Here is a 144,179-nt window from a genome sequence, read left to right as displayed (position 1 = left end):
ACCCTGATGATAAATGAACAAGGAAAAAATCAACAGTTAAAATGTTTTACATAAAAATTAAATATACAACAACAACCACATTCTTTTTTCAGAACAGCAACTAACAAATATTTAGTTTGTCAAAACGGATATGGCGGCTGAGATTTGGTGGTCCACGCTATACATTCATCACTAAACACGAAGTTACAGTCCATCAAGTGTGTCCACATTCAAAAGTCTCCGATGCTTCCAGGAGAAGGAAAAGCCACCAAATCTTCCTCTATTGCACTGATTCCAAATGTGATGAAGATTTCGCCCAGCACTCAGGAGAGTGTTCCTGAGTGTTTGGTGAATCCTTCATCACAAAGATTTAATTTCCTCAGTTTCAACAGAGCAATTTGCATTTTCTTTTTGTAGCAGGACCAATCACAAAGAAGAAAATAACGCTCAATATCATAACATTAAACTCATATATATATATATATATTTCTTCCTGTTTTTTTTGCAGATTCTTTTAAAATGGAAAACGCAAGACAAGCCAGTTACATCAAATTGAAACATTGCAATATACTATGGTGGCTATATGTATTCTATGGAGAGATTAACTGAGCCCAGGATTCATTGGAAGTGTGTTGAATACTTTTCATCACATTGCAAAGGCAGAGTGTTTACTCTTGGCGACACAGTGGAAAGCAACAAAGAGCATAACTACCAGGACCGGGGGCCAATCAATTCGGGATCTAAGAGAGGAGGCTGATATCTCCAAAGTACTTCCCCGAGGTGTGCCTTCAATGACAAAAATAGCAGATCAGGAGATATATCTACCCATACAGAGTATAGTAACCTATAAACACCCAGTCTAGAAAAGATTCCGGGGGATGTGTTTCGGAGGGAGGTTGACTTCTGGGGCTCTTATTTCTCACCATTGTTTGCAACTTTTTTGAAAGGAGCCCCCTTGCATCTCACTTGGGCTGGGGCCGAAATTATACCCATCTACAAGAAAGGAGCTTGCAATAACCCAACAAACTATAGACCCATAAGTCTTATTGACAGCTCACAAAAGCTGTTTTACAAGGTAGTACTCGGTAGTTTGCAGAAGTGGATGGCTGGAAATGATATTCTGTCACCCTTACAGGCGGGCTTTAGAGAGGCGGCAAGCACAATTGATCAGGTGTTCCGGCTCCTGATGGTGTACTGTAGGGTTGACACCTTGGGGGGTGGACGCCTGTATGTTGGGTTTGTGGACCTTTGTTCCGTCTTTGATCTAGTCCCCAGACCCACTTGTTTTGCAGGTATTAGGCGGAATTTGTTAATTCCTTCTTAATTGTTTTGCTTCCTTCCTTCTTCTACCTGTTATTTTGTTATGCTTTCCACCCCACTGCCCCTCTAGCATCATGGCAGAAAAGGAGAGCCGGGCCATGGTGGCAAAGAAGAGCCACCTTCCTTGCGGAAGGCAGCGCCCGGAGGTGGAGATGGCTTCACTGTTATTTTTTGTGCAGTGCCACCTCCCCCCATCCTGGCAGCATGCAATGGACCTAGGTTCAGGTACTGGCTCCGGGAGTGCCAGCAGCAGCGGGTGAGGGTGCGCTGGGCAGTGTATTGCTGCTCTAGGGTCCGGTACACCCACAACCAGCTGACGCACCGGTGGTCTGACATCCTGGGTCGAAAGCAAGACCTGCTGGACCTGCCACAGGTTGGGGTTGCGGGGTTTGGTGAGCAGCTAAATATTAATATTATTATTATTATTACCTGTGTGTTCTATCGTATTGCAAATAATTTTTTCCCCAAAAAGCAAGCATGCTGCTCACTTGTAGGTATGTTACGTTTACAAATCTTATATAATGTGATAGTTTTCTAGACAGGTGCTCGTGCTCGGCGCTACCTAATCGTACTTTTGTTTGCAACTTTGTGCGCACTTGGACAGATTATGTAAGAACTTAAGTTAGGTAAGGCATACTAGGGAGACTCCTTCCCTTAGTCCTGTCACTAAGACAGTGGTAGTTATGGAAAGGCTGATGGGGATCCAGATCCTAATCAAGCAGGCGGTGCCTGCTAGGCACCACCACCATTCTGAGAATGTGGGACGGTCCGACAGGCAATCGTAATGATTGCTTCTCTCGGACATGTGGAAGTCGGGCTTTCCGCCCGCCATCACTATCTGTCGGGCGGTAGTTGGCCTTACTATGGGAGTGAATCTGCCACAGACAGCCTGACAGTGGGGGGTTCACCACCATTGTAATCAGACCCTAATTGCAGACTTAGTTAATTTGCGAATCAGAGGCGGTTGAGATGATTGGGAATGAGATCAGAAACTAGAAGCAAATATAATATTTTTGGCAATTCATTACAAAGTCTTTGGAATATGCAGGCTAGGTTGGTTTAGGATTCACGAATCGGATTGTTCGTAACTGTATTATAATAAAGATAGGGCAGTCTGAGACTGCGATACTAGTCTACCACTAGTCGATCTGATTTAGGAAAGGTCAATGTTATTGCAATTGCTTTTTCCTATCAAAAAATCATTTTGGATTGATTATTTAATATTTATTTAACACCAAATATTTTTTGTCTCTTTGATTATGTCTTACACGATCATCAGCATCCAGGGGCAAGAGTCAGACAAGGTTGTTCAAGGCGGGTGCGGGAGCTGGAAGTATCTCCCAAGAGCAATAACGCTCCTCATCCGATGGCACTGCTGACCCCAGTAAGTCCTCTTATAGTTAATAATAATATATATATATATTTTCCTAACTTCATATTTCCGTTTCCTAATTTTATTTTTTATCAAATCCTCTTTGATCTATCTACTGTTTCAATTTTTTTGTTATTCATGCATTTCATATTTACTAGTGTCTGTAGTTACATGTTTACCTCAAACTGCCTTTGTCTACACTAGTCTGTCTGTAGCTTGCTTTCTTCTGATTTTTCAATCAGCATTCCCTCTCCCCATATATATTTGGTGGACTGTCTAGTGGTGATACTGTAAAACTTGGAGAGCCCATTGGTCCTCATTAGTACTAGCACACTAGTACTACTACTCTGCTGTGCAGATTGCATGCCCAAGTAAGGTATTCTACACATGTTTGTTGAGATGAGAAGGCTTTCTGTTACTTTCTCTTGCTCAATCAGTAAACCAGAGAGTTGCCATTGTCAGGTTGGAAACCCAAAAGTTGTGTCTTCTTCTCATCTAGGCCTAGTATTATATATATATTATCAGCAGTTGATGGTGAATTGATTTAGGTGCGCAAAGGAAGTATGAGGAGGAGGCGGAGAATATCACATCACATTTTCCAAGCAAGAAGACCTTATGTCTGATTGTCCGCCCAGTTGCCAACTGGTATTTCCTTTCAAAAACTCAGATCACTGATAGTTCTAGCCATGGAGACCAGCACTTTACATGTTGTCTTCTTGAGATGCACTTCAAAAAGTGCGACAACAAAATGCCCGAATTGATATTTTATTATTTTTGATAGGAGATACTGTTTGTACCCAAAATGTAGTGATGTATGTGGTGTATGTATTTTCATTCTTGCTATGGAAAATAAATAAATAGGGGGAGGCGCATATAGCATCTAAAAATATGTAATGTTTTTTTCGAGCCATACTGACCACCAGTGCCGGAGCTAGTGGGACGTGATGCCATCCATACATCCAGCAGGGAGCAGATGCGGCAGCTGGAGGGGGTGAGCCAGCAGCAGTGGCGGGGTGGTAAGTCAGATTGCTTAATTATTGACAATTTATTCACTCACTGCGCGGGTGTATACTGTACACTCTACTGTTGAGACTAAGTCATGAACAGTTGAATACACCCTTTGCGTAGCATTAGCATATACAGTGGGAGTTGAGTAACTAATGGCTATTTCTATATTCAACTCAGCAGAGAAAGTTTTATGAAGAAGACTCAGACCTTGATGGGTTGACAGAAAAGGGAAAGAAGGATGGAAGGAGGAAGAATTGGTGAAATGTAATATGACTGGCAGAGAAGGATGCATGGGTGAAGGGATGATATAGGTGGCCGATAGGATGCATGGGTGGTTGAAGGATGGGTGAAAGGTGAAAGAAAGGATGACTGCCTGGGTGTGTGAAAGTGTATGGCTAAAAGGAATCCTCTGGGGGGTTTTATTGGTCAACTCAAAAGAAGGACAGATGGGTGGTTAAATGACAAATGTAGGTTGGTGAAAGGTTTGTTGAGAATGATAGCCACGTTTGGATGGATGGATGGTATTTAATCACAGGTGAAGACTAGATGAAGAGAATGTAAAACTTAAACCGTGCGTGAGTAGAAAAGCCAAAGGTGATAAAATAATGCTAGTAGAACAATGCAATAATAATTGGAAAAAATCCTGGGAAGAACAAGGAATTTGTTTTTATCACAGTTTTTGATTCAAAGGTATGAGTTTGTATTTCAGACTACTCCCTTGACTCTTAGCAGTTTCCAAGCACAACATATGTATTATGTACCCTCCCATTATCAATCGACTCCTACTGAGACCCACTCCCTACCCATGGCATTTTTCGACAGTGTCAGCCATGGGTGGCCAAATGGCTGCATGGTTACAACAATTACAATAGTAGTACCTCACATGATGTTGTGAAGTTTATCATCATTTATATCAGTAACTATTCATCTGCCTTGTTGTAGACTAGTCAGGGTGAAAGTGAAATTGAGCATTTGCCATTTAACAGAGCATGGCCATAATAGTAAAAGAGGTAATTCTGTAGTACAGCTGCGTCACCTGCAGACACTGGTAAAGTAACGTAAGTCTGCAACACAAGCATGTCTGTCTAGGGTTCATGCTGAGCTGGTATGCCTACAATATTAATTTAGCTAACCAATAGAGACAGAAGAAGAATACTAGTCTGATCCATAGTACCTAATCCCTGAATCACATCCAAATCTTAGAGGCCAAGGAACTGAGGATACCACAAATATTATGAACTGCTAGTGCTACTCTGCCACTATATAATTTTATATTTTCCTGTTTTGCTAAGAGTATTCGTTACAATTTGTTTTTTTCTTTCTTGATATAGCTACTCCTGCCAATCAACCATATGACATTCGGGAGAGAGCATCCAGGACCCGGCAAAGGAAACTGGAGGCCATCAGGGCCGATTATCAGTGGCTGGTGGCCAATGAGGAGGAGAAGGATAAAGAGGAGGAGGAGGAGGAGGAAGAGGAGAAAGAGGAGGAGTAGGAAGAGGGTCGAGGAGGAGGAGGAGGTGGCAGCAACTGCAACCTCCGATGCCCTGAGCCTCAGCCAGGTCCCAGTAGTGCCTCCAGTGGTACTGTGCCATGGTCCGGCAGGAGCCCGCTGCCATTCTTCAACTACTTCAGCTCCCCCTGTACACTACAAGCATTTCAGCGCTGCACGCTCCTGGGGATGGCACACCTGGAAAGCAGGATAGAGGAAGATCCAACTCCTAGCCCACCCCTAGGCCTCAGTCTCTTGTCCCTTTTCCAATCTATTGTTTGGTGGGTAGGACTTGTTGGGGAGAGTGTGGGAATGTGGGCAACTCTGTACTAGCAGTGTCCTGAGTGAGCCCCGACTCGTCCTGACTCAAAATGCAATGTATCTGCCAGTAGTAGAACAATTTTGTTATTGAGCAATAGGAAGTCACATTTTGTGTGTAGAGCAGCCCGGACTGATTTGTGTTTGCAAGCTTTGCATTATTTAAGTGACTGCAAAAAGAAGAATTGATGGACAGAATGCAGAACAATGTCATACATTCACCACAGTACAGAGATCTGGGCCTAAATCCATTGTTTTTTGCTCACTATGACATTCCAGTTTGGACCCAGCCATATGCAAATCAGTCTTGACCCTGCGCCCATTTGGAACGGTCCAGCTCGAACTGCCAGGCCAGGTCCTCCCTGGACTGGAAACAAGCATCCTTGGACCGGTTTCGGACTTTTAGCCCTCATCAGCCAGGATAACTTGACTCCAGTGGCATGGAGAGCACAGGACCTACGTCTGGGCATACCTGCTCCACTTGGAGTGACAAATGCAAAAAGAACAATTGATGGACAGAATGCAGCCTGGATTCAAGCTAGCCTGGCTGAAGAAGGGTGACATACCCTGAAACCGGTCCCAGGATGCTTGTTTCCGGACCAAGGAGGACCTAGCCTCGCAGTTCTGTCTGGACTGTTCCCATGGGGCACAGGGTCAAGACTGCTTTCCATATTGCTGGGTCCAAACTGGGGTGGATAGTGGGCAAAATTACGATGGATTTAACCCATATCTTTTGACTGGGGGAGACGGTTTGCATTGTCAGCATTTGCTTGCTGTAACACTTTTCGCCCTAAGTGGGATGGGTATGCCCAGACGTGGGTCCCTTGCTCACTGTGCCACTGGATTCAAGCTAGCCAGGCTGAAGAAGGGTGTCATGCCCTGAAACAGGTCCCAACCTGGCTGAAGTTGGTAACATTATTTAAGTGACTGGTCGGTCTGTCTTTGTGGATTATAAATAAAGCATAAAACAATAAATCAAAGAAGTGTGGACAGTGCAGGGTTGACCTGGTGAAGGAATCTCATGATCTAATCTCTCAAAGGGGAAGGAAAACAAATAACCTTCAGGGGAAAATAATTGATCAACCCTTGGTAGACCAGCAACATTGTGAATCTCAATCATCATTACTAACACATTAAGCGTAACAAACAAAACACCCAGTCTTGCACTGCCTGCCAGCCACAACATGAATCATCTCTTCTCACGTCTCAACACACATGATTATGACATATCATTAACAACAAGTTCACATAATTCACAACAAACAACAATAACTCGGCGTGCAATGCATGGCATCATTTGCATGTTCTTCCGGTGTGCTCACTGCTCATCATAATTCGGTTGGTGGAATATTGCTGAATGCAGATCCTCCATCTGCTTGCTGTAAATTGAATTATAATAATGTCACATGTGGGGCAGTCCCTCTAGGCTAGGAAGGATGGATAGTCAGGGCCCATGGTTGGAGGCATGCACACATTTGTTTGTATTCTCCATCTAATGTCTGGCTGTAGGGAAATGGCTTTAGGGTGATTCAGGACGTCTTCACTGCACACAGTTGCAACTCCAATCCAGCAACCAAAAAATGTGTCTAAGAATAGGGCGGTGTGGATGGATTGGTCAACCAGACCCACATAATATAATAAAGTAAATAATGTTCCTTATCAATGTCCATTTTGTGGGGATTTCTTTTGGGCATCAAAGTAAGAAAGAAACTAAAAAAGCCTAGTAGTCAGGGAAGTAGAGCTCATCCTTCAAACTCTGGTGTTTTGCCTAGAAGTAGGCCATCTAACACACCACTTCCATGATTTGAGTCTCCTTCATCTTCCTGCTGTGGTACTTCAGGTATGGTGTAATCCGGTGTTATACAGTGCTGATCAATTTTGATCATGGTTAATCTCTCCACATTTTGGGGCGAGAGGCTGGTCCTTCTCACTGTCAGAATGGCACCAGCAGCACTGAAAACACGCTCAGCTGAGACACTGGATATGGGGCAAGCCAGATAGTTTATTGCCGGCCTGCTGAGAGCACTAGCGATTGGCGCCTTTTCCCACACCAATACAGCAATGAGTTTTGATCAAAGAAGACTTTAGTGGGGTCATCCAGATAGGCCTGGACCATCCCCTCAATGGTCATGAGTGCTCTGCCTTGCTTTGCCTCTTTTGCTTTTGCCCTATGCACTGGGCTTAAGCCCTGCCAGTAGATACCATTCCTTTGCCAATTGTGGGGCTGATGTGTCTGTTCTTGTTGTTGCTGTTGTTCTTGCTGTTGGTAGTTTTGGCTGCTGTGGGCCAACAGCCCTGCCCTCAGGCTCTGAACTTGAAGGCTGCCCTGCAGTACTTGTGCCCTGGAGGAGTGGGCCTCTAATTCCTGGCTGTTCTTTTTCTAGATGAATTGTTTGCTCAGCTATCCAAGCTTTGATGTTGGCAACATCCCCGTCTGAAATAGGAATGCAAATGGCCAGTAATGATTTATACAGTGGATCAAGAATTGTGCCTTGTGTATTTGACGATAAGAGAGGGATTAAGCTTTCCAATAAATCATATGCTTCTTTTTTTCCTCCACACCTGCGTACATTGCAGACACCTCCTTTAGCAGTTCCTGTAGCATGTGCCACAATTGGATACCTGGCCTGTGGTACTGTCCACCTTGCTGACTTCACGTGAGAACATCTCAAAAGGAAGCAGCATCTTTGTCAGGCATTTAACTAGGCCTCGTTGGTCCATCTCAATTATCATGCCTTTCACAGTTGCATCCCCTCTTTGAATTACATATTCATTTATTGGTCTGTACTGCTCAAACAGACGTTCAAGCATGTAATAAGTCACGTTCCAACGTGTTGGAACCTCCTGTATGAATGCTTTAACTGACATTCTATTATCACGTTGAATGATCCTCAGCTGCTTCCGGGCTTTGAAAGAATGGCTGAAATGTGTGCCGATTCTTCTGGAGGTGGACAGTAAGTTGCTAACTTGGTCTTTTTTAAGAAAGTCTTGAACAATGAAGTTAAGGCAGTGCTCCAAACAAAGGACCCTGAAATAGCAACCATCAGCCATGGCCTTAACTATAATACTGTCATTGTCCATGGCAACAAAAACTTGGATTTCTTCATGGCAAACATGGCTACTGTTGCATGCGTCCGAGCGCGAATAAAAATCTCAGCAGTGTCAACACCTGCAGATATCTCTTTTTCTAACCCCCACCAAAGAGATCCAGTGTGCAGTGATGCACATGTAATCAGTGGCTTGACAACTGGTCTACATGTCTGTCATCAGGTGGATAGTATGAACAGCACTCTGCTGCATAGCTTGTCCAAGCAAGTCGTGATGTAGTGCTGAAACTGCAACTCTGGCGAAACAGGACCGGCTTAGAACCTCCCATTTTGGGCAGATGGCTGCCACCAATTCAAGAAAACCCACCCACAAAAGAAAAAGGGAGGAGGTCTAGCACTTACATTTTTGCCAGCTTCGCATTGTACAAACGTGCCATTGGGTGGTTACGTTCGTACTGCCCCTCCGGCCTAAACATGCAAAGAATGGTAGCCTGCATTTTTTCTTTTCTGGTGCCACTAATGCAGGTGACTTCTTGAGAGTAGACATTGGTTGGCTCAATGCGCATTTCGATCCGGTAGTAACTGTACTCTCTTGCTTTGGACCACTTGGTGTCTTGACCTGACTCCTGTGCCATTGCAATGCTGCTGCTGATGATGTGGGTGATACCAGTGAAAGAGTGGCTTGCTCTTCTTCCTTAGCAGGAAGCTTGAACTCCTGAACTGCCCCTACTTCAGGTGGAACTACTACTATTGGTGATGGTTGCGGCTGCTGTTGCCCACTTATCGGAGTTTCTTGCATTGTACTACTTTGCGATAACGATCAGCCAGTTTAAACGTCACTGCTCATCAGCGTTGCAGTGATTAGACTGACTGCCTCTGAGACAGACATTGGCTTGGGCCTAGGTTGGTGGGGTGGGTCCGCTGATTCAGGGGTGCTGCTCCCAGCTTAAAGCTGTCAGTTAGCACTCAGTCTTAGATGCACAAGTTAAAGAGATGCCTGTGGTCACAAGTCATCTCATGTGCAGCCCTTTTGTCTGGCAGTACTATGGGTTATATTGACTCCTCCTCTTTTGCACCTAAAAGCAAAGAAGTAAGTAGAACATAAGTGAAATGTGCATTATTGTAGTTCAATTACAAGTACAAACAAATATAATATAATTTAGTGTGTAGTCACACTTGTTACCTCAGTTATTAAGGAAATTAACAATACAGTGTAACTATTTGTGAGACTTTGACAACTACAAAGGCTTTCATGGTGTACTGCACAGAGGTGTGACAATGCAAACCTTCTCCCCCAGTCAAAAGATCTGGGTTCAATCGATTGTTATTTTGCCCACTATGCCATCCCTGTTTGGATCCACCCATATGCAGATCAGTCTTGACCCTGTGCCCCATGGGAACAGTCCAGACTGAGATGCCAGGCCAGGTCCTCCCTGGACTGGAAACAAGCATCCTGTGACCGGTTTTAGGGTATGCCACCCTTCTTCATCCAGGCTAGCTTTAATCCAGTGGCACAGTGAGCAAGGGACCCACGTCTGGGCATACCCATCCCACTTAGGGTGAAAAGTGTTACAGCAAACAAATGATGGATAGAAGGCTGACAAATCAAACCTTTTCCCCCAGTCAAAAGATCTGGGTTAAATCCATTGTTCTTTTGCCCACTACGGCACCCTTGTTTGGACCTAGCCATATGCGAATCAGTCTTGACACTGTACCCTAAGGGAACAGTCCAGACCGAACTGCCATTCCAGGTCCTTCCTGGACCAGAAATAGGCATCCTGGGACCGGTTTCAGGGTATGTCACCCTTCTTCAGCCAGGCTAGCTAGAATCCAGTGGCACAGTGAGTAAGGGACCCACGTCTGGGCATACCATCCCAGTTAGGGTGAAAAGTGTTACAGCAAACAAGTGATGAACGAAATGCTGACAATGCAAACATTCTCCCCCAGTCAAACGTTCTAGGTTAAATCCATTGCTCTTTTGCCCACTACGCCACCCAGTTTGGACCAAGGCACATGCAAATCAGTCTTGACCGTGTGCCCCATTGGAACAGTTCAGACCAAAATGCCAGGCTAGGTCCTCCCTGGACTGGAGACAAACATCAGGGGACCGGTTTCAGGGTATGTCACCCTTCTTCAGCTAGGCTAGCTTGAATCCAGTGGCACAGTAAGCAAGGGACCCACGTCTGGGCATACCCATCCCACTTCGGGCAGAAAGTGGTACAGCAAACAAATGATGGACGGAATGCTGACAATGCAAACATTCTCCCCCAGTCAAAAGATCTGGGTTAAATCCATCGTTCTTTTGTCCACCACACCACCTCAGTTTGAACCTGGCTTGGCAGTTCAGGCTGGACTGTTCCCATGAGGTACAGGGTCAAGACTGATTTGCATATGGCCAGGTCTAAACTGGGGTGGCATGGTAAGCAAAAGAATGATGGATTTAATCCAGAGCTTTTGACTAGGATTGAAATTTATGATTTGTTCTGCATTCCGTCTATCAATTGTGTTTCTTTTGCTTTCTCGCCCTAAGTGCGTCAGGTATGCCCAGATGTGGGTCCTGGACTCACTGTGCCACTGGAATCAAGCTATCCTGGCTGAAGAGGGGTAGAACCCTGAAACAGGTCCTAGGATGCTTGTTTCCAGTCCAGGGAGGATCTGGCTTGGCAGTTCGGGCTGGACTGTTCCCATGAGGCACAGGGTCAAGACTGATTTGCATATGGCCAGGTGTAAACTGGGGTGGCATGGTAAGCAAAGAAATGATGAATTTAGCCCAGATCTTTTGACTGGGGGTGAATGTTTTAATTTGTTCTGTATTCCGTCCATCAATTGTGTGTCTTTTGCTTAAAATTATTATAGGCAAGACAAAGTACATGATTTTAAACCCAGGGCTCTTGACCAGGGTGAATCCAGTTTTAGCAGGGTCTCCCCTTGAAAGAGTACATTCTTTCACGTACTTGACGGATCACTGACATAATATCGACGGACATAATATCGACTACCAAAAATATCGGCGACAAAATATCGACAGACAAAATATCGAGTTTCTATCTACAAACAGGTAAGTACTAAAATATCGAGTCAAAAATATCGTTTAAAGAAATATAGTTTGTAAAAATATCACATTTCTCAATGTTAAATTAAAAAACATCTTAAAAATGAATAACTAAAATACACTTAAAAATACTTAAATCACAATAAACGTACAAAATAATTAATTAAAGTTATAAAAAAAACATATTTATTAAAACATGTATATATAGTAACATAATATAAATAAAAAATATGCAATATTATTACCGTAGGGTAGCAAAAGTGTAAAAATTACTATTCCCACTCCAGAGAGTGCAACAGTAGGGAAGGCGTTGGATAGCGTAGAGGTAAAAATTACTATTCCCACTCCAGAAAGTGCAACAGTAGGGAAAGCGTTGGATAGCTTAGGGGTAAAAATTACTATTCCCACTCCAGAGACTGCAACAGTAGGGAAAGCGTTGGATAACGTAGGGGTAAAAATTACTATTCCCACTCCAAAGAGTGCAACAGTAGGGAAAGCGTTGGATAGCGTTGGGGTAAAAAATACTATTCCCACTCCAGTGAGTGCAACAATAGGGAAAGCGTTGGATAGCGTAGGGGTAAAAATTACTATTTCCACTCCAGAGAGTGCAACAGCGTTGGATAGCGTAGGGGTAAAAATTACTATTCCCACTCCAGAGAGTGCAACAGTAGGGAAAGCGTTGGATAGCGTAGGGGTAAAAATTACTATTCCCACTCCAGAGAGTGCAACAGTAGGGAAAGCGTTGGATAACGTAGGGGTAAAAATTACTATTCCCACTCCAAAGAGTGCAACAGTAGGGAAAGCGTTGGATAGCGTAGGGGTAAAAATGACTATTCCCACTCCAGAGAGTGCAACAGCATTGGATAGCGTAGGGGTAAAAATTACTATTCCCACTCCAGAGAGTGCAACAGTAGGGAAAGCGTTGGATAGCGTAGGGGTAAAAATTACTATTCCCACTCCAGAGAGTGCAACAGTAGGGAAAACGTTGGATAGCGTAGGGGTAAAAAATACTATTCCCACTCCAGTGAGTGCAACAATAGGGAAAGCGTTGGATAGCATAGGGGTAAAAATTACTATTCCCACTCCAGAGAGTGCAACAGCGTTGGATAGCGTAGGGGTAAAAATTACTATTCCCACTCCAGAGAGTGCAACAGTAGGGAAAGCGTTGGATAGCGTAGGGGTAAAAATTACTATTCCCACTCCAGAGAGTGTAACAGTAGGGAAAACGTTGGATAGCGTAGGGGTAAAAATTACTATTCCCACTCCAGTGAGTGCAATAGTAGGGAAAGCGTTGGATAGCGTAGGGGTAAAAATTACTATTCCCACTCCAGAGAGTGCAACAGTAGGGAAAGCATTGGATAGCGTAGGGGTAAAAATGACTATTCCCACTCCAGTGAGTGCAACAGTAGGGAAAGTAAATACTTCATATATGATTTTAAAAAAATAGATATATTAATATATATATAAAAATTAATTAAAAGTGATTACTAATTTAATATAATATAATAATTAATCAATTAAAAATACAAATTTAAAATAAATTATTACAATTAGTTACCTATTAATACAAATTAATTACAAATTAACAATTAATTAATTAGCAATTAAAAATAATTAACAATTAATTCAAAATAAATACCAATAAATAAATGTACATATTTAATTAATTATAATTAAATTACTTCCCACCCTATTCCCCTATAAACCCACAACCCGCTACAGGAAATAAATTAGTAAAATTAACATAATTATCAATTAATCAATTAAATAAAATTAATTGGCAAATAAAATTTAATTAATTACCAAATAAAAATTAATTAACAATTAATTCAAAATAAATACCAATAAATAAACTTACATATTTAATTAATAAAATTAAATCACTTCCCACCCTATTCCCGTATAAACCCACAACCCGCTACAGAATTAAATTACGCAAAAATTAAATAACATAAAATTGATTAATTAAAATAAATTATAACATAAATACACACTTTGCACACATATAATAACATAAAAACACTATAAAAAATTCGATATTATAAACAATTCGATAATATTAATAACCTATATTATATACTTCGATATTTTGACTTTCTATATTTTTAAAATTCGATATTACATTACTTACCTTAAAAACTATATTTTTGATGACTATATTCTGTCCATTCGATATTTTGTCCATTCTATATTTTGAAGTCAATATTTTGTCCATTCGATATTTTGAAATCGATATTTTGTCTGTTTACCGTACTGAACTACTACAGTTACTGAACACATGGAGTGGCAGGCTCGTATTACCCACCGTAGGCTCAAACTAGAGCAAATTGTGGGGGGACATTCCTAAGATGGCATATAGATCACAGCTTCAACCTGCAAACCCGGCCCTGCAAGTTTAAATCGAAGGCTCTGGTGTCAGCTTCTTATGATGCAGAGTTGTGGGGCCATGTGGATGACACTATGCTTGATTGAGTCAAAACTTTGGTTGTTAGGGAATTGGTAGGTGTTCCCATAAGTACCCCAATACTTCCCGTTAGACTCGACCTTGGGATGAGATTATTATCAGTTAAATTGGTATATGCCCTATCCTGTTCTGGAGGAGGGTCTGCACTACTGCAGAGCTCCACTAGCAAAATTTCATGGATTAGGAATGTGAGATCCCTCCTAAGAGAAGTTGTGTTTATAACCCTGTGGAGTACTTCAAATGAGTCAGCGGGGATCCCTAAGACCACCATTAAAAAGTTTATTGGCAGCACATAGACCTTGCAGTAAATTCACAGAAAAGTGGAGTTTCTCTGACCAATGCATTTCTTCCAGTTTATTGCAGAGCAAACTTTATGGATGAGATTGAACCTCCTTTGGCCAGGTCTTTATTTTTGCAGTTAGGCTATGGGACCCTTACCATTTGGTCTTTTACAGTCAAAAGGGCTAAAGACCCTAGTGCCAATGAGAGATGGTGCCCGGCGTGTGGTGCTCACAAGGAGACCTTCGAAAATGTTTTATTTTTCTACCTGGCTTATGAGAGTGGCAGGCGATGCTGAATATTACCGCTGCGCCATCCTCTAGGCACCAGAGAATATAAAGTTGCCCTAAGGATACTAGGTACTGGTCTTTGTAAAACATTCATTTTTGCACCAACTCGCTATTTATTGGCTACGTTTAAAGTCAGGGCAGCTCTCTGAATGTTATCCGGGAACCTACCCATGTCAGATGCAGTCATGTGATCTGCTATATTTTGTATGTTCAGTCCTGGATGTTAATGCTTGATTTTCCTGCTATCTTCTCTCATCCTCTGCTGTATTGCACCTATTAACTAACAGTCTTTTAATTATTTAACATTTGCTGAATTCATAACTTTTATAACTGTTGTCAGAACTGTAATTAATTGTATTTTAATTGTATTTAGTCCATGCCCTGCAGGAACGTGCAATGGCGTTCCCATTGCTGTGCCTTGCTAAGGCTCACATATGAGCCTTAAAGTGCCACTGCCGTGGGCCAGCCGCCACAGGACCGCCCGTCCTGGATTCCAGCTGGAATCCGGCTGGTGGTCTTATTATGAGTTTGGCAGTTCTGGAGCAGGGGCCTGACATGGTAGCCCTCTCCAAGACAAAATCATAAAAAGGCCCAAAGTATTCTGTAAGAGTTTATGACTGTTTAACATATAGACTAAGGTACTATAAAAGCTATATTAGTATACTAGGTTTACTACTAATGAGTGACACTGTATCTGATATATATTATGTGAGTGGATGTGTGCCTGTAAGTGTCCTTGTGCGTATTAGTGTTTCAGTGGCTGTATGTGTGTATAAGTGGGCATCTGAGTAGCTGTGTTGGTTAGTGAGAGGCTGTGTAAGTGGCTGTATTGGTCAGTAAATGGGTGAATGAGTGGTAGAGTTAGTGGCTAGGGGTGGGAAAGTGGATGTGTACTGACTGATTTAGTGAGTGAGTGGGTGTCTGAATGGCCAGCCAGACAAAGATGTGTTTGTCCTGGGGAGGCGTGTGGGTGGAAGCCATGGAGAGATGCTGTGCAATCAGATACCAATAGCCCAGGTAGCTTTCAGAGGCCTCGCTGGCAAAGTTTGGACTTATTCTACTTTGAAAAGCCCAGGACTGGATAAGGAGGTGAAAATCCAAAGTGATTGCCCCTCTTCGTGCATGAAATCAGTAAGAGGGAGAGGGAGGGGGAAAACTGGGGCATCTATTAATACTTTAACAAAAGCATAAGCGGAGAATTCTCTGCAGCACGTAGAAACAAATTCAGCTTCTTTGGAAACTCAAAAAGTCCTCTCAAGAAAAAGTCACTTGACCTTCTATTAAAGCAAGGATTTTCTTCTGCTTAAAGAAATAGGTCTTTTGCAGAAGAGAATGTGGCAAGCGCAAGTCAGAGTACCACAGGAGAAGCTTGAGAAACCCCACCTGCAATTATAACAATAACAAATAACAGGAAGGGGGAAAAAAATAAAGTTCAAAAGAGGAGAGGAAATAGTGTGGTTATATCTACTAAAGCTGCTAAAGCCGCTGAAGATGCCAGAGCTAAACAAGGGGTACAAATAAAAGTGACCCCATCTTTATGCTCCTTTTTTAAATTACAGGTAAAACTCCCTCAAAGGACTCTAAATCCGGAGGAAAGTGAAAGTACTACCTGGGGTGAGGGGGGGGAGAAGTATACAATCCATAGAACCAACGGCTGTTGGAGGAGCTATAACAACGCAAAAACGTTTTTACGTACAAGAGGAGGAAAACCTTGAGAATGGAGGGCAGGATCTTGACAGGTACAGATGTTCAAAGTAGATCCTCAGGAGGTCAGGAGAATAACTCAGATACTCTGTTAGTAACACTAATAGTGGAAATGAGAACCAATTTTGCAAGATTGGAAAAAAATCAAGAAAATATTCAAGCCACATGTCAAGCAATTGAATCAAAGGTTATCTCTTTAATGGACCGAGTGTTGGTAATGGAAAACATGATGGAACAAACTTGGGAAGAAGTAAAAAATTGCCAAGAGGAAATTTAGAAGATGAGAATAAATGAAAAAGATCTTATAGAAAAAATCAAAATACTGGAAAATAACTTAAGGCGAAATAATTTGTGAATATTGACTACATAAAGAGCTTTGTGGTGACACTATTGACTGATTTTATCCCAGGGCTAGATGAAAAAACCTTGGAGGAAGATATTCAAAGGGTACTTTGAGACCCCTTCAGATTAGCCAGAATGAGGGAAAATGCCTTGAAAATTCTTGTGAATTTCAAAACTTATACACTGAAGGAAAAAATTATGAGTGACGCCTTAAAAGCTGGTAATTTTTCAAAAGGAAATTATAGTTTTAAAATTAGGTCTGATCTGTCACAGCCATACAAGACAGACAGTGAGAGCTGGGAAACTACATGCAGGTCCTTAGGTCACTGGGTGCAACAGTCCAAATGAAGTCCCCAGCTGCACTTAGGATCATATGGAACAATCAGACATACAATATCAGGGATCCGAAAGAATTTGAAGAATTATTAGAACAAATTAAAGTACAGAACAGGGAGTCGTCTACAACGTAAATAAATATTTAAATTTATTTGGGCAGAAGGCCACATGGCCCCTGGACTGTTTTGGCCCTAGAGACCCTTTTGTCCCAGGTCACGCCTTTAAAAAAAGAAAATTATACATTTTTACAGAGAAAAATGGGAGGGGGCCATGCCCACCACTCCTGGGCTGATTTTGGACCTGGGACCGTGCCCTGCTCTCAATTGTGAGTGGCCTGAAACATAACACTGCCCCCAGGTTCCCCTCCTTTGTTAGAATATGCCCCGGAGGGCTGCACTGACCCTCTGCATTATTAACAAATTAAGACCTGGGGAAGCAGCTGCGCTCAGGGTTGCAGAGGGTCTGCGTGGCCCCGTGCATTATTTGTAATTTAGGCCCCCTGGAGGTGGCGTTCCCCGAAGCTGGGGGGGTCCAAAATGCCACCCATTTATAATTAAAAATGCCCTGCGGGAGATGCTGTACGGACCTCGTCTTGATTTTTTGAATACCAAGCCTTGGGGAGGTGGTGGTCCCTGGGGCATCAGTAAGCCCCAGGAGGGGTGGCAGGGTACCCCCTCCTTATTTATTTAAATGCCCCCGAGACTTGGCCCACCTCAGGACTGATTAATAACGAAGCGCAGGAGGCACGTTTTGGGTGGGATCCACAAACCCAGCGTGGCTCCTGACAATTTTTCTTTTTTAAATGCTTTTTGGGCCCCGCAGAGTCCCCGTGGTGCAGCCTGTTATTAGTTTTGAGTGCCTTTATTTAGTCCTTAAGCTATTTTTAGTTTTCTAGAGGCCCTTAGGAATGACTGGGAAGACATTCTCAATTTGCGATTCACAATTAGCGAATCGCAAATTGAGAATTCAATTTCAAGGGTGCAGGGGTGTCAAAAGGACACCCTGTTGCACCCCTGAAATAAGCATGGGTGTGCATGTGGTGCACATACATGCCCTAAGGGCAAATATGTGCTTCACATTGCACTTTGAATAATGCAAAAAAGTAAATTTTTTCAAGAAATCGCAAATTATCACCAACTTGTAGTTGGTGGTAATTTGCGATTCCTTAAGGCCAAATTGCACTTTTTTGGTGCTTCTTACATTACATTTAAGGAATTGCATAATGTGCGATTCCTTAACTGCAATCGCAAAATTAGGAATCGCTAATTTTGCAATTCCTTATTTTGCCTTAATACATACTATTTGGCAAAATTGCATTCACAAACGCCGAAATTCTGCAAATTTCGCGTTTGCGAATGCAATTTTGCTTGATACATATGGCCCTAAGTGCCCACCATACGATCCTCAACTCTTTCAAATTTGATGAATGAGTTTTTTTCCTACTCTGACCAATTCCCTTTTAATTCCAACATCTCTAGGACTGCTCTGCAGCCTATTTTCACTTGCATCGGTTGTTATGATTATTGGGTTGAGATATTGAAAAAGTGTTCCTTTTTAGATTGGATGTTTATAACCACCACTGCAGTTTGTTTATTATTTCCTCCATGAATGGAATCAAAATGTTGTAGTTTGGATTCAATGGGAACCAGTGTTTTGTTTTATAACCAAATACTTTTTTATTTGTATGAAATGTGCAACGCACCAACATAGTGACAAAGTAATTGAGTCATCTTCGCAGCCTAGCTGCTTTAACCATGTAGGTATATCAAGAATCAAAATATCTGCAGACTTATCAGTCTGTTCATTAACCACCCCAATTAATCCCTTATGAAGCCCATATCATTTCTTGTTTACATGGGAAGCCTCTGGCACAGTAGATGGGTTCTTCTAGCTTTGCACCAGTCCAGGGTGGCATTTTATGTCCAGAGCTCAAGAGGCCATTCAGCGTTTATTTTCGGGCAATATCTCTTTTATCCCTCGGTGTGGCTAGATGACATTTTAGAGCTTCTCTAATGTGCGGTACAAGTTCCTGCATTTTGCGGCCTTGGACATATGTTTTTTTTGGACCATCTTCCTTATCGACCTCATCCTCTGTATTTCTGCCTTTTTTTCTTGAGGCTCCTGGATTACAGTATTTCCAGCCTCTTTGATTAAAGATTCCAATTCTCCTCTGGAAATTGTAAGGAACTCTTCTGGCTCATTTCCTTTTTCCAGGCTCATCAGGATGATCCATGCGTTTCTGCTTAGCCACACACTTTGAGCTTCGCATGCTTGTAACGAAGAATCCAGGCTAAGAGCTCTGGCTATTGATACAGGGGAGTTACTTGAACATACACTTTTCTCACAAGAGAAAGAACTATTAACAAGCATTTGCAAGGCAATCGGTTTCGCATTTAAAAGCATTTGAGCTATTGGCATTATAAATGACTTTTATTTATGAGTATTTAAAAAAAAAGATAAATAAAAGGCAATGTTATTTACAATGCCAATAGCTTAAACTCTCGTAAATGCGAGACATATTGTACTGTAAATGCATTTAGCACCCGTGGTATAAAGATGTATAAAAAAAAGCATTAGGAGAGAACATGCCCTGCCTGCAATAGCAGGCAGGAGAAAGGTATTTGAGAAAGTAGTGCCAGGAGTCAAAATTGCCATTGGTGTGCAGTGGAGAGAGGCAGGGCACCTTAATGCTTTTTCCAAAAACTCTTTATCCATCTGACCCTGTAAAATATGTCTGTCTCCATTAGGATGGTGCTGCAGGTGTACCAGCCAGACTCTATACTATCTGTATGCAGGGCGGCTGGAAGTGGAAGTATGCATAAGGCTGCCTCTATTAGGCTGGTTGAAATGCATGTGATGCTTCTAAGGTATGTACTGGCACTGGTTCTAAGACCAGTTTGCTCAATTAGCAGTGAAAGATTTAGTAAGATGGATGGCAGTCAGATGCCTAAGTGGCAGGCAACGAATCTGTCTTTCAAACTTGTTATGCCTTGTAAGGAGTGACACCTGAAGTAGTGCTTCCAAGCAAATAAGGTGACATTAAAATGATGCAGGAATCAGGAAAGCTTATTTAATTATTTTATTAAAAATTAATAACAGACAAAAACACCAAAAGCAGTAAACAGAAATAAACATCAATCGTAGCAGAAAACAGAGGTCTCTGGCTTCAAAAGATGCAATTGGGTTTAAAGGCTCGAATGAGGGGGGTATAATTAATTCAATATAATTGAAACAAAACAAAGTACCACAAGCATCTCAGTCGTGATGGTCGATTGGAAGCAAGATGGGTCGTTTTAAAAGCACTCAAATGTGGAGATGCTACAGAAGCACACAGCTTCAAAATAAGTCTGTCAAACCAAGGGTTGCAGACTTCTGGGCAACTCTTATGCATTGCGATTTAAAATAATTTACAAGCATCGACGAGTAGAGACACCAGTGTAACTGAGAGCATTCTATAGAATCCAACAGGTGCCGCTAACACCTTAGGTACGTAAGGCACCTTGGTCCCTGAACAAGACTAGATATTCACTGGTCCACTGTTATTCAAACAACTGGCTACCCAGATGTGTAAACGATAAAGTTCCTTGCAGAATGCATTTTCAAGTATCAAGCCTCTTAGTCATCACAGAACCGGCTATCAGTACTGGACCTTCAGGTGACAGCTTAATGCATTCTGGGTATTGTTGTCTTGGGTTGCTTCCCCTGAACTAATTGGACTATTAAACCAGATAGCAACTATATGAAGCTTAAAACCCCATTTCTGAAAACAGTAACCATTATGCACTCTGCTCCTTTACTCTATCCACAGTCTATGAACTGTGGTGATTTTGTGCCATTGGCACAATGTTGTGTGTGATTCCTGGGCTTCAGTCCAACTTATTTATGCACACTCCTAGTAGGATAGAGCCTCCGCTCTTACCTTGTGGCTGCTCTGCCTGTAACTAGTGAACCCCTGCATGGCCTGGTTTGCACACTAGCAGCAGGTGTAGGACTGCCAACCTACTACGCCCACATTAAGGGGCTCATTAGGATGGCGGACGAAAGAGCTACCACGGCCCTGGAGTACGCGGAAAATGCCTTTTCCGTGTCCGCCTGCCGCGGACACTCCGTCCGCCATATCAGGATAGGAAAACGTGTCAAAATTCCGTCCGCGACGGAAAAGCACGCACCGCCGCCCAACTACACACGACCACGCGGCGGACGGAACACATCCGGAGGCTCCGCCGTACGTACTGACGTCTAAGACCGGCCCCCAAATCAAGATGGCGGAAAATACACATAAAACCGCTGCGGAAAAACAACCTGTCTGAACACGGCGGAATCCCCACAGCGAAGAAAAGATACATAGCAGAGAGACCCACCACAAGCTGCTCGCCACCATGGACCCAGCGCTACACGCTTTCCCGATGCTCTTCGCGATCCACCACGTCCTAGTCTTGGCCCACCATGGACGCCGACGCAGGTAAGGCACAAACCATTGGCTGCATGGAGGGGAATACCTGCAAGGGTCGTGACGTAGGGAGGGGGAGTGTCATGTTACCGAAACCACTGATGAGAAGCAAATAGAAATACACATATGTAGTACGCTAACATGAATGACAACGACAAACCACGAGACATGATAGACTACCTTTATTGCACATAATACGGGTATAATCACAGTGTATGCGTGAGCATGGGCAAAGTGGGCACCAGAGCATGAACATCACAGGCAGCACATCACAGGGCAGAATGCAGTATCAGAACAGCAACAGGGCATCGTGGAGTACAGAGCAGGTACATCAGAAGAGTCAGCACATCAGAGGGCAGAATGCAGTATCAGAACAGCAACAGGGCATTGTGGAGTACAGAGCAGGTACATCAGAGTCAGCACATCAGAGTGCAGAATGCAGTATCAGAACAGCAACAGGGCATTGTGCTTAACAGAGCAGGTCCATCAGAGGCAGCACGTGAGAGGGGCCAAGTGCATCTACAGTTCATAGCACTGAACATGTCCATCAGAGGCAGCACGTGAGAGGGCAGAATGCAGTATCAGAACAGCAACAGGGCAGTGTCCATAACAGTGCAGGTACATCAGAGGCAGCACATGAGAGGGGCTAAGTGCATCAACAGTCCATGGCACAGAGCAGGTCCATCTGAGGCACCACATGAGAGGGGCTAAGTGCATCAACAGTCCATGGCAAGGCACAGGTACATCAGAGGCAGCACATGAGAGGGCACAATGCAGTATCAGAACAGCAACAGGGCATTGTGCCCAACAGAGCAGGTACATCAGAGGCAGCACATCAGAGGGCAGAATGCAGTATCAGAACAGCAACAGGGCATTGTGGAGTACAGAGCAGGTACATCAGAGTCAGCACATCAGAGGGCAGACTGCAGTATCAGAACAGCAACAGGGCATCATGGAGTACAGAGCAGGTACATCAGAGTCAGCACATCAGAGGGCAGAATGCAGTATCAGAACAGCAACAGGGCATCGTGGAGTACAGAGCAGGTACATCAGAGTCAGCACATCAGAGGGCAGAATGCAGTATCATACCATCAACAGGGCATTGTGGAGTACAGAGCAGGTACATCAAAGTCAGCACATCAGAGGGCAGAATGCAGTATCAGAACAGCAACAGGGCATTGTGCCCAACAGAGCAGGTACATCAGAAGCAGCACATCAGAGGGCAGAATGCAGTATCAGAACAGCAACAGGGCATTGTGCCCAACAGAGCAGGTACATCAGAGGCAGCACATCAGAGGGCAGACTGCAGTATCAGAGCAGCAACAGGGCATCGTGGAGTACAGAGCAGGTACATCAGAGTCAGCACATCAGAGGGCAGAATTCAGTATCAGAACAGCAACAGGGCATCGTGGAGTACAGAGCAGGTACATCAGAGTCAGCACATCAGAGGGCAGAATGCAGTATCAGAACATCAACAGGGCATTGTGGAGTACAGAGCAGGTACATCAGAGTCAGCACATCAGAGGGCAGAATGCAGTATCAGAACAGCAACAGGGCATTGTGCCCAACAGAGCAGGTACATCAGAGGCAGCACATCAGAGGGCAGAATGCAGTATCAGAACAGCAACAGGGCATTGTGGAGTACAGAGCAGGTACATCAGAGTCAGCACATCAGAGGGCAGACTGCAGTATCAGAACAGCAACAGGGCATCGTGGAGTACAGAGCAGGTACATCAGAGTCAGCACATCAGAGTGCAGAATGCAGTATCAGGACAGCAACAGGGCATTGTGCTTAACAGAGCAGGTCCATCAGAGGCACCACATGGGAGGGGCTAAGTGCATCAACAGTCCATGGCAAGGCACATGTACATCAGAGGCAGCACATGAGAGGGCACAATGCAGTAACAGAACAGCAACAGGGCAGTGTCCATAACAGTGCAGGTACATCAGAGGCAGCACATGAGAGGGACTAAGTGCATCAACAGTCCATGGCACAGAGCAGGTCCATCTGAGGCACCACATGAGAGGGGCTAAGTGCATCAACAGTCCATGGCAAGGCACAGGTACATCAGAGGCAGCACATGAGAGGGCAGAATGCAGTATCAGAACAGCAACAGGGCATTGTGGAGTACAGAGCAGGTACATCAGAGTCAGCACATCAGAGGGCAGAATGCAGTATCAGAACAGCAACTGGGCATCGTGGAGTACAGAGCAGGTACATCAGAGTCAGCACATCAGAGGGCAGAATGCAGTATCAGAACAGCAACAGGGCATTGTGATGTACAGAGCAGGTACATCAGAGGCAGCACGTGAGAGGGGCCAAGTGCATCTACAGTCCATAGCACTGAACATGTCCATCAGAGGCAGCACGTGAGAGGGCAGAATGCAGTATCAGAACAGCAACAGGGCATTGTGCATAACAGAGCAGGTACATCAGAGGCAGCACAAGTACGTGTCCCAACCAACCCGTCCCAGGGACCACAAGAGTGCAAGGCAGTTCTCAATGGACAATGGACACACCATGTGAAATAACATGTGGATGAAGTGATCAGCAACTCATATCACAGAATCAGGTAGACTGCGTGAACTACCTGCCTCGGACACACTGCCAGCACCAGCAACAGGAGTGTGAGACACAGCCACAGCCCGAGTGACACACACATGGGCCACAGACCCAGACACACTGCCAGCACCAGAAACAGGAATGTGAGACACAGCCACAGCCCGAGTGACAGACACATGGGCCACGGACCCAGACACACTGCCAGCACCAGCAACAGGAGTGTGAGACACAGCCACAGCCCGAGTGACAGACACATGGGCCACAGACCCAGACACACTGCCAGCACCAGCAACAGGAATGTGAGACACAGCCACAGATGTAGTCACTGACACGTGAGCCACTGACCCAGACAGACTGCCAGCACCAGAAACAGGAGTGTGCAACACAGCCACAGATCTACTCACTGACACGTGAGCCATAGACCCAGATACACTGCCAGGACCTGCAACAGGAGAGGGCACAACTGAGACTGTGCTACTACATGATGCATGACAGCAAACAACAGACACAGTGCCACTATCTGATACATGAGAGTCAACTGCACCTGCGCCACTGGGACCACTGAAATGATGAGCCACAGGGCTGTATGGGCCAGGAGGCAGGGTGGCCCTGGGAGCTGGGGATAGCTGACCTTGAGCAACATCGGGGTGGGAAGGTGTCAATGGTGTGTGTCTGCGTTTCTTAGGGATATGTGAGTGCACCCTGAACAGGACAGAACTGGCAAGTGGTGGTGACTCTAAACAAATATCACCCACCATGGGTGGAGCATCTGCAGCCGGGGATCGGGTTTCTGGGGACGTGCTGGAGCCTGCTTGTCGTTTGCTGTGTGCCTGCCGTCTGGACTCAGAATCATGCGTAATGGGGGATGCAGCAACAGGGGACTCCCTCCTCTGCTTCTGACTGGCCTGGATGGGAGTGGAGGTATGGGGGGACTCCGCCGCAGAGACATCTGTTTGGCGTTCAGTCGAAAACATTAGCCGCAGTGCAGCCAGGGGTGAAGTATGCCTGTCCTTGATTGCGCCATTGTCCATGGTAGAAGCCTTGTCCGTAGGATGTGCCTTATCCGTAGGTGGAGTGTTGTCTCTGGATTTTGCCTGTGCCCTGGTCGGCGCCCTGTTCCTGCCACCAGACTTGTCGTCTGTGGTGTACCTGTCTCCAGTAGACACCTGCTCTCTGTGTGTGTCCCTGGCCTTGGGAGATGGACCTTGCTCTGTTGTGTGCCTGTCCTTGGGAGTCTCCCTGCTCTTAGGAGGTGCCTTTGTCTTTTGACTGTCCTTGTCCGTGTCCTTGGGAGTGGCCCTTTCCTCTGTTGTGGGCCTGCCCTTGGGAGTCTCCCTGCTCTTAGGAGGTGCCTTTGTCTTTTGACTGTCCTTGTCCGTGTCCTTGGGAGTGGCCCTTTCCTCTGTTGTGGGCCTGCCCTTGGGAGTCTCCCTGCTCTTAGGAGGTGCCTTTGTCTTTTGACTGTCCTTGTCCTTGTCCTTGGGAGTGGCCCTTTCCTCTGTTGTGGGCCTGCCCTTGGGAGTCTCCCTGCTCTTAGGAGGTGCCTTTGTCTTTTGACTGTCCTTGTCCGTGTCCTTGGGAGTGGCCCTTTCCTCTGTTGTGGGCCTGCCCTTGGGAGTCTCCCTGCTCTTAGGAGGTGCCTTTGTCTTTTGACTGTCCTTGTCCGTGTCCTTGGGAGTGGCCCTTTCCTCTGTTGTGGGCCTGCCCATGGGAGTCTCCCTGCTCTTAGGAGGTGCCTTAGTCTTTTGACTGTCCTTGTCCGTGTCCTTGGGAGTGGCCCTTTCCTCTGTTGTGGGCCTGCCCTTGGGACTTTCCCTGCTCTTTTGAGGTGCCTTTGTCTTTTGAGTGGCCTTGCCCAAGGGACTGTCCATGGACTTGTGAGTATCCCTTGCCTTGGGAGTACCTTTTGTGTTGAATGCCTGTGTAGCTCCTGAAGGCATGTCCCCCAACAACACTTGTGGATCCTGTGTGTGTACTCCAGTGTATCTGACGTGTTCAAGAACAGATTTTGCTGACCTAGGGGATGGGGTCTGTGCCCTGCGTGCCCTGACGTGCTGTCTGACGCTGCTTCTAGTGCAATAACCTGTATTTGAGTGCTGCTCAGAATAATCACTACCCCCTGAGACATCCAGTGGTGTAGATGGGGAAACAGAAGTAGCACCCTGTCCATGCGACTGTACTATTGCAGACGACACACTGCTTGCCAATGACTGCACTGTCCTGTGTAGACCAGCAAGATCGCCATGCATCCCTTCCATGAATGCCACCACCTGCCCCAACTTCCTATCATGGTCTTGGAAAGCATTTGTCATATTGGTCTTCCCCACACACAGCTGTCGCAGCAGATCAACGTCCTCAGCACACAGTGCATTTTGGCTCACCGTGGCAGGGGCAGCCGTGCCTGCACCGAACGCCACTCTGCTCCCCCCACTCCTGCGGGCACGAACAGTACATGGTGCAGTTGGCGGAAGTGTGGGCCCTGTGGGCTGTGTTCCGACAGAAGGTGATGATTGCCCACTCCCAGTCTGTGACAACAGTGCTGGCTCACCAAGATTTTCAGAAGATGAGGACGATGGTGTCTCCACATGCGAGTCCTCAGGGACGGTCCTGTCCCCCTCTCCGGCGCTGCCCTCCTCTGTGTCAGTCTGCGTGTGTGCGAAGTCTGACCCGGACTCATTTCCTCGACTAATCTCCTCCGTCTGTGGCTGAGTGTCCTCTGTCATAGCTGAAATGCACATAAAAGAGGTGTAAGTCATGGGCACACTCACGTACAGAAGGACAAGGATTCCAAAATTCCATAGCTGACAAAGTTCTTGTAGCCCCCATCCTGCACACGGCCCACCTCTACCAGTCATCCTCACATTACATAAGCGTTGGTGGCCGTGACACATGTACAGCATGCGGACAGGGCAGGAGCACGTACATCTGCACACATTTCTTGCCATGGGGCAACGGACCACTAGGGCATGTGCTTCAACACTCAACTACTAAGCAAGTGGCGTGTCAACATGGCGGACCTGGATGTCAAATGACACCCACCCAATGGACCAACATGGCATCACAGAGATACATACGCACCACGGAACTCAATACTGTGTCTGTGCACCAATACATGCATTGCACTCACAAGTTTCCTACACAGACAGTATGCTCACCGCTAGTTTGCTGTTGATCGACACTCAGACGTTCGGACAGGTCAGGATGCGTCACTGCAATGATACGTTGCATGAGAGGGGTCATGGAGCGTCGGGCCAGACGTGGCGTCCTTGGAATCATCCCCAGTGTCACTTCCGCTACATTCTTGCTCAGCCTGGAAATGTCGTCCCAGCATTTGTGGCAGTGTGTATGTCGTCTGTTGCACACCCCCAATGCCCGTACTTCACGTGCAATGCTCCTCCACACGTCCTTGCGAAGGTGCAGCTTGACCTACCATGATGGGAGACAAAAGGGTGTAAGTCAGTGGACAGTTGGCCTGTCACACAGATAGGGGCAACACGTATCTGTCATCCGCCATGCACAATCCTGAAAATATGTCGAGCCCACACTACACAGCTAAGATTGCAGTAGGCAGGATTATTTGGCCCCCTCATGCACACCAACATGTCCCACACTGCACTTACCACCTGTCCGGGTGCGCCGTACAGCCGTCCATAGTTGCGGAGCACACCGTCCACGAGGACATCAAGCTCCGCGGCGGTGAAGGGACGAGACCGGATCTCTTTGCCTCTCGACATGGCAAGATCACGGAGTATGGCACTAGAGCAGCAGTCAGTGGTCTTCTCAGCAGCAGCAGCAGGTCGAGGTGATGGTCACAGGCAGCAGCCGGTGGTCAGCTCAGCAGCAGCAGCAGGTCGAGGTGATGGTCACAGGCAGCAGTCGGTGTTCAGCTCAGCAGCAGCAGCAGGTCGAGGTGATGGTCACAGGCAGCAGTCGGTGGTCAGCTCAGCAGCAGCAGCAGGTTGAGGTGATGGTCACAGGCAGCAGTCGGTGGTCAGCTCAGCAGCAGCAGGTCGAGGTGATGGTCACAGGCAGCAGTCGGTGGTCAGCTCAGCAGCAGCAGCAGGTTGAGGTGATGGTCACAGGCAGCAGTCGGTGGTCAGCTCAGCAGCAGCAGCAGGTCGAGGTGATGGTCACAGGCAGCAGTCGGTGGTCAGCTCAGCAGCAGCAGCAGGTCGAAGTGATGGTCACAGGCAGCAGTCGGTGGTCAGCTCAGCAGCAGCAGCAGGTCGAGGTGATGGTCACAGGCAGCAGTCGGTGGTCAGCTCAGCAGCAGCAGCAGGTCGAGGTGATGGTCACAGGCAGCAGTCGGTGATCAGCACAGAAGCAGCAGCAGGTCGAGGTGAACAGGCAGCACTGGTCCCCAGGGTAGGATATGTGCTTTTGGACAACACACATATATAGGGCCCTCAGCACGTGTCAGTGGCATACGTCGCCAGCAATTGGTCAGCCCTGGATGCGTGTTCGTGAAATGGGCCAATGACTGGCCCTGGTGTTGCGGTGCACTGCTTCCGCTACTTTCGATTGGGCATATGCGGCCAGCGTCCCTCTTCCCATTGGCTGCATGTGCACGGACCGTCACGGGCACACATCGGCAACCGCACGTGCAAGCTTCAGGCACGGATGCTTCAGTTGCAACAATGTACTATCACTGGCGCCACCATGGCGGTGCACGTACTCAGCGGGGGAGGTGCAGGCCTATACACCCTTTAGATGTACTCAATGGACATGCCAGTTCATGTCCCCTCTTACAGTTACATTGCATCATCCACCGTACACCCGCCGGAGCGGCCGGGCCTAGGACGGCCGTGCCGGCCATGTACACAACCGCCGTGCCAGGCCGGGTCTAGGACGGCCGTGCCGGCCATGTACACAACTGCCGTGCCAGGCCGGACCTAGGACGGCCGTGCCGGCCATGTACACAACCGCCGTGCCAGGATACTTTGCAGGGTGAATGTCTGGCACAGGCAGTGACAAAGTCATTGGCGGCCCCTCTTGGAGCGTGTGGATGGCGCTCCAACACTGCTCTCACCCACTTCCAGCCTCGGGCGGCCCCTCCGTCTTTGAGGTGGAACTGAGTCAGCTGGGGGTGCAGTTTGTTCATGGGCCACATCCGTCGCCAGGGGCACAGGTGGTGGTGGCGGTGGCGGTGGAGGTGGAGGTGGAGGTGACGGTGGCGTTGGAGGTGGAGGTGACAGTGGCGGTGGCGCAACGACAATTGGTGGAGGGGGGGTGGGGTTGTTCCGGGCAATCCATTTCCTCCACATTGTTGTCTGCTGGCCCATGATGTGCACTATCTGGCCAAGGTACCCCGACATTTCGCGCAATATGTTCGTGTTGTCCACCGAGTCCTGGTGTGCACGATCTGCATGTTCCTGGGAACGGTCGTATGACACCTGGCACCTGGCTAGGGCTTGAAGGGACTCTGCCACAGGATGGGGTAGCTGTCCTTCCTCTGTACGGCGGAGTGTGGGTCGCCTGATTGCCTGATGTGCCGTCGCCTCTCTCCTTTGTGGCCCACTCACTCTGCTTGGGTGTGAGGCCGATGGACCTGCGTCGTGCGCTGGGTTAGGCAGGGTGGCACAGGCAGGAGTGGTGGTACTGGTGGTACTGGTGGTAATGGTGGTGGTGGTGGTGGTGGTGAGTCTGCAGATCACTGAGGCAGGTGTCGCTGGAGTCACACATGCGACGGTTGTCGGGCCCGGGAGTCCCTGTGAGCCAGATGGCCCTGGCTGTCTGCTTGGCCCCGCACCATCCTCCGCACCGGAGCTGCCTGTGTCATCGTCCCCAGAGAGTCCGGTATGTGTGGGAGGCGAGTCTTGCGGCCGGGTGCTGGTTTCCCCAGTCAGTTCACGATCACCTGAGGGACAAGATAGAGCTGGTCAGTAATGTGGACATTACATGTTCATATCGATTTGTACACATTTCTGTGTCCTGTCGCACACACCCCACACACCCCACCCTCCACCACCACCACCCTTCCCGTGAACATGGGGGCCTGTTGGGAGTTGTAGTTGTGAGCTCTCACACACCCCACACACCACCACCAACACCCTCCCCGTGAACATGGGGGCCTGTTGGGAGTTGTAGTTTTGACCTCTCACACACCCCACCCACCACCACCACCACCTTCCCCGTGAACATGGGGGCCTGTTGGAAGTTGTAGTTCTGACCTCTCACACACCCCACCCACCACCACCACCACCCTCCCCGTGAACATGGGGGCCTGTTGGGAGTTGTAGTTTTGACCTCTCACACACCCCACACACCCTACCCTCCACCACCCTCCACCCACCATCACCACCCTCCCCGTGAACATGGGGGCCTGTTTGGAGTTGTAGTTTTGACCTCTCACACACCCCACCCACCACCACCACCACCCTCCCTGTGAACATGGGGGCCTGTTGGAAGTTGTAGTTGTGAGCTCTCACACACCCCACACACCCTACCCTCCACCACCCTTCACCCAACATCACCACCCTCCCCGTGAACATGGGGGCCTGTTGGGAGTTGTAGTTTTGACCTCTCACACACCCCACCCACCACCACCACCACCCTCCCCGTGAACATGGGGGCCTGTTGGGTTGTAGTTTTGACCTCTCACACACCCCACCCACCACCACCACCACCCTCCCCGTGAACATGGGGGCCTGTTGTTAGTTGTAGTTTTGACCTCTCACACACCCCACCCACGACCACCACCACCCTCCCCATGAACATGGGGGCCTGTTGGGAGTTGTAGTTGTGAGCTCTCACACACCCCACACACCCCACCCTCCACCACCACCACCCTCCCCGGAGTTGTAGTTGTGAGCTCTCACACACCCCACACACCCCACCCTCCACCACCACCACCCTCCCCGTGAACATGGGGGCCTGTTGGGAGTTGTAGTTTTGACCTCTCACAGACCCCACCCACCACCACCACCACCCTCCCCATGAACATGGGGGCCTGTTGGGAGTTGTAGTTTTGACCTCTCACACACCCCACCCACCACCACCACCACCCTCCCCGTGAACATGGGGGCCTGTTGGAAGTTGTAGTTGTGAGCTCTCACACACCCCACACACCCTACCCTCCACCACCCTCCACCCACCATCACCACCCTCCCCGTGAACATGGGGGCCTGTTGGGAGTTGTAGTTTTGACCTCTCACTCACCCCACCCACCACCACCACCACCCTCCCCGTGAACATGGGGGCCTGTTGGGAGTTGTAGTTGTGAGCTCTCACACACCCCACACATCCCACCCTCCACCACCACCACTCTCCCCGTGAACATGGGGGCCTCTTGGCAGCCATGTACATGTTGGTGAGTAGGTGTCCGACATGCATGGGTTGGGGCGTAGGAGATATGTCTTCTCAGTTGTGTGAGCCTGACCATGTCGTACTGATCGTGGTGCTTGGTTTGTACTTACCAGCCTCTTCTCCTTCATCAAGTCCGTCTAGGCTCTCTGGGTGAAGTATCACCAGCACCTTCTCCTCCCAATCGGTGTAGGGTATGGGCTCCGGGGGTGTTCCGCCGCCAGTATGATTGGCTCTTGCATAGTTTTTTGCGCGGATGCCTTTCACCCGGGTCTTCAGGTCATGCCACCGCCTCTGAATTTCATGCTTCGTCCTCGGCACGGTCCCTGACGCATTCACCCGACTGACGATCCTGTCCCACATGTGGTTCTTTTGCGCCACGGACGTCTGCTGGACTTGGGCCCCGAAGATGTGGGGCTCAACACGGATGATTTCAGCTACCATTACCTTCAACTCGGTCTCCGTGAATTTAGGTATTTTTTTTGGGTGCCATGGTGTGTGGTGCTCAGTGTGTGGGTTGAGTGAGTTGGGGGGTGCAGGTGTGTGGTGTGTGATGTGTAGGAATGGTGTGGTGGGTGTTTGTGTGGTGGGTGTGGTAGGGTGGTGGTTGTGTGTCTTCTATTTGAGTAAGCTGTATATCGATTAGGGCCTCTTGCTAGCAGCAATGCTGTGATGCAAAGGATTGTGGTAGTGTGTGGGTGTCATTTTATAGTCGTGTCTCAATGGTTGTTGCCAGTCAGGTGGTAGGTGGGTGTGTTGACTAGTGTGCATTATTGGGTACTTGGGGCGTGTCATGGTGGCTTGTGCTTGGTGTTGGTGTATCGGGGGGGGCGTTGTCATTTTTTGTATGTTTGCTTTGTACTTGCGGTACACTTTCTGACATTTGTTTGACGTTAGGGATGTTGTGCGTGTTGGCCTTCCGCAGTGATGCACTGTTTATCGTTGCATTCTTTCCGCCGCGGACGTGGATGGCTGTGCGTACCGTGGTACAGGCGGATTTATCCTAATTGCGGACACGGAGTATTCACAGGTATGGCGGTAAATGTGTATTTTTCCGCGGTCATTCCCGTCCGCGGCGGTGGCTGTTCATTAGGCTCCGTCCGTCGGTGTTTGTTATGTTCCGTCCGCCGCGGTCAGAGTTTCGTGACATGAATATCCTAATCGCAACCGCGGATTCTCTGCGGCGCGGCCGGGAGTAAAATTTCCCCGACCATGGCGGACAGTACCCATTTCCGTCCGCCATCCTAATCGACCCCTATGTGAGAGTTGTTCTTTGATAAATAGCACACAGCAGGCACAAAAGACAAGCATTCCAATCCATCACTTTGTAGCTTCTCTATGCCATTATAGACAGGCACTGGACATATACAAATTAGTCTCGGCTACACCCTGCAAGGCGGAGTCCATTCACCACTTTTTGTGCTATACAAAACTCTCTAAACAGAAGGTGCATGTCTATATACAAGTCCCATTCTCACTGTAACTGATTTGTATTTGAATGGTCCCAGTCTGTATAGATACAGAAAACCTAAAATGATGATGGAATGTGGCTCAGATTAAATGCCAGTGGCTGAGATTAATTCAAGCATTCCACCCTGTAGTTGTTGTGCCACAACTTAAATAAGGCCCCTTAGCATTGCCAAAACGTTTGTTAAACAATGGAGCTTTTGGGCCTCAGTATTAATGATTGACAACTGTCTTGCTGTATTGGTGGTTTAATAGAGTTAGTAGCCCGTTTGGAAGTTACTAGGCGCAGTGGCGGACGGAAACTGCATGGACTAGTTCTCCTTGACGAAAGCAGCTGAAATTTCCAGGGGAAATTATAAGGAAGAAGGATGAAATATTGGCCCTGGAATTACAGATTCCACTGGTAAGTGCTCATTACTCAGGAAGGTTCATGGGTCTAGTGTGCAATATCTGTTTCTTCAGGAGGTCTGTGGTCACAGGAAGTCCCGGGGTAAAGACGTAATTTTCCTCAGGCCACGGGGTAATGAGGCCATTGGCAAAATACTCTGTATTTAACCACAAACTGTCATCGCTGCCTTTTATTTTTTAGAACAAGCCCTCAAAACGCCAGTGGTAGTAAATGGTAAAGTAAACATGCTGTAGGTCACTCGGATTGCTTTTATTTAAATAACCATTTCGCGTGCCTAGAGGAGATTCCTTGCACGGCGAGTGCTATGAAAGATGCCTGCTGTTTTACTTTTAGACCTGTTAATCTTGGGGTGGCTGGATGTCGTCCGTCATGCCCTAGAGCACAGCTTTCCAAACTTTTCATGTTGGTGATGCATCATTTTGGGACACAGTAAGGCAGTGTAGCGAGCGAGCCTGAACCCCTTAAGAGTGTTCAGGGGGTTGTCACCGGAAAGAAAATTTTGAAATAAAAGTGGGAAAATGGTGCATTTTCAAGCAAATTTGAGACCATGAGGTTGAACACAGGCCCCTGCAGCGGATGCCTTCGTCCACTGATCCACCAGACCCAGCATACACACATCTTTCTCTTTTTCTTCTGTCTCCCTCCCTCTCTCTGTCTCCTTCCCTCTCTCTATCTCTCCCTCCCTCTCTCTGTCTCCCTCCCTCTCTCCCCCTCCCTCTCTCTATATCTCTCTCTCTCTCTCCCTCCCTTTCTCTGTCTCCCTCTGTCTCACTCACTCTGTCTCCCTCTCTCTAACTGTCTCCCTCCCTCTCCCTCCCTCTGTCTCCCTCCCTCTCTCTCCCTCTGTCTCCCTCCCTCTCTCTCCCTCTAGCTGTCTCGCTCCCTCTGTTGCCCTCCTCCCTCTGTCTGTCTGTCTCCCTGTCTCCCGCTCTGTCTCCCTCTGTCTCCTGCTCTCTGCCTCCCTCTCTCTGTCTCCCTCTGTTTCAGTCCCTCTGTCTCCCTCCCTCTGTTTCTGTCCCTCTGTCTCCCTACCTCTTTCTCCCTCCCTCTGTCTCTGTCCCTCTGTCTCCGTCCTTCTGTCTCCTTGCCTGTCTCCGTCCCTCTGTCTGTCTCCCTCTGTCTCCCTCCCTCTGTCTCCTTCCCTCTGTCTCCCTCCCTCTCCTTCCATCTGTCTCCCTCCGTCTGCTTCTCCCTCTGTCTCTCTGCCTCTCTGTCTGTCTCAGTTTCTGCCTCTATCTGTCTGTTCTTGTCCCTGTGTCAATCTGTCTTTCTGTCCCTGCCTCTATCTGCCTGTCTGTCCCTGTCTCTGTCTGTCCCTGTATGTCTCTGTCTCCCTCCCTCTGTCTCCCTCTCCATTATCTGTCTGCCTCTGCCTCTATCTGTCTGCCCTGTCCCTGTCTCTGCCTCTATCTGTCTCTGTCTGTACCTGTCTCTGTCTGTCTCCCTCCCTCTTTCTCTGTCTCCCTCCCTCTCTCTATCTCTCTCTCTCTCCCCCTCTCTGTCTACCTCTGTCCACCTCTGTCTCCCTCACTCTGTCTGTCTCCCTCTCTCTCTCTGTCTCTCTCTCTGTCTCCCTGCCCCTCTCTCTCTGTCTCCCTCCCTCTCTCTATCTCTCTCTCTCTGTGTCTCCTTCACTCTGTCTCCCTCTCTCTCTGGCTGTCTCCCTCTCTCTACTCCCTCCCTCTCTCTCTCTCTCTGCCTCCCTCTGTCTCCCTGCCTCACTCTCCCTCTGTCTCCCTCCCTCTGCCTGTCTCCGTCTGTCTCCCTCCCTCTGTCTCCCTACACCTGTCTCCCTCCCTCTGTCTCCCTCCCTCTGTCTCCCTCCCTCTGTCTCTATACCTCTGTCTCCCTCCTCCCTCTGTCTGTCTCCCTCTGTCTGTCGCCCTCTGTTTCCCTCTCTCTGTCTCCGTCCCTCTGTCTCCGTCCCTCTGTCTCCCTCCCTCTGTCTTCCTCCCTCTGTGTCTCTCCCTTTGTCTCTCCCTCCCTCTGTCTCTCCCTCTGTCTCCCTCTGTCTCCCTCTCTCTCTCTCTGTCTCCCTCTCCCTCTGTCTCCCTCCCTTTGTCGGTCTCCCTCTATCTGTCTCCCTCTCTCTGTCTCCCTCTCCTCCCTCCCTCTGTCTACCCCGGGCTCCCTCCCTCTGTCTCCCTCCCTCTGTCTCCCTCTATATGTCTCCCTCCCTCTGTCTCCCTCTATCTGTCTCCCTCTCTCGGTCTGTCTCCCTCCCTCTGTCGCCCTCCTCCCTCTGTCTGTCTCCCTCTGGCTGTCACCCTCTGTCTCCCTCTCTGCCTATCTCTGTCTCTGTCCTTCTGTCTCCCTCCCTCTCTCCCTGTCTCCCTCCCTCTGTCTCCCTCTCCCTTGGTCTCCCTCCCTCTGTCTCCCTCACTCTGTCTTGCTCCCTCTATCTCCCTCTGTCTGTCTCCCACTGTCTGTCACCTTCTGCCACCTCACCCAAGCTTCCTGGGCACACACACAGTTGCACCCAGGTACATTGTAGGTCTTTAAAAGATCATTTACTGTGAGATGTAATGCAATAGATGAGGCATAGTGAGAACAAAGCTTTCAAAGGAATGCCTCTTAATTAGCAGCAGTTAAGTGCTAAGTGCGGTTAATACCAGACATCCTGCGACACACCCACCATTTGAAGGCGACACAGTACTGTGTCGGGACACACAGTTTGGAAAGCTCTGCCCTTGAGAGAAGGCCTGGGTGAGGGTGTAAATTGAGACATTTGGAGTGATTTATCTGCATGTCGATGGTACATGGTCTAGGTGGAGATGCGGAGAGAGAAATGCTGCAGTAAACAAGTCCCTGTGGAACGCGCACACCGTACATTTGGAAGAGGGCACAGAATCTCATAATACACCGGTTCTATTTTGAGTTTTTAAATAGTGTCGCTGCTGTTGAGTAATAACATCGAAATGTAGTGCCACCGAAATTCAAGCAGAAATAAATGTGGCGCCAAGCACTGATTTTTAAAGGCCACGTGTGACATTTCTACAGCTGTGCACAAAACATGAACATTTCTGAGGTTTTTCTTACCTGACTAGCTTTGTTTAATGCTCCATCTTGAGTAGCTCTCTACCTCAGGGGCGCCTCCATGCCACCAGTGAGGTCCTGCCGAGAGGGCCTGCCTGCTGAAACCCTATGACTCCGTGTGGTGGTTGTCATGGGGCTTAACTGTTGGAAAGTTTCGGATAAGTTTAAACATTTAAAAAACAAACCCGAGCTCTTGTGCACTCCCTCCACTCGGTTGTTGATCAGTTCTTTCTCTCCTCAGCTTGTTTTAAGTTTTTGTCGGCAGGCGGGGAGAGGGAAAAAATAGTGCATCATGCGCAGGAGCGTCTGTTTAGTAGCTGCTAGATGACGCATGCATAATATAGCCGGCTGGACAGGTCAGGCAAAATAAAGTGTGCGACTCAGCCAGCCAATCCAATGAGAAAACACGCATTTCTAAATGCCATAGGACTCGTATTATGCAAGCTCTATTGTATTATAAATAAAAGTGCGTGCCTCCAAGAAGGCATGAGGAGGAGGGACAAACAAGCCAAAAACAAATCAGAATGCTGCATTTCTGATGAAAGCCAATGAAAAACATGGACTGAAATTGGGTGGAGCTTCCCCCTATACTGTATACTGCATGTTTCGCAAAGCGAACAGTGCGTTGCAGTGCAACGCTATGCAAAACCTAAAAATAGTGCCCCTCTCTGTCTGCCCAATCAGATGCTCGCACACCTATGATGCATCCTATTCCGATCAGGAGAAGCCACCTTTTGGGTGTCCACACGGTATGGTAGCATAATGTTATAATCCGCTCCCTGTCTCAGCGTCGCACTAGAGAAGAGAGCGCGTGCTATACAGCTGCACCCGAACTCGAGTAAACTCAGAAGTGAAACACTGAATTTTACGAAAGTAAATATCACAGTTGCACATCAGTGATGTCATCAGTGATGTCATTTGAGATGTCATCAGTGACGTCATCAGTGATGTCACTAACCATGTCATGAATGATGTAATATGCGACATCATCAGCAGTGCATTGCGGGCGCGCGAGTTATAGTGAGTCCAACTAACTATAACGTGGGAATTTCATTGGTTTTATGTCAGTAAAATTTCCAGGTAACTATAACTGGTGTGAAACCTATGGTTTTTTCAGTGAATTTAATAGGTTTTTTAAATGCTAATTCCTAACTATAACTGGTCTGAAACCTATGGTTTTTTCAGTGAATTTCAATGTTTTTTTTAAAAACTAATTCCTAACTATAACGTTTGTGAAACCTAAGGTTTTTTCAGTGAATTTCATAGTTTTTTTAAAAGCTAATTCCTTTGTATACTGACTTTGTAACATAAGTTTTTTTTTTATTAGCTGTTTTTTACAACAATTAATTATATTTTTTTTGTAAAAATAAATTATTTGTTCAATGTATATTTAAAAAAAAAAAAATTCCTGCTCACCGGTGCGCTCACCCGAGAGCGCACCCGGAAGCGCTATTTCCCCGTGTGTAAAAAAAAGATCGCAAAACGTCATTTAGGCGCTCCACGTAAGCGCCCCCGGAAGCGCATCCGCAAGCGGCCACGTTCGCGCCGCATACTCGCCCCCGGAAGCGCTCCAGAGCGCGTAGCGTAAGCGTAACAAGTCATATGACCTTGAAATAACTCTTTTCATTGGTTCCTAACTTTTTTTTTTACAAAGACTGAAATCCCCACCCATTTCCTTCACTTCTTGTTTCACATTTGTGAGTGCAAGACCTGCTTTTGGCACCAGTGTCATATTTACTTCTATTATCATGGCTGCAAGAGCATCCAGCAGCAGTGATGAGACTGAGGATTTCATTGATGAGGAGGTTCCTGAACGAACTGTGAAGGAACATTTCATTTGGAAATTTTTCAAAATTCCAGAGGGGGTGAAGAAGGTAAATGCTCCAAAGGTGGAGTGTAAAATATGCCACACCATCTTATCGAGAGGAAATCCCAGAAAAAAATACAGCTTCGGGAACTGGACGATGATACGCCACGTGGCAAGGAAACATCCCCAGAACTATGCACGAGAGAGTGTCAGGGCTCTGGCACGAGAGGCTCCCAGGGATGGTGGCTCTACTTCTACTGGTGGAGCATCACCGTCTGTGCGTCGGCGTGAGCAGGAGATGATACCAAATATTCGGCCTGCTTTTAATCAGGCTATAATAAAATGCCGAAAATGTGACCATCTTCTTTGCTATGGGGAGCAAAGTGTCACACTCATGGTTCGAGCTCTCGAGAACCACAGCTGCCATCCCCAGGCCTAATTTTTATTTTTTTGGGCTCCTGTTGAGCTGTTTCCAGTTCCCTGTTTTTGTGTTTGTTAAAAAAATGAAAAAGAACTACCTCCAATGTATTAAAAAATGCTACATTTGTAAAGAAGTCTGTCATTGTTTTTTCTCCAGGGTACGCTCCCCGGTACGCGCCCCGGGCGCTCCCCTCGCGTAAATCGAAATATATATAATTTTTTTTAATGTGGCGGGGCCCTTTTATGACCCCCACATCAAACCTAGGGGGTCAGTGGGGGTCTACCCTGCCCCCTTTTGGTTATTCCCCCTTTTTTTTGGCACCTCTTGTGTCTCGATCCTACCGAGACACAAGATGGCGGCCGCTCTGGTCTGTTTGGAATGTTGACAGACACCCGTGAACCAATCAGCTTTCCGCTCGCGTACTCGCGTTACGCGTACGGTACGCGCCCCGGTGCGCGTACCGGTGCGCGCTTATAGATTTATATATTTTTTTTAACCTAAATTACTCAAATTTCACTGGAGCACATATCTTGAGACATAGCAAAGGCACATCGGGCTACCAGTCCCTACAATTTTGCCAAGTTTCGTGGAAATCCATTCAGCCGTTAGGGCTAAAAGTGAGTCCAACCGCCCTATGGAAATTAACATGGGGAAAACACGTTTTGGGACCCCCCTTTTATCTCAGCCCCCACTTGACGAATCCCCCCCAAACGTTTGGGAAAAGAGCGGAGAGCCGCAAGGCAAATTGGAGGAAAATTTCAGGCAGATTCCTCAATCAACGCCAGAGTTATTCCCAATAGAATGTTGCGGATTTCCTATGGAAAACAATCCTAACTATAACTACCTACTGGCGACCGCCAGTAGGTAATATATATATATATATATATATATATATATATATATATATATATATATATATATATATATATATATATATATATGGTGTATGTCGTCCTCAGCTTGACTCAGCTCAGCATGTGCTGCCAAAGGATGATGCGAGACCCAATTCTTGGTGTTTAAATATTTATTGTGAACCCAAACACCAGTTTGCCACGACGCGTTTCGGCCAAAGCCTTGATCACATGACGCAGTCATGGCGGCTGGCGACCCATTTAAAGTGAAAGGTGCATGACGCGCAAATAGACATAAAGGAAATACTTTTCCAACATATTACTGCATAAATGCCTGTAAATTGTAAGCTTGCACTAAAACTTTAGAAGAAAGGGGGCAATTGCCATATCAAAATCTCCGTATAAATACAATGGATTCGCAACAATCATAAGATCCATAGGTTATGTGATAAAACCATACAATACATGAGAGGTTACAGGTGTGCATACCATATTATGAGTAAAAAACCACAGTTCATAAATAGCTAAAATACTAGTATATATATATACAATCTTCAGTAAAAACGGAAGATTGCATTCAAATCTTTATAGAAAACCCACAGCAGGCAATACGCTGCTGCATGCGGCAAGCTTCCATCCAAACAGCTTGGTTAGAAGCATTCCGTATAGGGAAAGTCGGAGGGCTATTCGAAATTGTAGCGACCAAGAACATCTTGACAAGGAATTAACGACTTTGAGATCTCGATTTGGAGTCAGGGGGTACACTCAAGAAAATATAAACAGTTGTATCAAAAAGGCAAAAAAACGCAGCAGGGAAGACATCCTTTTCAATAAAAATCAACCTCAGAGTAAAAAGCAAAGTGAGTCTAACCAAGTTAGAATGATCACCTCTTACAATAAGAAACACAAAGAAGTGAGTAAAATCTTGAATAGGCACTGGCATTTGATAGCGAATGATCCCATTCTTCAAGGAGTAGTCCAAAAGAGACCAGCGATTACCTTTAGAAAAGCGAGATCGTTTAAGCAGATGCTTGTCTCTAACATGCTCCCACCTAAGCAGAAGCCGAAGGGGGTGGGGCGGATTGGCTGAAAAAGAAACCAGGGTTTCTAAGATGCATGAAATGTAAAGCCCGTAAGTTAGGGGTCAATACGCAATCATATCCAGTAGGCCTGTCCAAAAGAATAAAACAAATAAGAGGCTTCTTTAATTGTAAGACAGACTATGCTGTCTACGTGCTTCAGTGCCCATGTGGCCTGAAGTACGTGGGCAGTACGATTCATCCAGTGCATATAAGAATCTTGCAGCACATGAGAGCGATCCGCAATGCTGACAAAACCTACCCGGTGGCCCGCCACTTCGAAATGAAACACAACAAAAATGAGGCAGGGCTCAGCTATTTTGTGATTGATTGTGTGCCAAGGAATGTAAGAGGCGGAGATAGGCTGAAGAAATTAAGACGCCTCGAGTCTCGATACATTTTAGAGCTTAATTCGAAGGCCCCGGGAGGTTTGAATTTAGAAGAGGATTTAAGTACACATCTGTAGGTGGCAAAAATCTCAGGCTCCAATAGACACCTACATTCTGGAGATTAGTATTGTTGACAATGTAGAGAGAGCAGTGACAACCTCAATTTTTAATGTAATCTTTGTTTAATGTCGCACAAATATGTCTGAGCACAATGTCTGCACATATCATGGTATTCTACCGGGGGTAATGTGGAGTGTTTGAGTGCCCACTTGGGCAGTGTAAATAGAAATTATGATAAATCAATCTGGCAAACTGGTCTAGTATTAACTAATGATCAGACAGAGAAATGCATGCCCACTGGGGCAGAATTCATTGATAATCTAGAAGGCGCGATGATTTAACTTAATCATGTCGTGGGACAATTTTGAGACCTGTTATTTATTTTACTGTAAGGTTATCTAGCCACACACGGTGAACGTAAAGTTTTGTCAAAATTGTCTTTCAAAAAGTATTTGAAAATGTTGAAACATGAAAACGAATTTAATGTATTGTGCATGTGCCTTCGTAATATGCTCTAACTATGCCAGGTTATGTCTTTACATAAGTTATTTGTACGTGAAAGCTCTGTGTAAAACTACGAGTCTTTCTTCACTATTGCTACTCCCAGTAGTTTGGATCACATGATCGTTTTGTGAAACACGTTGTTTAAAATGGCGAGGAATACGTAATGAAGCTTCGGTGAACAAGCCTGCTGGTCAGGCGAAACGCGTCCGAAAAATAAATTTCTTTGGCCAGCACACAGTCTTGTCAATCTTGTGGGTAACTACTTGAGAGGTGCAGTGTGGTAAGGACCTGACTTCGGAGGTCCTTTTGTGGGCGAGACACCCACTGTTCTGGAAGGCGGCAGTGACAATCTGAAGTGAGGAGGAGTTGAAAATATATATATATATATATATATAGATATATAGATATATAGGATTGTATATAGTTAGGATTGTTTTCCATAGGGAAATTGCAACATTCTATTGGGAATAACTTTGGCACCGGTTGAGGAATCTGCCTGAAATTTTCCTCCAATTTGCCTTGCGGCTCTCCGCTCCTTCCCTGGAAGTTTGGGGGGGATTTGTCAATCGGGGGCCGAGATAAAAGGGGGGTCCCAAAACGTGTTTTCCCCATGTTAATTTCCATAGGGCGGTTGGACTCACTTTTAGCCCTAACGGCTGAATGGATTTCCACGAAACTTGGCAAAATTGTAGGGACTGGTAGCCCGATGTGCCTTTGCTATGTCTCAAGATATGTGCTCCAGTGAAATTTGAGTAATTTAGGTTAAAAAAAATATATAAATCTATAAGCGCGCACCGGTACGCGGTTGGACTCACTTTTAGCTCGAACGGCTGAATGGATTTTCACCAAACTTGGCAAAATTGTAGGGACTGGTAGGCGATGTGCCTTTGCTATGTCTCAAGATATGTGCTCCAGTAGATTTTGAGTAATTTATGTTTAAAAAATATATATATCTATAGCCGCGCCCCGGTACGCGCACCGGGGAGCGCTCCTGGCAAGCACCGCGAGTTCGCGCGCGGAAAGCTGATTGGCTTTCGGGTGTCTGTAAACATTCGAAACAGTCCGGAGCGGCCGCCATCTTGTGTCTCGGTAGGATCGAGACACAAGAAGAGGTGGCAAAAACAAAGGGGGAAATAACCAAAAAGGCGCAGGGTAGACCCCCCTGACCCCCTAGGTTTGATGTGGGGGCCATAAAAGGGTCCCGCGGGACAAAAAAAAATAAAAAAAATTTTTCGAGTTTCGCGGGGGGAGCGCCCGGTACGCGCACCGTGGAGCGTACCAAGGGGCAAAACAGTGAGAAAAAATAGTGTAAAATAATCATTTTGAGTGATCAGAGGTAGGGTAGCTCTGAAAAGAGCTTTTGGGTTCTGTGGCTGATTTAGGTACCTACAAGTACATCCCACACACACCCACACGCACATACCCCACACATACACCACAAATACACCCACACACACACACTCCTCACACACACACACACACTCATCTCAGACACACACACACACACCCCACACACATAACCCTACACCCCCACACGCACACACTCCCCACACATAACTTACACACTCACACCTCCACCCATACCCAAACACCCCACACACCGACAACTTACACATCCATACCCACACCCACACCCACATACCCACACTCAGACACACACCTCACCCCCCCACACACACACACACACACACCTCACAGACACACCCCACACATCCCACACACACACCTCCCCCCCACACACACACACACCTTACAGACACATCCACACATCCTACACACACGCACACATCCCACACACATACCCCCCACCCCCACACACCCCCACATACACCTCACACACCCACACCTCCACCTACACCCAAACACCCCACACACCCACACCCACACACACACCTTACACACTCACACCCCCACCCCCACCCCCCCACACACCCCACACACCTACACCCACACCCCTCCCACACACAGACACAAACCTCACAGACACCCCCCCACACACACTTCACCCCCCCTCACACATGGGGAAAACCCAGTGAAACAGTAAAATAATAATTTAAAGTGCTTTGAGGTAGGGTAGCTCTGCATAGAGTTGTTGTGTTGTGTGGGTGATATAAGTACCAGCATGTAGGTACCAATGCAGAGTTTTAAATTCAATGTAGACTGTGTCCTCTGTAGATAATTTGCATGTTGTTACAGAAGTTATTGTGGTATATGGAATCTATACTATAGTCTGTCAGGAAAGCAGAAACAACATGGAGGCAGGAGATGAAAAAGAGATGTCAAATAAACATTGGAGATAATATAGTGGGAGAAAGGATGAGGAAAATTACTATGTAACATAAAAAAGTTGCACAGTATACTATAAGTCTCACATTATATTATATTCATTTTGGTACTATTTCATGAATTACATATAAAAAAGTATAATGTCTGGAACAATTTTTAATTATTAAATAAAAATGTATTGCTCTGATTTTTCAAAATTTAATAATACTTCCAACATTATTTCGTCAGGAATGTCCCCATTTGGATTACATGATTCCATTTCTTCCACATATTTAAGATACTCTTCAGCAAGAGACTGATCCAAAAAGTCTAAATCATTAATCTCTTCCTCTGGGTTGTTCTCGAGATCAATTTCGAATAAAATATTAAATTTCTTTTGTTCTCCTTCCATTTTGTTGCTGTAAATTGTATAAAAAAATAAATATATCAGTAGAGATAGGGCACTGTTAGGTTTAAGTTACGACAGGTACTTCTGAGTTTTTAACAGTGAAGTTATGTTTGGGCAGTGTATGGTATCAGGCAGGAAGTAGAACTATTAAAAAGTGCATGTGATGAAGACTAATTAAAATCATAATTATACTAGAGAAGCCTAACTTAATCCATAAATATAATAGAGAAGCGTATCTCAAGCTATAACTATAACAGAGGGACAATAAATAACTATCAGAAAACGTTTTTACTAAATAATTTAAAGTGCTCCTTACAAATTAACAACTTACTTTTGAGAGAGGTGAAGAATTAAAAATGTGAAAATCCTTTCAAGATGTACCTCAGGTAGTTGTAGTCAAAATGGCTGTGTTTCCCTCTTTTTTCATTTATATTCATGTACATAACCAATCAAATGTCAGGAAATAATACTAGAAATTGAAAGTAACATTTTAATTGGTTGTAAATTCTAACACTTCAGATGTGTTTTTGTCATGTAATTTACCTCAGGATATTTAGAGAGGGCTACAGGCCAAATGGCTCAATGGAATTCCATCAAATTTGTGAAAATGGTAGGGACTGGTATGTAGTATGTTCTATTCTATATTTAGTGAACTTCTCTACAGAGGTTTTTATGTAAATTAACTTTAAAAAAATGTTGGGAGCGCTCACCGGGGCGCGCCCTGGTACGCGTACCGGCAGCGCAACGGGAGTCCTCCATCTTGTGTTTCGGTAGATTTGAGACACAAGATGGAGGACAAACAACGTTGGGAATGGGTAAAAGGGGGCACGGTAGACACCCCCTGACCCCCTAGGTTTTCTGAGGGGGGCTTAGGAGGCCCATATAGGCCTCCTCAAAAAATATTTTTTTAAATTTTTCGCGGGGGCAGCGCCCGGTACGCGCACCGGGGAGCGTACCGGGGAGCGTACTTTGGTGAAAATTAGTGAAAAAAGTTGGAGTAAAATAATCATTGTGAGTGATCAGATGTAGGGTAGCCCTGAAAAGAGCTTTTGGGTTCTGGGGCTGATTTAGGTACCTACAAGTAGGTTCCAATGCACAATCTTAAATTCAGGAGGAATATTCTATTCCCCTCATCTGAGAAGTGCACACCATCTCCTCTGTAGATATCTTGCATGTTGTAACGCAAGTTGTTGTTGTATATTGAACCCATTCCATAGTCTCTCATGTAAGCAGAAACAGATTTATTCACATGTTTCCTTGCTTTCTCAATCTGTGGACAAAATTGGTTGGACCACTTCCATTTCTGTCTTTGGCATATATTGGAATATACCAAGGCAGTTTGTGGAAAAAGTGTCATCAATTGCCCAAAGGTGTCCTTTAAAACCATTTCCAGACCTACCCCAGTCAAAGTGCCTAGGTCATTTCCACCACAGTGCAAAATTATACGGTCAGGGTGTGGCAGATGGTGAAAGGTTTTCACCAATGGTATCAATTGATGACATCTCAATCCTCTTTGGCCAATCCATTTTATGTGCACATTTGGTAAATCAATGATGTGAAAATTTCTGATAGCTGCATACCTTTGAGCCCAGTGAATGTAGCTATGTCCAATAATCCAGACAGAGTACATGGTGAGAGGAGGTTCTGGTGCAGTCAGATGAAGTGTAGGAATGAAATGGCAGTTGGAACAGTAGGAGTTTGCAAAAAAAAAAACTGTGGAGTTTCGGTGCTCTTGAATCACAAGCAATGATTGGTGGATTCAGATAGTTGAAAAGTGAAAGTTAGGGTGCATGGGTGTGTTCTGTGAAAGAAGTCATTTGAATGGTCAAGAAAAAGTCATAAAAAGAAAGATTGCACCTGATAAGCTGGTTTATTGATAGGTCAAACATCCTTGCTGAGTTCATGTGCAACATTGTAGAATAACCTTTTAACCCTGAGATCTCAGTGAGGAGGGAGTTGCTATGGTAACAGGTAGAAAGGGCTGAGGGGGGAAGGGTGTTGATTTGAAAATAGAGAGGGAAGAGTTTTGATTGGTTACCATGAGGAATATGTGTGTAGAATTAGAGGTTTTCTGTGCCATTCATGGTTGCAGTGCCTGGAGTACATACCTTTTGCTCTGCTAAAGAAATATTGGTGTGTGTATCTTACACTGTTCTCAATCTCCCAAAGCATTTGTAAAGATGAGTTATGATTCATTCAATATAGATAGAGAGTTCAGATTAAGAAGCACATTGAGCTTCTTTGCTGTTGGTTTGTGTGATGCTTTTTGAAAATGCATGGTATCAATATTTGCAATAGAGAGGAAATGTATTTTGTAAAATAGTGAGTTTTCAGAACTGAAATGGAATTCTTGTACATAGGACCTGCGCTGTGTTTCTAAAATGTTATTCAAAAAACGATTTTGGGGCAAATCAATGGTTTTACATTTTTGAGAAGGAATAAATAGTGTGTGCATGATTACATAAAAATATTTGAACCTTTCACAATCATATCACCTGTGTTACCTCAGATTGGGAAGCAGAATGAGCTTCTTTGCTTTTGGTTTGTGTCATTTTTTGGGTAATGCCTGGTAGGAATGTTTGCAATAGAGAGGAAATGTATTTTGTAAAATAGTGAGTTTTAAGAACTGAAATTGAATGCTTGTACATAGGACCTGCGCTGTGTTTCTAAAATGTTATTCAAAAAATGATTTTGGGGTAAATCAATGGTTTTACATTTTTGAGACGGAATAAATAGTGTGTGCATGATTACATAAAAATATTTGAACCTTTCACAATCATATCACCTGTGTTGCCTCAGATTAGGAAGCAGAATGAGCTTGTTTGCTGTTGGTGTGTGACATTTTTTGGGTAATGCCTGGTAGGAATGTTTGCAATCGAGAGGAAATGTATTTTGTAAAATAGTGAGTTTTCAGAACTGAAATGGAATGCTTGTACATAGGACCTGCGCTGTGTTTCTAAAATGTTATTCAAAAAACAATTTTGGGGTAAATCAATGGTTTTACATTTTTGAGAAGGAATAAATAGTGTGTGCATGATTACATATAAATATTTGAACCTTTCACAATCATGTCACTTGTGTTACCTCAGATTAGGAAGCAGAATGAGCTTCTTTGCTGTTGGTTTGTGACATTTTTTGGGTAATGCCTGGTAGGAATGTTTGCAATAGAGAGGAAATATATTTTGTAAAATAGTGAGTTTTCAGAACTGAAATGGAATGCTTGTACATAGGACCTGTGCTGTGTTTCTAAAATGTTATTCAAAAAACGATTTTGGGGCAAATCAATGGTTTTACATTTTTGAGAAGGAATAAATAGTGTGTGCATGATTACATAAAAATATTTGAACCTTTCACAATCATGTCACTTGTGTTACTTCAGATTAGGAAGCAGAATGAGCTTCTTTGCTGTTGGTTTGTGACATTTTTTGGGTAATGCCTGGTAGGAATGTTTTCAATAGAGAGGAAATATATTTTGTAAAATAGTGAGTTTTCAGAACTGAAATGGAATGCTTGTACATAGGATCTGTGCTGTGTTTCTAAAATGTTATTCAAAAAAAGATTTTGGGGTAAATCAATGGTTTTACATTTTTGAGAAGGAATAAATAGTGTGTGCATGATTACATAAAAATATTTAAATCTTTCACAATCATGTCACTTGTGTTACCTCGGATTAGGAAGGACACTGAGGGCCTTATTTATGAAAACAGCGATGCGTCAGTTTTCACTGCGCACTCCTTGCGACACCAATGATGCGTCATATTTAACGTATGACGCATCATGTCGCAAGGAGTTACAGATAAGTCATTATTTCTGACTTATCTGTAAGCGCAAAAGTGACGCATTGTTGGAGTGTGTCACAAAAGTGACGCAACTCCAGCAATGCGTCTTTTCAAATGGGGAAAGCCCCATGTGAAAGGGTTTGCGTCAGTCTTACGCCTGCTGTGAGGCAGGTACAAGATTTTGACATAACAGTGTCCAAAAAGTGACGCAGTGAAATCTCATAGATTTCACTGCGTCACTATTACAATGTTTTTTACGGGGGAACGCCCCCTCTGCATACATTATACCTGACGCAGGTATAATGTGGCGCAGGGGTTTAAAAAGTGACGCTTCTACCTAGATGTGTCATTTTTTAAATATGGCGCAACAAGGCACATGTTTTATGCTGCCGATGCGTCACAAAAAGTGACGCATCACCAGCGGAAAACTAATGCAGGGCCTCATAAATTAGGCTCTGAGCTTTTTTGCTGTTGGTTTGTGTCATGCTTTTTGATAATGCTTGGTATCTACATTTGCAAGATAGAGGATTTTTATTTTGTGAAATAGTGAGGTTTCAGTAGTGAAGTTGAATGCTTGTACATAGGACCTGTGCTCTGTTTCTAAAATGTTATTCAAAAAAACGATTTTGGGGCAAATGAATGGCTTTTACATTTTTGAGAAGGAATAAATAGTGTGTGAATGATTACATAAAAATATTTTAACCTTTCACAATCATGTCACCTGTGTTACCTCAGATTAGGAAGCAGACTGAGCTTGTTTGCTGCTGGTTTGTGTCATTTTTATGGTAATGCTTGGTAGGAATGTTTGCAAGAGAGAGGAAATGTATGTTATCTGTGTTTCCTCAAATTAGGAAGTGGATTGTACAGATGAGGTGAGGCATGTCCAGGGGCGCAAAGGAGTTGAGGCCTGTGTCCATGAGTGCAATTGAGAGGACTTACCTCCTCTGACCCTTAGACAAACATTATGTAATCGGTGGCCCTTCGACAGGCCTCAATACATTGAGTATAATTGATGGTAACAGGATGGAGATGAGATGAGGCGTGTTCAGGGGTGTAAATGAACTGAGGCCTGTCTAATGGTGCAGATGAGTTGAGGTCTATTCTGGGTTGCAGATAAGGTGAGGATTGTCCATGGGTGCATAGGAGGTGATGCCTGTGTTGAGGAGTGTAGTGGAAGAGAGGTCTGTCCAGAGGTGGAAAGGAAGTGAGGGCTGTGTCTAAGAGTGTAGTGGGGGATAGGCTTCATGAAGTGCAGTCCAGTGGACTCTTAGACACCGGTCTCACCACCTATGTTCCCCAGGACAGTCCTTACCTCATGTGTACAATCTGCTTACTAATCTGAGGAAACACAGGTGATATGATTGTGAAATGTGCAAATATATTTTTTTAAACATGCAGATACTATCTAATCCTTGTTAAAAATGTAAAAGTAATTCATGTGCCCGAAATATTTTTTTAGAATTATATTTAAAAAACAGAGATAAGGTCATATGTAGAAGTATTATAGTGTTTATATTGTTTGCTTATTGTCATTGTTTTGTTGTTTGGTAATAGTGGTCTATAATGATTTTTTTATTTTTATTTTTGTTTTGCACAGATTTAAATCAAGATTTCAAAAATAAGAAAAAATGCCCTCAAGTGAAAGGAGACGAAAAGATTGTAAGCGGAAAAAATCAAAAACAGCAACGGAATTAAAGCAGTCTCCTACAACAAATACTTAAAAAAACAGGAAAAAAGCTCCTGGTAAGACAACTAAGTCTTTCTTACGGAACATATGTAGATCCAAAAAAAATGTTGGACAGTATGTAGAAAAAGAGAAGGAGAGAGCAATTTTGAAGAGGAAGGAGAGATTCCAAAAAATTTTTACTACTGCAGCAGGAGACAATAATATGTATAGGAATAGAAGGTAAAATCAATTTAGGGACATTCGTAAACGAATGTTTCGCAATAGGGTGGTTTTAAATTTGTTAAAAAATATTAAAAAAGGTAAACAGAGATCTGCTTTTTATAAGAAAAAGAAAAGTGTAGAGAAGATTGTTGATCATGCTTTTGAAGTTAAGAAAAATGCATTTATTTTAATAATCAATAGAATTAGGACACTTAACAAGACAATTGATGTTTTCAAATCAAACAGTAAATGGAAAAGAGTAATTAATCGGACTAATTTTTGTAAAGTTTTTTCTGGAGAATGGATGCACAGTTGAAGTTGTGAGCCATTTTTTAATGAGGAGAGTTACTTTCAGGAGAATGATTTAGTGCATGCAGTTGACACCAGTGGTCGAGCATATGAGGTGAATGACGGTTGTCCGATTGAAAAAGAGAAACTTGTGCCTAGAGAACCAGAAGAGGTGTTAACTGATGAAGTTTTAGGGAGACGTACTAAGGGTCCAGTGTACACTTGGAAGTGTAGTAGTATTTGTAGTGTGCGACAGGAATCAATCGATTTGTTTTGTAACTTCTTACGTACATATAGTAAGAAAACTCTAAAACAGAAAATGAAAATGTTGCAAGACTTAGATCCTTGCAGAGTGAGAGAAAAGACAGGTTTGCAAGGCCATTCACTGGCTTGTCTTTCAAGAAAAGTATGTCAGAGTCTTTTTCATCATTTTAGGATGTTAGCAGTGCATCATAACAAAATGAGGAAATTAGTGAGAAGGTTGTATTATGCAAAAAGTCCAGCACTTAAGCTTAAACAATTAAACAGTGCTCTTTTGCATGGAACTGAATTAGATGTAAAGAAGATCTGTGAAGAAATTGAGATTTGTTATTTTAGTGAAAAAGAGGACAGTGTAGAAATTGTCACAGAAATTCAAGGTAATGTGGAAGACAATGTACAGATTTCAAGTACAGAAAAGTTTGACCAGAAAATTATCAGGTTTAAGGTGAAATCAAGTGAAAGGCCGAATTTTACTTGTGTGTGTTGTCGACAAACTCATTATAAGCATCAAACTAGATTAGTTGATTTATACGTAAAAAGTGAAAAGATAAATAATTATGAGTGGAAGGATTTTGCAACTTATTTGTGGGTGGAGAATTCTTTTGATTTGAGTTCTGATCAGCGTATTTGTAAATATTGTTATGATAAATTAAATCAAAACAGAATGCCTGCTAGAGCTGTTCATAATAATCTTGAGTTGGTTGACATTCCTCCTGAATTGATGGATTTAAATACATATGAGTGTATTTTGATTTAATGTGTCCATCCTTTTCAGGCAATTGTTCGCATGGAGCCTAAGATAGGGAAATTGCCTCCTTCAGATTTACAGAGAGGATTAAAGGGAAGAGTTGTTTATTTGCCTCTAGATTTCAAGAAAAGTATTGATACAATTGGTGTAGAGAAAGTGGAAGAGGAACCTCTGGTTATTCTAGTTAATGGGGTTCCGACAAAGAGTAAGAAAATCTGGCAAGATTTAGTGGATGTTAGGAAAGTCAAAAAGGCAACGTTGTATTTGGTCAAAAACAATGAGTACTACAAACATGTATGTGTTGGACCAGAGGAAACAGCTGCAGATGAAGACAGTGATTGTTCAGCTGGCCAAATTGAAAAAGTTGATGTGTCTAGAAGTGAAGAAATATATGAACATTATACTGTTCATCCTTTGCATTCCAAAGAATTAATGGGGAATGCAATTGACTTGTTTCAAATGAAATCAGCAAAAGGAAGTCCCATTAGTGTATGGGAAGAAAGTTTGGAAGCTCGTTGTTTTCCACAGCTATTTCCAACAGGTCGAGGTGGACGATATGACGATCGACCACTTCAAATTCCAGCATCTGAATACCGGACTTTAAAATTATATGCTGAAGATCCAAGGTTTCATCAATGCATCCCATATTTGTTTCATCTACTGTATGAAAGTGACTTGTCTGGGCTTTCTTATGCAGTAAACCATATACTGAAAAGTGGACCACATCTCCAAAATATTTCGGCGAGGGACTTTATGGAGAAAGTTAATATGCAAGATAATATTTTGGAATCTCATCTAATCAATCTCATGGCATGTCAGCGTGGTACAAACGAGTATTGGTACCGTCGTCATGGGGAATTGAAATGTATGCTAAGAAACTTAGGAACTCCTACATGGTTCCTCACTCTTAGCTGTGCCGAGTATGCATGGGATGACTTACTTCAATTTATACACGAGGCAAATGCAAATATACAAAATATAGAATTCAAAACACCTGGAGAACTGTGTTCTTTGGATCCAGTGAATATATGCAGATATTTTAATCATAGATTTGAAGCTATGATGTCTTTCATTACCAACAAAAAAAATCCTCCCCTTGGAGAGGTATTGGATTTCTTTTGGAGAAAGGAGTACCAAGCGAGAGGTGCTCCTCACATACATATGTTGTTGTGGATTAAAGATGCACCCAAATTTGGAACAGATTCGGATGAGACAGTGATGAGCTTCATTGAAGAGTATTCAACATGTGCTGTTCCGAAAACTACTGAAGAAAACAGTTTAAGGCACCAAGTGTTACGCTTTCAATCCCATCGCTGTGGAAAGTACTGTCGTCGAAAATTCAGAAACAAGGACAAGTTCTACACAAAATGTCGTTTTGGTTTTCCACGAGCAGTGATTTCTAAAGGAAGAGTAAATAATTTGATGTCTTCTCTGCGACATACTATGACGAGGAAATCACCCAAAAAGACATACAATTTAAAAAGAAACGAAGAGTCCAAGTACATCAACGACTACAACCCAGTGATGTTGTCCATGTGGAATGCTAACATGGATATTCAGTTCGTTGCTGCCAACTCTATTGCTGTGGCTCGATATGTGACGTCTTACATCACAAAAAAAGAAAAGACAGAACTGAAGGAAATGTGGGTGGACATTTCACATGAAAAGAGTCTAAGCAAGAAATTATACAGTTACAGTCTAAAGATGTTGTCACATCGAGAAATTGGAGCATATGAATGTTCCGATCGATTGTCATCAGCAAGTCTATATGCCAAATCTAGAACCATCATTTGGGTGAGTCTAGGTCTTGCTGCAACACGAAACCGAGTTTTGAAATCTGTACAGGAAATAGAGTATTTGGCGGAGAAAGAACCAGAAAGTACAGATATTTTGAAGACAAACATGTTGGATACATACTATCCAAATAGAAGTCCATATCTTGAGAACGCTTGTCTCTATGAAGTTCTGCAGAGATATATTTATAAGAGGAACATCATAGAAGATATCAATAATGGAATATATGCTTTCATTGGATGTGAAGGATGTCTAGTGAAGCAGAGAAAAGGCCATTTGATTAATCATCGAAAATTGAGTTGTGAAAATCCAGACAAAAGAGAATTTTACTATTTGGCTCTTTTGCAACTCTTTAAACCATGGCGTACAGAAGAGGAACTTCTTGGAGATTTTCTCCGTTACGAAGACTCTTTTAATGCAACGAAGGATACCATAGAATGTCCAGTTTTTCCAAATTATCTGCAAATGTTGAATGAAGAAATAGAGCAAGAAGCAACAATTGCTGCAGAGATTGCGAGAGACAGTTCTCAAGACAGTCAGAGTTCTGCTTCATTGAGTCAGGATCCACTAGGAGGACCAATTATCCAAAATGAAGCTGCCACTGCCATGGAGGAGGTTGAAAGAGCTATGGAGCAAGCTCAAGAGGATGTAATTAATTTAGAAGATTTGGTGAAACAATTAAACCTTGAGCAGAAACAGATATATGACGAAGTCACAGAACAGGTTGAAGATCGATTCAGTCATGAGAAGAAAGAGTGCTCATGTACATCATTTAAGCCTGTCCAACTGTACAAGAGTGGAGAAGCGGGAACTGGAAAAAGTTTTCTGATTAAAGCAATTGCAACTTATCTGCAGAAAAGGACTAAATCACCGCTGTCTTGTGTTGTTACCGCTCCAACTGGGCTGGCAGCACATAATATTAAAGGGATTACTTTACATCGTTTACTGATGCTGCCAGTGGAGCATGATAACAAATTGCAATACCACAAGCTATCTGGAGATGCGTGTTCCGAAGTTTCCAGAGTCCTGAAGAAAATGAAACTTCTTATCATTGATGAAGTAAGCATGGTCTCAAATCTAATGCTTGCTTTTGTGCATTTGAGAATGCAAGAAATTCTTAGAACTGAGTATGATGTGTTATTCGGAGGAAAACACATTATTGTTTTTGGAGATCTACTGCAGTTGACTCCAGTGAAAGGACAACCAGTGTTTAAAATGGTCACGCATGAAGATACCAGGAAGTGCCTAGGAAGCATTGGAAACGTTAATATATGGTTAAATTTCAAATATGCAGAACTACTCCAAAATATGCGGCAGGCAAAGGATAAAGATTATAAAAATATTCTACAAGATGTAAGAATCGGAAACATAAGTCAGCAAGGGAAAGAAGCTTTACATGGACGATTAATTTCAAATTTGTACCCAAATGAAAACATTCTTCAAGAGAATATTTTTAAGAAAATTAACGAGAAGAAATCTGGCATATGTTTGATGCCTACTCTGAAAGAATGTTCCATGTTCAACAACAAAATGTTAAAGTTAGAAAATGAAGAGATAGTGAAACTGGAAGCTATAGATAAAATAGAGCATATGGGAGCAACAATTATTTTGTCTGAAAATTTGAAATCAAAATTGGATTCATTAGAGAAGTCTATATCTAAAACTGCTGGTTTTGAAAAGACTCTGAATGTGTGTTTAAATTTTCGTATTATTTTGAGAAGGAATTTAAATGTTGAAAGAGGTCTGGTAAATGGAGCAATGGGTCATGTTGTTGGTTTTGTGAATTACAAAAATAGAGATGGAATTGAAATTTAAAAAATTAAATTTGATGGCATTGACGAAATAGAACAAATTTGTCGTTGTTCAGCTAGGTTTTTGCTTGTGAAAGACTTATATGTTCGCCGAAAACAGTTTCCTGTTTGTTTGGCATATGCGGTGACAATTCATAAATCTCAAGGTTTAAGTGTAGATAGTGCTTTGGTAAACATTGGAAGCTCTGTGTTTAAAGAGGGTATGGCATATGTGGCATTATCACGAGTCAGAACTTTATCAGGATTGTACTTGATTGAGTGTGATGAAACAAAGATTTGTGCTGATCTAGATTGTGTTAAAGAATACAATAGGTTAAGAAGAGAGTATGCTCCACATTTGCCTCAATATCCTCTGTTTGAAAAACGTGTGGTAGGCCAAAAAAGAAGAAACAAGAATAATTGCAGTGAGGTAGTAGCAAAAAGACAAAAAGTAGATGAAACTGTAATTGTAAGCAGAAAGAAAAAGGATTCTGTTGAAGATGTTGTTGGATTTCAGTTTGAAAACAGTTCAGGTGTCAACTGCTATGCTAATGTAGTGCTTAATGTTGTTGTTTTTCTTCAAAATTTACAAGAACAGATTGTTGAAAATCGGGATCAAACATTCTGCTGTTTATTGAATTCCGTGTTTGAGAAATGTAGCAGTGATAGAGCAAAAATAGAAAGTGTTTCAGAAATTAGAAATCTTCTAGACATATGTTCTGGTCAAAATCAATTTTCACAGAATATTCAGCAGGATTGTCAGGAATTTTTAATGTATATGTTTGATGTGTTGGAAGATGAAGGTGTAGATATAAAAAATCTTTTTAGCCTTTCTTATCAATGGCAGCATGACTGCGAGAACTGTAGTTTATCAAGTAGTACTAGAATAGACATTGAAAGATTTATATATTTGACTTTACCAGACTGCAAATCAGTGCCTTTTAATCATCTAGTTAAAGCAGCTGATCACAATATGGTGTGTATCCAATGTAAGTCTGCAATGCTGTCCACATTATTTTTACAAACTTATGGCAAATATGTGATTTTAATGTTCCAACGATATAGACCTGATGGAAGTAAATTGTCAACTTCTATTAAAAATGTTGTGGCTTCTCAGTTGTCAATTTCAGGAAGAACGTTTGCAACTGTAGCTATTATTTATCATGAAGGTCCTTCAACAACATCAGGGCATTACACATGCTATTTAAAAAGTCGTAAATGTTGGACCCAGAGTAATGACACTCATTTGACTTTCAAACAACGTTTGCCTTTTGACTTAAAAATTTCATACCTAGTGTTTTTAGAACCAAAATTTAAGTAAAGGTAATTGGCCTATGAAGACGGGACCAGTTAATAAAGGTTATTTTGCAGTTTAAAAATATACTCTGAGTAAAAGTGATCCAGGTAATATAAAAAATTGACCTGTCATATAGGTACTGTAAGTGGATCTCATAGTAAGTGATATCAGTATTATACAAAATGATGAACATGAGTGAGTCAGAGATGGTTTTACAAATACTTAAATATTGTGAAAATGTTGTATGAGCCTTTCTTTCAGAACGTCGGAAAAACGGTAATTTCAGAGTTTCTTAGAATTAATTTGAAAATATACTCATACATCTGACACTATTTGGCCAACAGGAAAAGTAAAGGAATGAGTAAAGAGTCATTACTGAAAAAGGAGTATATGAAAATAATGAAAATATTTCAGATGTTCTTGGAGCTTTTCATCTAGAAAGTCGATGAAATGGATTTTTTAGTGAACAGCAGAGTATTTTCCAACGAGAAAAGGACCTTCATGATATACTATTTGGCCTAAAGGAAAAGTAAGTGAATTAAAGATTAGTGTACATTTGTAATTTGTCAGTATCTAAGGTTTTTTTTAAAACACAATCTTTTATATTGTGGGGTTTTTTCCCGCTGTCATATGATGAGTAATTTGAACTCACTGTTTTAAGTGAAATTCAATATATTCTGAGAACTGCAAAAATAAACTATGTAACATGTTGTACAAGTTATTCTATACTTTGGATTGTGTAAATTAAATTGTATTCCCATTGTCTGACACTCACTTTCCTTTTTCCATCCTCTTTCAGCTCTTTTTACTCACTTATAATGTCTTTCTCTCACTCTCTGTAACCCCTGTTCCTTTACTCCACTTCTATCACAACCCCTCATTCTCATTTCAACTGTCTGCATCCCCTCTCTCCCTTGCATAACTTTTCAGCTTTCAGTCTCTCTGCTTTACTTCCCTTTTCCGTATTTTCCTCCTTTGCTCTTTTAGTAATTCCTCTTTACTCACTCAGCAGTATTGTCGCACTCTATCACTATAAATCACCCACTCTCCCTCGCTTATCTTTGTTTGCTCCTTTCTTTTGACCTCTTCTCTCTATTTTCTGTTCACTACCTCTATGTCCTCAGTCACTCACTCTCCTTGTGTTATGTTCAGTTGTGTTTATCTACCTTCTATCATTTCTCTTACAACAACTTCACTGCTCCTCTCTCATCGTTCTTCATCCCATTTCTTTTACTCTGGTTCCATTACTATCCCTCATTTCCTATCTTTCAGTGTCCTTCTCTTTACTTTTATCACCGAATCATTTTCTCTCAGTACCACTGTTTTAGTCCTCTTCTCCTCTCTTTCCTTTTTTTGCTCCCTTTCTCATTTCCTTTCCTCACTCATTGTACTCCACTTCACTCAGTTGTTCTCTTAGTCTGTCTGTCTACTAACTTCCTCACTCCTTTTCCCTCAATCCTTCTATATTATCCTCTCTCCCTTCATCCCTTCACTCTATGACTGTTCTTCACTTACTCTCAGTTATCTTCCATTCCTCATTCTTCTAAATGCATCCTTAATTAGACTCTTTTGCGTCTCAGTCATTATCTTTTTACTTACTACTCTTTCCTGATTTAGTTTTGCTAACTCACATTCTTTTAGTATCTTTCTTACCTTCAGTTCATTTCTCTGTTCTTCTCTTCCTCTCTGTCAGTGAATCTATATGCCTTACTCTTAGTAATTTGCTCTCCTTCTATTTCTTTTTCTCCCTTTTTGTCCTTCTACCTTACTTTATTTCTCTTTCTGTGTCCTTCACTCTTAATTTATTACTAAATACACTGTTATGATTTTTAACCTCTTCATTTGTATCTTTTATTTTAAAATAGATATTTTACTAATTATAACTTATTTTTTCTTCTCTCTTTCACAGATACAAAGTGTAGTAAAAAAATTTAATAAAAGTTACATTTATTATATGGTAAGTGTGACTAAAAAATGTAGTTTGTCATCACCATTTGCTTTAACCTCACTAATAATTTCTCAAGCAACCTCACTCCTGTTTCCTTACTCTGCTTCGTTCACTTATTCTTATTCTCCATGTTTACTCCCCTTTCCCTATTTCCCCTCTCACATTCAACTTCTTTCAGTCCCCATTCTTTAGTTCACCTACCCTCTGTTCCCTTCCTTTGCTCCCTCATTCATTCTCTTTTTCTTAATTATTTACTTCACTCCTACACACACACCTCATCCCCCTCCCAACACATACACACACCTCTGACATACAGCCCACACACATACCACACACACACCTCATACACACACACACACACACACACCCACACACACTCCTCACACACACACACACACATTCCATACACACACATACATCCCACACACATACCCCCCACACCCACACACCCCTCACACATATCTCACACACCCTCACCTCCACCCACACCGAAACACCCCACACACCCACACCCACAGACACACCTTACACACCCACACCCCGACCTACACCCAGTGACTCCCTATAAGTCACACACACTGCATTACTTACCTTTCTTTGCTGTTTCACTCAGACCCATTCAGGCACTGTTTCCTTTACTCTCTCTGTCCTTTCTCTTTGTCACTCCCCATGTCTTATCCTAATTCAATTTTTCACCCTCGTTCACCCTTCTTTACTTACACTCACTGCTCTTTTTTCACCCTCCCTCACCGTTGTTCATTTATCCCGGTTCCGTCACTACCCTTCATTCCCCATTTTTTAGTGTCCTTTCTTTTTCTTTCAACAGCCACTCACATTCTCCCACTATTTCTACTTTAGTCTTCTTCCTCTCTCTTCCCTTCTTTCGCTCCCTTATTCATTTTACTTTTCTCACTTTCACCCTATTACACCTTCTCTGTTTTTTACTATGTAATAAACAATCCCTCTGTGTTTCTCCCTCTAGCTCTCTTTTTCTCAACATTACTCTCTTTGTGTTCTTCCCTCATGCTAACTCCTTCATTAATTTTTTTTCTTTTTTTTGGGTGCGCACCCCGGTGCGCGTACCCTGAGGAAAATAAATTGACAGAGATTCTTTAAAAATATATGTTTATTTTTATAAATTAGATGTAGTTCTAAAAAGAACTGTTTTTTTCTTCTTTTTGTTGTTTTATATTTTTATAATTTTTTTGAACATTTTGTACTTTTTGGGCTTTTCTGAACAGTTTTATATATTTTTTGTATTTTTTATGGGGAGAAACAAAAAAAGGGAATTGAAAATGGCTCAACTGGAGCAAAAAACAAAAAACTGAAAAAATTAGGGTTTTTTGGGGCAATTGTGGTTGTCACCAGCAAGGACGACGAGCTTTACGCTCTTTTCACCATAGGAGATGAGCTTACCACAATATATACATGTAATTAGGAAATCCGCAAATCGTGGTTGAATGCAAGGCATCGTCTCCGTTGTCTCTGGTCCCGATTGAGTGGGTTGCTTTCTTTTGCGGGTGGTCCTTGAAGATTGGGGGAGGTTACTGGTCAGTTCCCTCATCTCTGCAGCAGAATAGTTGTTCGGATGCTTGCGGATCATGTGTCTAATCATGGTATTATTACCAAAAGAATATTTCTTGTTAGGGTTCCCCCTTGAAAGTTCCATTCCACAGATTAGGCAAGTCACCTTGACCGCATTGACTTTTTTCTTGCCCTCTGGGATAGAAAAGAACTCCCATACAATGTGTGGCCTTGGCTGGTATGGGGTATTGTCTTCGTGCAGCCATCTTCTCCCCTCCTCCTCTTCCTCTTCCTCCTCCTCCTCTTCTTGACCACCAATGTAATGTTGTGGTGGTCCTCTTGGTGGTGGTGGTGGTGGTGGTGGTGGTGCAGATGCTCCAGCTGCTGCTGTAGCCATTTTAAAGTACAAAATATTTCTCTAAGTTGTTCAAACAGGTCTTCCTCAGTCAAACGACAAAGTCAGAATAAGGAAAAAAGGTAGGGTCTTTCATCATTTGGAAAACAAAACTGTTCTGGACCAATGAAAAGTGTTATTTTCAAGTCACATGATCCGGGCTTTAATCATTTGGAAACCAAAACTGATCTGCACCAATGAAAAGTGTTATTTTCAGATCACATGACCCGACGCGCTTACGCTACGCGCCCCGGGGCGCGCCCTAGGGCGCGTAGCGTAAGCACGTCAGAACGTTGCGCGATCGTATGCGCTCGCGTGCTTCCGGGTGCGCTTACGCAGTGCTTCATATGACGCATCACGCGGCTACGCGATACGTCACGATGTTGTTTTCGTTCGCGGGAATAGCGCTAACGGGACGCTCACCGGTACGCGCCCCGGGGCGTGCCATAACATTGCGCTTACCCGTGCGTACACCGGTACGCGCCCCGGGGGGGAAAAAATAATATTTACATATTTATACAATATAAAATTCGTTATAAAATGTTTTACTTTTTATACCTATAGAGATTTGGTATTAAAAAACCATTGAAATTCACTGAAAAAACCATAGGTTTTACACCAGTTATAGTTAGGAATTAGCATTTAAAAAACCTATTAAATTCACTGAAAAAACCATAGGTTTCACACCAGTTATAGTTAGCTGGAAGTTTTAATCGCATAAAACCATTGAAATTCCCACGTTATAGTTAGTTGGACTCACTATAACTTGCGCGTGCAATGCACTGCTGATGACGTCACATAGTGATGTCACTCATGACATGGTCAGTGACATCACTCATGACATCACTGCTGACACCATCCTTGTGACAGAGTGACAGACCTCCTTTCACTGTAATGTAACCTTTGAAACACATATTCAAAAATAGAAACTAAAATTTTCAAAAAAATTGAGATACCCATACCAGTTGCAACAACCAATTCAGTAATTCCACCATCTATATACACATCCACTCATTCACCAACAGTTCTATGTAGTCACTCATACATATACTCACTCATCATATATAGTGATACACCTATATATCCTGCTACAAAACGACAGTCATCCAAAAGTTACTCACACACATACTCACACATGCAAATAAACTATTGAACATCCATTTATTTGCATATACAGCTATACACACACTACCACCTTACTTCTAAGAAAACATACACATATTTACTCTGTTAAAGAATCACTTATAGAAAAACATACTTATTTAAACAGGAACTCTTACAATCCCTCACTCTCACATATACTCACTTATATACATCAATATTCACATATACTAGATTAAAACATATGTAGTTACTGATAAAGACACTAGTGAGACAGTCATTCACTCACTAACACACACATATACACACTCATCCACCCATACAGTCCTGCACATATGCTGTCTTCAAAACACATACAAACAGAGAGTCAGTCATTCATGCATCTATGTGCTAAGTAATACCCTCACCAAACCATATAGACACTCATACTGATATTAAAAAAACATCTAATAACCCATATACATACACATGTAGCTACTCACCAACCCATGCAGCCACTTATACACAAAGTGAAACATTAATACATATATTTAAATATTTAAACATTACTCATTCATATTTATTTTTCAGAAAGACACACATTCACTGGATGGTGTCATCAGTGATGTCATGAGTGATGTCACTGACCATGTCATGAGTGATGTAATATGTGACGTCATCAGCAGTGCATTGCACGCGCAAGTTATAGTGAGTCCAACTAACTATAACGTGGGAATTTCAATGGTTTTATGCGAGTAAAACTTCCAGCTAACTATAACTGGTGTGAAACCTATGGTTTTTTCAGTGAATATATATATATGTGTGTATATATACATATATATATATATATCTTCATAAGGCTCGAAGAGAGCTCTGTATAGTCTTAAATATGAATTTGGACCAAATTTACTGATTTAGGGCCTCAATTAGATCTTGGGGGGACTACCGTCGTTCCAACTGGGCAGTGGTGCAAAGTACTCCATCAAGCTGACGTGCTCCACCCGCTGTATTTAGATATTGCAGAAACAGACAGTAGACTGCGGCAGCAGCGATCTTTTTTTTTTTTTCCAGAGTTTTATATAGCGCGAACTAGAACCGAACCGAATCAGTTATCAGAGCGCTTTACATAGCACCAGTTACGTTACATGAGGACACACTTTCATTTTTTTAGGCACGGGGAGATTAAGTGATTTGCCCAGAATCACAGGGGGTTTTTGGCGTCGTTACCGAGACTCGAAGCCAGATCCCCAGGTCCGAGGTCGAGCGCCTTAGCCGTTATGCCAACCCCTCTCCTCTTCTCTGCTGGATAATAGTACTTTGTCGCCGTCAGGCCGGTGGGTTTGGGTGAGACGATTTAGATGTTCCTGTTGTGCCGGCAGTGTCCTAGAAGCAGTCAGCTGATGGAGTGAAGACTGGTAAGTACAACTTATAATTGTGCCAATACACATATGTTTCATGTTTGCGTGAACAACATGTCGGCAATGTGTTATGTCCCTTTGTGTTACATATTGTGTGTCACTCACACAACATATACACACTATTAAATGCCCACTCAAACACACCACTAGCACAACTTCCCAAGCACCACAAGAACTCCCCGTGCTTTTCAAATAACCATAAATAAACATTTCATCAAACCGTAGAAGGGTGTGTGCACTTTTCTTTCCACATCTTAAGGGAAGAACGCTATAAAAGAAAAATTCGCAGCCATGTTAGTTTAGGAAGCGATCTCATGCAGTGTGACGGGTCGGTCCTTCTGACAAACTTGTATTTTTGAAGTGAAAGTAACTGCAGTTTTGATGGCCCTACAGAAGCTCTCCCCGGTGAGGGGAACTGGGGCTGCGAGCAGCGTGCACCTCATAACGTGGTGTTTTATTGGTTATTGTGTTTTATCTATTCAGCATTTGGAGCGCTTTTAAAATTTGATCACCTTTTACTACATTGATCTGCTTTTGTCTGGGGGGCTTGAAAAAGTTAAGGGGAATTATGTTATTGAGGCACTCTGACACCTTAACACTTGCAGCAGGCTTTGACTGCCCTCATTCGGCACAACCGCTTTTGCCGACACTCGGCGGCGGTGGGCGCCATCTTGAGTCAGGCGGGGACAGCGCTCTAGTCGCGCCGTCCTCCCGCCCATCTGACTACTTAAGTGATCTCTTCCTCGCGCTCGGTGCCCTACAGAAGCTCTCCCCGGTGAGGGGAACTGGGGCTGCGAGCAGCGTGCACCTCATAACGTGGTGTTTTATTCGTTATTGTGTTTTATCTATTCAGCATTTGGAGCGCTTTTAAAATTTGATCACCTTTTACTACATTGATCTGCTTTTGTCTGGGGGGCTTGAAAAAGTTAAGGGGAATTAATTTATTGAGGCACTCTGACACCTTAACACTTGCAGCAGGCTTTGACTGCCCTCATTCGGCACAACCGCTTTTGCCGACACTCGGCGGCGGTGGGCGCCATCTTGAGTCAGGCGGGGACAGCGCTCTAGTCGCGCCGTCCTCCCGCCTATCTGACTACTTAAGTGATCTCTTCCTCGCGCTCGGTGCCCTACAGAAGCTCTCCCCGGTGAGGGGAACTGGGGCTGCGAGCAGCGTGCACCTCATAACGTGGTGTTTTATTCGTTATTGTGTTTTATCTATTCAGCATTTGGAGCGCTTTTAAAATTTGATCACCTTTTACTACATTGATCTGCTTTTGTCTGGGGGGCTTGAAAAAGTTAAGGGGAATTATTTTATTGAGGCACTCTGACACCTTAACACTTGCAGCAGGCTTTGACTGCCCTCATTCGGCACAACCGCTTTTGCCGACACTCGGCGGCGGTGGGCGCCATCTTGAGTCAGGCGGGGACAGCGCTCTAGTCGCGCCGTCCTCCCGCCTTTTCTCTTTCTATAATATGTGCAAGCCGGCCAGACGGCGCAGCGGGCGCGCCGGACGCGCGCCGAAGCCGCGCCTAAGCCAAGCCCGTCTGCGCCCGTCCGCGATCGATTCGCGCCGGGCGCGGGGCATGCTGCCCTTCAATCAGGTATGACAGTAGACATTTACTTGCCCTACGTTTTAAAACAGTCAACCACCACGCTGATTGCCCCCCCATTGATCCCCTCCCCAGCCCCCTTTTATGTTCACACTGTAAATGGGCTCCCCCCGTTTTAATCTCTGAAGTGCTTGATTCACCTCCCCTTTTAAAGACTAATCCCACTTATTTTAAGGGTGGTCTTATTAATGCTAGATCCCTAGCCTGTCATAGCCAAGACATACTTGATTTAATATCAGGCCACGACTTAGATGTCCTTTTTATTACCGAAACCTGGCTTAACGACTCGTCTAATCCCGATCTGGCTACTGCCCTTCCTCCTGATTTCACAATCTTTAGGCGCGACAGACCACTCGGGCGTGGCGGTGGGGTCGCCTTCGCTATTAAAAAAACCCTCCCCTGCCATATATTTGATTTAGGCCACCTCAAAGAAAGTGAGGGCATAGGTTTTTCAATCAAAATTAATGCCACTACCTCCTTTTCGGGGGGTCTTATATGCCGTCCTCCTGGGAATGCCACCCCTTTTCTTGAGTCACTAGATGAGGTCTTGGGAGCACTTACACTGCATTATCCCAATTTTACCTTATTAGGAGACATGAATTTGCATTTGGAGTCTTCTACAGACCCCCATGCCATTTCTTTCCAACATTCATTAAATATCTTTGGACTGTCCCAACTTGTTACTGCGGCCACTCACATCGCGGGTCACACCCTAGACGGTATTTGCTCTAATCTTATAACTCTGACCACATCCCCCCCCGATACCTCAAATTTGGACTGACCATTCTTTTATTCCGTTTAACATCAAGACACAAGCTCTCACCTTGCTCAATAAGAAACGCCCCCCCCTCCTTTACAGTCAATTGGAGGAAAGTGACGGAACACATTAAACTGGCCTCTCAACCTCCACCTAAACCCCCGAAACCAACCGGAGACGTAACTACCGACTCCCATAATTTCCATGCTTGGATGGACCAAATCGTTTCGGAGAACTCCGTACCTAAAAATCAACATGGGAATCAACATAAAAGAAAACCTAATGCACCTTGGTTCACCCAGGCCCTATCCGATAGCCATCTTCTCTGTCGTAGACTAGAAAGAAAATGGAGAATAACGTATGATGAGGCTGCAAGGGCATTTTATGTTCAACAAAGGAAATCATACCTCTCCAACATAAAAAAGGCAAAAAAGGAATATTTCACTAAAGCCATAAATGATGCCCACCAAAAACAAAAAACTATCTTCACTATAGTTAAGTCCTTCACCCATCCTAAAACTCTCGCGCCTGAAATCCCACCATCTGCAATTTTGTGCAATCAAATTGCCGACTTTTTCGTAGATAAAATTGCTAATATTCAGAAAGACTTCCCTCCTTCATTGATCACCGCCTATAAGGCTACAGATAACCATCCCCCGCTCTCTAGTTTCAAACCTGTCTCCATTCAACAAACACGTAAGGCAATTCTGGCATGTAAATCAGGAGCCCCCACCGACCCCTGTCCACCTAGCATCCTGCACCATTTGATCGATACAGTTAATCCTTATATTAACACCATCATCAATGAATCTCTCGAGTCCGGGATAGTGCCTAATGACTGGAAGAAGGCTATTGTGAAACCTTTGATGAAGAAGCCAAATAAATCCCCCACTGATCTTACCAATATGCGCCCCATTTCATTACTACCCGTCCTTGGTAAGATCACGGAACAGCTTGTACATGAAGAGTTAAAAACTTTTGTTGAGACTGGTAACATCCTGCATCCGCAGCAGTCGGGATTTCGTTCCGGTCATTCCACAGATCAATCAATGATCAATCAATGACACTTGTAGAGCGCGCTACATACCCGTAGGGTCTCAAGGCGCTGGGGGGGGGGGGGGGGGTTCCGCTACTGCTCGAACAGCCAGGTCTTCAGCTTTGATCGAACTAGCTGATTCTATTAAGTTCCTGCAGGATGAGGGCAGGCAGGCCGTCCTCATCCTGCTTGACCTAACAGCAGCATTCGACACTATCTCACATGTCATCTTGATCAATAGACTGCGAGAGATTGGCGTGACAGACACAGTTTTGGCATGGGTTAAATCTTTCCTATCTAATAGGTCCCAAACTGTGTCCTTGGGTCCCTATCTATCCAGCGAGAAACCTATAACATCAGGAGTGCCCCAGGGGTCCATATTAAGTCCTCTCTTTTTTAACATCTATATGGCCCCCCTTCTCGCTGTGATAGAATCTCATGGGATCCTCGTCACGTCATACGCTGACGACACACAACTTGTCATTACGATCGACAAAAAGTGTACGAACGCAGATCTGCGTTTCCAAAACTGTCTCTCCGATGTTTTTCAGTGGCTCACCAACAATCATTTAAGATGCAATAGTGCCAAAACCGAAATCATACCGCTGAGTAAAGATCTATCCTTCTGCCCGAAGGACTGGTGGCCCACAGGATCTGAGGCCCCACCCAGCGCTGTACACTCAGCACGGAACCTGGGCGTGCAATTCGATTCATCCCTTTCTTTCGATGACCACGTCAGGATCACTGCCGGACAGAGTTTTGGACTCATTAAGTCTTTAAAAAAATGTTTTGATCTCCTCCCCATTGCAGCTCGAAAATCAGTCACGGTAGCTTTGATACTCTCCCGACTTGATTACTGTAATGGTTTAATGGCGGGAGTGAAAAAGTCCACCCGTAAAAAGCTGCAAAGCATACAACATGCAGCTGCTAGATTGGTGCTGGGACTTCCCAGAAGGTCATCAGCTTCAATGGCGCTTAACACTCTCCATTGGCTACCATTACACAAAAGGATTCTTTTTTTCAAACTTCTCCTTACTGTTTTTAAAACTATGAAAAATTCAGGACCCCATTACTTCGCAAAGCGCTTCATACATTACAACCCCTCACGATGTCTGAGATCCTCTGGTACTAATCTTATTACCATCCCAAGATTCAAGTATAAAACCAGGGGCGGGAAAACCTTTACCGTCCTGGCAGCTAGGGCATCGAATAATCTACCTGTCAAGCTTAGATTAACTGACAAAGAGAGCACCTTTAGAAAACTCCTAAAGACATGGATCTACCAACAATCAGACACCTCTGTACTGGCAGCTATCTAGTTTTAGCTTTTTCACCATGTACCATCTTTCCCGTACTCGCTGCATGCTAACTCAGCGCCAAGATGCTCCTTCCGGAGCGAATGTCTGCGCTCTACAAATACCCATAAATATCAAATATCAAAAAGAACAAATTTTGTTTAAGCCTCAATACATGTGTGTTCACTTTGCCTTGATTCGTATGAAAGTGAACACTACTGCATTACACCTAAGAAAAAATATTGCATGTAAGAGCAATGCAGACATACATGTGGCTACAGCAATGGTCAACACATGATAAATAGTAGGACAACTGCACAAATAGCTTACCTTAGCCCGTGTCAACAATGGAGACGTTTGGAGTCGTGGTGGAGACGGCAGCAAAGGTGAGACCTGAACGATGGTGTGGGAGATGAAAACTGAAGCAGCAAGCAGGAAAAATGGAATACCACATTTCCTTTGACTCTGCCAACTCAAGGTAGGAGGGATTCCTGCTAACGTTGCCTCGATGGAGAGCCACATCATAACCAGCTCAGCGGGATTCTTGGATGGAATCCCTCAGCCAGCCAGTTCTGCCTATGGCACTGTTGACACAGACGAAGATTCCTCGCAGAGCTGGCAGGACTGTGGCAGTCTTTCGCCCATGAAACCACCAACATCTGAGTACAGCGGGCAGACTACTAAGTCCACGGGTGGAAAGACCGTTGAAAAGAGATGGTGGGACCTGATCCACCAATATCTAAATAAGGTCCTTAAGTGATGTGAAATAAAACCTGGCCAGTAGCAGCAAACCTCGCGGGTCTAAGAGGCGGGTTAAGAATAGTGAGGGGACAGCAGGAGAGGAGGAGGACCTGGTGATGCATGCAGAGGAAGCATGATTAAGAATGAGAGAGTGCACCTCTGTCTCTTTGGCTGTAGGGTCGCTATTGCTGCCCATCTTGGATTTGTTCAAAACTTTGCAAACTTTATATATCACAGAAGTGACAATTTTTTTTTTGTCGCATAGTAGCACACTCCTAATCTGGAATAAATTATCTTTATTTCATTTATGGCAAAATGTTTGGTAACTATACCACTTTAAACTAGATCCACCATGTTTGGGAAAATGTGGCTTAATTCTTGTAAAGTAATGGGTTTGTATGGGCAGTCAGTGTTTTGTTCCTCGTTCCAGTGACAAAGATAGTTGCTTTAAAACTCGGACAATGGACTGGCTGCAAATAGTTCGAGACACACACCAGGGATGTCCTATTTTTCTCCGTTGTTACTTTATATATTGGTCCCTTTGCTGAAAATTGTGGGATCACCACACAATCTCTGAGTTCTGCTTTAATGAGTTTAGGAAAACTGTATTTTAAAATTTGAACAACATTCATTTGCTGTCCCTTGCCACATAGTTTCAAGGCTAGACACAGTAATAAGCTAAAAAAAGGCATACATAAGGCTAGTCTGTCACAGTGTGGATGCGATTTAAGTAATAACACACCAGTTGTCATGGCCTCAACTTTATACATTTTATGTTAATAATATATGCAAGCATAAGTTAAGGAAATAAAGCACATTTTAATTAAGAGTAATTACCTTTTTCGCTTAAAACTGACTTCCTTAAAAAACTATTCACTCCTGAAGCCATCATCTTGAAAATATGTGTGACTAATGCTCAGTTCCACATTTTCTCTTTTTTTTTTTTAGCCAGTAACACAAATGCATTACAACAATGAAAAAAGCCCGATAAACATAATTTAAACAGGATCAAAACACATAAAGACACAGGGAGAACAGAGTTGAACAAATAAATATACCCCCCAAAAAACTGGAGCATTAATAACATAAGTATCTAATCCCATTGGAGCCCAGACCAGGCCTTCTTAAACTTAGACCAAGATCGTGGACCTCTAGCTTTGGCTAGTGCCAATTCCATTTTGTTAATCTCCCTTAGTAACGCCCAGAATTCATGCATGTTGGGGCTCAATTTCTGAATCCAAAATTGTGCAATACATAGACGGGCACATGCTAAAATGATTGACATGAGTAATTTCGTAAGGCCCCCCCGAAAATGTCCCTAAGACTATTTCCTTCTTTGAGATTGAATTTCTTGACCAGCAAGTGTTACAAGCGCCAGATTTACATCAGTCCACATTTTCTTAAGCAGTTAATACTTGTCTTACAGTTGCAGCAAAGATGGGTAGCTGAGTCTGGGTAATGCACTTGCAAATGTTCGTAAATAGCCAGACATTCAGGGGCATATGTACGAGGAAGTGGCGCAGTCAGGGCCGGACTGGGAGCCAAAACCGGCTCTGGCTAAGTGCCCGGCCGGCCCCCCTCTCCCCGGGGGGTTGTGGGTGCTGCCAAGCTCTTTACTGGGGCCGGTTTTCGGCGGATTTTGTTACAGGGCCGATTTTGCAGCTATGCTGCAAAAACGGCCCTTTAACAAAAACGCCCCCCAGGGGCCCCAAAGCGGCCCCCCACCCATGCGGCGCAACGGGGGATTGCCCGGTGCCCACTACGGCCAGTCCGGCCCTGGGCGCAGTGAGGTATTAGCCGTCATGACTTACCGCCTTACTCCGCCACTTCAGAAATGCAAAGCTGCACCATATTTACAAGGATATGGTGTAGCCTTGCGTTTCCCACTGTGCTGGTGCTACACTTAACAGTGTGGCGCCAACACATGCACCCTTGCACCATAGTGCAAGGGTGTCTGCGTGCAGGGGAGGATTGTTTATGTGTAGGAAGGTGTCCATTCCTGCACATAAACAGTCCTGAAATGTCATTTTGACACTTCTATGTCTGCTGCTTAATGCAAAATGTCATTTTTGTAAAGGAGTGTTTATGTGCAGGAAGGGCCACCTTTCTACATATAAACAATCCAAGCTCTTTTGCTTTTTCCATATGTGCTGTACAAGGCAGTACACAACGAGGAGAAATAAAGCATTCCCTGGTCTTCAGTATGGTGCTGCCTCCCTTGTAAATAGGGGTTAGCATCAAAATCAATGGTTGTTGCGGTGGAACACCCACCGCAACACCCACTGTCCACCCCTTTCACACTAAGCATAGCTTGAAAGGGGGACCTATTTACAAGGCAGTGTTAAGCCACATTAAGTGGCTTAACGCTGCCTTGCAAATAAGGCTAAGCCCATAGCGCTGCCACAACGTCGCTAAAAGTGACGATGTGGTGGCGATAGGGGCTTGTACATATGCCCCTCAGCCTTTTAGTTTAGGGCCTTGTGTTTACGTTACATTCCTGAATGGTTTCAACTGAAGGTGGGATATACATGCCTTAATCAGTTGGCAAAACTGTTATAGAAACAGTTAGTCTACAGGGTAACCTCTTTGCAGGCCAAAGAAGAGGCCTTGGATTTCTACTTTTCAATCAGAGGACTTGCAACTTTGTGGTAGTTGGGTGCATGTTTAAATCGTTCACATTAGAGGAATGAGAACAGGGGCATGAGCTGTTCTACTCACCAGCACTGAGAAGAAAGATGCTCCCCTTCTTTGTCCTGCCCTCAGGAACCCTCATTGACAGTGGCATGCACTGAAGAGAGGAGTTAGATTATAATAATAATTCTGTGCTGAATAAGTTGTCATGTTTTTGCCTCAATAGAACACTTAGAGGCCTCTAAAGGCACATTAAAAATGAGATTTAATAACTGTATGGCTGATAAAATGCATTTCCAGTCCACTGAGTAGGGTCTGATTTGGATCTTGTCAAATGGGTTACAATGGTGACGGATATATCGTCCGCTGAAATACAAATATCATTACATCCAATGGGATTTATATTGCAGAACTATTTTTAGGCTGAATGGATGTGTGCCACTGTTGTGATGGAGTAACCCATCTGCCAAGATCTAAATCAGGCCGAGAATATTCGCAAAGGTATTTAAAAATTATGCTTTCGCGGGTGACCGCTGTGCAGGCTGACAACCAGTTTATTATACTCAGCCTTATTTCTACATGTATGGTTGTATTCCTCTGATCAAACCATCAAGCCATTTCTCAAAGCCTCTAAGCTTACGTTGGGTACAGAGATGTGGATGATAGACAAGTTCTTGTATTGAGAAATGTCCAATGGGTGCATTTACCTCTCTTTTCTCCTTAAGCAAGTACCTAATCTTAACTGTCTGAATTTTGTATCCCCACATGTACCTTAGTAGCACTGTGGGGAATCTAGTTTTGGCCGAGCTGGCAAATGTTCTTCTTTTGCCTGTTAAGTATACTTTCAGAGACATATTTTCAAATGGTGTGATAATTGTCCTTCCATGTAGTAATGCAGAGCTAGATCACATTTTCGTAAACACACTAAGCTGAAAGCCCTAGAGATCGATTTTCCAAGAATCAAATCATTAATTTGCCTCATATTCAATTTATACAACAATGCGTATTTATAAATAAATTATGTTATTTGCATGCTACTGTTGTATGCCATTTTATTGTTGATGTAATCCGTGTGCGATTTTGGATATGCATAAATAAGCAGTCTTTGTAATTTTGCATTATTTTTCAAAATGCTTTCATAGTAATTTATTATTCATATCAAAATATGCAAATAGCTCTATGAATCTGAAGTTACAATGAAATATATTTTCTGTTACATGAACTAGAACAGTGTACTGTAGCCCAAGGCCATCAGCATTCAATTAATATAATTTCTGACAATTGATTGCTGTTTAAAAAAATACTTATATGAATTTTAATTTCATTTTGAGCAGATTACAATTATAAGCACGTATGTAAGGAGGACGTGAACGCAGTAAAAAGGGGGTCACACTATATTCTCTTTTGTTTCATCTTTCTTTTCTTCTCTCACTCTCTTTCTTTCTTTTATCTTTTCTCTTCCCTCTTTCTTTCCCGCTCTCTTTCTTTCATTTTCTATTTTGCTTTCTTTCTTTCTTTCCCTTTCCTTCTTTCATTCTCTGTTTCTTTCAGGCTCTTTGCTTCTTTCCTTCCTGATATTTCTTTCTCTATTTCCTTCCTGGTCTTTGAATGTTTGCTGTTTTGCTTCTTTCTATGTTTTCTTCTTTGTTGATTGTTTGTGTGTTTCTTTCTTCTTTTATTTCTTTCTTTTTTATTTCTTTCTTTCTCAAAGGCAAGAGGTTTCCTGCAAATGCCAGATTGATTGAAATTGTTATACCTGTGTTAACCAAGACCTTTTGATTTGATACAGCCCCCATCCCTAGGCCTATTACGGCCACAAGAACCCCTTCCCTAGGGATACTTCTTAACCCCTTCACTGCTAGGCCTTTTCCCCTCCTGTGCTAAGCCTTTTTTTGGAAATTTGGGGTAGTGCGCGCTTAGGCCCCTGTAACCTTTCGACCACATAAGGTATCCACGCCAAATTTGCGTCCTTTTCTTCCAATATCATGTGGATTCTAAAGGTGCCCAGGGTTTGTGGATTCCCTTGGAGGGGATGTAGGACGTTACAACGCATACTTTTACAATGCCTACCTTTACATCGCAAGTTTTACAACGCATACCTTTACAACGCATAGTGTTTTTAGATACTGCTGGATAGTGAATAGTTTAATTTACTATTCCAACTCCAGTCCCCGTGGATAGTAGGGAAGGTTTTGGATAGTACATTAAACCTATTCCCTATCCTAGAGCGCCCCCCAGCGCTATGCGTTGTAATAGTTTGTGTTGTAAAAGTTGCTTCGTAATGGTAGTGCGTTGTAAAAGTTGCGTTGTAAAGGATGTTCCCCCTTGGAGGGATTCCAGAAATTAAGCAAAATACAGTAACATATTTTTTTTCAGAATAATGGGAAAAACGGGTTGCAAATGAAAAACTCTGGGTTTTTCCCTGCAAATGTTATCGAAAAAGGGTTTGTGGGGCTGAAATCAACATTTTCCCAGCTTTTAGGGAATGACAGTCTTTTGTCAGAGAACCAACATTTTTCACACAGTTTTGGCATTTTTCTGGGACATAGTCTATTTTTGCTATTTTTAGTGCTTTCAACCTCCTTCCAGTTAATGGTAGAAATGAGTTTGAAAGCAATAATGGATCCTGGAAAGCTATACAATTTACAAAAGTAGACAACATTCTGAATTCAGAAAGGGGACATTTGTCTAAACCCAGGAAGGTTTCTTTACAGAAACTAACAGTTAAATATTGGAAAAATTGAAAACTTGTTGAAAAAAACTGCCTTTTGTCTCAACGTTTCCACCTGTAACTTCTTGTAATTTTGACAGCTCTTTGAAAGCAATATACGTTACATCCGTTAAACCTTCCTGGTTGTGGGGATATACAGGACTTGTAGTTTCGCCAAGAACCCGACGAACCCAAAGCCAAAAACTGAGCAGCAACTTGCAATGGTATTTTATTACGTACCGGGTATAGAGCAATTATTCTGGGGAAATGTATACATGGAAAAATCGGTATGAAAGACACCTATATATTTCTGAATTGGGTACAAATTATAGAGTTTAGAAACAGTATATATTTCCACATTTTCAAAATTTGGAATACTCATACTAGCATGAGAATTATTGGTCATTTTTCAAAATGATTTTTTTTTTACACAATGTCTTTCATTTTGAAGGGAGAAATGCGTGAACACTCAATAGGTAATAACAAATCTGAATTACCCTAAATCTCCCGGTAAAAACGGTACCTCACTTGTGTGGGTCGGCCTTGTGCCTGCGACAGGAAACGGGTCAAAATGCAACGTGGTCATACCTCATTTTCGCAGTTAAAAATTTACCCTTTTTTGGCAAAGTGCCTAGCTGTCGTTTTTTCACCCTAGCTCTGCCGGCACCTAGGGAAACCTAGCAAACCTATACATTTTTGAAAAGTAGACACCCTGGGGAATCCATGATGGGGTGACTTGACTGCCTCCCACCAGGTTCTGTTACCCAGAATCCCTTACAAACCTAAAAAATTAACAACAAAAAAACACATTGTAACCCAGAATTCCTTGTAAACCTAAAAAAGTGTACAAAAAACCACATTTTCCCCACATTTCTGTGGTGGAAAGTTCTGGAATCTGCGTGGATCCGCAAATTTCCTTCCATCCTGTGTTCTCCAAAGTCTTCCGAGAAAAATGGTACCCCAGTTGTGTGGGTCGCCCTAGTGCCTGCGACAGGAAACGGCGCAAAACGCAACGGGGTCATACCTCAATTTCGCAGGGAAAAAGGACAATGTTTTGGCAAAGAGACTAGCTGTAGTTTTTTAACCCTAGCTCTGCCGGCACCTAGGGAAACCTATACATTTTTGAAATCTAGACACCCATGGAAATTCAGGATGGAGTGACTTGACTGCCTCCCACCAGGTTCTGTTACCCAGAATCCCTTGCAAACCTAAAACATTGACAAAAAAAACACATTTTCCTCACATTTCTGTAATGGAAAGTTCTGGAATCTGCGTGGATCAACAAATTTCCACCCACCCCGTGTTCCCCAAAGTCTTCTGAGAAAAATGGTACCTCACTTGCGTGGGTCTGCCTAGTGCCTGCGTCAGGAAATGGCGCAAAACGCAACTTGGTTGCACCTCAATTTCACAGTAAAAAAAGGGCCTTTTTTGGCAAAGTGCCTACCTGTCGTTTTTGAACCCTAGCTCTGCCAGAACCCAGGGAAACCTAGCAAACCTATACATTTTTTAAAACTAGACTCCCAGGGAAATTCAGGATGGGGTGACTTGACTGCCTCCCACCAGGTTCTGTTACCCAGAATCCCTTGCAAACCTAAACAATTGACAAACAAAATGCATTTTCCTCACATTTCTGTGGTGGAAAGTTCTGGAATCTGCGTGGTTCAACACATTTCCACCCACCCAGCGTTTCCCCGGGTCTCCCGATAAAAATGGTACCTCACTTGCGTGGGTCTGCCTAGTGCCTGCATCAGGAAACGGTGCAAAACGTAACATGGTCGCAACTCAATTTCGCAGTGAAAAATCGGCCTTTTTTGGCAAAGTGCCTACCTGTCGTTTTTTAACCCTAGCTCTGCCGGCACCTAGGGAAACCTAGCAAACCTATACATTTTTGAAAACTAGACACCCAGGGAAATTTAGGATGGGGTGACTCGACTGCCTCCCACCAGGTTCTGTTACCCAGAATCCCTTGCGAACACAAAAAATTGAAAAAAACCCTCATTTCCCTCACATTTCTGTGGTGGAAAGTTCTGGAATCTGTGTGGATCAACACATTTCCACCCACCGCGCGTTCTCTCGGGTCTCTGGATACAAATGGTACCTCACTTGCATGGGTCTGCCTAGTGCCTGCATCAGGAAACAGCGCAAAACGCAACATGGTCGCACCTCAATTTTGCAGTGAAAAATGGGCCTTTTTTGGCAAAGTGCCTACCTGTTGTTTTTGAACCCTAGCTCTGCCGGCACCTAGAGAAACCTAGCAAACTTATACATTTTTGAAAACTAGAAACCCAGGGGACATCAGGATGGGGTGACTTGACTGCCTCCCTCCAGGTTCTGTTACCCAGAATCCCTTACAAACCCAAACAATTGACAAAAAACTGCATTTTCCTCACATTTCTGTGGTGGAAAGTTCTGGAATCTGCATGGATCAACAAATTTCCACCCCCCCAGAATTCCCCCAGGTCTCCCGATAAAATTTGTACCTCACTTGCGTGGGTGGCTCAAGGACCCGCAACAGACAAGGGCCCAAAACCTAATGAGGCGACATCAAAATTAGCTCTCACAAACCAACCTGGTTTTGCAAGGGGGTTCCCATGAGTTTTTGGCCCGGGGTTCGGCGGTCATCTAGGGAAACCTAGCTAACCCACACATTTCTGGAAATTAGACACCCAGGGGAGTCCTGCGAGGTATGGCTTGCGTGGGTCCCTCATCATTCTCCTACCCAGAATCCACTGCAAACCTCAAAATTTGCAAACAAATTCGCTTTTTTCTCACATTTCTGTGTGGTAAAGTTGTAGAATCTCCGTGGATCCTCAAATTTCCTCCCACCCAGCATTCCCCCAGGTCTCCCAATAAAAATTGTACCTCACTTGCGTGGGTAGGCATAGTGGCTACAACTGGAAGGCCCAAATCGTACGGTGGAGACTTAACAATTACCTATAGCAAAACTACCTTCATTTTAGGGGGGGCACCTGAGTTTTTTGCCCCGGGGTCAGCGGCCATCTTGGGAAACTTCCAAACCCAAACAGTTCTGAAAACTAGACACCCGTGGGAGTGCAGAGAGGTATGGCATTTGTGGATCCCCCAACGTTTTCCTACCCAGAATTCCCTGCAAACCTTAAGTTAAAAAAAATACTTTTCCATACATTTTTGCGTGGGATCTCCGTGGCGGCACAAATGTCCTACCACCCAGCGTTCCCCTTGTTCTCCCGACGTCTGGTGTTCTTGTACGTGTTGTTCTTATTCTGAGGCCTCTTATTTTCTTTGATTTCTTTAATGTTTCTTATTTCTGGGTATTCTATTTTGTTTGTGTTGTTCTCTCTTTGTGAGAACGGGGGTGGTGCGTGTGCTTTCTCAAGTTGTTTATTTTTGCTTTTTATGTTCTTTCACTTCTCTTTCAATGCCATGGCTTATTATATGTTTCGTATTTTCCTGTTTTGTGCTACCGTTTTTTGGGCGTTTTGGTTCTGTTCTTTCTTCATTTTCTTCATTCTAGGTGTAAAGGAAGTGGATATGTTGTGAGTTAATTTCATGCCCTTCTTCTTCCTTTGCTCTTTCCTCTTGTTCAGCCTATGATGCCTATAGAATGTGATTACTGCATAGAATGTTGGGTGCAGGTAGTTAGGCAGTTGATGTCAGTAGGCTGAGCAGGAAGGATATCCTGCTCCTGGTGGGGCATACTTTACAGCTTAATTTCCATCTTGGCTTATGTAAGCTTCCTGTAACTTACCTACAAATAAAGTTACTACTTGGAACCAACTACCTGACTTCCTGAAGATTCATACTTTGTAACACCTACCCACGCAAGTGAGGTACCATTTTTATCGGGAGACCTGTGGGAATGCTGGGTGGGAGGAAATTTGAGGATCCACGCAGATTCCACCACTTTACCACACAGAAATTTGGGGAAAAAACTATTTTTTTTGTGCAAAATTTGAGGTTTGCAGTGGATTCTGGGTAGGAGAATGATGAGGGACCCACGCAAGTCATACCTCGCTGGACTCCCCCGGGTGTCTAGTTTCCAGAAATGTGTGGGTTAGGTAGGTTTCCCTTGATGGCCGCTGAGCCCGGGGTCAAAAACTAATGGGAACCCCCTTGCAAAACCAGGTTGGTTTGTGATAGCTAATTTTGATGTCGCCTCATTAGGTTTTGGCCCTTGCCTGTTGCGGGTCCTTGAGCCACCCACGCAAGTGAGGTACCATTTGTATCGGGAGACCTGGAGGAACACTGTATGGGAGGAAATTTGTGTGAGCCCAGTGATGCCACGCTTTCCCACACAAAAATGTGTGAAAAAATGATTTTTTCAGCTAAAATTGAGGTTTGCAAAGGATTCTGGGTAAGGGAACATTGGGGAATTCACACAAGCCATACCTCCTTGGAAGCCCCCGGGTGTCTACTTTTCAGAAATGTGTGGGTTTGGTAGGTTTCCCTAGATGGCCGTCGAGCACAGGGCCGAAAACCCATGTGACCCCCCTTGCAAAAGCAGGTGGTTTTGACATAGGCAATTTTGAGGTCGCCTCACAACATTTTGGGCCCTTGTCTGTCGCGGGCACTTGAGCCTCCAACACAAGTGAGGCACCATTTTCATCGGGTGACCTGGGGGAACGCTGGGTGGTAGGAAATTTGTGTGAGCCCGGTGATGCCATACTTTTCCACAAAAAATGTGTGAAAACACTCATTTTTTCAGCTAAAATTGAGGTTTGCAAGGGATTCTGGGTAAGGGAACGTTGGGGATCCACACAAGCCATACCTCATTGAAAGCCCCTGGGTGTCTACTTTTGAAAAATGTATGGGTTTGGTAAGTTTCCCTAGATGGCCATCGAGCACAGGCCAAAATCCCAGGTGACCCCCCTTGCACCACCAATTTTTTTTGACCTAGTTATGTTTTCAGTTCTACAGAGTGAGATTTTTGGCACAATATTACATGGAAATTGTGACAGACATTGTCAAGTTTTCAGGACATTGTGGATGAAAAAATAAGTTGATATTCACAAGAGAGACATCACCATGTACTCCCATGGGTTAACAATAATATCTACATTTAGGAGATTATTCTTAGATGGAATGTACACCTTGACAGAGAGACTCAAAAGACAAAGATTCCAACACAGCTATCACTTCTTCAAACACAAACACATACTGGTTGGATTTGGCACGAGGGCGAGTGATGGTACAGTACCTTTAATTTAATTAACAAGAGATTTCACAAAAATGAAATGCACTGTCAATTACATGGACAAAAAAACTGAACCAATGACTCGCTGCTCGTTAGCTGTAAAGCCACGACAAGGCACCAACCGTTTTACAGGCCATTCACGTACCTTTCATACCTGATACACACAAGACTGTTCACAAAACCAAGACATTAAATCAATTATAAAAAGGGACAAAGTACAACCTGCTTCAAAAAGACAAAAAAGACAAATATTAATGCACAGCCATCAACTCCTCAAGCACACACACATACTGGTTGGATTTGGCACGAGGGTGAGTGATGATTCAGTATACACAATTGTATTAGCAAGTTATTTCACAAAAGTGAAATGCACTGTTAATAATTGAAAGGACAAGAAACTGAACCACTGACTCACAGCTCGTGAGCTGTAAAGCTACGGCAAGGCACCAACCTCTTTACAGGCAATTCATACAATCTTTCATACGTGTGACACATACAAAACATTCACACCGCCAGCCGCGGGCCCATCACATTACAACATTCACACCAGCAGACAGCGCCATTCACGGGCCCATCACTTTCACACGCCCACATTCCAGACACGGATTGATAAAAAACAACCAATAAATATAGACGAAATCAATTCTATATTTTAGAAGGACATGCCCAGCCGGACAGAGGTCATTCGGGTTTACTGAATAAACAAAATGATGAAAATAAAACAGGAATACCTTCCACAAAGCCCCTATGTGGTACACAAGCCTGTGCCCAACACTTACGGGGTGATTACAGTTGGAAAGAACAGGAAAGGTTCAAAGGCAAAACAAGCGTTTTCTGTTTACATATACATTGCACAGAAAATATCATGCTGCACCATTACAGAAAATCAATCAATCAGATATTAGTATAGGGTGCATGAGCAAGTCGACGGCGTTTCGGTTCCACTAAGGAATCATAGGAACCATCATCAGGACAAACAATTAATTTTGCCTTTTTCACTAGACCTCAATTTTGCCGAGGCAGTGCGCGTTAGGGCAGGGCACAAGTCGATGCTTTGTATAGCCCGGACCGACAGCCCAAAGTCAAGGCGGTAGGTTTACCTAGTTACACAATCGTAACCGGACGACGCCAGGGCAAGCCGATATATTCGGTCATGGAGATGTTCCCTGGCGTTACGATTGTGTAACTAGGTAAACCTACCGCCTTGACTTTGGGCTGTCGCACACCACCAGCCAAGCACCAGCCTACGCACACCGCCATCACATTATGATTTTTTTTTTTACAAAACAAACAAACCAATTGCAAATAGATACAACTCTAGTAACACAAAATCTGTAACTAAATACATTGCACAAATGCCAACCTTAAAACAGAATACAAATTTTAAAAAAAACAGACCAGGCAGCTCATTTTAACACTCATGGATACTCCCAAAACTTCTTTTGTGTGTGGTAAGCTCTATAATGAGCAGGCACACACAGCCCAGGGTTAGAAGGACACCCAAGGCAGAAAAGACGAGTCTCCGTCCGCAAACCTCTTCGCCAACAGACTCTACATCTCATAGTGGGAAAGTCTTTTGTAGATGTGAGAGGAATGTAATCAGGAAAGTGGCGATCTTTCAATCGAGCCACATCCTCCACCACTCCAAATCTACAACACTTACTTGTTCCACAACAACAAGGCTAGATATCACAGAGTGCTGAAACTGTAGAAATGTCAACTTGGACACAGGAGAACACTCCTTGAACACAATGAAAGCATTGAAAGTTGCTAAGTTGAAAAAATGGATGGCCAACTTCTTATACCAAACATAAGCCTTCCGAATAGATGTGCAAGGTTCCAACCTCTGATCTACTCTGTCAACACCACCCATGTACTTATTGTAGTCCACAACGCACACAGGTTTGTACACATCAGCAGCCTGACCCCAAACAGGCACAGGTGAAGTTCTCTCATCATGGATGGTAGTTAGCATGTACACATCCCTCCTGTCCACAAATTTCACTGCTGGTAGTTCTTCACTACGCAAGGAACTGCACTGACCCCTCTGAAGTTTCTTGCAAACAAGCTCTTTCAGAAAACCTTTGCGAGTAGAGCGGATTGTGCCACATGCAAATGAGTCCACTTTAAACAACTCCTTAAACAATTGCACAGCAGTGTAGAAGTTATCAAGGTACAAATGGTGACCTCTGTTGAACACTCTTCTAGCAAGATCCCACACAAGTTTCTCTGACACTCCAAAAGTGGACGGACAACCAGGGGGGTCAATAGTGGAATCTCTACCAGTGCACACACGAAAATTAAAAACATATCCGGTCTTACTCTCAGACAACATATACAGTTTAATTCCATAGCGTGCCTTCTTGCTAGGAATTTACTGCCTAAACACCAAACGACCCTTAAACAACACCAAAGACTCATCAATAGATATTTCTTTCCCTGTAATGTAAATCTCTGAAAAACGATCAACAAAGTGATCAAGAACAGGCCGAATCTCAAAAAGACGGTCACAGTCAGGGTGACTACGTGGCAACGCCAAAGAATTATCCACAAAATGCAACATGCGTAGCAAACGTAAATACCGATCACTAGTCATAACTACTGAAAATATGGCTGTTGCCATCAAGGGACTGGAAGACCAATATGAAGCCAGGTCCGGCTTCCTTACCAAACCCATCAAAAAAGTCAAACCCAAAAACTTCTTCAGCTCTTCCAGATTTGTGGGACTCCACCTTGTAGTTCTAGAGTGAGGCCTAAGTGTGTCACTTTAGTCCCTCAAGAACTGTTCAGCATACAAATTGGTCTGCTCAACCATCGCAACCAAAAATACATCGTCCATAAATAACTAAAAATACTGTATGGGCAAAAAAAATTCACAATCCACTCTACACCCTGCATCACCGCTAAAGGCAGGCAACACCAGCTGCACCATGTTAGGATTAACCCAGAGTCCAGCACTTCCAGTAGGAAGGCTAGCATTCTCAGGCTACAAACCAGATGCCTCTTGCACCATCAGCACAGCAGTATCCTCCTCTAAAACAGGCCCTTCATCTGCACGGACAGAACCTTCATCATCCAATGATTCCATGTGGAGACAAAACTCACTGCCAGAATCTTCCCCTCCCTCCTCTCCCTCAGACGCACTGTCAGTGTCATAATCCGGCCCAGAGGAAGATTCAAGAAGCATACCTACACCCTGCTGAGCAGTCATTCTACGGCTAGCCATAATGATTACTAATAAAGGTAACTTGACACACAAGTCAACAACAACAATCACTATGTAAAATAAGCAATGAACAAAATTCACCTTTATCAAAAATACCTATACACTGCAAAACAATACCACTCACTTGCAAGAAGCAGTTACTGCACGTACTCTGCACAGACACTGTATGGATCAATAATAACCCACTAAAAAAAAGAGAAAAAAATACAGTAGACAATGCAAACCCATCACAAAGATTTTCTTGCTCAAAACACTAACTAAATATGCTGCCACTATGAGACCACTTACAAAAAAATTAATTCCTACATTACAATATTACTCATTTGGAGCAAATACAACACAAATATTTCACTTACCCAAAAGCTGCAAGTACGCAAAACTGCACAACAACCACTGTACAAACCAGAAACCGAAATCAAAACCTTTACACTGGAATAAAAAGGAGAACAAAACATTACAATCACATATGCAAACAATGCACCAAACCACCATCCAAGCTAAGGGGTAAGTGGGCCTTAGAGTATAAATTAAATATTCACCCCCATAAAAGGGGAGTAACCCTTGCCCTTGAGGCCACCCCCAAAACAAAAATTAAAAAGAACTCTGGTGTCTAATGGCTTCTGTCCCCCTTGGGAGCAGATGGGCCTAAAAACTTACTACTACTCTGCCACCCAAAGAGGGCAGAAATGGTCACAATCATCCTCCCATAAAGACGAGTAACCCATGTCAAAAGGCGGCACCCCACCAAAATGCCCCTCAGGGTGATATCAAAAGGGATGATGGACAGAGAGCTTCAGAAAATCTAACTCTCACCCCCATCAACTAATCTGGGTTTAATCCATCATCATTCTTTAGCTCACTCCACCACCCGGGTTCTACACACTTAAACCCCCGCCCCCGGGGGGCAAATACAGAAAAATTATGGGCCACCAAAAGGGGAGCAACCCTTGCATAAGGGGTCACTCCCCAAAACTAGATTTGATAAACTGGGCTCCCTAAGATGGCCCCCATGGAAGTGACCCTTGCTCAAGGGGCCACTCCCCAGCACATTGACCCAATAAAAAAAAAAAAAAATTCTGCACCCCCAGGGGAGCAGACATAGTGAATTAAAATGCCCCTAAAACTACATATTAAAAAATAGGCTACCTAAAATGGCCCCCCATGGGAGTGACCCTTGCCCAAGGGGCCACTCCCCAGCACAAATTTTAACAATTATAAATAATAATTAAATTTCTGCTGCCCCAGAGAGGGCAGACAAAATGAAATACATTGCCCCCAAAAGGGGAGCGACCCTTGCCCAAGAGGTTGTTCCCCAAGACTGAATATTTAAGCATGCTTGCCTTAAATGGCCCTGATGGAAATGGCCCTTACCCAAGGGGCCACTTCCCAAAACAATGCCCGATTTTGTGGCGATTTTTTAAATAAATATTTATTTTTCAGCCCCCTCCCGGGTGGCAGACATTGTGAAATTATGTGCCCCCTACAAGGGAGCGACCCTTGCCCAAGGGGTCGCTTCCCAAGACTAAAATGGCCCCCATGGGAGTGGCCCTTGCCCAAGGGGCCACTCCCCAAAACAATGCCTGTTTTTGCGGTGATTTAAAAAAAAATAATAATAATTTTCTGCCCCCTCCCGGGTGGCAGACATGGCGATTTATAGTGCCCCTTCTTGGGGAGCGACCCTTGCCCAAGAGGCCGCTCCCCAAACCAACAAACGTTTCCAAATAAAAAAAAAAAAACAATCCCTGTTGTCTAGTGGGCATTCCTGCTGCACGATCGCACGATCGTGCATGCAGGAATGCTCTAAAGAGGCATCGAGGGAAAGGAAAACCCTTTCCTTTCCCCTGATGCCTCTTTAATTTAAATCCCCCCTGCCGCAGCCCCCAAACTTACCTCTTTCTCCTCCGATGCGCAGGAAGCAAATGGCTTCCCTGCGCGTCGGAGGAGAAAGGGAACCTCCAATGACGTCAGCTCGCCTCGCGCGCTGACGTCATTGATGACACAGGCCGGGCGGCGGGGGGAGGCAGAGGAAGGTCTTCCCCTGCCTTCCCCATGAAAATAAATTAGATCGGGCAACCACGGTGGAGGCGCCAGCGCTCCCCCCATGGGGGGGGCTCATGACGAGCTAAGCTCGTAGGGCCTTGGGGAGCCTCCCCTGGGCCAAAATAATTTTAAGGGGAGGGGGCACACAGACTTCCTCGCCCACCTAAGGGCCCTGAAGATCCCATTCCACAGGTCCAAAATGTAGGCATAGGGAAGGGGACCTCCCTAAGACATAAAAGTCCTCATGGACCCCATCCCCCAAAGCTGACTCATCTGCATCCTGGAGAGCCCATCCCAGGGACATAGTATTTTTCCCTGCCTGTAGGAGTGCAGGCAGGGAAGGCACTGTGCTCCCACTGACAGAATCTTCGAAAATGCTCCTACCAGGTGGGAGCAGGCTTTTGTTTTCCTTCCCACTCTCTTGCAGGCAGGGAAAATGATATTGCTCTCACCTGACAGGGAATAACCTAAACAGATTCTCCCGCTATATATGTGGATGTGGGGGCCTTGGGGCTACATTGCAGCTCACAGCATACTGTTTGGTAGGTGCCTTGGGTGGGAACTGGGACACCCACCCATGAACACCTGAGACCCCAGGGAATGTGGCCCTGGGGCAACTAGAGGCTCAGGTAGGCTTCCTATCCCCTCCCCTTTAGAAAGGAAGAAGGCTGAGGGAATGGGGTCACCGGGCCTTTAGTTGCTCGGTGAGGGGGACTCAATGCCCCCCTTAAAATATATTTTTTGACCCTAGTGGATGGGCTCCCCGGGGCCACTATTGGGTCATAGAGAGGGGCTCAGCTCCCTCTCCCATTAAAGACCCCGATATGGGCTCCCCGGGGCCCTTGTGGTTTGGGGAAGGGGGCTACGCATCCATCTCTCCTTTATAAATATCTTTTGGTCCCAGGGCTCTCTTAACAGCAATATATTTTCTAAGGCCATCAATTACGAAAAGACAAGACAGATTCTCAAAGGAGTCAATACATTTAAAAAGGCAGATTCTTACTACACATATCTGAGATTACAATATATATAATCAGAAAATGCTAGTGTTGTGTGGAGATGTCTAGCGGGGAACGCTTCTTTACAATGTCTTCCTTTATCACGCTAATCATTGCAATGACTTGCTGTTGGGATCTAGTTCTCCAAGGTTCCCAGACCTGGAGAACTAGATCCCAACAGCAAGTCATTGCTGGTGATGGTCGTGAAGAAACTATTGCTTTCGCTTCTAGGACACTGAGGGGTGCTGAAGGCACTTATTCAACTATTGAAAAGGAGGCTTTAGGTTTGTGGTGGGGTGTGCAGCACTTCAAGAACTTTTTATGGGGAAATGAATTCATACTGAGAACCGATCACAAACCGTTAGTTGATTTATTCACTACCAAGGGTGGTGGTAGAGCTACACCACGAGTTGCCAAATGGCAGTTCAGATTGCAAGAGTTCCGCTATCGACTTGAGTATGTGCCCGGTGTTAAAAATCATGTTGCTGATTGTTTGTCTAGATTGCCCCTTTGTTCTGAGAATGACATTTCGGAGTGTGACGATTTGGAGATGGTGTGTGCTGTGTGTTCTTTACATGACACTGTTGGTTGTGCTCTTTCTGAGCAAGAGTGGTTGGATGGTGTAACCGGAGATAACGTAATTTTAAAGGCAATTGACTGTTTATCCAGTGTGTGGCCGTATGACAAGGATTGTTCTCCTGAATTGGTTCCTTTTAAAAGGATCAAAGATGAGTTGTCTGTTGTAGATGGCATATTACGTAGGGGTGGGTTACTTGTGGTTCCTTTTTCCATTCGGAAGAGAATTCTTGATCTGGCTCATGAGGGCCATCCTGGCATTCGTGCTATGAAGCGTAGAGTTAGACAAGATTTTTGGTGGCCAGCATTGGATAAAGATGTTGAACATTTTGTGCGCGATTGTTATACATGTGTCACAAGTGACAAGTCTCAGGTGACAAGACCATCTCCTGTTGAACCTATCGTGGTAAAGAATTTGCCTTGGTCAAAATTGGCTTTTGACATTGCAGGTCCTTTTGGTCTCATTGGTTGTTCTCCCAAGTATGCCCTTGTTCTTATTGATTACATGTCTAAATGGCCTGAAGTGAGGTTTGTTGATAATGCCAACTCTTCATCTATCATTAGTTTCTTTCTGGATGTTTTTCTTAGGGAGGGTTTTCCGGAAGAGCTGGTCTCTGACAACGGCACTCAGTTGACCTCTTCCGAGATGCAAGGGTTTTTTAAGGATGCATGTATTAGGCATGTTTGTACCTCACTTTATCACCCACGTAGCAATGGTTTAGTTGAGCGTTTCAATCGTGTTGTCAAGGAACAGGTGCAACTTGCTTTGGTGAATGGTTTGTATTGGCGGAAAGCTCTTTGTGATATGTTGTGGGCTGTGATGACTACGCCTCATATTAGTACTGGTGTTGCTTTATTCACTTTGCTTCGGGGAAGGGTGGCTGGTTCCAAACTGAATAAAGAGTGGATGTCTAGAAGAATGGTTGATCAAGCAAATTGTCTGACGTAACAGATGTCAGAGCTGCTGTAAAAGCAAAGTATGATACTAGACCTGGTGCAAGTTATACCCTGGATGTTAAAGTAGGTGATTGGGTGAGGTTCAAGAAACCTGGTTTTCTCCGCAAAGGTGAATCTCGGTTTTCGACCCCAAAGGAAGTGTCTGAGGTGAAGGAACGTGTGGTGGTACTCTTGGATGGTAGAGTGTGGAACAAGTCTTGCATTTCCATTGTTCCTAGGTCTATGGTGGGCGAGGTCAACAGAAGATTAGGTGCACAATCCCCTTCCGTTAAAGTGTCCTCTGAAGTTTGTGGGAGGGGTGATGTGGTTCTTCCTGAACGATCTTCTTTTGTCCATGTGCCATCCAGGCCTTCCAGGTCCAAGCGCTTACCTGCCAAATTTCATGATTATAAGATGTAGTAGTTGTGGTTTTATCATTCTGTCATGCTAGTAACATTTGTTCTTCTTGGTTATGTTCTCTTGCTAATGCTGTGATTATGCTTCTTTTCTTGTTCTCTTCTTTATCCATCTTATTCTTCATTTTTCCTTCCTTCCTGTTCCCCGTTCTTTTCTTCATTCTTTCTGTTTCGTCTTTCTATTGAAAGAGGGGAGATGTGTTGGGATCTAGTTCTCCAGGTCTGGGAACCTTGGAGTTTGAGCGTTCCCTGCGTGGAACATACTGTGGGGAATGTTCTTTCTCTGGCAGTTGCTGCCGGGGAGTTCCTGTGTCTGGTAGGAATAAAGTAACCTCCTACTCACCGTCTGTGTGGAGCTCTACTTCTTTTCACTTGCCTTAAGGGAAGCCTTGTTGGATTGATGATGGACCTTAAGTCCAACACTTTCCCTACTGTCACACAGACTGGAGTTGGAATAGTAAATTATACTATTCCAACTCCACAGCTTGCAATAAGGCGAGTCATTGTAACGGTTTGCGTGGTAAAGGAATGCGTTGTATAGATGCGTTTGTGGTTCAGACGACGTTGTAAAGGCAAGCAGTTAAAATGCCTGCGTAGTTCTGACACACATCCTTCTAAAAAGATCAATTACAATAGAAACACGTTCAGCATCAAATGCTCTGATTGTGGTTTCCACAATACGTTGGGTGGATTATCCAGATATTAAACCATTTGGGAAAGATAGATAGTATGTTATAGCAGCCCTTTCTGACAAGTCAGATTTACACTGCTGGCAACTAGGATATTGGTAGCCCTCTACAGCAAGCATATTAACCTAACAAACTATCTGGCTCTTGCAAAGCAAACCAACCAGAGGCCCTGCTGGATGTCCCCAGCATCGAGTTCTGAAAGCTGTTTCATGTCAGAAAGGCCGGAACAGCAAGGCTGCGAAATACAACTTTTGTAATCTCAAGGGCAGAAATGCCGACCTTGAGAAGAGGCCAAATTCTGACTGGCCGATGGACTCTCCGAGCCCATCAGAAGCCAGTCAGAATGACCAGCAGGTTTAGTTTACAACCACCTCCATTGTAATGAGGCAATCATAAAGTAAACTGACTGGCCCATTACACTGAGGTGGTTAAGACTCTGACCAAGGGTCGTAATCGACCCCTAAATGTGAGGGGCGAGAAGATAGTTGAGCTATTGCCCATTGAATTCTTGGCCTCTCAGCTGTTATTGCAAACTAGTGTTGGTACCAACTTTCACATCAGCTCTTAATCAATAAAACTGTGGCGCCCCTCATATGATGGATTGCGGGCCATATATTTATAAACATCTACTGAACCCCCTTACCAAACCGGATTACATCATTCAACCTCGTCTGTTACAGCTATGCAGATCATACCCAAACCCTTTTTAGAAAGGATGGCATGGAAGACCTCTACAAATTATAACTTGATTTCTGCCTTCTGCCATGATCACATAGATAATGAATAACTATCTGAAGCTCAATACCACAAACACAATATCAGAACCCTAGGGTAACCATGGATTCAGACATATACTTGATATCACATGTTTACAACACTAGAAATAGTACCTTCTCCACAATGAAAACACTATTTAAAATCTTATCATAACCTGGGTACCAGCAAAAGCTGCAAGTCATCCACACACCCATAATCTCAAAGATTGACTACGTCAACAGCCTACACCTTGGTGCACCGGAATGTATCATATGCAAAATACAACAAAACCAACATTTTGCTGCAAAGAGTCCTCAGCCTACACCAAATAGAACACATTACTCCAGTCTTACAATTGCCCCACAGGCTACCTATATATAGAAGAGCAGTGTTCAAGGCACTTTCCATTGTCCACAGAGCCTCCCAAGGATCAGGCCCACTATACCTGCAAGTTAAATTTGAGAAATACAAACAAAACAGGGCACTGCTTTCCTGGCTTGCACTATGAATACCACTTTATCATAAGCAATCCATAAGAGGCACTGCTTTCTCAGCACAAGATGACATGTTCAGGAACTCATTACCAGTCAGCATTCAGAACATCCATGAGCCTATACACTTTAGAAGACAGTTGGAAATAGGGCGAGTATGTATTCTTACACTGACTAGTCATAACAATGATTCTCTTAGATCAGCTAGACCGGCAAGACCATGCTCTCTGTCAAATAAGAAAGGCGAATGTATGCTCATGAATGCTTGCTTCTTGGTGAAGAGCGCTGTGGAAATGGCAGATTTTGGCTAGTTATAATCTAGATCTTGCATTTGTCACAGAGACATGGGCAGATTCTTCATCATGCCCAGACCTCATCTCATCTACCCCCAGATACTCCTTGATCAGATTGATCGGACAGGCAAAAGGGGTGGAGGGTTGGTGATCTTATTCAAAGATGAGTTGAAAGTCATGTATACTCCCCTGCCAAGTACAACAGAATACTAAGCACTTGCCTTCAAGCTAGCTCTCTCGACTCATTATTCCTTCAATGGGTCTCTTATTTATAGACTTTCTGGCCCCAGAAATCTCTTTTTAGACAGTATCAACACACTATAGGACATCAAAGCCAACTCTCCTGTCTTTACAATCCTGGATGATTTCAATTTTCAGTTGGACAGTGTTAATGATAAAGATACCAACAATCTCTTAGCCTCACTAACCCTCCTGGGACTCCCACAGGTAGTAAAAGACCCTACACATTCAGGGGACATACATTGGATAGAATTTTCTCAGACAGTTCCATTATCCAAGTCTCCTCAGTCATGCTACTAACCTGGTCAGATCACAGGGCAGTGATGCTTCAAGCAAACCATGCAAATCATTCCTCCAAAGAGACCTTGGTGCTACATGTCTCTAAACACCATCCATGGCATAAAAGCTTGGCAGTTTTCCGAATATCTAGGTAGATCTATGCCTAAAGCATTATCTGATTTAGAAATAGAAATAGAAACATATCACCAACGGATCAATTCAATTATTAATATACTCGCTCATTCAAAACTTGATAATAATAATAGATCATCGCCATCGGAACCCTGGTTTGATGAAGAACTGAGAACCCACAAACAACTTTGTAAAAAATTTGAAAGGAAATGGCGGGCTAACTAAAGGCTAGAAGACAAAACATCACACAAAATGGGGATTCAGGCTTACAAAAAACTGTTGCTTAAAACCAAAACTAGTTATTCTATTAACAAAATCAAATCTGCTATTAATATCCCTAAAGAACTGCTTGCCACAGTGATCAAACTTAGTAAGCTCCAGAAGCGAAACACTCCAGGGAGGACCAATCGTTTTGCAATAAACTAGCCACTTTTTTAAAGATAAATGTCAAATGTCAAATGTCAAATGTCAAACGTTCTTATATAGCGCACATGGCTCATAGGTCTCATGGCACTCGCAGCAAATAAAGAACGGGAAATCAAACCAGCAATACACGACTGTAGGCTGTTAAGGACATAACCAGGTTTTTAATTCCTTACGGAAACATTTGTGATCCGTAGTGGAAGAGATGTGTTTGGGCAGTTTATTCCACAGCGAGGGAGCCAGGTAAGAAAAGGCGCGACCTCCATTACGTGAGGTTCGAATGCGGGGCTGGACAAGGTATGGCTTGGAACATGACCTTAAAGTTCTAACAGGTGCATACCATGTCAATTTGTTTTTCAAGTAGTGAGGACCAGCCCCATACATTGACTTATGAACGAGACTTAGAATTTTAAATTGACATCTTTGTCGAATTGGGAGCCAGTGAAGAGTACGGAGATTCGGGACAGATGGAGCTCTCCGTGGGAGATCCAAGACCAGCCTCGCCGCCGTGTTCTGAAGGATCTGGAGCTTGGTCAACAGGTCATCATTCAGGGCTACAAGCAAGGCATTACCGTAATCTAAATGGCTGATAACAAGCCCTTGTACCAGTGGTTTCCTTGCTTCGGTGGGTAGCCATTTAAAGATTTTGCAAAGAGTACGTAGAATCCCATAACAGACCCCTAACACCTGATTGACATAGGGTTTCAAAGACAAGGAGTTGTCAATGGTGATCCCCAGGTTACGTACCGCTGGTTTTGGAAGAGGACAAGTGCCCAGTTCAGAGGGCCACCAGTCGTGCAACCAAAATTCCGCGGCCTTTCCAAACAAAATATTTTCTGATTTACTACTGTTGAGTTGTAGCTTGTTGGCACTCATCCATTTGCTAATATGAACTATGCATTTCTTAAAGCGGACTTGGGTGCTACCAAGTTCGGAGTCACAAGTACCCAGCAGTTGGGTATCATCGGCGTAAGTTACGGTCTGAAAAACCGTACGCTCTGATGATACCCGCCAGAGGGGTAAGGTAAAGGTTGAACAACATGGGACTGAGTATCGATCCCTGTGGGACCCCAACAGTTACCGGGTAGCTACAGGAAGTCATTGTGTCAGCAATCATGGTAGTGGACCTGTCAGCCAGATAGCTCTCAAACCTAGCAAGGGCTTTACCTCTGACACCCACCTCCCCCAGCCGATGTTTCAAAATGCTGTGGGAGATGGTGTCAAAGGCGGCCGACAGATCCAAAAGAACCAAGATCGTTGACTCCTTTTTCTCCAAGGTAAGCCTAATGTTGTCAATGACCTCAATGACCGCCGTCTCCGTGCTGTGAGAAGCCCGGAAGATGGAAAGTGAGCCATTTATTAATGAGGTGATCTAACACCTTTCCAAAATAAGGCAGGAGCGAAATTGGGCGATAATTAGATGAAAGGTTAGGATCCGCTGAAGGTTTTTTCAGAATAGGTTTAATATAAGCTTGTTTCCATTTGACAGGAACCCTGGCTTGTTCTATGGACATGTTCAAAATAAGGGTCAAGGCATTGGTGATTAAAGGCATAATCTTGGTGCAGACGCGAGGGGGAAAAGGGTCAGCAGGAGAACCGGATTTGAACTCAGTCAAGCCTTCTAATACTACCGTGGTGGTTATGGGATCGAAGTCGAAGACATGTTCAATGTTTTTGCCATGAGTCAGACTTCTGATGATGCTTGCAGGTCTCGTACCATGCAAGACGATACACCGGGTGATACTGGGAATCTTACCAACAATAGGTTGGGAACAAACTTAACCACCATAGGCCAAGAATGTCAGCCGCATTGGGATGGCCTCTTTCAATCATTTACCCCCTCACAGGACAACAGGTAGCTGTATTGTTGGGTTACCTCTTGATCCCTGCCCCCCTAGAGTTCTGCACCTAGCCACCAATGTTGTTCCTGCTTACCTCTTGACCCTTTTTAATCAAATGTTCTCCTTGGGCTACTTCCCCAAAAAATGGAAGATTGACTCTATTCTCCCTCTTCTAAAAAAGTCCAAGCTTGATGCTAGTATTCTTAGTAACTTTAGACCCATATTCCGTCTTCCTTTTTCTGCAAAGATGGTGGAGAAAGCCATGAACACTGAACTTTCACATTTTATCCTGTCTCATGAGCTACTAGATCTGTCACAATTGGGCTTCAGAATCCCGCATAGTACTGAGCTGGCACTGATTACTGCCACAGAACAAATCAGAAAAACTCTAGATAATGGAGGTACGCTGCCCTGATCTTGTTAGACCTCTCTGCAGCGTTCTACATGATGAACCATAGTCTTCTGATCAAACACCTGTTTACCTTAGGCATGAGAGACAAGGCTCTTAAGCTGCTTCAGTCTTTTCTCTCGGATAGAGAGCAATTTGTAGAACTAAATGGCATTAGATCCTTTTCCTTTACATTGCCTTGTGGGGTACCCCAAGGGTCAGCACTGTAGTAGTAGAAAAGCTTTATTCGATTTTAGAACAATATAAAATCATAAAATCAACTGTCAATATATACAGTAAAAATAGTATTAAACAATGTATAATTATATACACATAGTAAAGCCTTTCATCCATTCAGTGAAACATTTAAAAAGAAGTTTTGGATTATGTGCAAGATCAAGCAAAAATGATTAAAAGTGATCTATTTTTAAGTCACTAAGAATCTCCATGTGTAGCTCGAATTTTCAAACAGGTCTTAAGAAACATAACTATGGATTTGGCATTAGATACTGTATCTAAAAGTTGTAACGCCGTGAAAGCTGGACGGCATCTTCTCAGTTCCAGGGATAAAAGGATTGGGGTAATCCATCGTTTGCGTGGTACGTCATATTATTTACAAAATAGTAGTACGTGGATATTTGATTGTTCTGAAGTACAATCACAAGGGCACTGAATGATGGGAGTTGACCAGTCCTGTCTCCCTGGGAATGTAACCAGCCGGAAAAACAAGTTAAGTCTTAACCGAGTTAATAGGTATTTTTCATAGGTAGACAAACAAAAAGTAAGATACGGCTGAATGCCCAAAGTACATTGGATAGTTAGAATATAGCAGTTTGTGACTTTATGGATTTCTTGAGCCATACGAAGTTCCCTCAAATGAGATAAACAAAGCGATCGAAGGGCCTTTCTAGTGATTGTGGTTAGGTCTGACGGTTCTTTGAAATATTCGAGAAGGCCCAGATCATTAAAAAAATGATGTACATAAGACAACCATGGGACATCCAGCCAGTTGTCTAAGAGCAGGTAATCTGTAATTAATGCACGAGTTAAGCTACACTGCTCCGTCGTCCAGATACGATGCCACAATAATAATGGCTGGATTTTTATGTAGTCGGCAATATAATCCATGCCTAGTTCTATGTGACATGCAAAGGTTGGAGAGCGCTGAGGAACGGCCAGAAGATAGCGGATAAAATTGTTCTCTGCCCTTTGCAAAGTAACCACGGATACATAGCCCCACACCCCAGCGCCATATACAGCAACGCTGTGGCATTTAGCGTAATATATTTGTAAAAGTTCTTTTGGAGGTGGTTTGCCTAATTTGCGTGAGAAAGCAATCAAAGCAGAGGAGGCTCTTAAGAATAGAAGATATCTACTGTCGATGGCCGATTTCCAGGACGAGGTATTATCAAATAATATACCTAAATAAGGGTATGTCCTAGTGCAATCCAACTTGGCTTTTTCTATACATATTGATTTTTTCTTTGATCTCTTTTTACCTAAATGCATAACTAGAGTTTTCTTGATGTTAACCATTAAATCTAGAGAAGCCATGAATTTACAATACGAGTTTAGTTGGTTCTCGAGTTGTACTGGGGTCCGAGCCATAATTACCGCATCATCAGCGTAAAGTAACGCAGGAATCGGGCGACGGGCAATTGTTGGGAGGTCCTGACTCCCTTCTAACAAGGCCTTCTCAAGGCCGTTTGTGTACAAATTAAATAAAAAAGGAGCCAGGACACACCCTTGTCTGACTCCCTTAGTTACTGCAAATGAATGGGTGAGCTCCCCATTCACCCCAAATCTCACCCTAGCCGATGCTCCTGAATACAGCTCACGTAAGAAAGATATTATATGGGGATCCACTCCCATCTCTGCAAGGATTGACCACAGCCTAGAGTGTGATACACAATCAAAGGCTGCGGTCAAATCCACATAAACCAGGTGAAGATTGCCTTTCTTCGCCTGGACATATTTCCCGATTAGAAGGGAGAGATTCAAAGCTTGCTCCACGGTACCCAGTCCCTCCCGGAAACCATATTGCAGGTCTGTCATGATGTTATTATTTTCAGACCAGATCCGCAATCGTTCCAAGATCAAACGACCTGCAACTTTGCCAAGGGAATCCAGGAGGGAAATGGGCCTATTGCATGCTGGATTGTTACGGTCTCCCTTCTTAAAAATGGGGAGCAGGATAGATGTAGACCAAGTTTTTATAAGGCCACCTTTTAATGCCGCTTCAATTACTCTAGTTAATACTGGCAACCAAAGCTCCTGGGTATGCGTATAGATGTCCAGTGGGATGCCATCTGGCCCTGGAGCTCTGCCAGACTTTGAAGCGGACAGGGCATTAATTACTTCCTCGTGGCTGAAGGATAGATCAAGTGGATAAGGGGATGGGAAAAGGTTTTCACTATAGTGTATAACCTCACCCAAAAAGATCTGTGAAAAGTGGGAAACCCAACCCTCTGCGGTGATCGCTACTTCCACACTAGGGCCGTTCTTCACCATTCTCAAGAACGGAGAGTTAACCACTTTCCAAAACTTTAAGCTATCTTTCTTTTTACAACTCTCGTGGAGCTTCTCCCATAGGTCTTTTTTCCTCTCTTTTTTACAATCTTTTATCGCCTTATTATAGAGTTTTCTCAGCCTCCTAATTTCTAGTTGATCCCTCTTGGTCTTATGTAGGGCTGATTTTAAGGCGGATAGGGCTTTGCGACTGTCAGAGTTAAACCATCCCTTTTCGTACTGACCGTTCTGCTTTTGTCTGTGGAGGAGCTCGTTGCTAATCACTGTGGTTATGTCAATAAAATTATTAAATATTACCTCTGCAGTGGAAAGGGGGTTTAAACATGTTTCTAGCATAGGAAGAGATTTGACAATAAAGTTTTGTGTGATAGCGTCTGGGTCGACCTTTGCCCATTTGACCGAGTACCCATTACTTTTATCCAAGGTTAGGGCTCTTTGATTCAACAGGCCCAATTTATCAGTTGAGGAGGGTCCAAACGGGACTGTGAATGTCATACTGTTTGGGAAATGATCGCTGCTAGCATCGTCTCCAGTACAAAATGTTTGTAAGTCATCCCTCATATGGTTCGAAGTTAAAATGAAGTCAATTGTAGTGCTACAACCCCTGCCATGGAAGGGAGGTGAAAAATTGACTGGGGGTGCGAGTAACTCATTTGCGAATCCCAGGCCTAACATGAAAAGTTTTTCATTTAAGATATTCCCGACATTTGAGTGTACAAAGTGAGTTAAAGTGCTTCCCTCCTTGTCCACAATACCACAATTAGAATTAGAGTATTCACCACATAAAGGAATATTATAGTCACCACTACAAATTAACTTAAGAGGAAGAGAATGACAACGTTTCCGATGATCCTCTAAGACGGTGGTTAACTTGTTAACTACTTTGACAAATTCCAAGGGCAACATGTTATTATAAAAATTTACTAGTAAATATGTATGCCCTTGGTCCAGTGAAAATTTAATTATTTGGTAGTTCTCTTCATTAGCTATTTTTGTAATATTCTTAAATGGAAGGGTGTTCGCTACATAAACAGATAGGCCTCCCTTAGATCTACCGGAAAGGGAAGGACAAGCACTGGAAAAATACAGTCTATAGCCCTGCAGTTGTATTTCGATTTCCGACCATGTTTCCTGGCAACAGACCACAGTGTGAGTTCTGACTATCTCTAACCAATTAGGTTGCTCAATTTTGGTCCGCAAACCTGCGACATTCCAGAACAGGATTGAAAGAATTAGACTCCCCGACTGTGGGGCCATAGGGGAAGATTGCCTTTGTATGGACTGAGTTTCGATAGCGACAGCTGGCTCCTGCGGCAACGGAAAGATGGTTTGTGGCGAGTTAGTTGGCCCTTCATTCGGGAGACCAGTGTCGATGATTTTATTAAGGGGATCAGTATTATGTAGGGGGTTACCACAAGGGTCTTCGGAAAGAGGGCCCATCTCTGCAATCCACCCTCGAGATGACCTGGGGGGGTCCTGTACTTTACTGCAGTGCTCACAGATCTTAACATGTTTGTCCAGAGCTTTATTTAGGGGATCAATTTTTTCAATAAGGATATCACGATGAACCACCATTTGAAAATCCTCTACGGGCATGGTCGGCCTATCCGGGAGAGGGGGGTTACAATTATTTGAAGAAATTGGAATGGTAGTTAGTCACTCATTATCATCTAGGCCTGACAGAATGTCAAAACGATTCTGGGTAGGGATCATGAAAGGTCTTGCTATCGGGCGATAGTTGTAACTTACCTCCCAAGTGTGTGGGCCTTTCCGTATTAAGGGGTCAGCACTGAGTTACACCCTTTTTAATTTGTATGTTAAACTTTTAGCACAACTGATTAAACCCTATGGATTCATGGTAGTCTCTCATGCTGATGTCACCCAAATTGTGGTGTCTGTCACAGGAAATCTGGAGAGGACTGCCATCTGTTCCCATTGCTGCATACAACAGATAGGAAGATGAATGTCAAAAACTGTGTGAAATTTAATTCAGACAAAACCGAGGTGCTGCTATTTGGTAATCAAACATCGTTCTGGTCCCCAAACTGGTGGCCTCCCGACCCCTGCCGCTAAAGTAAAAAACGTGGAAGTTCAGTTTGATAAAAAAACTCTCATTTGAAGGGCACGCAAACGCCATCACTCCATCTTGTTTTCTGATGTTTAAAAACACTCAGAAAAACTTTCCATTTATTCCTATGGATCTGTGTAAGTCAATGATCTCTGCACTTGTCTTTTCTAAAATGATTACTGTAGTGGACTACTCCTTAATGTTTATAAAAAATCTTTACACTAGCTACAGATGTTTCAAAATGCAGCAGCCAGATCACTTCTCAGGATACCTAATTATCAATCAGTCTCCCATACCCTCCTGTTACTCCACTGGCTTCCGGTGAAAAAGCAGGTGGAGTTCAAAGCTCTTTGCATTGCTTTCAAGTCCCTGCACCTTGAGAGCCGGGAATCTTTAAAGAAATATTTACAGTGGCATATGCCTCCAAGATCACTAAGATCTGCATCCTTGGCCAATCTGGTTATTCTTAAACTCAAGAAAGTCACTTGGGGAGGTAGATGTTTTTTTTTTTATGGCAACTGCCAAACTATGGAACTCTATGCCCTTGGAAGTGAAATATATAACTAACTTACTGATGTTCCGAAAGGCTCTAAACACATATGCTTTTAATAAATAGGTATGGCTATACAAATATATGGTATCCTCTGTCTATCACTGTTCCTTCTTGGTTCTTATTAGGTCTTCTTTTACACTTATACCAGAATGTCTCATATCCTAGACACCTTCGGGTATTAGAGCACTCTAAAAATTGCAATTTCATTTCATTTCCAAGACCACCACCCCACATCCCAACAGCAGAACCTGCCACACATTCAAACTAAATCTACAGCTCTCACTCCAACACAATCAACAGATTGAAAACAACACAGCCAGAAAACTACTTTTGATATGCTGGTAAACTAAAAAGGGGTGACCTGTGGTTCACTGATGTACTTTATGGCTATGTGATTTCATATATATGTTTCCTTGCCCACACTAATAGTAACACCATAATACTCAGCAGCCAACTATAACTTACACCTTTTACATTCACAAAAGACTTATCTACTACAAGGGTTCTCCATCACCAGTATTGTGCAGCCAATAAACCAGCTATCACCACGTGATCAGTCATGGTATAACTGAAGAGATCTGTCACACACTAGTGGGCAATAAGAAAACTTTAACCACCACTGCAGGTCCCAAATATCTATACACTATGGCCGCTCCTTTACATCTCACAATGACACTCAGATACAGCATGATAGTAACCTTGCCTATCCCAGCAGATCTCTCCACTGCTCTGTCCCTCCAACCATGCCACCTCAGGATCATAACTATACAAAACATTTATGATTGGATACCCATGTGCAGTAACTACCTAGGTAGACTATAATAATACAAAATAGCATGAAGGGGCCTGCGGAGTGGTTCAAAGCTGTTAGTGTGCTGAAAAAATATATACTGTGTGTTTGTGTCTCTCGTACCTCACTACCAACCACAGTGCTCCTCTCTGCGTCCCCAATCACGATAACCACACCTTGCTGGTCATCACAAACATCATGGAAACACTTTCCCCACAGAATCACTAGACAAAAACAACACCCTTCCAACCACACATCATATATGGCGTACCTTGCTACCCATACAGATAAGCACCGCAGTGCCCTACATAGGGGTAGTAACTGAAAAATGCGTATCCTGTACTACAATATTTATTATTTGGGCATTACCACAATTTGTTTTGGTGCTTTTAAAACCTTTGTTTCCATCACATTTCATAATTATTGTCCTTTCATAACTGCTGATTTAATCTGGAACATTAGTACTGTTATTTTACAGGTATTTATATTATGTTTTATATATTTTTTAAATTTCAATCCAACATCCTTTGTTTCTCACTCCCTGTACACCAGTGACATTGTCATATAGTTCACATTATATAATTCTCTCACTGTGAAGCAAGAGAAAGGAAAGTAAATGCTTGACTCCTAAAAGAATAGGAAGATATAGCCTGACATTTCACCTCTTCCTTTGAAAGTACAGCACTTGTGATAAAATAAAAAAATATTTAAAGCATATTTATTGCTTTTTCTCCTTCTTGACTGCAACATGGTTATTTTGATTATATTGTATGCATTCAAATGTGATTGCAGTGTCCAAAACACAAGTTTTCAATGAATGCTTTACCAGCTCTCTGGGTTATTTGGAGGAGGGACTCAAAGATTAATATGGGTTGGCCTTGTAGACTGATGCCAGCCATGCCCTCTTGAGACTGAGTGGTTAGATTCCACTACAAACATTGGCAATTCTGCATCCTTACACTTCAGTGGCCCGACTGTCTTTCTCCAGGCCTGCAAGGTACTTGCTCTTTTCAGAAGGGATCTCGAGCTCCAAATTGTATATGCATAAAGATACTTAGAGAATGTCAGGAATCACTCTGAAATGATTATGAAGGAGCTATCAACCATTGAGCGAACCATAGACAACCTAGAAAATAAAATGTTAAAGATGTCTGGGGACCTGCAGTCAATAAAATCAGAGCTCTTACTTATGCTTAAACTCTGTGAAATATACCTTTACCTTGGTTGAGTACAGATTATAGAAAAAACCTCAATGGGGTTTGGAGGTATGAAACATAAAGAAGAAACTCATGTATTTAGAAGAAGAACCAAGCAGGATAACATTCACACTAATGTCCTACCTGGGAACGCAGAAGGAAGTGATCATCACATTTCTTCTGCACCTTCTCCCGAATATCTCAAACATAAGGTTTCATCCACCCCTTGAGTTCCAAAGAGCACACAGAGACCAACCCCGGACCTGCTCTGTCAGAGGTCCTTCCCAAGTGATATATTCGTAGGCACCAGTTTTCAAGCTTTAACCTGAAAATGATAAAGGCTAACAGAATTCCACTCACCTATGAAGAACAGTCAATTTCCATCTCATGGACTATTCTGTGGATAAAAACCTCCTACTGAAAATGTTCCTAACCTTGAAACCACCCAGTTAGGAAATAAGAGATACGGTATTGAGGAAAATTGAATTTTGCCCTGTCATGTGTCCCTACGTGTTCCCCATCGTATGTTATATGTGCATGATTAATATGCATATTTATCCCTTGCCCGAATAAAGACGCATTTTATAGTTGTGTCCAACGTTAGTATGCCAGTTATCCAGTCCCTCCTGAAAGCAACGTGAATTAGGCTTTTAGGCCTATGTTGCCAACGTCTTTACATTGTGCACGTTAAATCATCGAGTTGTCCCCGTTTCTAGGCCTCACAGGGCCCGGACACCAGATTCGAGCCTCAAGTCTCCTGAAACCACTCCGAGGAGCGATGCAGCCCCTCCCGCATCCCTGACCCTTCACTTACTTTCTGCCAAGCAGCGCGGTGCCCGGCCTGGCCTGCCTGCCTGTCTGCCAAGAATATGTTATGCCTCTAGTTATCAGTTCAGCTTCCCGGCTTCACATTCCTAAGCTAACGAACCGCATAAACATCTTCATCTATAGTCTAGTCTTTCTGTCTCCATGCAAGAGAATTACTGAATTAGTATCCATAGAAGATTCATAGCACACGCAATACATGTAGAATATATGCATGCACCAGCCTTAGTGTCAAGAAGCCTTTACCCTGATGACTTTTAGATTCTATCAACATGTTCTCCAAACATGAGATATCAGATATGCTATAGGTACATGTCGTCCTGACATCACAGACTTTAGTCTCCTCTTCTAGTACCAGAAGTCAGAGCCCCCAGCTCTCCCCAGTTACACGTCATGGCCCGTTTGCGCTCACCAGTAGGTTAAAGGTTCCAGCTGCCCAGGTAGCCCCCTTCATGTATCCACCCACTTATGACGCTTCTGTGACGTCTACATCACATGTCTTCGTGCACGCCCTGTGCACGCCTTCTTTTCATGCCCATATGTTCTTATCTTCCGTTTGTCACTTGTTACGCCTACTGTATTCAATGCAATTGTACTGTTTTACTATATATACTGTATAATGTTAATGAGACGTTGCAGCTGCCATTTTGCCATTTCCATTTTCCTTCCCTTGTGTCTGTCCCTTCCTGAACCTTTGCAGGTGATGGAACCCGATGGTCCATTGGCTCGAGCCATCTGATTAAAGCCTGTTCGACTCAGATACCACGGATCCTGCCTCTTATTTATTGAGCTATCTGTTTCAGTTAATGCATAGAAAAATAGTACCGGTAATTAATTATTTATTTACCACATAATGGCGCCCGAACAGGGACGAGCCCCTTCCCCACGCGCCGGCAATGTAACGCAGGCCCCCTGACCCTTCTACAGCCGTGACGGACCTCTACTGTGCACGTGCAGATATTTCTGCTTCAAGTCTCCCTCAGGCCCACGGAGGAGACGGAGACTGCGGTCCGGCATCCAGACGAGGCGGTGAGGAAGGCGGGTCGTCCCGACCAGAGCCCAAGCCGAGAGAGCAAGGTCCGAGGTATCCAGAGGCCCACCTGTTTCCGAAGCCCGAGGCGCATGCGTAATGCGTAGCAGTAACCAAACGTCGTAGCTGTCCAGTCCAGTCCGAGGCCTTCAGTTCTGCTTCCCGGTGAGTACCGTTGCTGGGACGTATCTAGATGGGTTCATTAATTTGTGCCCGGTCCGACGGGTTTGGGTACACAGATCCGGTCCGACGTGTTCACCTAGGTGGATACGGTATGACGTGTCTCTTTAGGAGACCGGTATGTTCTGTACTGTTTTAGCAGTGCATCCAGTAATTCTAGTAAGTCTGTTCTCGAGAAATTCAAGTATTATGTTTTCAATGTATTAGGTAGTATCTGTTCGAACTGTTATTAATGTGTTTTTGATGTCGTGGTATGAGTGATTTGTCTGCTATTCATTACTGTGTTCATTGTGTATTGTGTTCAAGTTCAAGTACGGTTCAAATATGCCTTTGTTTTCAAGGTTATGTCAGATAAAAACCAGAAAAGGGTTACTCGAAGAATCAGTTCCTGTCCCTCCCAGGGACAGTCCTGGACATTTCATGTATCATAAACATGGCTTAGATGCCATACTGTATCTAGATTTATGGGTGGACTACACCAAAGATCTCGAAGAGAAATATAGATGGCCTGTTTCAGGAACATGGGATGCCGAGTGCATCATGAGAGTAGAAGAAGCATTATGGAAAAAGAAAGCCAGACAATCCCAGAAAGATGCCATAGAATTATGGCGTAAAGAATCGCATAAAAGAACAGAGAAAGAATTCAGAAAAACAGAATTAAGTAGGGAATCCTCCGAAAAAGCCCAAGAAAGGGAATTATTAGAAGAAGGTGAACGAGTTAGAGCAGAACAGTCAGACCGACAGAGAAATGCCCTTATTAAAGGTATGTATCCTCTTCTCGCCGAGGGTTTGCCGAAGGCAACCCCGGAAACACCCTGTAATTTACCGCCACCCTTGGTCCCGACTAAGCTACGTCATAAACCGACCGCAGCCGAAATCTTTCTTTCTTCCTATTTAGACGACACTGTCCCCGAATATGCTAATACGAATCCTACTCCGCCTGTTCAAGTTCAACCTCCTGTTAATAGCGTAATTACTGTGCCTCCAGCTGTTGGTCCCGGGAATCCTGTCCATGTGCCAGTACCCCAGGACCAACCCACATTACGTACGCCTGTTTTACCAGTCACAATACCAGCAGCCGCACATTCAGTATTAATTGACGATTCCAGTTCAGGAGGAGCAGGGGGAGGTATTCCTATCACCCCGCCTCAAACAAAACGCCTGACGCTGAGAGATGCAGCATTACAGCATACGCCAAAAGTGGCTACGTACGAAGCACTCAAAAAATACCTTACTGATTGTAGATATGATCCAGTGCCAGGCGAAGATCACATGATATTATATTCCGTACGTTTACGACGAGTTGCAAACTTCTTGATTACTATATCAGATATGAAAGAACATTTAGACAGAATATATCATTTTATCCGAACAGGGGAGAAACCAGAAAGTATTCACGAAGCCATGACACACAGGAAAGTCGAGACTCAAGGCATGATTTTGCAATTTCTAATAAATTGTTTAATAAGAGAACAGGATCGTCCTGATAAAAATCCAGAAGAGATGAAAGTCCTGATAAGATGGAGTGACAATATAGTAGACGGAAAACACAAGACACAAAATAGTATAGAAACCATGTACAGAAAGATTCGTAAAGAAATCATAGGCATACACGAGAGGGAGAAAGCAAGAATAATAGCAGAGAAAGAGAATGACTCTTCAGACGAAGATATAGACAACGAGAATCCCACCAGAATAGCGTATGTAGGTAGGACGAGACCTTCTGATAGACACACACGTCTAGACTACAAGAAGGTTTTTCCTCCTCCCGTACCAGAACAGTGTTCTCTTGAACAATTATTCCAGGCTACCAATAAGGTTCTGAAACTACGAATAGGTTACAGTGAGCTTAGTACCATGCATGAACAAGAACTAGCCCGATCAGCAGTCCGATGGACTAGTGATTCTACCACGTATTCAGACGAAGTAGTGGCTCAAATGTTTCTGAAACTGCCACCAGCCGAGCAGCGACTGGTGGGTATGTACATGATCCAGCACCTCATTACACTGTACGAGAGTCAACATTCTGATCCAGGTCCTTTATATAATGTATTGAACGAGTTACTCCTAAACAGATGGAAAGGTTTAGGTACCGATTTAATTAGTGTCATTTTAGAACAGCGCCACAAATACAGAACATTCCTGACTCCGCATTTTGTTCCTGCTTCACCCCCATTCTACATAGATAGACAGAATCCGTTGCGAGAAGTACATCCAGTTAAGGGAACGGGGGGTGAGCTCGAACGAGTATTTGTTTACACCCCTATAACGAAAATAGAACTACTAGAAATGAAAAAGTTAGTGCCCTGTCACGATAAAGATCCAGCAGGGTTTCACCGTGAGTTAAAAGACATGCTCCGTATGGGAGAATACACATATCCTGATATCATTAAAATGTTAAAGGTCCTGTTGCCTGCGGGCATATATGAAAAACTCAAAGAAAAAGAATGGGAGGTGGGAGAGAAAAAGATAGAATGGACTGCGTTAGAGAACGAAGATAACACACGAGTCCCAGGTACTGGTCTTGGGGAAAAAGCCAAACAGTTGCCCGAACTGTTAATACAAGTCTTGCCAAGATTACTAGCCACGAAAAAGGAAGATTGGGATGCCATCTCAGCCTGTAAACAGAAACAAGACGAAAACACTAGTGATTTTTATTCCAGATTTGAGAAATGTTTCATTATTAATAGCGGTTTGAAAACAAGCAGTGAGTCGTATCCACATCTTTTTGTTATTAAAACTAGTTGAGAATTCTTTACCACAAGTTAAAAATCGAGTATTGAAGGTCGAGAGTACATGGCAAGCTAATACCCCGTCCCAAATGCTACAGATGTTACAGTATCACCAGAACAGAATCAGGGAAGAGCAAGAACACGAAAGAAGACGTATGAAGGATACGAAAATGAAAGTACTAGTTGCACAGTCTGTTCCAGCAGATAGTCAAAAGAGGGGTACGAATCAAACTACTCATTCTGCAGCTCCCGTTAAAGGGACCTGCAATTACTGTAAACAGCCAGGTCATTATATAAACGAGTGTGCAGTTCTGAAACACAACATAGCTACAGGTAAGACGAAAGAGAGACCGCGTCCTCCTAGACAGGAACATGTTCCGCAAAATACGCAACCACCGCAGAACGCACAACAGACAGTTACAGTACCGCAGCCTATAGCTGCCACACAACACGTTACACAGCAGATGTACCAGTACGCACAGTCAGATTATCCAGAATATCAGCAGTATTCATGAAACAGCCTAGAGAGGGAGGTTGGCTTGCCTCTCATCGAGGTTCCTGTAGATCAAGAGGGTCCCTATGTACACAGTCAAGTATTAGGGAAAGACAGAAAGTTTCTGATTGATACAGGGGCAAGTAGGACTACCATCAGTCATGACGAGGTTCCAGGGGCTCCACTCTCAGGCTCAAGAAATGTTTCCCTGGGATTTTCAGGAAAGCCTATTGTTAATGAAATATCGAAACCAGTTTCCCTAGAAGTAGGTCCATTGTCCCGAACTACAGACTTATTACTTACGAAATCATGTCCTGAAAATTTACTTGGTATTAAAACATTGAAAGAATTAGGAGCAGTAATCTGCTGTTCTCCGGAAGGAGTGAGACTGTTTTTACGTGATTTTAAAGGTCATTATGTGTTACGTGATTTTGATCCAAGATTATTGAATGTACCGCAGCATTTATGGGCGCAAGGTCCAACTGATGTAGGTTGTATGCACATTACACCATATCGTGTCACTCTGAAACAAGGTGTTGTATTACCACGAATCCGACAGTACAAGTTACCCCCTGAGGCTGTAGCGGCCTTATCGAAAATTATTGACGAGCTCATTGCTCAAGGAGTAGTTGTAGAAACTGACTCCAATGTATGTAATTCTCCTATCATTCCGATTCTTAAACGTACTGATCCAAATGCACCTCCAGTTTATCGATTAGTGATTGACCTTCGAGAACTTAATAAATGTATCATACCCCAGTACCCAGTGGTTCCAGATATCTCTTCCCTATTGACTGCCATTGATTCTGAAGCTACGTTCTTTACTGTTATTGATCTCAAGAACGCATTCTTTAGTGTCCCCATTCATCCAGACAGCCAGTTCCTTTTCGGATTCTGTTTAAATGGAAGAAGCTATAAATTCACACGTGCTCCTCAAGGTTTCACAGAAAGTCCTAGTATTTACAGTCAAGCACTTAAAAGACAACTAGATAGTATTCACATGCCAACTGACACTGCCCTGCTCCAGTATGTTGATGATCTATTGATCACATCCCGTACAGAACGTGACTGCGAACGTGCGTCACTGACAGTCTTGTATTTTCTGGCAGACATGGGACACAAGGTGTCCCCTTCGAAACTGCAATTCTGTGTCCAGCAAGTGGTATACCTAGGACACTTGCTGTCCAAGAGGGGTAGACAGTTGACACCTGACCGTATCCAGTTAATAGCACATCTTCCACAGCCCAAGACACAGAAGGAGGTACGAGCTTTCATCGGCCTCACTTCTTACTGCAGACAATGGATTCCTCAGTATGCATATCTAGCCAAACCACTGATACAGTTAACAACACAGGAGGTAGCCACATCGACTGTCCTCCCTTGGACCCAGGAACATACACTTGTTTTCAATGAGTTAAAGAAAGCTTTATGTAATGCACCTGTTTTAGCGACACCGAACTACAGTAAGCCTTTTACACTTTTCGTTACTGAACGTGATGGTACAGCATTATCTGTTCTCACCCAAGATCAAGCAGGACAACACAAGCCTTGTGCTTATTTTTCTAGCACATTAGATCCAGTAGCCCAGGCTCTGCCTGCGTGCCTCAAGTCAGTTGCCGCCACAGCTCTAGCTATCAGACAAAGTGATTCCATAGTGTTAGGACACTCCCTGACAGTACAAGTTCCACACTCCGTGGAAGTTCTTTTAAACCGAACACAGACTCAGCACTTGACAATTGCACGATTAACAGGATATGAACTGACTCTGTTTCAGCCACACATAGAAATCAGACGCTGCAACGTATTAAATCCTGCTACACTGTTACCCTCGACTGTTCCAAATCCTGCCATACATGACTGTGTGGAAGTTATTAACACCATGACAAAGCCAAGACAAGACTTGACGGACATTGCATTACCTGATCCAGACCTGACACTTTACGTGGATGGTTCATGTATGAGAACAAGTACAGGAGAGTTAGTAGCCGCGTATGCAGTGACTACTGAAACTGAAGTTATAGAAACACATCGTATTGACACCCTGTCTGCTCAAGCAGCAGAGCTCATCGCTCTGACCCAAGCCTGCATACTAGCCAAGAACCTGAAAGTAAACATATATACAGATTCACGTTATGCATTCGGAGTCGTTCACGACTTTGGAGTACTCTGGCAAGAAAGAGGTTTCATGACCTCTCATGGAGCCAAGATTCAGCATGGCCCCCTCATTCAAGCTCTGTTAGAAGCAATACATTTACCGACAGCCATTGCCATTATGAAGTGCAAAGCACATACGAAAGCCACGGACACCATTTCCCAAGGTAACGATCTAGCAGATCGAACAGCCAAGCTTACAGCTCAGACTCCAGACATTCCAGTTAACACGACAAAGACAGATGTTCCAGTCCAGACGACTTGTATGACAGTTAAGGACCCTACACAAGACGTACTAGACATCCAGACACATGCTACCCCAGACGAAATCAAGAAATGGTCTGAACAAGGAGGGGTCCAGACAGATCAAGGATGGTTGACGAAGGGAAAAGCCACATGGTTTCTCCCCGACTCTATGGTTCAAGTCATTATTAACACTGCACATAGTCCAGCACATTTAGGAGAAAAAGCCATGTTAGATAGTATCCAGAACCTTTGGTTTAACAAGCATTTACGAGCAGCAGCGAAGCAAAAAGTACGTACCTGCATGATCTGTTGTCAGTTCAATCCAGGTAAAGGTGTACCGGTGGAACAAGGTGGATTCCATCCTCCTGACCACCCTTTTGAAGTCCTCCAGATGGATTATATTCAGATGGATCGATGCCGAGGTTTCAAGTATGTCCTCGTAGTTGTATGCGCTTTGTCCAGATGGACAGAAGCATATCCAGTCCCAGATTACACTGCCGCGACCACTGCCAGGCAGTTGGTCCGTGAGTTTTTCCCCTGCTATGGTTTGCCCAGGGTCGTGTATTCAGACAACGGACAGCCGTTCTCATCCGAACTCATGAAACAAGTATCTCTTCTGTTAGGGTACCAGTGGAAGTTCCACTGCGTACGACACCCCGAGGCAGCTGGCCTCGTCGAGAGACACAATCAAACTCTGAAAATACGTATAGCGAAGGTCTGTGCCGAGAAAGGTGTAGATTGGATGGTAGCTCTGCCAGTCGCCCTTTTTTATATGAGAATGGTCGCCCACTCCCGATCAGGTCTGTCACCATATGAAGTTGTATTCGGTCGTCCCCCGAACATGTGGGGTACACCTATGCCACGTAAAATTACTGATGTTGACAGTAATATGCTGACAGATTACCTAGCTTCCTTGATGTCTGCACTACTCTCTTGTCGTTCACAGGTCGCGGCTGCCTTTCCAGACAACACCCAAGTGAAACCGCACAAGGTCATTCCAGGCGACCTAGTACTTGTAAGGAACTTTGATCGTTCAAGTCCGCTGGAGCCCCGCTGGAAGGAGCCGAAGCTTGTTCTGATGACCACAAGGACCACCGTCAAGCTAGAAGGAAGAAAAGGGTGGCTGCACTCCAGCCACATCAAGCGTTTTCATGGACTCCGTCCAAAGACTTTTTTCAAGGACTGCCCCGATACTGACTCTAAACTTCCCCTGTTAGAGAAAACTCCGCAGCAGGAGTATAAAATAAAGTTACGGTCTAGCAAGTCAGACAGTTTAGTTGTTTAAGTCCCTCTCGGGTGAAGCGGTTAGACAGGTTCCTGACATGTATAAGATAGACCCCCATAGTGAGAGAGTTAGACGAAACTCCAAGAAAATACGTTATTGTAAAAATCTGCGCAGCAGATGTATCGTTACTTTATTGTTTATGTTATTTCTGAGTCTTACGATCACATGTATAAGTTACGTTTTACATGTATTTTTTCCTCCTCTTGATTCACATGTACATCTTTCCTCTAATGATACAGTAGAGCACACTTTTAGTGAACTACCCCCTCACGAGTTATCTTACCGACTTGCAATGCGCAACAATACTTTTATACGTATGCTACACTATTCACACCAGACCAGCAATGCCACTAATTGTTGGGTGTGTGGTCGACTCCCCCCCTTCCAGACACCGAAGGGAGTTCTGCCACTCTTTCCCTATCCGTTTTCACACAATGGTTCGTGTGGAGCATGGTTTACGATAACATCTTCCTTAGACGATAAGTCCCTTCTGAATAGAACATGTTTCCCAGACAAGGAAGGTCTCTCCCATAGGACAGGGTTAGATCTAGAAAATGAAGTATATGATCTAGGTAATTTCTCCTCGAATTTCATGGTTTTGAATGTTCAGTCCGAGACTACTCCAGATTTGCCCGCTATGACAGTTCTACCAGTGAAAGGCGAGTTATGTGTTAGAAAGAATGGTTCAGTACATCTAGGACACAGTGATTGTAATACTGTGGTCGAGTATAGTGACAATGGGAAATCTACTTTCAAAGCCTCACGTCATTCGTATTTTGTGTGTGGTCAGACCGCATATGTTCGTCTGCCCCTAGATTGGGATGGAACATGTTACATTGCCTTCCTACTGCCACCAGTTTTTCTAGCCCCATCCGATTATCACAGAAATACACCTCTAGTACACATCAGACATAGAAGGGAGATCGAGTCCCCAATTGTCGATCAAACTGAAACTGCGTTAGAACAGTATACAGATATCAATAAAGGTTTCTTTTTCTTCATAGGACCTATCTAGAATAGTAAATTAATACGCAGGTTAACCAGAACCCTTGAAGCAGTAGTGAATGAGACTACTTCCGCTCTAGGTAACTTAACCGAAGAGCAATCTGCTATGAGATTTGTCGTTCTTCAGAACCGCCTTGTTCTTGACGTCATACTGGCCGATAGGGGCGGAGCTTGTAGAGTCATCGGATCTAGTTGCTGCATTTTCATTCCTAATAACGCACCGTCAGTTTATTCAGCTATAACAAGACTTCATAAAATAGCTCATCAGTTACACCAGAATCCAGGCACCTGGACGTGGTCCGGCTGGCTCTGGAGTATAATATCTGCTTGGGGATGGAAAGTACTGTCATTCCTAGGAATAGTAGTAATGAGCATATTCAGTTGTTGTCTCTGTTTACAATGTGGCCCTGCGATTTGCGGCTTGTGCGCTACCTCTTGTATTCCAAGTCCAAAGTTCCATTCCCAGAAGATAAGAGACGAGCAAATGATGCTGTATGAACAGATAGATGGTATCATGAATATTGATGTTTCCTGAAGGAAACGTAGGGAACAAGGAGGGAATGAGGAAAATTGAATTTTGCCCTGTCATGTGTCCCTACGTGTTCCCCATCGTATGTTATATGTGCATGATTAATATGCATATTTATCCCTTGCCCGAATAAAGACGCATTTTATAGTTGTGTCCAACGTTAGTATGCCAGTTATCCAGTCCCTCCTGAAAGCAACGTGAATTAGGCTTTTAGGCCTATGTTGCCAACGTCTTTACATTGTGCACGTTAAATCATCGAGTTGTCCCCGTTTCTAGGCCTCACAGGGCCCGGACACCAGATTCGAGCCTCAAGTCTCCTGAAACCACTCCGAGGAGCGATGCAGCCCCTCCCGCATCCCTGACCCTTCACTTACTTTCTGCCAAGCAGCGCGGTGCCCGGCCTGGCCTGCCTGCCTGTCTGCCAAGAATATGTTATGCCTCTAGTTATCAGTTCAGCTTCCCGGCTTCACATTCCTAAGCTAACGAACCGCATAAACATCTTCATCTATAGTCTAGTCTTTCTGTCTCCATGCAAGAGAATTACTGAATTAGTATCCATAGAAGATTCATAGCACACACAATACATGTAGAATATATGCATGCACCAGCCTTAGTGTCAAGAAGCCTTTACCCTGATGACTTTTATATTCTATCAACATGTTCTCCAAACACGAGATATCAGATATGCTATAGGTACATGTCGTCCTGACATCCCAGACTTTAGTCTCCTCTTCTAGTACCAGAAGTCAGAGCCCCCAGCTCTCCCCAGTTACACGTCATGGCCCCTTTGCGCGCACCAGTAGGTTAAAGGTTCCAGCTGCCCAGGTAGCCCCCTTCATGTATCCACCCACTTATGACGCTTCTGTGACGTCTACATCACATGTCTTCGTGCACGCCCTGTGCACGCCTTCTTTTCACGCCCATATGTTCTTATCTTCCGTTTGTCACTTGTTACGCCTACTGTATTCAATGCAATTGTACTGTTTTACTATATATACTGTATAATGTTAATGAGACGTTGCAGCTGCCATTTTGCCATTTCCATTTTCCTTCCCTTGTGTCTGTCCCTTCCTGAACCTTTGCAGGTGATGGAACCCGATGGTCCATTGGCTCGAGCCATCTGATTAAAGCCTGTTCGACTCAGATACCACGGATCCTGCCTCTTATTTATTGAGCTATCTGTTTCAGTTAATGCATAGAAAAATAGTACCGGTAATTAATTATTTATTTACCACAGTATGGCGTTTTAGACCCAGCAGTTCTGCTCATTACAATGGACAGGGAAACAATGTAATTTGTGTCCCCTGAAACCTGGAATACTTTTAGGATAATCTGAATATGGACTTTATGGATATGGCACCTTAACATCAAAGCATCACACCTGACACTGCCAAAGATACGCAGCACAAATGTAACCCAACACAGACTATGGTTCCTTAAAAAAACAAGCCAGGAAGATAGAGATCTGGGCTAGTGGAGATGCTACATAACGAAAGTGAAAAAGTCAGCTCTGTTTGAAATCTACACCCTCTTTCACTGATAAAACTGAATAGGGGGATTTTCTCTCCAACATGCTGTATGTATTATGCCAGGTGACTTGAATGCATGTCTTGATTAATTGAAGGCACCAATACATTGCAATGTGGTTGTGGTAAGAGATGTATCCTGAAATCTTCAAAAAGTGCTGGGATGCACACCAATCTCTTCTATATTCATCCATGTTTGCTCTGAAATCGTCCAAGAGTGTGTGCTCACTGGTTAGGTGCCTTGCCCTGGTGGCACATAGATAGTAAACAATGCAGTGGCACATAGATAGTAAACAGAGATTTATCCTGCCTTATAGGAATATGGCCCTCATGTGCAAACTAATAACAATTTGTAATCAGTCGCAAACCAGTTTGCAAATACTAAAAAATGAAACCCTTAGTCACTAAAGAGTAAAAATAGGGATTTCTTAAAATTACACATGAAACTGAACATTGAATTCATCACTAAATAGAGAAAACTTTACATCACCTGTCAGAACTGATCTATTTCATAATCATAAATCTTTATTTCGGCCCTTTAGAGCCATAAAAGATACATAAAAACAACAGTACATAGCATTTGTAAATAGAAGAATAAGTAGATTTACATACAGTTGGATGGGGTTTAAGAAATAAATACAATAATCCATAATTTACTTAAAAAGGCAATGTATAAAACTTAAGTGGAAAAACAAATTGTAGCAAACAAATTAATTCCTATATGCCATTTTCTATAAGGTGGACTACATAACTGTACACACAAGCATAAGAAAACACATAATGTATAGCTGGTTTGTTGTAAAAATATATATTCTATTTATTTTTTTATATTTTTATCATTTTATAGATGTATTTGATAACATTTTCAATTTAGAATAATCAAAAATCAGAAAAGAGAGACTATACAGAAACAATTACAAAATTAAATATTAAATGACCAGTTGGTATTAGAGCTATTGATGTTGGCAGTGCGGTGAGTTGGAACACTACGCGCATTTCGGCCACAGCCTTCATCAGGAGACCGTCATTTTTCCACCAAACACAAAGAAGAAACAACTAAAAAAGAAATTTATATATAAACATAATATCAAAACGATATTTAAACTGTGTACACTCTAATCATATATCATACAATTAAAAAACCACCTATAGACATGGTCAAATCTTTTAAACAACAGCATTGAAGATATACATCTTTTTTACTAACAACAGCTAAATTAATCCTTGTCCATTTTAAGATTGATACTCATATTTAGGACTAATCATTCGTTTATAGCTTGAATCTTTTATCTATAGACAGTGCAGATTAATGTTATTTCATATTTAAATTTTTTCCAATATAAAGATAGAATTTCTAATCATACTCATGGACATAAAGCAAATAATAAAAATCCATCATTGTTTAAAGCATCCTGACATTGAGTCCAGAACAAAAACATATACTAAAAGGGATAGACAGAAGAGAGAAAGAGAGAAAACCATCATTGTTTAAAGCATCCGGACATTGAGTCCAGAACAAAAACATATACTAAAAGTGATAGACAGAGGAGAGAAAGAGAGAAAGATAGTGGTTATATTGAATTGATCCCTATTTACTTCGCTTCTTTTTATCTCTATATTTTTGGAGGCGAGATGCTTATTTATATGGATAATATAAATGTTCGAATAGGCACAGTATGGAGATAGTACATGTCCACATATCACCTAGTAAAAACCATATTCATTTATATCAGTAGATAGTTTTAGCTACTCTTCATAAAAACACAACATTGCTCTACGCAATCAGTATAGAATTATATGCATGAACTTACTTGTATTTTTGCATCAAAAGCGAACCGATTAGTAAAAGGATATAGAATACAATATTCCGAGTACGAAGGCCTCTTCTTCTATTCGCTTGGTCTGACTACATGAATTATCTAGAAAAAATATGTATTCCTAATTAACAATCAATTTATATGCCTAGTTTACACTTTTTAATATTTGCAAGGTTTGTTAAAAGAAGGAGGGATTTACCAGAGTGATATTTCTTTTGGCCTTAGGTAGACATCTAATTATCGGATCGAATAGTTACATGTCCGGACTTGTTTTTACCCCCTTTCCCCGAATCCTTGCTAGCGAGGTTGATTCCCTAAATTAAAGTAACAAAAAGAGTTGTCAACCCAGATAATGTAAAAAGGTGTCTTTTTCAAGAAACATAAGACCAAAGTTAAGGTAAAGGCATCCACAACGGGTTGATTTAGATATATACCTGAGATATCTAGAAGATGTAATTCAGAGTCACTCGTATTTTTTGATGCGATCGATTACGCAGATTTAAAACAGTCTTCGGTGATCAAATGATATATTTGAAAACCTATATGGTTGACAAGCAAGGAGAAATACCGAGGTTAAAATAAACTAATGTTACATAGATGTTGCTGTAACTATACAAGTGAAAAACCCAATTACCTAAAGTTGAATATTAGTCTACTTTGGAATGGAACTCCCTCTAGGGGTTGATTAGAAAAACGTATTTATAAAATAAGGCCATCCCCAACTTCTTACTAGCGAGATTGATTTCCTAAATTAAAGTGACAAAAAGAGCTGTCAACCCAGATGATGTAAAAAGGTGTCTTTTTTCAAGGAACATAAGACCAAAGTTAAGACAAAGCCATCCACAACGCGTTAATTTAGATATATACCTGAAATATCTAGAAGATGTAAATCAGAGTCACTCGTATTTTTTGATGCGATCGATTACGCAGATTTAAAACAATATTCGGTGATCAAAAGATATATTTGAAAACCTATATGATTGACAAGCAAGAAAAAATGCCGAGGTTAGAATAAACTAATATTACATAGAAGTTGTTGTAACTATACAAGCGAAAAACCCAATTACCTGACATTAAAAATAAGTCTACTTTGGAATTGAGCTCCCTCTAGGGGTTGATTAGGGAAACATCTTTATAAGATAAGTCCATCCTCTGTATCGTAGGACTCTAAATGTTGAAAAAAAGGAAAAACAGGAGAGACTAAGTAATTTTAACAAAAGCGTTGAAGCAATTAGGTTTCAGAGGGAGCTGATGATAGTGCTCTTACCTGCGAATAAAATACGAATTTCGATGTATTCGGGATTCTGTGTGTGGGATGCCGCCATCAGCGTGCGAGAAAAGGATACGGGCAGCAATGGGAGAATGCACTATATATATATGTTTGTAGAAGTACTAATTGAATAATTGAATTCAGTTGTTTAAGCACGATTCAAATTTATTTAGTCGCTTTTTTGTTGCGTAGGATAATACGACCGATATACCAAGGGAGTCAACACATCAGAAAGGAAAGAAGTACTTTTGGTAGTTCTTCGTGAATATTATATGTCAATATTTTAAAAAAAACTAAAGGTAGAGATGGTAACTTATCTAGATTCTATATGCATATTTCTTCTCTAATATTCTAAAATAATTATATTTCCGACAACAAAAAGCTCTTTGGTTGATCAGAGAATGAGAAATAATGATTGTCCTTAATACTAACGACGGACTAAGGATTATGAACGCCATATTGGAATGAGTGAAAAAGACGAATGTCATACCGATATGATACAGACTATAAATTAATTAGAAGAGAAGACTTGGTTAATAGAACTAAATCATCATTATAATTAAAGAAATACAAAATGGAGGTTTTTCACGATGAGAAACAGAAGTATAATCACCATAATAAAAATAATAAAAAAAGAAGAAAGAGTCTCGAATTGGATATGAAAAGTGAATGCATATATATACTGAGTATGTAACACATTTTAAACGTAAATGTTCATACTATACAAAACAGTCAAGAGGGAACCAATTAGCAATCACCATTCTTGCATTAAATCTCTGAATCTGAAACAGGAAAAAGGAAAACCTGATATTAAATAACTGCCTGTTCCCATGGAATATCTGAGTTTAATCCATTCTTTACTGTATCCAACACAAATATCCAATATACTTCTCGTTTTTTTCGGACTTTGTCAGGGCAGAGTCCTTCTCTAGTTTGTATATTTTCTAAAACAAACCACTGTAATTCTTCAGGTCGGTGGCCACTTTCAATGAAATGAGACACCATGGGAGCATTTAGTTTTTGAGTCGGTATAGCAGATTTGTGTTCCGTGACTCTTTTACCGATGGCACGTGACGTTTCACCTACATATCCCTTGTTACAGGGACAGATAAGTAGGTAAACCATGTTCTGTGTCTTACAATTAGTCATGGATGTACATCTAATTTTTACATTGTTGAACGTCAGTTCACTCCCTTCTTTTGCTTGTGGACATGTTTTACAAGTGCCACATTTGTAATTTCCAAAAACGGGGTTAGTTCCTGTGATACTCCTCTGTAGAAAATTTATTTTAGGGCCTGGCATTCTAGATCTTACCACCAAATCTTTAATGTTTTTATTCCTTCTATAAGCAAAAAGCGGCTTGGGGATAATTTCTTGATCAGATCTATTTACATTAAGCAAATGCCAGTTTGAATAAATAATCTGGCGTATTTTGTCATTCAACAATGAGTGTCCAGTCACAAAGACTAAATGGGCATCTTTTTTTGATTGATTACCCTGAAGAAGATGTTGGCGATCAAAAAATCTAGCCCGTTTAAAAGATTCACGAACAAGTCTATGAGGGTAACCACGTTCCTCGAATTTCTCTTTCATAGATATAGCTCGTTCATCAAAGTCTTTGAGCTTCGTACAATTACGTCGCAGTCTCAGAAATTGACTGAACGGAATGCTGTTTTTCTGAGTGGATGGATGAAAGCTGTGATAATGAAGTAACGTGTTACGGGAAGTTGGTTTCACGTATAAATCTGTGTAGAGATAGCCTTGATCATGTTTAATGTTTATATCGAGAAATTCCATTCCCTCATTACTAATGTGGGATGTGAATCTAAGGTTGATATCACATGCATTGAGCCAAGATATAAATTCACTTAACATGTCTTCATTATCATCCCAAATAAAAATCACATCATCAATGTAACGTGACCAATAAAAAATGGATTAAAAAAAAGGAGCTATCTCATTGAAAATATGGATGTGTTCGAAATGTGCAACATAAATATTAGCAATGGTGGGTGCACAAGACGAGCCCATACTAACCCCTTTGGTTTGTCTGTAGAGCGTCCCTCTAAACTCAAAGATGTTATCTTCTAGGACTATCCTGAGACAGTCTAAGATGAAGTTGACATTGCAGTCAATCTCAAAAGTGTCAATGAACCATTGAGTTGCAATTATGGAACCATCATAGGGAATGTTTGTATATAGGCTTTCGACATCTATGGTCACTAGCCATTGTCTTTTTTGTTGAAAAGGTGTCCCTTCAAGTTGGTTTATAATATGTCCTGTATCTTTTACATACCCCGGTATGGCGGATATGTGTGGCCTTAGGATTGCGTCCAGATACTTTGATACAGGCTCTGTTACACTGCCTATGGTGGTGACGATGGGACGAAAAGGAGGATCTACTTCATTTTTATGTACTTTTGGGAGGCCATAAAGGCTCGCCATTCTTGGGTTCTCAATATTCATATACTCAAATTCTTTATTACAAATGTCTCCATTCCTTAGTGCTTTGGAGGTCAATTTAAGTATTTTCTGTTTGATCTTATTAGTTGGGTCTTTAGTGATTTTAGGGTAAAAAGTAGTATCACTTAACATTTCCTCAATCTTCTCATATATACAGAGGTGTCTAGAATGGCAATTCCTCCCCCCTTTCACATCCTTTAATAGTGGTTACTGTAGACTCTTTCAATTCTTTTAAAGCTTCATACTCTTTAGTAGTTATATTAAACGGAGTGTTAGGTATGTATTTAGTAGCTATTTCAAGTTTTTTAGTAACCACTTTTTCAAAGATGCGGATTTCCGGTGATACTTGGTCTAGGGTTGGAGTGAAGACTGATTTTGGTGCAAGACCAGATTTGTTTATTTCTAGCATATTGTTGTTGTCAATATTAGAGAAGAAGTTCTTCAGGCGTATCTTTCTAAAGAATGCCATCAAATCATTAAAGAGTTCAAACTTATTGAGTCCTGAATGAGGCACATAAGTTAAACCTTTAGATAGTAATGAATATACCGCGCTATTAGTCTCATGTTTACTGAGATTAAAGATTGGTATGGTTTTCATTCCCTCCAATAACGGGCATTCCGTGTTTCCAAGTATCTGTTCTGATTGGAAGGTTGATGTTCCTGGAATTGAGGTTGGTATTGAGGTTGGTATTCGGGTTGGTACTGTGGTTGATATTGGCCACGGGGCTGATATGTCTGGCAAGGTTGATACTGAGATTGATACTGGGATCTGTACTGTGGCCGGTATTGAGGTCGCCAATTCCCTCGATTCTGTTGGCGCCTTCCTAAAAAAGAGGATCTTGTTTGTTGATTATACCTATTGCCTTGGTTTTTATATGGTGATGAACTGCTATTACTGTCTGAGTCAGATGTGTTAGAGAATGTTGTAATTTTTTTGGGGGCACTATCTATAAATGGATCTTGGGTATTACCATCTGTTTGTAGATAGTAGCCATCAGCTAGGTATGGATAGACCACATCCATATTTTCAATGAGATAGCTCCTTTTGTTTAATCCATTTTTTATTGGTCACGTTACATTGATGATGTGATTTTTATTTGGAATGATAAGAAAGACATGTTAAGTGAATTTATATCTTGGCTCAATGCATGTGATATCAACCTTAGATTCACATCCCACATTAGTAATGAGGAAATGGAATTTCTCGATATAAACATTAAACATGATCAAGGCTATCTCTACACAGATTTATACGTGAAACCAACTTCCTGTAACACGTTACTTCATTATCACAGCTTTCATCCATCCACTCAGAAAAACAGCATTCCGTTCAGTCAATTTCTGAGACTGCGACGTAATTGTACGAAGCTCAAAGACTTTGATGAACGAGCTATATCTATGAAAGAGAAATTCGAGGAACGTGGTTACCCTCATAGACTTGTGCGTGAATCTTTTAAACGGGCTAGATTTTTTGATCGCCAACATCTTCTTCAGAGTAATCAATCAAAAAAAGATGTCCATTTAGTCTTTGTGACTAGACACTCATTGTTGAATGACAAAATACGCCGGATTATTTATTCAAACTGGCATTTGCTTAATGTAAATAGATCTGATCAAGAAATTACCCCCAAGCCGTTTTTTGCTTATAGAAGGAATAAAAACATGAAAGATTTGGTGGTAAGATCTAGAATGCCAGGCCCTAAAATAAATTTTCTACAGAGGAGTATCACAGGAACTAACCCCGTTTTTGGAAATTACAAATGTGGCACATGTAAAACATGTCCACAAGCAAAAGAAGGGAGTGAACTGACGTTCAACAATGTAAAAATTAGATGTACATCCATGACTAATTGTAAGACACAGAACGTGGTTTACCTACTTATCTGTCCCTGTAACAAGGGATATGTAGGTGAAACGTCACGTGTCATCGGTAAAAGAGTCACGGAACACAAATCTGCTATACGGACTCAAAAACTGAATGCTCCCATGGTGTCTCTTTTCATTGAAAGTGGCCACTGACCTGAAGAATTTCAGTGGTTTGTTTTAGAAAATATACAAACTAGAGAAGGACTCTGCCCTGACAAAGTCTGAAAAAAATGAGAAGTATATTGGATATTTGTGTTGGATACTGTAAAGAATGGATTAAACTCAGATATTCCATGGGAACAGGCAGTTATTTAATATCAGGTTTTCCTTTTTCCTGTTTCAGATTCAGAGATTTAATGCAAGAATGGTGATTACTAATTGGTTCCCTCTTGACTGTTTTGTATAGTATGAACATTTATGTTTAAAATGTGTTACATACTCAGTGTATATATGCATTCACTTTTCATATCCAATTCGAGACTCTTTCTTCTTTTTTTATTTTTTTTATTATGGTGATTATACTTCTGTTTCTCATCGTGAAAAACCTCCATTTTGTATTTCTTTAATTATAATGATGATTTAGTTCTATTAACCAAGTCTTCTCTTGCTAATTTATTTATAGTCTGTATCATATCGGTATGACATTCGTCTTTTTCACTCATTCCAATATGGCGTTCATAATCCTTAGTCCGTCGTTAGTATTAAGGACAATCATTATTTCTCATTCTCTGATCAACCAAAGAGCTTTTTGTTGTCGGAAATATAATTATTTTAGAATATTAGAGAACAAATATGCATATAGAATCTAGATAAGTTACCATCTCTACCTTTAGGCTTTGTAAAAATATTGACATATAATAATCACGAAGAACTACCAAAAGTACTTCTTTCCTTTCTTATGTGTTGACTCCCTTGGTATATCGGTCGCATTATCCTACGCAACAAAAAAGGCGACTAAATAAATTTGAATCGTGCTTAAACAACTGAATTCAATTATTCAATTAGTACTTCTACGAACATATATAAATAGTGCGTTCTCCCATTGCTGGCCGTATCCTTTTCTCGCACGCTGATGGCGGCATCCCTCACACAGAATACCGACTACATCGAAATTCGTATTTTATCCGCAGGTAAGAGCACTATCATCAGCTCCCTCTGAAACCTAATTGCTTCAACGCTTTTGTTAAAATTACTTAGTCTCTCCTGTTTTTCCTTTTTTTCAACATTTAGAGTCCTACGATACAGAGGATGGACTTATCTTATAAAGATGTTTCCCTACTCAACCCCTAGAGGGAGCTCAATTCCAAAGTAGACTTATTTTTAATGTCAGGTAATTGGGTTTTTCGCTTGTATAGTTACAACAACATCTATGTAATATTAGTTTATTCTAACCTCGGCATTTTTTCTTGCTTGTCAATCATATAGGTTTTCAAATATATATTTTGATCACCGAATATTGTTTTAAATCTGCGTAATCGATCGCATCAAAAAATACGAGTGACTCTGATTTACATCTTCTAGATATTTCAGGTATATATCTAAATTAACGCATTGTGGATGGCTTTGTCTTAACTTTGGTCTTATGTTCCTTGAAAAAATACACCTTTTTACATCATCTGGGTTGACAGCTCTTTTTGTCACTTTAATTTAGGAAATCAATCTCGCTAGTAAGAAGTTGGGGATGGCCTTATTTTATAAATACGTTTTTCTAATCAACCCCTAGAGGGAGTTCCATTCCAAAGTAGACTAATATTCAACTTTAGGTAATTGGGTTTTTCACTTGCATAGTTACAGCAACATCTATGTAACATTAGTTTATTTTAACCTCGGTATTTCTCCTTGCTTGTCAACCATATAGGTTTTCAAATATATCATTTGATCACCGAAGACTGTTTTAAATCTGCGTAATCGATCGCATCAAAAAATACGAGTGACTCTGAATTACATCTTCTAGATATCTCAGGTATATATCTAAATCAACCCGTTGTGGATGCCTTTACCTTAACTTTGGTCTTATGTTTCTTGAAAAAGACACCTTTTTACATTATCTGGGTTGACAGCTCTTTTTGTTACTTTAATTTAGGAAATCAACCTCGCTAGCAAGGATTCGGGGAAAGGGGGTAAAAACAAGTCCAGACATGTAACTATTCGATCCGATAATTAGATGTCTACCTAAGGCCAAAAGAAATATCACTCTGGTAAATCCCTCCTTCTTTTAACAAACCTTGCAAATATTAAAAAGTGTAAACTAGGCATATAAATTGATTGTTAATTAGGAATACATATTTTTTCTAGATAATTCATGTAGTCAGACCAAGCGAATAGAAGAAGAGGCCTTCGTACTCGGAATATTGTATTCTATATCCTTTTACTAATCGGTTCGCTTTTGATGCAAAAATACAAGTCAGTTCATGCATATAATTCTATACTGATTGCGTAGAGCAATGTTGTGTTTTTATGAAGAGTAGCTAAAACTATCTACTGATATAAATGAATATGGTTTTTACTAGGTGATATGTGGACATGTACTATCTCCATACTGTGCCTATTCGAACATTTATATTATCCACATAAATAAGCATCTCGCCTCCAAAAATATAGAGATAAAAAGAAGCGAAGTAAATAGGGATCAATTCAATATAACCACTATCTTTCTCTCTTTCTCTCCTCTGTCTATCACTTTTAGTATATGTTTTTGTTCTGGACTCAATGTCCGGATGCTTTAAACAATGATGGTTTTGTCTCTTTCTCTCTTCTGTCTATCCCTTTTAGTATATGTTTTTGTTCTGGACTCAATGTCAGGATGCTTTAAACAATGATGGTTTTTTATTATTTGCTTTATGTCCATGAGTATCATTAGAAATTCTATCTTTATATTGGAAAAAATTTAATTATGAAATAACATTAATCTGCACTGTCTATAGATAAAAGATTCAAGCTATAAACGAATGATTAGTCCTATATTTGAGTATCAATCTTAAAATGGACAAGGATTAATTTAGCTGTTCTTAGTAAAAAAGATTTATATCTTCAATGCTGTTGTTTAAAAGATTTGACCATGTCTATAGGTGGTTTTTTAATTGTATGATATATGATTAGAGTGTACACAGTTTAAATATCGTTTTGATATTATGTTTATATATAAATTTCTTTTTTAGTTGTTTCTTCTTTGTGTTTGGTGGAAAAATGACGGTCTCCTGATGAAGGCTGTAGCCGAAACGCGCGTAGTGTTCCAACTCACCGCACTGCCGTCAATAGCTCTAATACCAACTGGTCATTTAATATTTAATTTTGTAATTGTTTCTGTATAGTCTCTCTTTTCTGATTTTTGATTATTCTAAATTGAAAATGTTATCAAATACATCTATAAAATGATAAAAATATACAAAAATAAATAGAATATATATTTTTACAACAAACCAGCTATATATTATGTGTTTTCTTATGCTTGTGTGTACAGTTATGTAGTCCACCTTATAGCAAATGGCATATAGGAAAAAATGTGTTTGCTACAATTTGTTTTTCCACTTATGTTCACTATTCCCTACGTGTAGCAAATGCATCATGAGTAGGGGTCCCCTGTGTTTTTCAATAATGTATAAAACTTATACAATATAAAATCAATTTTCACTGTTCCAATATTAAGTTCATCTAAATATAGTCATAATTGTACAGCCATTTCATAGATCGAACACACATCGAAAACAGAGTACTAAAACACATTCCTAATCACTTATAAGTCCAGACCCCTTTTTTTACGTTCAAAGCTTACTGCCAAAAGGAATCTGCTGACGCCAAAGACAATTACTTGTCTGGTGTCCGTTTTTACAATCCTAAATGCTTCATTATATGAGTGTACGCCTATAGCGTTGCACATTGGCTTAACCCATCTTTTCCTGGCAGCCACATATGCTGAACAGAAAAAGAGGATATGGATGTCATCTTCTTTAATACAGTTCTGACACCACATGCATGGCTCACTTGTTGTCGGACCCAAAGACTTAGACCACTTTGCTACAGTTACATTAGTTTTCAGCATTCCATACCTGAATTTCAAATTTAGGCTTTTGGCCAAGGGCGGTCAGACCTCGTCTAAGAAGTCCTCAAAGTATGGAATATCCTTATAGGCCACGCATTATTGGGATAGCTTTTGTCAGTTCACTGTTTGGTCCCCAGCGCACTCTCGTATAATTGTTATCGTGCAGCCTTATGATCTGTTGAAGTTAGCATACCGGCCACCCCTGCGAATGCAGACAGTCCTATAAAAGATCTCGATGAACTAAGTCAAATGCGGCCCTAAGGTCTACAAATGCAACATATATGTGCCCTTTCCTTAAATTAACATATTTCCAAACAAGGCAACATAATCTAAAAACATGATCAATAGTACTTATACTACTCCTAAAACCTGATTGGAACTTAGTAAGTATGTCATTCTCATGCATCCAAGAATTCATACATATTAAAATATGCCTGGCAAATATCTTTTGTAAAACATCCAATTAAACTGAGTGCGTAAGTGAGTGAGTAAAAAGGGCGATAGGAATGATCCATCCAACTATCGCCCTTTTTAAAAATCAAAACAATTTCTGTGCCCCTCCAACTGTCAGGAAAATCTGCACCCGCTACTAGGGTGTTAAAAAGCTGGTTAATATAGGGTGCCCAGATGTTTATATCATGTTTATATAAGTCACCTGGGACTTTGTCTAGGCCTGGTGCCTTACCATTTTTAACCATGTTAATAGCTAGCTCAGTTTCTCCTATAACAAACTCTAAAGTGCAAGTGCATGAAGAGAGCCAAGGCTGATCATTTTCCCTTGACTCCGTATATTCTGGGGCTTTGTATAGATGCGAGAAGTGGTCGACCCAGGTCTGCTCATCAAGAAACACATCCTGAGCCACTCTTCCTACATGGTTCCCATTTGCCACAAATCTCCAGAACCCCAATTTGTCCTTATTCTTTGCTGCCGATAACATGTACGCCGAACTTTCCTCTTCCCAGTCTGATCTAGCTTTTACCTGGGTCATTTTATATTCTTTTCTTGCCACCTTAATCACTTTCGGTACTTTACTTTTTATCGCCTCTAAAAGAATAGCCTTGCCAATACGGCAGTCCTTGACGTACCAAGATTGTCTACCTGCTAAGCTATTATTCTTTTGACAGTGTTTTTTTGGCATTTTTGTAATGTAAGGTAGCAATGCGTTAAAAAACCCGTTATGTAGGTCGATAAAAGTATTATCCCCTGCTGATAGATTTGTGTAACTGGAAAACGTGTCTGCTGAAAGTGAGTAAATACACGCTAGCACTTCTCCATGATCCAATATTTGAGCCCATTTAAGCGATCGTCTATTATTACTCACTAGTGGAGCATCATTGTTGGAGGTAGACGTAATGGGGGTTCCAGTCACTTCACTATCACTGGGAAATAAGCACGGCGCGATTATCAATTGAAGTAGATGATGGTCACTTTCTAACCTGGGCAAAATCTCTAGATCAATCAAATATGGCCAGATATCAAAAGTTACAAGGATATAGTCAATTTTACTTTGGGAGTATTTTTTTACAAAGGTTGTAGCCTTATGGGAATCAGAGGGGAGACGCCCATTGCAGGCCCTCAGCCCATATACAGTTGCCAACCTAATTATTTGTACTGATCTATTTCCTCCTGCACCATAGTTATTCCCCATCCTGGGTGGTATGGAAAATGGTCATACTAGACTCAGTCTCTGGGTTGGGTCTACTGTATAAAGGTAAATATTCACTCACTACTAACAATGATTTAAACATATTTGCTATGCTCATTAAATGTTCCCACACTCACAAGTTATTAGGTGTTGACTCAATAGTGCACTCTAATGTTACTTTGTGGAACAATGCTGACATTCATATTAGTGGGCAGGAGGTACACTTGGATCTAGCCCACACTGCAGGTATTTTGAGAGTTTTCTTCTCTTTATTTTTAAATTGCTTGTGGAGTTTTAATATATTTTGGGTGACTTTATTTTACTTTTTTGCAATACTTAAATACTTTACACATTGCCTTTGATTTATGCCTGACTCCTTTACCAGGATTTTACTCGTTACAGGGATTAAGCACAGGCTTATTTTATTTAACCAGAATGAAATCAACCAGGTGGTAGCCTTATCAAGGTAGGTGAGCCCTTGCCCACCGAAATTAATAATCCACTTTTCTACAATAATATTTGTCTTTTACTACCATGCTTTAATCAACTCAACAACACTAAATGTAAATTAACACACAAGTAAATATATTTAAATTATCTTATGGGCCTCATAAGAGGTGGCCCAGAAACAATGAAAAATTTAAAATCTAGAATTCAGCCTTATGATTCCTAAAGGAAATAAGCAAAGAAAGGCTGAAGGTGACAACAAACACCCTCTCTGAGGAACCTGTCTCAACTCCACCTGGAAAGTAATAACTACTGGACACAAACCGTGTTCATAAAGTTCTTAAAATGCATCTATAGGCAAACTTGAGAAGAACATATAATAATGAGATCTGGAAGGCAAAAAAGCGATTACCATGAAGAGATATGGGTAAAGCTGCACCACCCCACTAACAACTTTAAAGCCTTTTAGGGAACAATTAATGAGCAAGAGCATGATTGCAGGTGAGCAAATAGTGGGAACATCTCTGAATCAAGCTGGGAGTCCTATCTCTCTAAAGTGTATGGGGACCTATCGTTCAACAAAAAATGCTAGTCCTCCCAGGAGATAAGATGAACGAAGAACCCCATTAAAAACCCCACAATCAATATCTTCTTCTATTGGAGTCTATACAAGAAAAAGAGACTATAAAGGTGTTAGGGAGTATCAAGTCAAACTGTGCTCCTGGCCACAATGGAATTCCCAATGCTGTATTTAAGGCCAAAAAAGCTCTGTGTGCAATAACACTAAAACCTTTGATTTATGATGCGGTCACACTCAAAGTAATTCCAGACTCCTGGTAAGGGAGCATTATCCTACCCATTTACAAGTGTGGTTCCCCCAACAATCCTGCTAATTATCACATAATATCCCTAAACGATCTGGAGGGAAAATCTTTTGTGACATGCTTACTCAAGGACCTGGAGGAGTGGATCAACTCACTAAAAATAATTACCGATTTTCAAAACTGGATTCAGAAGAGGCCAGTCAACAACCACAAATTTAATATCCTTCATGCTGTTAGCAGAGAAAGAAAAGCAAAAAAACAAAAATTATACATTTACTTTGTACATCTGAAAGCCACCTTTGACTCCGTTCCCCGCAATCTACTTTAGAAAAAGCTCGCAGCATGGGGCATACCAAAACAAGCATCTGCAATGCAATAGTTCACGCATTTATGCGAGTTTGAGCTATTGGCATTGTAAATGACAAAGCCGTTTATTAATGTTTTGGCTTTTAAAACATAATAAAAGGCATTGCCGTTTACAATGCCAATACCTTAAACTGTCGCGAATGCAGGACCTATTGCATTCCAAATGCTTAAAGGCATCGCTGAGTTGGCCCCTTCTGTCTGCCATGGCCCCTGAAGGTCTCACCGTTTACTACAAGTTACATAAACAAGTCAGTGGTCACAACTGTGCATGAGAGACCCTCCTGCAGTAAGAGAAACTCATTATAGAAAATAGTGCTTACAGACTAAAGAACACATACTGTGTAACAGCCGAACTAAAAGGGCCAGTCCTCATGGGAGGTTACAAATGAAGGCAAGGCAGTACTAAGGAGGGACTAGCAGGCCTAATATCAAATCAGAAGCCAGCTTTTAAGAAGGACAATGACACAAGCCAATGCCAAATATGGGGGGAGAGTGGGTGGGGCTTTAAGTGCATACTCCAATACAGCATGGCTCACAGAGCAGCGCATGCGCTGCCAAGGTACGACCTGAAAATAAAGGGACAGTTTCCAAGATTGTTTTTAGAGGGGATGTGGAATAAGAAAGATCTTTCCTTGAAAATCATAATCCTTGAAATATCAAAATGCACAAAAAGGGTGTTAACCCTTTGCTTAGGGGTGGGAGGTTTGAGAAGAGTCAAAGAGCTGTTTGTGATTGGTTTGACTTGATTTGAAACACAAATAACTTTCGGAGACCCCAAATGTCATACCAATGCCAGTACTGCAGAGATGACAGCATCAGGAGAAATTGCAGATGAAGAGCCAGGTCATAAGGTTGCAATCGGAACAAAGAGTCAGCAAAGAGCTCCTGATTGATGCACTAGGGTATGCAAAAGGGTGCACACACCTCCTATGTCCCTTAATATTAGAAACCTAAAATAGGCCCAAGAAGGAAAACGGGATTTGCCTCCATCAGGCTAATGATACCTGGCGAAGCTTATGTGGATACACCTTAGACTGAAGAAATGTAGCAGATTGTCACCTTGCTGTAGGCAATGTCCTTGGGCAATGGAATGTTACTTATTTGTTGAGGAGTTTTGTAAAGCACCTTAAGTGGTCATATATTACTTTGCTGCAGATGTTAGGTGAATAGAGGTAAATGGTGGGACTTTAAAGTCTTAATAGACTGTTGATAATGATGCCTGATGTTAAGCACAGGTTGAAGTGGATGAAATCCATTGGGAACAACATTTCTAAGCTTTTTAAAGTTTTATCTAAACTGTTCACATACTTTCTGACAAAAGACCAACCGTTCCTGACTCTAAGGTACATACAGAGTCCGTTCTGAGCATAGCTTATCATATAAGAATTCAGTTTTCATTGTTTGAACTCCTTACCGTGCTATTGGTAGCTAACAGCCACTTCAGAGTGCTAGTGACATGACAACGCATACATACATTCTTTTTATATATTGCGCATGGTCCCCCGATAGCCAAAACTTAAATATATACCTGAAAAGCATCAGTCTTCCCACCTGCCTAATCCACCTGTGTCCTCACAAGCGCAGCACTCCCAGAACACACTTGTGCTCTCCCTGGTGCAAGCTTGGTCACTCCTTTTAACTCCTCGGAGATGCGCTGTGATGGGCCAGCACCTTTTCATTCTTACATAACTGATGCATCAGAGGGATCGGTTTTCTAAGCAGCTAAGAGTGCTTCCAGTCAGTTAGTGCCAAGGGTCAAAGGAGTTCGTCCAGAATGTCCGAGCTTTCCTCTCATCAGCATTGTAGAACACGTCCCTGGGCCACTGGGTGGACTTGTTATTTGCTTGTTGTCGTTTAACAATGGATGAACTGGGTTATCCTCAACCTATTTTAGCCTGACCTTAGAAACTCACAAGTGAACGAACACCCTGCAAGCGCTCTGCTGCACGTTGAATCGAAATGCTTACGTCACAGAAGTTTGAAGCACGCCGTTTTGCCTATGTAATGCGTAGCCATCCTCAAGCAGTCATAGATTTCAAGGAACATCTAACTGTGTGCATGGTGGGACTTGTAGTTTCACTCTTCCTATTAGAAGTAAGGGATTGAAATTAACGGTGCAGGCCTCCTGGCTAAAATGGCAAAACTGTCTGGTTGTGTCATCATGACTTGGTACCACGCCCATCAATGTAGGAAGAATGTATACCATAGCATAGTGCCCTAACAGATGCAGACTTAGTTTTTCCAAAGAATACCTCAAAAAAATCTTGTTACATAGTGATTTGTGTTACACCGATTGAATGTATATGGATCATCATTTTACAAATTTTATATAGCGCAAACTCGACCCGAAGGTATCAGAGCACTTTACATCAGAATTAGTTGCATTACAGACACAAAATACGTCTGCTCGCCGCAGTGGTGATCAAGTTTCACTGGTAAAACCAAGAAGGCTTGGACAACTGGAGGGTGAGGGAGGAGAGGAGAAGGTACGGAGAAAGCTGCGTGATACTACTTGTGCATGTAGGAAATAGTACATGCCCCATGAAAAACACGTAGTAAAGGAGCCAGTAGCCATTGGAGGATACAAATGATGACTTGGCTGTACTTAGGAGGGACTAACAAGCCTCATAATGAATCAGAAGCCAGCATTTACAAAGGAAAAACACACAAGCCAATTAAAAAAAAAAGCGGGGGAGTGGGCGAAGCTTCTCTCCATATTCAACTACCACAGCTCTTCTCAAAGCAGGGTTCACGCTCCACGTGAAATTGGCTGATGGTACCTGCACGGGAGACATCGTTTACATCGCATGCGATACAACGCATGCCATTACAACGCGGTCAATACAACAACTATCACAAACCATTACAACGCAAAAGTCATTACAATAGGCTTACAGCGGCTAATAGGCTCATTCAACAACTACATTTTAGCAAATAACTTCCAAATGTATATAAAAAAACAAAACGTATGATGATAGGGCTAGATAAACCCAGTAGGCAAGTATGTAAAGTTAATATGCTGGTAATCAAAAGAATAAAATTCTAGAAATATTTAGGAATCACATTTGATGATTGGGTATCCTTTAAACATCATTTTACTCATTTAAAGGCCAAAGCTGCACTCCTTTCATTTGCTTTTAGAACCTTGCAAGACAAACATTTATGCCACAGCCCTGAGAACTTAGTTAAAGTCATGAAGGTCAAGATGATTCCTGCCTTAGTCTACTGGTCTGTAATATTCTGAGGCAAAGATTCTAAAATCTTGGTTAACTTACAAATCAATGTTTTTAAATCCACTTTTAGGATTTCGAAAAAAATTGGACATGCCAATATCCAATTGGAGTTTGGCATGTCTAGCCAATCTCTAGTAAGACAATCAGCTTTCCTGAAAAGCTTATGCTCCCTATATTTGCGCAGTCTTGTTAACTGAGTTGGCAAGACCTCATAAAATCTGACTTTGCAGGTGGGTGGAGGTTTTACGTAAATGAGAGTCTAAAGACTATTTACCTCCAGCCCTTTAACGACTGGGATAGATACAGAACCATTTTAAACATCTTTTAAATCGATCAACATACCTTTTATCCCTGATGTTGGATAAGGAGGCTATTTTGGTCAAAACAATTCCTGGTCGATCAATAATTCTTTTTTTTTAAAAAGGCGCCCCAATCCTATTTGATTTCTCAACTACAGCCATTTATTAGGGATTCATTCTTAAAATTAAGATTTGGTCAATATCTGGATAGAACCCCAAGATGGATATGCAATTGTCTAACGACAAACTGTAGACTCTGTGGCCTTCCCAATGAAACGTTAATATATATTGAGCTTGATTATGAAGAGTTTCGGAACGCCTCCGACTGCAAGTATGAGGCTTTACGAGCCTCAACATGGTTTCAGTTTCAACTGCCAAATTATGATGCAGGCGGTCAAAACTGAAACTGGCCAGTCATTCCAGCTAAATTCCAACAGGCTTTAGGAGCCCATCGGCCAGCCGGAGACCGGCACGTTATCCCAATGAACGGTATTTACGTCGTTGGGAATACGATGACGGTTTCCGACAGGCTTTCCATTTTGGACTTTCCAACATGGAAAGCCTGTCGGAAAGCGACACTGAGGGCCCCTATCAGAGCCCCCTTCACCCTGTGGCCTCTGGCTACGTGTCGAGGGGGCACCTATGGTGCTCCCCATGTGGTGCCTGCCACACAGTGAAGGGATTCACACAAACTTCCATTACTCTATAGGAGCTTGTGATATGGTTGGTTTACGACAGCAGCATAGGCTCCCTTAGGGAAATGGGAGTTTGTTACAGCACCATGTGCAGTCGCATTGTAATTAGGTATGTGGAACCGCCAACCAGTGGCCGCGTTGTTACCATACCATTGTTGTGCATCTGCTCAACATCGTAATAAGGCCAATTGTGTGTATTTTCCCTTGTCTACTACAGGAAAGGCAAGTATTGTTGAAACCCACCTATATTGAGCAAGGGGTGAGAACATGCCATCAAGAAATAATCTTATGCGTTTCCAGGAAATCAATCCATCTAATTAGACAATTTGTCAAGTTTATCTTTATAGCAGAGAAAACATTGTATTTGGTATTAAATGGAGAGTAGGAATGACTGGATCACAGGGAAGCATGGCACCAGCCGACAGATAGTCGGTGGTCCTGCCCACCAGATTAGGCTACGACCACTGTGGAGGTGGTCGGAAACATGCCTATTTGTATTGAGGCATGTGCTGCGGCACGGAAAAAGGCAACAGCACAAGCCCCAATGCAAAGAGGCCTGTTTTCAAACATCCCTGCGCACCGTGGCAGGCACCCTGCGTTGCCTGCCACAAGATGCAGGGATGCTTAGGGAACACAACAAGTGCCCTACAGGGCCCATTGCGGAGGGCCACAGGAGATTGGGCCCTGCTAGGCGCCCCAAAAATGCCTTTATCCAGCCTTTTCATGTTGGGAGAACTGATGTGAAATGGCTGGCAGGAAGGTGGATCGTAATCCCCATTGTAATCCTCCATTGTGTGGAATGCGAACTGACAGACCACCCGATGAGCTCTTTGAGCCCATCAGGAGCTGTTGGTGGGTCCCTGGGCCACTGCGGTTGGACTGACCGCATTCTAAGGTGGAGGTCCATCCACGGTTAGAGATGGCGGTGTGAAAGACACCGAAAACATGTTGGTGTCGGTCCCACCAACATCATAAACGGCACATTAATGTTTACAGCTTGGGACAGCACTGAAACACATCACATAGGGACTTTATTGCTCAGAGGCATCTTCATAATTCTATACTAATTCCAATCGGCATCGGTAACTCTTTAGAAAGATTTAATTTGTTACAGACTGACCTAGTCACTTTATAGGTTTGGATTAAAAAAAATAGAATAATGCAATGATCAACTGCAAAAACAGAGATATTTTACTGAAATGTCCATGGAAACGACCATGATCATTGACAACAGAAATGCTATTGTTATACTGTGTTAATGTGGTGTTAATGTTTTTAATGCCACATGATATTCCTACATTATTCACAATCTAAATAGAATGTCAGTTTAATTTACGAAATTTTAGTGGACTTCCCTTACTTTATGTATTTATTCTTATATATTTATTTTTAACCGATCATATGAACTACTATTATTATGGCTGTTAAGGTTATAAAGATTGTAATGATGAATAAAGATATACTTACTTACTTACCTTAATCTGCTTTTATAAAGAAGAAAATTGACCAAGCTAATAATCATACAAAAACTATTTGAAACATTCCACTCAGCTGGCTCTATTGGTGGTCAGAGCTTCAGCTACAGATAACTGTGAAGAGTAGACAGTATGCTAGCATGTTCCTTGAACATTTGGGTATGAGCGCAATTGTGCCTAAGGTGCAGGAACTGGCTAAATGGGAGATTGTCTCAAAGCAATTTGGGATGGAATCTGTTATAAGACTGTAAGGCGTTCCATGCCCTAGGGTTCTTATGCAGTTCAGTTTACAAAAAAGCTACCTGACAAAATGCTAAGACACCCCCTAGAACCTGTGTTCATGCTGTCGCCTGCAAGACAGCCTTTTCTTAATATTTAAGTACCACAGAGATGTATCCTCTACTTCCTATTCCCTTTTACGTCCTTTGTATAGAAAAGAGAGAACCCTGAGCCCCATGCCAAGGCCCCTGATTGAGGCACACACCCGAAGTTTGCAGGAAAGCCTTTTGGGGTTTTTGTATAAACACCTGTTTCTGTCAGACTATGCATACACTGCAGCAGCTGTTAATTTGATCTCAACCGGGGTGAAATATGTATCAACAATAAGCTTATTTGTCTTCATCATATTTATTTGGGTTTCTGGTGGCACACTTTTACAGCCGCCACTGCCTTGAAATGGTAACCTAGCTGTTTGTAATCCTTTACAGATTAACTGACAGTGGATCCCCTCTGAATTTGCTAGTGGACAACTGTGCGGTTCTGTATTATTTTATTTGAGCACATCTTCTGGAACAGAAGCACTTTTCTTTATAGGTCTTGACCACTGCCAAAACACCTAGTCCAAGGCTAATTTTGCAGAAACATGTTGACCTCTTCTGGTGACATATTCACGCAGGACTAAGCTAATCCTGCAGTGTCCCTTGTTTTAATCCTGACCCAGGGCGGCAAGAATAAAGGTGAACGCAGACCCTGTAGCCAGTTTTTAATCACTATGGGCTAGATGTATCAAGCTGTTTTGTGTTCGCTAACGGGCCGATTTGCAAGAAAAGGCCCATTTGCAAACTGAAAAAAGTATTTTTACACGTATGAAAACCCATTTTGCGATTCAATAACCTGTTACCGAATCGCAAAATGGGTTTGTGATTAGCTTTTAGGCAGGGGCGTGTTTAGGGCATCCCTTCCTAACACCGAATCGCATCATATGTAGGAATGTTTTGTGACCGAAATGCAGTCGCAAAACATTCGCATTTTACCACCTGCTTCAAGTAGGTGGTAACCCATTCGCAAATGGGAAGGGGTTCCCAAGGGACCACTTCTCCTTTCTGAATGTTTCTCACAGCATTTCTTAAGAGCATGTAGTGGTCCAATGGACCACTACCTACTCTTAAAAATTGAAAAGAAAATGTTTCTTTTTTGTTTTTGAAACGCATCACGTTTTCCTTCTAGAAAAACGGGCTGCATTTAAAAAAAAAGATTGCTGTATTTAAAAGCAATCACGGACATGGTGGTCTGCAGTCCACCATCCCATGTGATTGTTGTGATTCCTAGGGGGTTGCAAATTGTGATCTACCTCATTAATATTAATGAGGTAGAGCAATTTGCGGCCCCCTTGGAATCGCTATATGAAACTCTTTGAGTTTCATACATTGTTAATTGAGATTACCTATTTGCAATTCTCAGAAATTAGCAATTAGTAATATAAAAAATGGAATACATTTAGCCCAATATCACTTGTTGTACGCTCAGATTACCTCACCTCCCTTCAGCTCACCACAGGGTGCCTACCATATCTCTATAAAACATCAATAAAGTTCCTCCTTAATAGTGAGAGAGTTGTAGCGCACACTGTGATTAGCAGTCAGGGTTTGAGGAATTTCCCGATGATGAATCATGCCACCTTTGGTGGGTGAGAGAAATCATCCTTAAAAAGGAATATCCAATCTCAGTTTGGCAGATTTTGTTTCTTTTTGTTTTTTCCTGTTAAAGACCCAGGTCTTTGTTTGTGTGTTATAGTGATAACATTTGGAAGCTAACACCTGCTGGTTTATATATTGCTCCCTGGCCCTCTTTTGTTGTTTTTGAATCGCTTATGTGTCTGCCATAACCCCGATCACCACAATAAATGATTTTAACATGACATAAGGCAACTTGATTTCATTGGGCTACAGGATTGTGGCAGCAGTGGAGGAGTGCTCTTCTTCACATCCAGCAGTATTTCTATCTCAAACAGGGTCCCAGAAGCACAGTAGAGGCACTGTTGCAAAGGGGAGAGTCTAGGGTTCCTGCTCTCTAAACACAGCCACATTTCAATCCTCGAGCAGAAATCCCCAGTGTCACTGTTCACCACTAATATTTTAGGGGTGATGTGTCAGCTCCCCAAGCAAGTGTCTATCACCCATCTTGTTTTTGGTTGCACATGCCCAAGGTCTGTCTGCCACCCAACTGGGCACTCATTTGACATCCCGGCCCCACAGGAAAGAGAAGATTCTTGCCTGTTAAATGGTGTAGCTTTGCCATGGATTCCTGCTTAGGGATTGTGACAGGGACCGATTGTGGGGCCACAGGATCCAAAGACAGCCATGGGCAACAAGTACATAATGGTCTTGTTGGACCATGCCACCTGGTACCCAGAGGCTATCCCTCTCAGGACAACAGGCGATAATGGGGATCTTACCCTAGAGAGGTGGCATCTGACCGTGGGACCAATTTCATATCCAAGTATATCACATCCCTGTAGTAGGAGTGTGGTGTAACCTACAAGGTCACCACTCCTTACCAGCCATAAGGTAATGGTTTGGTGGAGTGATTCAACCATCCCTTGATGGGTATGATCAATGGTCTAGTAGAACCCATGAGGTATAAGTGGAACATCCTCTTACCATGCCTCCTCCTTCCATACAGGGAGGTGCCACAGAAGTCATTTGGCGTCCGGGTACTTGCAGATTGCCTTAACCGAGGAGGGCAAGGAGAGGTCAGCATTTTCAACCCTAGAGGGGCACTACCAGTTTTGGGTGATGCCCTTTGAGTTGAAGAATGCCCCTGCTACCTGTCAGAGGTTGGTCAACCCGGTGTTGCCTGGACTGGAGGATTTCAATGCCGCCTATCTAGATGACATGGCATTGTTCAGTTCCGGCTGGGAAGGACACTTGCAAGTGTTGAAGGCTCTGCACCGGGCAGGCATCAAGGTCAAGGCCAGTAAATGCCAGATCGATATGGCTTTGTGGTGTACTTTGGGCACCAGGTAGGAAACCAGGTAACGCCCTTTGAGCCTAAGATTGACACCATTCTGACTTGGGAGCCCCCCCAATGCCCAGACAGAGGTGAGAGCCGTTTTAGGTCTCAATGGTTACAATAGGGGATTTGGTAAGGGCTATGGCACCATTTTTGCCCCCTTGACCGAGCTGACTTCCAGGAAGAAGCCCAGGAAGGTGATTTGGACTTAGGCCTGCCAGAAAGCTTTTGATGCCCCGAAGGTCAGCCATGTGACTTCACCAAGGAATTTGTAGTGAAGACTGATGCTTCAAAGCATGGTGTGGTCACGGTGCTCTCACAACTGAATGATGAGGGACTAGACCAGCCTGTAGTCTTTGCAGGGGGCTACTCCCCAGGGAACAGTGGTAAAGTACCATAGAAGGAAAAACATTTGCTGTGATCTGGGCACTGAAGAAGTTAAGACCCTACCTGTTTGAGACTCACTTCCGAGTTCAGACAGACCACAGGACCCTCAGATGGTAGATGCAAATGAGGGTTGGGAACCCAAAACTGTTGTGGTGGTCCATCTCCCTACATACGGTGGAACAACGCTCTGGCACAGAACACACCAACGCTGATGGTCTGTTCAGGTACTTCTGCCTTAGTGAGGAGAACTCTAAAGAGGTTGGGTAGTTCTCCCTACTTTCAGCTGGAGAGGGCATGTGTCAGACCTGGCATCTTATGGCATGTTTATCCTGTCTTTTTGCTTTCTGACCTCCTGGTTTTTACTCTATTTTAGGGGTGGGCGAAAGTCGCAGAAGGGACTATTGCGGAGAGGCACAGAGATTGAACAAATCTGCGTGCCTCTCCGCGATAGTTCCGTTTCGCGAGTCTGCCCGCCCGCCCGCCTCCCGCTTCCCACCTGCCTCCCGCCCGCCTTATTAATTATATTTACAGGCTAAAAATAAAGTTAAATAAAACTTACCTTATTGAGCTGCAAACTTCCCCATCGCGGCTTCTTCTTTGAAAATGCGCATGAGTGGGAACCTGCGCATGCGCATTCCTGGCGAGGAATGCACATGCGCAGGCTCCCGCGCATGGGCAGTTTCAAAGAAGAAGCCATGATGGGGAAGTACTTTGCAGCTCAATAAGGTAAGTTTTATTTAACTTTATTTGTAGCCTGTAAATATAATTAATAAGGCGGGCGGGAGGGGGCGCGAGGCGGGCGGGAAGCGGGAGGCGGGCGGGTGGTCAACTTTCATTCCACCCGAGAATGTGCGGAAATTTGCCCCGTTTTTCAGCCTTCTTTGCGGAAGGTGCAAATTATCGCATATTCCGTGGGCGGAACGGAAATATCCGCTGACCCTTACTCTATTTTTGCTGGTTTAGTATCTCTGTGCGCTTTCTCACTGCTACTCAGTGTTAAAGTGCAATTGATCCTATTGTAAATTGTATTATGGATTAGTATTTCCATGATTGGCATATATGATTTGCTCGTAAGTCCCTAGGACAATATAAAGAAATGGAGTTTAGTATGTCTGATTCAGAATATAGAAATGCATCTTTTGGTAAAGATGATTTTTATGTTTTGTGTTTCAAAATACCACTTTTAAAAAGTAGGTATTTTCCTGCTTAGCCATCCTGTGTGTCTCTGCTGGGTTGTGGATTGACTGTCTGGCTTTGGAGCAACAGGGGCTGGGTATGTGCATTCTCTTCAGTCAGCCACTGTGGGGGTTGTGATGTGTTCTGCCTTTCCTGGATGAGTCAGGGCTGGGCTGAATAGACCTGGGCTGCATTTAGAGTAGTGGGAGATTTCCTTGCACCTGAATGGGCCTGGTCTGCCTTGGACAATTCTGTCGCCACCTCCTGCCTAGAAGTTGGGCCAGAGAGGACCGAACTGGTATGGGATGGGCATAAACACTCTCTGCTCCAGAGAACAGAGAGAAATGAGTTATAAATATTGAGTCCCATACCCCAGAACTCTAGAACTCGCTGGGGTCAAGGAACCTGCCAAGAAGAAGAGCTGGAAGAACTGCAAGGAGGACTACTGCCCCCATGCTGTGTTGTTGCTTTGCTGGGTTGGCCTGCAGTTGCTGCTTCTGCCCTGGGCAGTAAAAGGACTGGCCTGACCTTTCTCTTCTTGTTGCTGAGTATCTCTCAGGGTTTGAAATAGAGCTTGCATCCTGTTCACGAAGTTTCAGGGACAGCAAAGTCTTCACTTACCTCTGGGTTCACCTCTGGAACCATGGGTTTAAGTTTCCAGAAAGAGGGAAAGCAACCTATACTTTCACTGACACTGCTGTGGACTCTATGTCGTCAAGGCACAACAAAGGGCACTGCTGCATTTCGTACCACAACCCTGCTCTCACCGATGATGACCACAACTGCAGCCACTGAGCCGCTGCTTGCACCGCGAACTATGGGTACTGTTCGCCTCCACGCCTCACTTCACTCCGCCACCTTGGTCCAACCGACACTGTCCCTGCCAGCTGACCATGACACCTGTGACCGCACTGTGGCTAGGGGGCACCAATCATAAATCACACAATGCTCTGTCCCGTCCCATCAGGCACTGTCGCTTGCACTGTGAACTGTCAGTACCGCAACAAGCACTGCCTCATTCCGCACTGTAGCCCTGGTCTTACCGATGCCACTGGGTGACCGTCACTGAGCAGCTGCCTGCACATGAGTTGAGGGCACTGCACGCTGCACCGCTACGCTTAACATCACAACTGCAATGTTTGCCATGACCATCCCACATAAAAGTGGTCAGCCGGAACCAAAGGTACTGTTTATGAGTCTGCTGACACTAAAGCTGGTCTGCACTGACCCAGTCACCAGGAACTGTTGGATTCTGTTGTGTGCAGCACCGCGGTAGCCCCGGACAGAACTACTTGCTTCAAGAAACTGCATCTTAAAGTTAATTCTGCAAAGTGCCCATTTTTAATTACTGTATGACAAGAGTTGAGAAAAGTTGTAAACTTACAGAGAATTGATCAAATCCCCTGGCTGCCCTACATTAAAAACACCTTGACAGCTATGAGGATGGGAGACCTATGGACTAGCGCTGGAGCAACAAGCATGCCAACTCCCAAGAAGGCCTTGTCAAAGATCTTTAGAGAATTTAAACTTAATCAGATAAAGGCCAATTCTGACGCAGGCGTACTGACCCTATCTTTTTTAGAATTAAAAGACCAATACAAGCTGGAATCTGTTCTTAATATCATACAATCCCTCTTGCAAAAAACCTGTACCTGCAATTCAGATACGGTGTACTACCATTGCGTGTATTCACAAGTAAATGGAGAAATACTTTGACTCAGGACTGTCCATTCTGTGCAGATAAACCGGAAACAGACCAACATGTTTTATTCATCTGCCTGGCATACAAGTAGGCTAGACACCGATGATTACAACAGGTGTGTCGGAACCTTGGGACAAAGTATTGCGTGGAGGCCTATAGGAACCTAAAATATGATACCAGTCTGCCCATAGTGTACTCAGTTACTCTTTACTTTTTTTCTATGTGGTGTGTACGGTCATCTATTTTAAAAGCTGGGTCTATTGGATAATTCTAGTCTTTAAACGCAAACAAATTGAATTAACACTTTTTTAACTATCTTTTTTAATGTTTTAAAAATATTAACTCTGAACTAGCTCCTTTTTATATTTAGAACTCTTCTTTCTCTTAATGTTGCAATGCACGTGCACTTTACCATTGCAAGAATCATGTGTGCAAATTATGCTGTAATACTTTTTTTATGTGCTTTTATGGCCATGAAGGCCAAAATAAAGAATTTTTTAATTGAATTGAATTGATTACTGTATGTTGTTCTTTCATTGTTTTTGTCTTGTATGCACAGATAAATATTAGTTATTTTTCTAAAAATGGTGTGGGGTCCTTTTATAGTGTTTTCACTGTATTACTGCTGGTTAACGGTAAATGCTTCACTCACTGCCTATGAGATAAGTCTGACTGCTCATGCCAAGCTACCAAGGAGGTAAGCAGGGGTTATTTCGGTAGTGTATTTCCCTAATCCTGATAGAAGGAAGGGTCCCTACTTGGACAAAGGTGCAAACCCTTGCCAACTAGAGACCCCCATTTCTAAAAAATGACTGACTCTATAAGTTAGTGATTAGGTATCTCATTGAATGTATGGGTGAGGAGTGACTGGCTGTGTGAATGTCTGTATCTGTCTCTCAGTTGGTGTCTGAGTGGCTGTATGGGTTGGTGAGGGGATACGTACATGGCTGTGTGATTGATTGATTGCCTGAGAACATGTTTGGGTGTCTGAGTGTCTGTGTGGGTGGGTGAGGGGCTGTGTGACTACCTGCATGGATGAGTGAGAGGGTGAGTCTGTGGCTGTATGGGTTAGTGGCTGTGTGTGAAGGGTTGTACAGGTGAGTGAGTATATATATGGCTATGTGGGTGCGTGGACATGTCAGTGGTATATGGGTGAGTAACTGGGTATGTGAAAGGCAGTATAGGTGAGAGATGGGGTATATGAGTGACTGTATAGGCGAATGAGTGAATGTGAGGATGTCTATAGGGGTGAATGCATGCTTCAGTCAGTGACTGTATAGGTGAGTGAGTGCATGTTAATATTTGTATGAGGAAGTAACTGTGTATGTGTGTAACTGTATGGGTGAGCAATGGGATGTGTGATTGACTGTATGGGTGAGTGACTAAGTGTGTAAGTAGCTCTATGGGAAGTGACTCAGTGTGTGAATGGGTGTATGGCTACATGAGAGGATATGTTAATGGCTGTATTAGTAAGTATTTGGGTGTATGAGTGGCTGTATGGGTGAGTGAAGGGATGTGTGTGCTGATCTATGAATCAGTGAGTAGCTGTGTAATTACTGGTATGGGTGCATGAACGGGTTTAAAAATGGTAGTGTGAAAGTTGAGGTGGTTGTATGAAAAGTTATATGGGGGTGTGAGTGGGCACATCAAAGATTCTGTATTTTTGTTGTCATCAGTGATGTCATTTGAGATGTCATCAGAGATATCATCAGTGATGTCAATGACCATGTCATGAGTGATGTAATGTGTGAGGTTATTAACAGCTAACTATAATGGCTGAATTTTACTGGTTTTGTATGAGTGAAATCTGACCCTAACTTTAATGTCTCTGTAACCTCTGTTTTTAGTGTATGAATTTCTAAGGTTTTTTAAATTCTATTTGTTAGCTATAGTGTCCCTGTAACCTTTGTTTTTTTCAGTGAATTTCTAAGGTTTTTTAAATGCTAATTCCTAACTACAACGTCCCTGTAACCTTTGTTTTTTTCAGTGTATTTCTAAGTTTTTTTAATGAGCAGTTGCGTTTGCAGCCTGGTGGAGAAAGGGGGCTGGGCCTTTGACCAGCTCTCAGGAATCCTGCTGTGTAGGACTTACAGGAGGATTCTTAGCCCCCAAGGTCCCTCAGGAATAAAGTGGCCTTCATGTCCAAACTAGTAGTGCACCACGAGCCATGTTTGCAAAGTGGTGGAGAGAGGGAGTGTGGCCTCCAAATACTTGTTAGCAGTCCTGCTGTATGGGACCTGTTGGAGGCAAAAGGAGGGATAGTTGCCCCCCAGGGATGTCCTTCGGGGTCAACTACCCTTCCTAATAACTCCAGTAAGTCCTACACAGCAAGCTTGCTGACACCTAGTAGGAGGCCACAACCCCTTTCACCACCAATCTGCAAATGTGCCTCCAGGTGCACTACTAGAAGGAGTATAACGTCCTCCTTGGCTATTGAGGGTTCTTGGGGGCAACTACCCCTCCTGTCACCTCCAGCAAGTCCCACACAGTGGGTTTGCTGAGAGATTTTCAGGGGACAGTCCCCTTGTCTCCTTCACTCTGCAAAAGCACCTCCTGGCACTGTACTAGTTGGTGGTTAAATTCCTCTTGGCTCTTGACGGTCTTTGGGGGCCAACTAGCCCTCATGTTAATTCCAGTGAGAAACACACCTCCTGGCTCACTACTGGTTGGGGTAAGAAGTCCACTTTAGTCTTGAAGCCCTCAGGTGGGACGAGGACCTCATCCCCCTACCAGCAGTGTACTCAGAGTGCATTAGCAGAGTGGGGGAGAAAAGGGGCAAGACCTCTGACCACCTCTCAACAACCCTGCTGTGTGGGGCTTACTGGAGGTAACTGAAGGTCTTATTGGCCCCTAAGGTCCCTCAGCTGCCAAGGGGACTTAAGCCCCTAACCAGAGTGGTGGAAAAAGGAGCATGTCTTCTGGTGACTTGCCATATTTTTTTAATTTATTTTTTTCTTGGTTTTAGGACCGTTTTGGACCCTGGGGTCCCCATACCCCAGAGCCTACCCCTTTTTAAGTTTAAAAAAAAAACAAGACAAAGGGAGGAGGCCATGCGGCCCCCTCCCATGCCATTTTCAGCCTTGGGGACCTCATTCCCAGGGCCGGACCCTTTTTTTTAAATTAAAAAAAGAAAACCACGGAGGGGAGCCGCACAATCCCACTTGCTGGGCTGATATCTGCCACTGTAACTCCATCTCCCTGGGTATGGCCACCTTGTTGGGGACTGTGGCGGGAGCCTGAAGGCCCTCGCGGTCCCTGCTGGCTCCCCGCCTCCTGCGGAAGCCGGCATTGCTTTTACTCACTGGGAGCTGCTTACATGCAGCTCCCTGTGTGTAAAAGCAAACTGCTTCACTTTGAGCAAGCAAAAACAAAATAAACTCACTTGCTCAAAGCAGTCATTTGAGATGCCATTAGTGCTGTCACTGACCATGTCATGACTGATGTAATATGTGAGGTCATAAGCAGTGCAATGCTGTGGCGTAAGTTATGGTTAGCTCAGCTAACAATAACTGCTGAATTGCTCTGGTTTTGTACAAGTGATATGTCAGCCTAACCATAACGTCCCTCTAACCTTTGTTTTTTTCAGTGAATTTCTAAGGTGATGTAAAATTCTCTTTCCTAATTATATTGTCCCTGTAAACTTTGTTTTTTTCAGTGAATTTCTAAGATTTTTTTTACTATGAGTTGCATTTGCACAGTGGTGGAGAAAGGTGCTGGACCTCCGACCAGTTCTCAGGAATCCCACTTTGTAGGACTTATAGGAGGAACCAGGAGGGTTTTTGGCCCCCAAGACCTTCCAATTATGACACACAGAGAGTTCGAAGATAAATCATTTCCTAACTACAACCCGAACATTGTTGTCTGTGCAAAATCATTCAACTTCCTTTTGGACAAACTCCTCAATCTGCAATTTCCCCCTTACTATCTTGCAAAGGGGACCCACTTCCAGGGGTATCAAGCAACTTCAAACTGGTTGCTCAGCCCTTAGCACTGTCATGGCTGCATCATGGTAGCTCCCTGCTAGCAAGCATTCTCACATTACAGTCCTAAGAGCAGCTGCCAGGATAGCCGCAGATCAAGAAATACATCCATATGTTTCCTTTTTTTTTTTTTTTATATATTTTTATTAACATTTTACAACAATTTTACCCCCCTCCCCGCGCCAGACAATGACTGTCATTTCTCATTTGCCATTTACAGATGATACATAATACATTAATTTCGTTTCTTACAAAATATAATATAAAATATAGAATAACAAAAAAAAAAAAAAAAAAAAGAAAGGAATCCAGATTAGACATACCAACTAAGACATTAGGCATTTGGAAAAGAAGGAAATAGACATTAGCCATAACATTAACATTAAGTATATCAGTCCGTAGACCCAAAACTCTGACTGCCCACCAAGGAAAGAGAAAGGAACCAGAGCCCACTTCTTCAGGGCCAGCTATCTTACATTGCCCCCTTATACATTTAACATCCTATCTTTCCAATCGGCAATCGGTTTCCACAACTGTAGCCCAAATGCTCTCCTTTTTTTCCCCTTTCTCGCGTAGATGGCTTTCTCAAGATTATGCATATGCAATAGCCTAGCCAACCACTGCTGGAATGGAGGGGCCAGTTTGTCTTTCCATGCAGCCGCTATGCAGAGACGTAACACGGCCATTGCCACAAATATGAAGCCTCCTGCCATATGTTGTTGTACGTTACAATCCTCTAGGCCTAATATTATTACATCGGGTGTCAGTTTCACTTTAAAGGCCAAAGATTTATCACAGAACATTTCGATGCTATTTATGAGTGGTGAAAGGATTGGGCACCCTGCGAACATATGAATTATGTCTGCCTCTGCGCTATCACATCTCGGGCACCTTACCCCCTGTGTTCCTCCCCACTGCGCGATCCTAGCTGGGGTGTAGTAAAGTCTATACAGAGTTTTATAATGTTGTGCTTTTAGTGACGCCGAGCATAAGGTCTCGTGCCCTAAAATTAGTGATTTTGAGAATGTCCCCTCTGGAATTCCTAATGCCTCCATCCATTTAGTCTCATATTTCACTAAGTCATCCCCTCTGTGATCTATCAATTCTGCGTACAGCCGTTTAATTGTGCATAGCCGCTCTGCTTCGATCATCTGTAGTATTGGGTTCCCCTTAAATCCCGCCTGGCCACCACGTTTATTACCTAGAAAGCTTCTTACTTGTAAATACTTGAAGAAAGTCCTATTGCTGACCCCGAATTCCTGTTGAAGCTCCGTGAATTGTCGTACCCCTGATTCCCCCATTAAGTCTCCCATGTTTCTAATACCTTGTCCAACCCATTCTTTGAAAATTGCATCAGAAAAAATATCCGAAGGTAGCGTTGGGTCCCCCACTAGTCTTGTATGTCCATGGAGTCTCCCCAAACCGAAGCCTTTCTTATATGCCTTCCAGATTTTATCAGCAGCTTCTAGTGTCTTAAACCTAGTTCTCTTGAAGTAACTTGGCTCTGAGTATCTTAAGAAAGCATTGTTGGTTTCATCTCCCAAAATTAAACCGTACACTTCTAAAGACCCTGTGTGTGATTCCCCCTCTCCTCCCGTCCCTCCCAGCAAGCAAGTCATTTGCTGTAAAGCCGCAGCCCAATAGTACATCCTGAGGTCTGGTAAAGCCCATCCGCCTTTGTCGTGTGGTAATGACATATATTTCAATGCCCTTCTAGTCTTCCCTTGAGCCCAAACGAAACGATTTATCATATTTTCTAATTTCTTAAACCAAGTCAAGCTGAAAAACAGCGGGATTGTTCTAAACAGGTATAGCATTTTTGGGAGCAAGTTCATTTTCACGTAGTTAACCCTTCAAACCAGTGTCATGTGCAAATTATGTACCCTCTCCAGGTCTTTCTTCGCTTTTGTGATAATAGGGTTGATATTGATTTCTACCAATTTTCCTAGATCTGATGTAATAATAATACCTAAGTATTTCCCTTCATTAACCACCCGTGTGTCTGTGCAGCCTGTATGTATATTTTTGATAATTTGAGTCTTACTTTTATTTAATGCATATCCAGCCATTCGCCCGAACTGCTCCGCCTCTGATTCGATTTCCCTTATCGCCTCTGTTGGGTTGGGTGTAATAACCGCTATATCGTCTGCGTATGCTAGAACCTTTATCTCTCCCCTCCTAGTGATCAGTGGTTCTATTCGTACATTTTGTTCTAATTTATAT

This window comes from Lissotriton helveticus, chromosome 3_1 (assembly GCF_964261635.1).
Source record: "Lissotriton helveticus chromosome 3_1, aLisHel1.1, whole genome shotgun sequence".
Lineage (NCBI taxonomy): Eukaryota > Metazoa > Chordata > Amphibia > Caudata > Salamandridae > Lissotriton > Lissotriton helveticus.
The sequence above is the reverse complement of the archived record's forward strand: the minus strand, read 5'-3'. Positions refer to the sequence as shown.